Below are 138,101 nucleotides of genomic sequence, written 5' to 3'. Positions count from 1 at the left end.
CTAACCCTGGACAAGAACCGGGGATGGGTTCCCCCCCCCCCCCCCCCCCCCCCCCCAACATGGCCAGCTCCTTCCCCCAGCCCTCCACGCCTGCTCATCTAAGTCCTTAAGGAGGCACTTTCTGGCTTATCAGATCCCTTAAAAAAGGGAATCACCCAGAGCCAATTCAAGTCCCTGGGAGGGGTTGGCCCTGGGCCCAGATAAGGACTCTCTCCACTTTATTCTTGGAAACTTGGCCTCTCAAGGCAATCCAAGCTCCAACTCCTGGCATCTTAATTTGAATCTGGAAGGCTCCTTAGAAGTCCAATCTCCCCATTTTACAGAGCAAGAAACTGAGGCCAGAGCAAGGAAGGGACTTGCTTGAAGTAATGCAGGAGGGGTGAGATGAGGGAAGGGAACTCACTTCAAATGGGTCCCCTGAGTTCCATCACTCTTCAGCCTAAAGGGTAGCTCTGCCCTCTAAACATGCCCTCTCTTCCCTTCAGGCAATCCAACTGGCCTTCTCAGACTGTCTGAGCACTAGTCAGGGGCAGCAGGGCCATGTCTAGGGCTTCCATGGATGGCATAAGGGAAAGAGTCTACGTTTCAGAGGCAGAGAGCTGGGTTCAGATCCCATCTCTGGGCTGCGCAGGGCTCTTGTCTCGTCCCAGCTTCAAGTTCTCCAGAGCAGCCAGAGGGGTGGGCACACAGGGCATGGAACACAGTGAGGCCGGTGGACAGCAGTCAGCCCACCAGAGCCAAGAGGCCGGCAGGCAGCTGAGGGCTAGGGAAGAGCCCAGAGCCGAGTGGAGGAGCTGTCCAGCTCTCAGGGTGTCCCTGGGGCCCAAAGTGAAGCTAAGGCCTTCCATGATGGCAGGGTGTGGTCTGGCCTCTCATTCTCCCTGGCATTTCTGCCCTGGCAGTGGCCAGGGAGTCTCCTCCTCAGCTCTGCTTCCCAGAGAAGCTAGGCTTGCCAAAGCACTTGACCCCAGCACTGCTAGGGAAAGCGTTACGCTTCCCATCGTACAGGCCAGAGAAAAGTCTCCATAGAAAATAGCAGACACGAGTCCCGCTTGGGTCTTCAGACTCCAGTTAGCAAGAAGGACCCTTGGATATCTCCCCAAATGGGTACTTCATGTACAGATGGGAAAACTAAGGCCCACAAATGGCATGGGTGGCCATGGTGTCACAAACAGTTAAGCAGCAGAGCTGGGGCCCAGGGCTCTCTCCAGTCTTCTATCAAACTTTTTTTTTTTTTTTTTGGGAGAATTTTTTTGGAGAAAATACTGACTGAAGAAGTAGTGACTCCCTTACTGGAGGTATTCTGGAAGAACTTGCTGGGGATCCTGTTCAGTCATAGCTTGGTCTAAATCACCTCCAAGGTCTTCTCTAGCTCTCTGGTTCCACTATTTTGATTCTACAAGACTTGGGGCACTAGTCAGGGTCAGACGCAATGGGAATCTCTCCACCTTTGACAGAGGCACCTGGGTATGAGTCCAGGCAGTGCTGAGTGACAAATAATTGGGACAGTCTTTGGGAGGAAGGAGGGGAAGAGGAAGAGCTCTCAAGAGCTGGGGAGGAAGGGCATGGAAAGCTTGTCAGCGGGTGGGGGCCTCCAACTGAGCCTTAGAGAAAGGGGCAGCTATAGAAGGAAAGGCAGATCCAGGCTAGGGGGAGAGGACCTCGGACACGCTCGGGCCAAGGGGAGCTTAGTGGAGAGGGTCTTGAATGCCACGCTAAGGAGGTTGGCGAGGAAGATGTGATGTCATGCAGTTAGTGCTGAAGTAAGACCAGAGTGGCGGCAGATGAGGAAGGATCAGATACAGGACTGGAGATTGGAGGCAAGTGACTCAGATTTCAGTCTCGGTGACTCAGAGGATGGAGGAGGTTTGTGGGAGGAAGAGAATGAGCCCGGGGCTGGATGGAGATGAGGGCGTCCTGCTGAACTAGGGGCCCACTGCTGAGACCGCGCAGGAGCCAGGAGCAGGAGCGCGCTGCCTCTCCCTGGCCTAGCTCCGGCCTGGCCGGCCACTGGGCAGAAGGCAGAGATTTGGGGGGCGGAACTAGCCACCCCAAACCCTGGTCATTTCAGCTATCTGAAAGGGGGAACGTGCCCCCTTTGCTGTCTTATTGCTGTTCATTAATACTCCTTCCCTAAGCCTGGGGCAGCTTCCAAAGCTTACAGACTCCATGATCTTCCCGGTTCCCTGTGGGATGGAGGGTGATCCTGGGTATTTTCAGAAGGCCCCTCTTGACCCTTGTCCTTGAGTCTGGCCTGCAGAAGCTCAGCTTTTCCTCCTCCAACCAGCTCGGCAACCTAACCAGGGCACCCGATGGCACACCCATTTTGGAGGCAGACTGATCCTGCCCCTGTGTGTGGCTGTCCAGCTGGAGTTTGGGATGGGAAGGGGATCTCGCCTGCTCCGGCCAACGGGGATCCTGCCCACGCTTCTCTCAGAAGTGGTGCAAGACAGGGGACGTCTAGGGGTGTCCTGCACCTAGAAAGCTTCCTGATCAGCTAATGGGGTTGGAGGATTGAGCTATCGACCAAGGTGGGAGCCTGGGAAAAGGCAGCCTGGTGATGTAGCCGAGGAACAGGAGGGGATGAGAGGACAAGGCTGGCTGATGTCTGGGTCCTTCCACCTGTGCTGGGAGGAAACATGAGGAGAGGAAGAGCGCCATGGCCTGCCCTCAAGGAGCACGGAGTCTAACTGAGCTTCATGGCCAATAGAACGGTGCAGCGTGGAGGAGGGAAGCCTGCTTGATCCTGGACAGAATCACCTCCGTACCTCTGGTTCCTTGCTTGTACCATGAGGGGCTCCAGCTATAGACACCCTCTTCCAGCTGTGACATTCTGGACTCATTGTCCTACTCTGCCTTCTCTCATGTGCCCAGCGCTGCACCCAGCACAACGGGCTCATTCTTAGTCTGAGAAATAATCATAAACACAGGCTTGGGGAGGCTAAGGATCTGGAGACTCAGGGGACCCAGGCTCTGGCCCGGCGGGTGAGCAGGATAATGAAGCAGGGAAGCCATGGTTCCCCTGAGCTCTGGCTGGGCCAGATGATCTCTACAGTGCTGTGGTCAGTCCTGGGCATCCCCGGAAGGATGTTGATGAGGGGCAGTTTGTCCAGGTTCTCGTTAGGAGAATCCATTGGAGGAATAATGTTTTTAGGCTGGAGAAGAGACTCAAGGGAAAGACGTGGAGAAGTAGAAAGGCCAGACCTGTTCTGTTGGGTCCCTAAGATCAGAATCGAGCAGCATGGCAGGGAGGGGAACATTAGGGCCCATTTCTAGGAGAACCTCCTCCCCATGAGAGCTGTCCCAGATAAAAGGGCTGCTGGAGCACTGGAGATCTCCGAACAGAGATGGGAGGCCGCAGCTATAGGGACTGTTGGTCAGCTAAGAATTGGATCACATGGCCGCTGAGCCTTCCTCGAGCTGGGACCCCATGGGTGCCTCAGATACTGAAGGCAGGAGCCCAGGGAGGGTGGTAATCAGTGTGGGTGGGGCTGTGAAAGGACCAGCATCAGGAGGAGGGCAGGGCAGGGCAGGGCAGGACCAGCAGGTTGCTTCCCTCACTCTCCCCCTGGTGCTTGTCCCCAGCTGCCTCCCAGGTCTTGGTTGGTTTTCCTGGCTGGAGCCCAACTGGGTAGTCCCCCGAGCAAAGTTACTGGCCCAGTGTCCTTGCCCTGCACAGCCCAGTCCAAACAAGTGCCAGGATGGGGGGGGGGGGTCAGCTTGGCTCTCTCGAGTGTCTGCTCTTCCACCCCAGGATGGGCGCTGCCCGAAGTCAGCCTCCATGCCCCGACCCATGCTCTGACTGCCACAAAAGAGGCTGGAGGAGTTCCCGGCATCCTTGCCGAGAGGGAAAGCTCCACAGGGCCAGGCAGCCTCTGGTCTATCTGGGGCAGTCTGGGCCTTTCCTCTCCCCCCAGTGGTAGCAAGAATGGCACAGGATTGGGGATCAAGGGCCTTGGGTGCCCCCTTAGCTGCACCGCTCATTAAGAACCTGTGTGATTTTAGGCCTTTGCTCAGACCCGGCTTCTCCTTAGCAAAGTCTGCCTCCTTTCCAGCCCTTCCTGCTCGCCTCTGCCTGCGGTCCAGATGGGCTGCCTGTGTGTGTGTGTGTGTGTATTGGGGGGTCAGAGACCCTGCTGACCTTGTGGGGAGTAAGGTCAGATTTAGTGACTTTCCCCTTTTCTCCTTCTGCCCCACACAGATGGGGCCTTCGATGCCTTCCCCTCCTTTGGAGGGTTGGCAACTAGGCTCCTTATGGGTCTCCTGCCACCCTCACTAGCTGGGCTCCCAGCCCCAGAGATCTGTGGGACAGGGGAGCTGGGGAGCCACCTCTCAAAGGCTGCTTTGTCCTGGGAGTCACCAGGCTCATCCGTTCCTAGTCAGGAAGATGTCTTGGGAAAAGCAGTGAAGGGTCAGCTGCCTCCCTCGCAGAGGGCATTGCTTGGGCAGGCCAGCAGTCCTGCTGCCCTTCTCCTTGGACCCCGAAACCTCGGCCCGGGGAATGACAGACTAGTCTTTCCTTTCTTGATTTGTGGATAATTTGCTGAGGGGGTGCAGGGTCAGAAGGTGAGAAGAGGGAGTTCCTCATGTACCCCAAGGAGACAGGCCAGCCATTAATGAGCTTGGCAGCTGGTCTCTAGTGGAGGCCCCGGGGGCCTGTGCTGAGCCCTGAACTTTTTAAACATTTCTTTTGGTAGCCAGAATTAAATGATTTACCCCGGTCTGATAAGTATCTGAGGTGAGATCTGAATTCAGTTCCTCCCGATTCCAGGGCTGGCTGCCCTTAGCTGTCTCTGGTTAACATTTCTTTTTTTTTTAATTGTAATTTTGTTTTTAATACACTTTGCTTTATGAATCATGTTGGGGGGGGGGGGAATCAGAGCAAAAGGGAAAAACCATGGGAGAGGGGAAAAAACAGAAAAAGGAAGTGAACGTAGCGTGTATGGATTTACATTCAGTCTTCTTAGTTCTTTCTCTGGCTGCTGATGCACTTTCCATCCAAAGTCTGTTGGTTTTGCCTTGGATCACTGAGCCAGTGAGAAGCGGCAAGTCTCTCATAGCTGATCATCGCACACTCTTGCTCTTATTGGGCACAATGTTATTGTGTACAGTCGTGTACAAACAGAACATCCTGCTTCTGCTGGTTTCCCTCAGCATCAGTTCATTTAAATGTTTCCAGGCCTTTCTATAATCAGTTTATCATCATTTTTATAGAACAATAATATTCCATTACCTTCTTGTACCACGAGATTGTTCCCCCACTCCCCAATTGATGGCCATCCCCTCGTTTTCCAATTCTTGGCGGCCACAAATATTTTTGCGCATGGGGGGTCCTTTTCCCTCCCTTACAATTTCCTTGGGATACAGAGGAAGTAATGACCCTGCTGGGTCAAAGGGTATGCACAGTTTTATAGACTTTTAAGCTTCCAAATTGCTCTGCAGAATGGCTGGATCCGTTCACAACTCCACCAACAATGCATCAGTGTCCCAGTTTTCCCACATCCTCTCCAATGTTCATCATTACCTTTTCCTGTCATCTTAGCCAAGGTGACAGGTATGTAGTGGTAGCTCAGAGTTGTCTTAATTTGCATTTCTCTGATCAGTAGTGAGTTGGAGCATGTTTTCATATAACTAGAAATGGCTTTAACTTAGTCATCTAAAAATTGTTCTGTTTAACATTTTAATCAGTGGCTCAGATCCCGGGACATTTATCACATCTTTAGATCCCACACAGAGTTGAGGTCTGGGTTCTTGGAGGTGGGTCGGGGCCCAGGGCACCAGCCGCATGGGAGGAGCGGCCCACTGAGGCAGCTGAGGCCTAAAGAAGCCGCCTCCACACTTGGGCCTCCCAGGCATTACAGGAGAGGGAACTCCCTGCCTGGTAGGGGGTGGAGGATGGAGGGGGCCCTCACCCCCCGCAGGGGCTGCAGCTCCGTCAGCACCCGCTTCCAAATGACTCTGCCTGGAACCTTTTGTACTAGAAATTCTTCCCGTCTTGCAGAGTACGTCAGGAGAGTGGGCGTAGCCTAGCTAGGTCTCTGGTGGAAACCTGTGGCTGGCAAACTTTTCCCCAGCTCATCAGCACTTCCTTCCCACCTTCGACCCAGGCCCCTGGCTCCGGCAGCAGCGACCTGTGAAAGGGGCAGCCGTCTCAGTGGGACCCTGGCACCCAAGGACGCTGTCCTGGGCTCCAGTCCCAGCTAGTCCCTCCTTCCCAGCTGCCCGAGAGGGCGAGGGGTTTGCCCAAAGTCACAGCCTGGATCCCCGAGATCTGGGTTCCAGCCCTAGCACCGAGGGCCGGCCCGGTCTGGGGGAGGGCCTGGCAGATGCCTGGAGGGCCCTGGGCCTAATACCCCCCCTTTCTCCACCTAAACAAGAGCTTCAGCCAAGCTTCCTCACTGGCTAAGAGGGGGTGGAAGGGCCTCCCTGAGGCAGAGGAAGCAGCGAGGAAACGCTGAGTTAGCAGCCCAGGGAAGCCGTGGGCCGCTCTTGCCTTCACCGTTCCAGGATCCCCTGCCCCCACGGGCACCTCCCTCCATCCTGCCTTGCAAAGGTGCCTGGGGAGGGGCCTGAGTCACCTCCAGGAGGCAGCTCCAGGCCGGGGGAGGCTGGCCTCTACCCCCTACAGGCCCCGATGCCCCTGCCCACACTGCCCGGCACTCCTGAGCCTCCGAGAACTCCTGGTTGAAACAGGCTCGCTGCCCAGGGCTGCTCGGCCAAGCCTGGGGGGCTGAGCCCTGGATGATGGGGATGGGGGGTCCCCTGTGCCTCCAATCTGACTCCCATTTCTCCCTGTCCCCGCCAGTGATGTCCGGTTCTTGGTGGGCCAAGACCGGAGGGAAGTGCTCGCCCACCGCTGCCTCCTGACCTCCCGTTGCGACTACTTCCGCCAGCTCCTGAATGCCGAGGGCCCCGGAGGGGGCGCCCCGCAGGAGCCCGTGGTCCTGGCCGACGTGCCCCCCGAGGCCTTCCTGACCGTGCTGGAATTCCTCTACACCAACAGCATCACCCTGGACAGGCGCACAGTAGGTGGAGGGGAACGGCAGGCGTGGGAGGAGACCCGGGCCCTCCCTGAGCCGTCCCTTCTGGCTCCTGCCTCCTCTGACCTCAGCCCCCCTCACCTCCCTGACAGGTCCTGGAAGTGCTGATTTCATCTCTGGAATATGGGCTGTCTGAGCTTCGGGAGGTAGGGGGGATGGGGAGGGAAGAAGGGCCCCCTGGGGCAACCTCGAGCCCTGGCCAGGCTGGAGAGGGGAGAGAGAGGGGCCTGGTGGGGGAGGCCTACAGGTAGACCTTTGTGGGACCCTGGGTGGGTTATCCCTCCTTCTGGCCTCAGTTTCCCCCTCTGTAGAATGAGAGGCTTGGAATCAATGCTTTCGGAACCCCTCCCAAGTTGTGTTTGTCTGTCTTGGAATCTCCAGGATGGGACAGGTTGGACCTTGGGTGAGGGGTTAAGGAGACGGAGCAGGGTCCGGGCACCCTCTCTGCCCTCTGTCCCTGGCACACCTACCCTGGGACTCCTAGGGAAGCCCACATGTCTTAGTTGTGCCTCTGCCCCAGACCCAGGGTCACGCCCCAGGGAGAGGCAAAGTGGACTGGGCCTGTCCTCCTGACTGCCCCTGATTTAGGGTGGACATGGAGCAAGCCCTTCCCTCCAAGCCTTTGTCTGCCCTGTCTGACCCCTCGCATCTGAAACTGACCCAGAACTCCTCCCTCTACCACTTTCCCAGGGCCCAGACCCTCCCTCATCCCCCCTGCCAACACTACTGCTCTCCCCATCCTTTTCCAGTCCATTCTCCACACAGTCGCTCAAGTGATCTCCACCCTGGGCTGGCCTGGATAACTCCCCTTCTTAATAAGTGCCAGTGGCTCCCTACTGCCCTCAGGTTGGCAGCCCCAGCCCTTAGAACCAGAACACCCCCCACAGTCCAAGGCCGGATGGCTGGCACTGATGGGCGCCATACCCAATGATCAGAGATTGCCATGAGGTCAGGAAACCTACTAAATGCAGCAGCCGCAACTTAAGCCTCTGGGGAGCCTCGAGGAGCCACTGACATTGGTCCTCAGGGGCCCCCAGATCCAGAAGCCCTGGTCAGTTTACTGTCTCTGAATAAATTCTACCCCCATGTCTTTGCCCAGGCCATCCTTTTCCCTAAAAGGCCGAGCCACCCAAATGATTTTCCTTCAGCCTGAAGGCAAATTTGTGAAAGCCTCGGGACCCAAGAGCCTCAATTTTCAGGAACCTTTCTTGGGGCAGTCCCACTGGATCCTCCCGGGCCATTCGGGCCCTAGATCCCCAGCAGGGACTAACAGTCTCCTATTGGCCCAAGGGAGAGCTGACTGCACCAGGCGTGGCCAGTCCCCAGCTCTTCAGCCCCTGCCTCAGAGCCCCACTTACCCCATTCACCCCACAGAGGGGCTTTTAGGGACCCCAGGATGGGTAGAGAATGTCCCCTCTACAACTGGGCCCAAGTAACATGGTCTGGAAGAGTGGGGCACAGGACTCGGGTGGGAAAGGACCCTTAGATAGGGCAGGGATTGACCAGGGTCACCTAAGGACCAGAATTTGGATCCAAGTGGTGGTATCTTCAGGTCCTTTTTGGGGGGCCAGCAGAGGTTAGGAGAGATCTGCAGTCATCTTCCCCCCCCAGAGGGGGGCTAAAGCCCCTTTCCTGGGGCTTACCATGTTGAGGGGGGCTAAAGAGTTTGTCTTTTTTCCCCTCTTTCCAAACCCCTGCCCGTCTCCACCCCTGCCCGTCTCCACCCCAGCTGTGTGTGGAATTTGTGGTACATAACCTGGACGTGGAGCTAGTCTGCGAGGCCCTACAGGTGAGTCTGGATCCTCCGATCCCCCCCCAACCCATCCTCACCCAGCCCCAGCCACGTGGGGAGCAGCAGAATGAATGGGATCGCGGGGAGTGGTCTGAAGTGATGGGCACAGCCGCAGCAGGGAGTGGGAGGGCCCCCAGTGGCCGTGTGGGGCTGTTGCCAGTGTCAGGATGGTGGATTTCTGGGAGCTCATTTGAGTGCCCTTAGCTTTTTGGACCTGCGGCAATTTCCCATCCTTCAAAGCGTGGCTCCAGAGCTCTGACCCTCCTTGACCCCAGTGCATATGGTGGTTTTTTCATCTGTCTCTCAGACTGGAAGCCCCCTGAGAAAAGAGCCCGAGGTGACTCCTGTTCCCCCTTTTCTGGGATCCCTCATGGGGGAGGGCTTTCCCTTTTGTGAATTCTACTGGGAACTTTGTGGAAGGTCTGGCACAGGCTGAGCCTTTGCTCAGTGAAAAACTGAATGGTCCCTCAGAGGGTGCAGTTGTGTGACACAGTGTGTGTGTGTGTGGGGGGGGGGGGGCACATGGTAGTGAATCAAGGTGCCTATGAGGCTGGTCTTGTCCCACCTGGCTGTTGGGAGGATGGGCATTTCCTGTGAGGGTTCTAGGGCCTGGCCCTTGCCACTGTTGACCCAGGCTGGCAGCCCCAGGCAGAGAACCCCAGAAGCCCCAGATGAGGGTGGGCCACTCGGGCCCCAGGGCTAAGAATAGCTGTAACCTTCCTGATCACTTCTCCCAGCTTCCTGTTGTGATAAACAAGTGGTTGTGGGCTGTGGCTGAAGCCTGCTGCCCCCTCCCCCATTTTCTCTCTTTGTAAAATGTATCAAACACAGGCCTTGCCTCTCCATCCCTCCCCCGGTTTGGAGAGGGGCCTCAGTTTGTCCTTGATCCATCTGTGTCATGGGCAGGATCTAGATAAGGATCGTTCCCCTTTCCCCTCTCCCCTTTTCAAAGAAAACACATTGTAAACCAGAAAGCCACAGAGCCACAGCCACAGCTCCGGAGATTGTGAATAAATCCGGCCTCCCTGCTGCTCTGATGCTCCTCCCCTCTGGGTCCCCACCCCTGACCGGGCTAGGCCTGGTTCTCAGCTCTCCCGGAAGCCTTTAGAATGGCTTTGAAATGAAAGCATCTATGGATGGACCAGAGTCTCCTCCTCGGGAAGACGAGGGACTTGGATCTGCTGGCTCCTAGAAGGCCTCTCTTGCTCTAAATCTCTTTTCCCCCCATTCATCCTGCTGGGACAGACTTCCATTCTCTCCCATTTCACAGGAGGGAAACGAACATTTCTTGAGCACAGGACAAGGGGGTGCTACCGGGAGCCTCATTTTAAAGGGGGAGAGGAGGGAGAAGTAAAGTGACTTGCTCAGGATTCGAGAGCAAATCTGAACTCCGGCCTTCCCCAGAGTCCTAGGAGAGGCTCCTCTGGCCGCCTGGGCTCCCAGGGGCCGGGCAGACCTGGCCTGAGCCTCCCCTGTCTGTGTGTGCCCCGGACAGGTGGCGGTGACCTTTGGCTTGCGGCGGTTGCGGGAGAGGTGCCTTCATTTCATCGACGGCCATGCCCAGGTACTGCCCGGGCTGCCCACCCCTGGGGGAGGGGGGAGCGCGGGGAGGGCCCGGGGGCGGCGCGGGCCTGACCCTGGGCTGCCTCGGCAGGACGTCCTGAGGACCCCGGCCTTCCACGAGCTTTCCTCGGCCGCCCTGCTCCCCGTGCTCCACAGTGACCGCCTGACAGTGGACGAGGTCGAGCTCATTGCCGCCACCCGCCACTGGGCGCGGGTCAGCTCGGTGAGCCCCGGGCCTGGGCCGCTGGCGTGCCCCGGCTGCCTTAGGTTCCCCGAGGGGAGGGAACCGGCTGATCCCGGAGAAGGGCCGGCCTCGGGGGAGGAAGGGGGGCCAGGGCCGAACCTCGGGGCGGAAGAGCCGGGGAGGGCCGGGCCGAGGCTAGAGGAGGTGCGAGGCCTGGGCGGGGGCGGGGCTCTGTTTCAGGCGGTGCTGGAGCAGCCCATGGAGCAGGTGGCCCAGGCCGTGGTGCGGGAGCTGCGGCTGCCTCTGCTGTCCCCCTCGGAGCTGAGCTCGCTGGAGGAGCAAAACCGGGTCGAGCCTTTCATCCCGGTAGGGAGCCACCCGCAGGCTGCCAGACCCCGCCTCTCCACCCCGACAAACCCAACCGTGCGCCCCCCCCCGTCCTTACGGTGCATCTCCCCCGCATGCCCTACTGTGCGTCCCCACGCGGAATCTCCGTTTTTTATAGGGAGCCCCGAGCGTGCGGCGTCCCGACCCCTCCCCCCCCCAGCTCCCACAACAAGAAGTCCCCACAGTCCTCAGTGTGCTGTCCCCAAGGAGCCCCGCCCCCAACCTCCTGGCACCTCTGAAGCCCCTTCCCTCAGAAACGTTTTTTACGGTGACAAGTCCGCGCCCCTCCCCCCCAGGTAGAGCAAATTGCCGAGGCCTGGAAGTGCCACGCCCTGCGCCGGGGAGAAGGGACGCGGGGCATCCAGGGGCGCCGCCGAAAGGGGACCACGCCCCGCGAGCACCACCGCTACCTGGAGCAGCAGTCCAAGTGACCCAGTTAGACCGGGTGGGCCCCCCCAGGCCTCTAGAGACCCCCCCTCCTTGCTCTGAACTACAGCCGCCGGTCTCCTCCGCGCCAGCGGGCGTTACAGCCCCGGCATCCTCCGCGCTGTGTCCCACGGCCAACCTTTGAACACCTCGACCGGGACTATCTTCCAGCACCTTCTGCGGGCTCTCTGACCAGGACTGGAGGTGGGCGGGATTAAAGACCTCAGCCTGCGGCTACGGCCACTGTTGGAGCCGAACCTTCTCCCCATCTCTAAGTGCCAGATCCTTAATTCACTGCCTGCTTCCTTTCCGATTCTGATCCCTACTCCCGCCTGCCCCCGCCGTGGCCCCCCCAGATGCAGATGAGTTGTCCAAAGTCACACAGCTAGCGGGTGGCCAAGGCAGGATTCGGAACCCCGGCGTTCTGTCCCCTAGCCCGAGCTCTAGATACAGTCTAGCTCCGTTTATTTCTACGCGGATGACTCCCACGTCTAGAAGCGCAGCGCTTGCCTCTCCTGAATTCGGGTCCTGAATTATCTTGTAGACACGTCTCCATCTGGATTTCCCGTAGACATCTCAAGTTCAACACGGCCCAAGCTGAACTCGTTCATCCTTCCCCAACCGCTCCCTCTTACTTTGCAGGGACCATCTTCCCAGTCACCACCCTCGACTCCTCTCTCCCTCACTCACCCTCTCCCCAGCAAGTGTTACGGTGCCTATATCTGTAACATTTCCGGAACGTGCCCTCTCTCTCTTTCAAAGCAAATTTTCTTATCATGTCAGTGACCGTCTAAGAAACCAAAAATAAATTAAAGGCACCAACCATATCATCGCTCAAACCATAAAATCCAGTTTGTGTCGCTGAGGACATTCTGAGGAGAATAGGCCTCTTCCCCAGCTCCCTCCTGTCTATGTCGTCAAGATGCGGCTATTTTTCGGCTACCGGGTTCTCAGCTTTACCTAATTAATTGCACGAGTCTTTCCCCGTGACCTTTGTATAGGTCTTCCGTGTCTGTCATTTCGTCTGGCACAACAATGTTCTCTTACGCTCACAGCTCTCTCGATTCTGACATTCCTCAATCGGGCACGTGGGTGGTTTCCGGTTTTTCATGATTACGAATAAAGCTGCTAGGAATACTTGTGTGTGCCGTGCGGTCCGTGGGTTCGCGGGCATCGGAGGAGCGGACGAGGTCAGCAGAAGGTTCTTCCGTGAGCCGGCGTTAGTTTCGGCTTTACCAACAAAATTGGTGCAAAGCCATCGGACCCGTCCCAATCAGCGCCTCCCCCTTATCCCAGGGCAGCTACATACGAACGTCCAGAGCACACACTGACAGCCAGAGGGCCAGGCCGGTAGTCCGAGGGTTTGCGCCCGAGTCCAAATCTGGCTTCTGACACCTAATGCCCGTTTTGGAGCCTAAGCGAGACACGTAACCCCAGTGTGCCTCAGCTGGGGAGGGGGGGGGGGGAGAACGGGGGACGGGACGGGGACGTTCACAGCAAGCGAAGACATCACACAAGACGTCTCGCTACAAAACGATTGAACAAGCCGGTAACTACAAAAATAGTAAGTATACTTCCGATCACTGCAAAGAGATGACAGAAGACGGTAACTCCTCGGAAAGATTACAATGTAGAGTATCACCACAAAAAGATGACGGCATCACTACACTAGAGTATCACTGCAGAGATTACACAAGACGGTAACACTACAAAAGGTTACAATGTAGAGAGCATCACTACAGAAGATTACACAATCACTGCAGAGCTTACACAAGACAGTAACGCTACAGGAAGATTACAGAGTATCACTGCAAAGATTGTTAACTACAAAAAGATGACAGTATCACTACAAGACTATACTAGAGCATCACTTCAAAGAGACTAAGTACTACAGAAAAGTTACACAAAACAGTAACACCACTGTAGAGAGATTACACGAAAACAGTTTCAGTACAGGAAAAGGACCCTACAAAGCACATCACCATAATGCATTGGGGTCCTCCTTCCACTAAGCACACGCCACACTGTTCAGACACAAGAGCCGACGCTCTCAGAACCGTGGGAGGCTTTGATAGTTTTGGTGCGATTAAATCATAACACTACCTTCCACGCCACCTAATGGCGAAGCGGGAAGTGCTAAGAAAAGCTCGCAGTGCCAGCTACCGTTTCGACTTTAAAGTGGGAGCCTCGCAAATACGAGGCCTCAAAAAATTAGTTAAAAACTCTTAACTGTTCCTCTCCACGGAAATCTTTAGTAAAAGGCGAAAGATTTATACGATCTGAAGAGAAACCAGAGTATGCTGATGGCTTCCGTCCCTGCCCGGCCCTGGAACCCTCACCTCGGGTACACTCACGGCGACCATTTCCTCCCAGGGCGAGAAGGGCCCCTCCGTCCTGCCTCGGGACCTCGCACGCGACGGTCCAGCCCAGGACGGACCCTGGCCCTGGGACGCCGGAGAAGTCGCTTGCGGGCGGACGGATGAGAAGAGCCTGGACGCAGTGCATTGTGGGTATGCAGATGAGCTCGGTCGCCGCTGCAGTTGCCCTCACTGATATCGGGCTTCCTCGGTGGGGCCTCCCTGACGTTCTCCGCACCCTCGCCCTGTCTCACCACGGGCGGCGTGTCTCCTCCCAGACGGACGCTCGGGCCCCGGCCCCGGGCTGCGCCCGCTCCCCTCCGGTCCCCCAGACCTGCCCTCTCGCTGGAACCTCCCTCCGCACCTCTTGCTCCGGCTCCGGCCGCTTCGGTTCTCGTCCCCCAAACGCGCTCAGTCCCGAGCCGCCTCCATTCGCGCCTTCTCCCAGCGTCTCCGGGCACAGTCCGCAAGAAGCCGGCGGCCCGCTGGGTAGTGGGAAGACCTGGGTTCGAATGCGACCTCGATGAGGTTCTGGGTCACGAGGTGAGGTTGGCGGAGGAGGCCGGAAGCGCTGCTGAGATCACTCCCTGAGGCAAGGAGCTGATGGGGATCAGCTCAGCCCCTCAGTCTCCCCCCCCCCCCCCCCCCCCCCCCCCCCCCCCCCCCCCCCCCCCCCCCCCCCCCCCCCCCCCCCCCCCCCCCCCCCTCTAGAAATCTGCCCGTGGCCCACGCCGTGTTTGCCGAATCCCTTTGGGGTCGGTGCGCCTGGCGTTCTGCCTCCCCCTTCCCATCCCGCCCCCGCGCCTCGGGGTCCACTTCATCCTCACCGTTCCTAGTGCCCGTTGTAACCTCATTTTGTCTGTAAACTTCTCATAAATAAACCTCCCTTTTGCCGAAGCCAATGGCCAGTCTTCCCGTGGCCGAACCCCAATCTCATCATTTGGTCCCTCCAAGCTTTGTTTATTTATTTCTGACTAGGAGAGAGAGTCCATTCTTTGCCTTGATTGCTACTAAGCTACCAAGTGTGGCCAAGGGCTCCCACTGCACCCGGGGGCACCTGCAGCCCACAGATCTGTCTGGCCACCAATCCCGATGGCTCTGGAGGAGAAAGGGAGGCAGGTGACCTCGCGCAGTCCTCCCTCTCTTAACTCCGATTCAATTGCACGTCGTGGCATCTCCTCCCTGACCTCCTGATCCTCTTCAAGAATGAGGGACAAGACAAGAAGCTCACAGTGCCTGGCATATGGCAAGCAATTAATAAATGTTGGTTATTGCCTTCCCTGCCTTTGCCTCCAGGCTTGCCTGGTTCGCTCAGTAATGCTCACTGAGGGGTGGGAGTGAGATAAAAAGGGAGAGTGGGGAGGGGTCCTCCTAGCTAAACCTCCAGGCAGTTGGAGAACTCCAGGGACAGCAAGGAAGCCAGTTAGGCCAGACTAAAGTGAAAAATAACGCTCAGGGGTCAAAGCCAGAAGCCTCTGTTTAAACCTAGAAACCAGGAATTACCGGCACCTCTTGAGAGGAGAATATGGTCAGAGCAGCCTTTTAGGAGAAAGAGGCTTTGGCAGCTGTGTGGAGAAGGGAGGAAGGAGAGGAAGGGCACAGTGTAGACTCTGAATAAAAGGGGGGGGGGTTCCTTTTTTGCCTTAAAGCTGGAAGGGACCATGGATACCTTCTGCCCAGCTGTCCTCCTTCAGTTATGTCTGATGTGATGAAATAGCCTTGCTCCTTACCGAGGCTGACCCCCTTTGCCTTGTGATCCTGGTCCCTCCTTTCTCCCCTTGCACAATTTCCTCTGTCAACCCCACTCTCAATTCCTTTCTTTTTTTTTTTTTTTCTTTTTTTTTCTATTTATTTTAAACACACATTGCTTTATGAATCACGTTGGGAGAGAAAAATCAGAACAAAAGGGAAAAACCAAGGGAGAGTGTGACCTCCTACCTCTCCAAGGCTACCAATGGCCAGGGCCATACATACCCATCTTCCCTATAGAAATGGAGACCGAGACCAATGTTAGGGTGCCCAACAGCCTTTCTTTATTGGTAATCCCAGCAGGGGTCAGCAGTGTATGCCTCCCCCTGCCTCCCTCCTTCAGCGAAATTGGCCATTTATATTCACTTTCCTGTGGGATCACCTGTTCGAGCCCACTCAGCACCGCATGGGTGGATCCGCAGAAGGGAGACACCTGGAGTTAGTGCTGCGTCCCAAGAAGAGATGGAGCAAGAGGACAGGCCCCTCGCCATCCCAAGAAACCTTTAACACCCGTAAGCCACAAGCTGCTGCCTCAGAGGCTGAGCCCCTCGCTACCTCCTGGACCCGCCCCACCAGCTGGCAATTCTTAGAAGGAAAGTCACTAACAGGAGAGGAAAAAAAAAAAAAACAGAAAAAAGCGAACACAGCATGTGCTGATTTACATTCAGTCTGCTCAGTTCTTTCTCTGGCTGCAGATGCATTTTCTGTCCAAAGTTCAGTGGGATTGCTTTGGATCACTGACCGGCTGAGAAGAAGCCAGCCTTTCAGAGTTGATTATCTCACACTTGCCGTTATTGTGCACAATGTGTTCCTGGTTCTGCTTGTCTCCCTCAGCATCAGTTCACGTAAATCTTTCCAGGCCATTCTAAAATTAGCTTATTCATCATTTTTTTAAATAGAATAATATATTCCATTATCTTCATATACCAACTCTCACTTATTTTCAATCTCTCCTTCTCTACTGACACCTTCCCTCCTGCCCCACAAACATGTCCATGTTTCTTTCATCTTGAAAAAATCCCCACAACAACCTGACCTTGACTTGCTCATCCCTGCTAATTATTGTACTAGTGATGAGGTTGAGGTCTGGCAACAAATGTGGAGTTTTATACCAAATGATGGGTTCGGTCATGTGATAAATTCCCAAGGGCTTTCTTCTTGCCAGGAGGTCCCATTATTTATGAGATGAGGTTACAGTCAAAAATGAGATAAATTAGACACAAGGAGTGGGTTTTAACAACTAACAAGGGGAAATTCAAGTTTCCCGGCGAATACTCCATAAGGTGGAGAATGCCATTAACTGGTGAGCTCAATCCACAAAGGAGGGTAGCACCCTAAAAGAGTGAGCCATAGCTATATGAGGTGTGGGTGGAGGGAGAAAGACACCAGAGGTAGAACGCGGAGGCTGGCCTAACCCCAACAGGGATTCAGTTACGATAGCATAGGCCATGGGCAGATTTATAGGGAAAATTTGACTTCAGGGGGTTCGACATCATAATTTGGCTTTTTGATTGGATACAATAAGGTGGGATTACCCACAAGAATGGGACTGGAAGGCTGAGCTGATCCCCCAAAATGCCCTTTCCTGCTTGTCTCAGGGAGTGCTGTTCTTACCAGTACTTCAGACATTCTCTGCCAACCCCACTGTGCCAACCCCAGGTGACTACCTGGGACAGAGGTCCAGGTCTCTTCTGCACTTTGTAGTTGACCTCCTTGAAAAGGCGTCCATAAGGGGTGGCTCTTCCTTGCTCCTCTCCCAGCCCCTCCCAATCCCACCCCTGACCTGATCATTTGACTGAAGCCGGTCTCTCCAATGGTACCAATGACCTGACATGTGTCTTTTCTCTATCCTCATTCTCTTTGATTTCTCTGCCGCCTCTGACATGTTGGTCCTTCTCTCCTCCGTGACACTCTCTTCTCTCCAGGTTTTCAGAACACTCTTCCTCTCTTTCCTTGCCTCCCCCCCCCCTTTTCTTTTTCCTCCATAATATTTCATGTGGTGATCTCATATGGATTTACTTGAATTCAAATCTACCTTTCCTTGCCCCAGTCTCTCCAATCACTCCCAATCTCCAATTGTGTGGGGAGCCGGTACTAATCTACAGGTGATAAGGCCATATAGGTGATAAGGCCACATTCCAAAGACTGCCTTAACCTTGAATAGGCAGATATCTAGGCATCTCCTAATCACATCCTGGAGCTTCCTACATGACCAAAGACACATGATCAGCTCATCCTCAGATGATCCCAAGACCAATCCTTTGTCTAGGACCCCCACCCTATACTGAGTTTGCCCAATCCTGCTTCCTTTCCTATTGCTATATATATCTGTACTATTGCACTCATTAAAACGAGGCTTGATCAGATTATTTTGTCTCCCCTCCCTTCTGTGCATCCCCTGTCTCTTGCTCTTGTCCCTCTTCTTCCAGGGTCCGCACAACTGCCTTTCAGTCATCCCAAAATGGATGTGTAGTAGAAATCTTAAACTCAATATGCTCCGAACTGAACTCATTATCTTTCCCCCTGACCCATGCTTTCCTCCTCCCTTCTTTGTTGTGATAGAGGGCAGCACCCCCCTCCCCATCCCTCAGGCCTACAACCTAGGAGTCATCCTGACCTCCTCACTCGCTCATCCCCATGTCCAAGCTGCTGCAAGGCCTGTAGACTTCACCTTTGCAGCATCTCTCAAATATTCCTCCTTCTTGCCACTGACACGGGCACCCTCCAGTGCAAGCCCTCATCACCCCAGGCCTGGATTTTTATAATCACCTGGGAGGTGTCAGGGGGAGTCTGTCCAGCTCTCTCCCTGTGGTCTCTCACCACTCCAATCCAGCTTCCATTCAGTCATAAAGTGGTTTCCCCCAAATCCCCACAGTTTTAATCATGTCATTACCCTTATTCAATAAATTCCAGTGGCTGCCTGTTGCCTTCAAGAGCAAATACACATGTGAACGAATCCAACCATTTTGGAGAGTAGTTTGGAACTATGCTCAAAAAGTTATCAAACTGTGCATACCCTTTGATCCAGCAGTGTTACTACTGGGCTTATCCCAAAGAGAAGAGAAAGGGACCTGTATGTGCACAAATGTTTGTGGCAGCCCTTTTTGTAGTGGCTAGAAACTGGAAACTGAATGGATGTCCATCAGTTGGAGAATGGCTGAATAAATTGTGGTATATGAATATTATGGAATATTACTGTTCTGTAAGAAATGACCAACAGGATGATTTCAGAAAGGCCTGGAGAGACTTACACGAACTGATGCTGAGTGAAATGAGCAGGACCAGGAGATCATTATATACTTCAACAACAATACTATATGATGACCAGTTCTGATGGACCAGGCCATCCTCAGCAACGAGATCAACCAAATCATTTCCAATGGAGCAGTAATGAACTGAACCAGCTATACCCAGAAAAAGAACTCTGGGAGATGACTAAAAACCATTACATTGAATTCCCAATCCCTATATTTATGCACACCTGCATTTTTGATTTCCTTCACAAGCTAATTGTACAATAATTCAGAGTCTGATTCTTTTTGTACAGCAAAATAATGTTTTGGTCATGTATACTTATTATGTATCTAAGTTATATTTTAATATATTTAACATCTACTGGTCATCCTGCCATTTAGGGGAGGGGGTGGGGGGGTAAGAGGTGAAATATTGGAACAAGAGGTTTGGCAATTGTTAATGCTGTAAAGTTACCCATGTATATATCCTGTAAATAAAAGGCTATTAAATTAAAAAAAAAAAAAAAAAAAGAGCAAATACACAATGTCCTGTCATTCAAAGCCATTCACAACCTGGTCCCCCTCCTCCCTTTCTTACGTTGTACTCCCCACATGTACCTTACTGACACAGGCCTCCTGGCTTTTTCTGGAACAAGACCCTCCATCTCTCTGATCTGGACATTTTCTCATGTTTGGAAAGCTCTCCCTCCTCTGATCTGACTTCTTTTAAGTCCCAAATAAAAGCCCATCTTCTAGCCTTTCCTAAACCTTTTTAATTCTGTCTCTCCCCCCCTTCCCACCTTTATTGTCTATTTATCCTGCATATAGTTTTGCCTCGTATATATTTGTTTATTGTCTCCTCTATTTCAGTATAACCTCCCTGAGGATAGAGACTATATCTTTTGCCTCTTTTTGGATCAGCACATTTGGCACGTAGTGAGCCTTTAATAAATGTTTATTGATTATTGAGCTTAAATCCAGCCTCAGATCGGCCTCATTATTAATAAGTTTTAGGGTAGTGGACAAATCACTTGATCTCAGTCTGCCTCAGTTTCCCCATCTATAAAACCGAGACAATAACAGCATCTATTATTATAGATTGCTTCTACAGCTTCGAGGTTTGTCTTTGGGTATCGAATGAGATAATAATTGTAAAGTGTTTAGCCCAGCACCTGTTGCGTAGTAAGTTAGCCATTATTGTTGTTTGTATTGTTATTATTATTATTGAGGCGTTCTAATAACATAAGTTACTGTATGGCATTTTAAGGCTCGCCAAAAGCTAAATACAGTCCGGCATTTGATCTTCCCTGTGAAGGTCAATGGCAGGGGTTCCATTTTACACACGAAGAAACAGGATGAGTTTACCTAAGCGACTAGTCAAGAGTCACGCACAGTCGCTAAGCCAGAATGAGTCGGAATTGAAATTCAGATCCTGCTGATTATGAACTCTGATCTCCATTTAATCACCCGACCTCCTTTTAGAGAACATTAAATGGAGGCCCATGGAGACGGTGACCGAGGCACACAGGCAGTGAAGGGGGCTTGAGAGAGGTTACCGCTGTAGACAAGATTCGGGATTGAGGGGTCTTCGACTAAACCGCGTGGTAGGAACTCGCCCGCGATCCAGTTGAAGTCCAATAGAAGAAAGAACCCTGCGATTTTGAAAAGATGCCGGTGATCCTCCTTAGCAAAGACCTTTATTTTTTTCCTCTTTCTCCATTGAGAGAAGCTAGTAAAAACTTAAGTCCCACCCCCGAAACTTTCCCAATACTTTTAAAGCGTTATAAATGAGAACTAAGGAAAAAAACCCGAAATCCCCAAAGCGATCATTAAACATCTGTTTTTATACAATATGATTGTAGCCTTGTAGAAACAAGGCTTCGAAAAATTAGGTAGAAACTCTTGGTTGTTCCTCTCCACGGAAATCTTTAGTAAAAGGCGAAAGATTTATTCGATCTGAAGAGAAACCAGAGTATGCTAGCCGCTCGTCGCCCTCTCCGACCCAGTAGCACTCACTCCGGGTAAGCTCACGGCGACTTCGCGATCTTGCAGTACCGACTGCACAAAAACCGCGAGCCACGCCTTCTACAGGGGGGACTAGATACTCATTGGCTGTGCAGCTGAGGGAACAGATACTCATTGGCTGCGCAACAAAGAAAACAGATACTCATTGGCTGTGCAACTGAGAAAATACTCTCTCCAAACACCAGGAACTTTCTCTTGGGGAAAATCGCAGAGAACACTGGGTAAAGCAACATGTAAATTAACCTTGGACAACTCAAAGGTTAGAGAATTGAATGCGAATTTGAAGCGGGTTAGGAAGCGAGTTTAAAGCCGGTTGGGGAAGCCGTGCAGAAAGCTTTTTAAGAGCGAACACCTCCTAACCAGCGTAACGGAGACTTATTGTAAGTTCTGCATTTTTCAACAGCAAAAGACAGCCTTGCCGGAGCAAGACCTCAAAAAATTGGTTCCAAACTCATAACTGTTCCTCTCCACGGAAATCTTTAGTAAAAGGCGAAAGATTTATGCGATCTGAAGAGAAACCAGAGTATGCCCACTGGCCTTGGGCTCGCCTCCCAGAGGAGCCCCGGACCCGGGTACAGTCAGGGCGATCCCCGCCCCGCCGGCCCGCCGGCTCCGCCGGCCGCCCACATCCGAAGAGATACAGTTCGTGCTCTGAGCTCAGGGGCGCCGCAGGAGCCCCGGAAAATACTCTGGAGGACCGAGCTCAGCGAGTCCGGCAGAAAGCGCCGGCTCCCGCTAGCAAGGCATCATGGGTATGCAAATGAGGCACCGCGGTCCCGCCCCGCGGAGGCCAAGAAGCAGGTGTTTCCCGGGAGCTGGCGACTGAGACTGAATGCGCATGCCTCGGGAGCCGGCGGGTCAAGCCGGGGGCGCAAAGGAGGAATAGATGGGGGGAGGGGTGTGCAGGGCTCCGGAAGGACGGGGTCCGTGTGAATGTGGTTCGGGATCGAGGAGAGCGCGGAAGGACTGGGGGGGGGGGGGGGGGGGGGGGGGGCGGGGGGTCGGTGGGGAAGTCAGCCTGGCCCGCTGGTTCTCCTGGGCCCCGTGGCCACTCCTCCCACCCCCCAGACCCCCCACCCGCTCCTTTTGCCTCTAGGCTCTCCGCGGCCCCTTTCCACCACTCGGTTACAAGGATTCCAGGCCTTTGACCATTTCAAAAAAAGAAAAGTATAAATGCCGCCCTGGCGGGCACGGGCCTTCAGTGGGAATGAGCGGGCCCTTTCCTACGCCCACCTCAGCCCCAGGGCGCGGAGGGGTGTGCGCGAGCCAGTCAGAACTGAAGCCCGTTGTTCAATGTTCCGGGGGATCGTTTACACCTGGGAAATCCCCAAATGCTGCGAATCGGGACTTTTGTCAGTTGTCCAGACTAAAAGGAAGTGATGGAGAAATGTTTCATGCGGATTAAATTTTAAAAGGTTGTTCTGTTTTTAAAAATTATCATTTTTCTTTTTTGATGAGCCAGTTGTTAAACTTTTACTAGCACTCTCTGGACAGCCACTTGCCACCTCCCAAAGCGGCGCCCTCCCTGGGGTTCCTTGGATCTCGGTGGGAGTTCAGCCTCGCCGCTGATCCTCCCCCGGGGCTCTGGCTCAGAGCCTCCCTTTGATCTCAGTGGGTGGGCAGCCCTCCACCTGGGGCTCCTCCCCCCTCCCTTCTCCCCCCGCAGGCTCCCCAAACCTTCCCTCCAGTGGCCCCAGAAACTCCCCGCCCCGGGCCAGCTCTCCTCTACCCCTGTCCCTGAGAAGCTGTTTACCCCGCCCCCCCCCCCCATCTTTTTTCCCAAGGAGCCCCGCTCCCTTTCTGTAAAGGCTCTCGCTGATTGCCCTGCCCCGAGACACTGCCCTTCATGTTATTTCCCGGCAGACGTTCCCCCCATCCCGCCCTGACTCCTCTTCAGGGTCAATGCCCCAAGTTGCTTCACCCAGCCCTTGTCTGGGCGGGGGTGGGGGGAATTGGCAGCCCCCCGCCCTCCTCTGGATGTGACACAAATTGTTTCTCTCTCCTAAACTATGGTACCCGAAGCCCATCCTCCAGATAAGTCTGACCAGCATGGAGGACAGAGGAGGGAGAAGGGAAACGAGCATTTATTAAGCACCTACTACATCCCAAGCACTGCGATAAGTGCTTTACAAATATCTCCTTTGATAGAGGCAGTGGCGAGAATTAATCTCATCTTGCAGATTTTGGCCTATGAACAAAGAACCCAAAGTTAAATGACTTTTCTAAGGTTACACAGTCCATAGTTAAATTCCAATCCGGGTCTTCTTGGCTCCAGACCCAGTGTTCTATCCTTTCTGACACTGCCCGCATAAAGGGGGACTCTCCTCTCCCGGTTCCTAGAAGCAGAGCCCCTCTTCATGTACCCCAAGATCCCATGATGTTTGTTGGTTGCCACATCACCCCATTTACTCATAGCAAGCTTGTGGTCCACTGAAACCTTCAGAACTTTTCCAGATAAACTGTCATTGAACCTCCTTTCTGTCCAACCTTTCAGAGATTTCTTTGTTACCCAAGAAAGTTGGCACCTCTCAGCCGGACGTGAAGAACTTCGACCCCACCGTGTGCCCCTATTGTGAAGCTCTGGCTATTCCTGCTCCTGTACGCTCTGCTCCGACTCAAACTACTCTGTGTCCTTGGAACAGAACCCAGGCTTGCCCCTTTTCCCATGTCAGCTTCTCCCTTTGTCAGCCTCTGCCTTCCAACCCAGTCAAACCTTGTCCCTGTCTCTGAGGAGTTCACAAAGGCCGTGCCCTATTGGTGGGTGCTTGTCCCCCATCCCTCACTGCACAGGATCCTCCCTGAGGGCAAGGATCCTCGCTTACTAGACTGTCTGTCCCCAGCCCATCAGGTAGGGTCTGTTTGTGGCTCCGGAATTCTGCATGGAGAGGGAATCGTGGCTGGCCACAATGAGGCAGCCAGGTCCTCCAAGGGGGGGAGGCGGGGAGGCCCCTGAGCCAGCCCTGATGGCACGAGTTTGGGCGGCCAGACCCAGGAGCCTTGGATAGCCAAGCTCCCCGCCCCACGCCCTCAGCCATGGCCTCGCCAGCAGCTTGGCAATCACGGCCGCAGGAAGGCCCAGAAAAGGAAGGCCTTGGCTCGGCCAGATGGATTCATACCAGAAAGAGCCGGATTTTACCACGTGAAAGATGACATAATAGTCGTTCAGCACATAGTGTGATGCCTGGCACATAGTGGGTGCTTAATAAATGCTTGTTCCTCTCCTTTCTCCCTCTAAGGTCACCTTCCAGCTCTCCATGCAGGATTTAGGGATATTTTTGCCCATGAAAAAATCTTAGAGCTGGAAAGCTCTTTGAGGCCCTCGAGTAGAACCCATTTATTTGGCAGGTGAGAAAACTGAGGCTGGGGGGACTGGGGACTTGCTCAATAAAAGTAAATACATCGTATACATTTATACTTGTAAACTGAATAAAGACCAACAGTGGAACGTTAAAGTATACAAAACATCATGAATAAAATGTCATAAATACAGCAACAAAGCTGGAACTTCAAGCCAGGTGGTCTTGCTCGACACTTGGGTTTTCCTCCCAGTTGACAGACCATGTGAGATCACCCTGGGGCCACCCCTTTATCATGACCCTGAGAGTGTTTGTGGGCACAGATGCTATTAGAAACATGGCCTCCATTATTCCCATCTGGTCCCAGACACACTTATGTATTCCTAACCTCAATTAAGCCCCTATGCCAGGTAGTGTGGGCAGCTAGCTAGTGCCAGGCTGCAGAGTTTGGGCCTGGAGGCAAGGAGCCCCATCTCCCTGAATTCAATTTCAGCCTCAGAGTTTACTGTGTGATGCTGCGCAAATCCTTTAATCCCATTTGCCTCAGTTTTCTCATCTGTAAAATGGGCCAGAGAAGGAAATGGCAAACTCCTGAGGAAAACCCCAAATGGGGTCCCAAAGAATGGGATCCCATTGAAATCACTGAATGTGCCAGCTGGAAAGCCAGAACAAGAAACAGCCCTGGGCCTCCTGGAGACCTGTGGCCTGCTTGGGAGCAGCTGTTCCGAGAAAAGGGCATTCTCTGGGTTCCACAAGCATCAGGGAGCACGACCCAGGCAGCACTGCCAGGTGCCCCCAAGAGAGAGGTTCAGGCCAAACCTCAGAAGCAGGAAAATGCCCGTTTCTGGAGTGCGATGGAGAATGGGGAAGTCTGCCAGGCTGGCCCTGGGAGCCATTCCAGAGGATCTCCCACCACAGACCCAGGATGGAGCCCAGGAAGTGTGCAAGCATCTGTCCCCTTTGTGGCCCAGCACAAGGCCTCCGAGGCTGCTGCTTCGTCTGTGAACCGGGGGCATCGCCAAGGAAATCAGGCTCCTGCGCTGGCAGATTTTCCCAGCCGCCTCCTTGTGGCCCCCAGTGAGGGGTGCCCCGGCCCCAGAAGTGGCAGAGGAGGATGATGGGACTCAGAGTCAGGCAGAGAGGGTGAGGGCACGGAGGGCAGAAGGTGTCTGAGCCAGGCAGTGTGAGGCAAATGCAGCAATCCCCACAAGGGATGGAGCTGAAGGCCTTCCCCCCCACCCTGTGGGACCCTTGGGGTCTATCAGCTTAGCTCCTTGCTTAGGCATGTAAATCTTAAAGCCATTTAGTGTCTCAACTTACAGCAGAGATTTTCTGTTAATAAGAGCTCCTTAAGCTGCTAACACAGGGCGGTATCCTAGAAATGCCTGAGAACAGGGGTGGGAAACATGGGGGGGATCCGGAAACAGGCTTAGTGTGCCCCAGTGGCTTCTGGGTGTGGAGCTAGTTACTGACTCCTTTTCACAGCTTCCTCACTATGGGAAGTGAGTAGGAGTGAATCCACTAGCAGTTGGCTTGGCTTCTTTGGGAGGAGAGGCCTTCCCGGAAGAAAGAGGGAGGGAGGAAGGGGGGGAGGAGAAAGGGAGGGAGGAGGAAGAAGGAGGGATGGAGGGAAGGAGGGGGGAAGAAAAAGGAGGGAGGGAGGGGGAAAGAGAAAGGAGGGAGGGAGACAGAGAGAGAGAGGGACAGAGGGAGAAAGACAGGGGCAGAGAGATGGAGAGGGAAGGAGGGAGAGGAGAGGGAGAGACAGAGAAACAGACATTGAGAAGAGACAAAGTCACAGACCCACATGCGCAGAGGACAGACTGAGAACGGTGTCACAAAGACCCAGAGGAGGCCTATGTCCGGGAGGAGGTGCCCAGTGCTGCCCAAAGCTCAAGAACAGGGGCACAGGCCCCTAGAATTTGGCGATGGGGAGATCCGTGGTGCCTTTGGCCAATGGTCACAGAGAGAAGCGAGCCTGGAGGGCCTGGTGGGAGGCCGAGTTTGGCTGTGGCTGACCATGAGCTGGGGGTGGGAGTGATGCAAATCGTGTCCCCTTTCACCTTTGGGGGGCCCTGAAACTTTGTCCCCCTTTTGGGGGAGAATGCCTGAGTCTCAAAGTCTCCCCCTGTCTTGGGAGGAGCCACACCCTTCAGTCCATAAGGGAAACTCCCAAGATAAGTAATCTCTTCAACTGGAAATCCAGGCCTGAGCCTTGTCAATATTGAGGAGCTCAACCTCCCAGTTAAATGATCTCATTCAATTTTGAATTGGAGCCCTCAGAGACTAAGAGGAGACAACTCTGAACCCCCGAACCTTCACAGACTTCCTAACAGGACCTTGCCCCTGCTGAAGTTATAACCTCTCAGTGTAACCACCTTGCTCAGTTCCTAGCAGGACCTTGCCCACTCAGAAGTCTGGCTTCCTGCAAGCTGGCTCCTGGGTCTCCTGGGTGTAATTAAATCCACTCCCTGCCACAAGCCCATCTTCATTGGGGTTTGTGCAAAGCCTGCCAGCCAAGGGGGTCCCGCTACTGTTAGGGGATCTATTTTGCACCTCATCATTTGCCCCTCATCAGGAGGGCGCCCCGAGGTGTGAAGGGGATGGCGGGGAGGGAGGAGTAGGCAGATGGGGACAAGTCCCCCATTAGAGGGGCTGGGGAGACGATTCTCAGGGGGTGGGGCAGCTGGCTGGGAGGGGCGGGCCACGGCTATGGCTCAGAGCCAGGACTGGAAGGGCAGGGGGGGCCCTCCCGAGGGGCCCAGCTGGGTGCCTCCCTGAGGGCACTAGGAGCAGGAGGGGGCTACAGTTGGCTTGGGCTGGCAGTTTTTATCTGTTAAAGGAGCCCCAGAGAGCAGCTTCAGGCCAGGAAACTGTCCTGGGCACTTGTGCCAGAGACCTGACTCAGTGGCCGGGGAAATGGGCGAGCAAATTAAGAACTTTTCTAGTCCGACAATCACAAGGCTCCAAGGAGCCTGGTTCTAAGCTAGGAGACGGACTTGGAGGCCTCCAAACCCAATATCCTCATGTTACATTCAAGGAAACTGACCCTAGAGGTTGACTGGTTCAAGACTTCTGGGATCAGTTAGGGACTCGCTCCTCAGTGAGTGATTTATGAGGGAGCCTGGCCTGACCAGCCTCCCCAGCTCTGCCAGGCCTCAGCCTCGCTGGATGACTCCAGGACTTTGTGGGCCTCAGTTCCCTCCTCCAGCAGGACTGGGGGGCAGGGTGAGAAGTTCAAAGGCCGAATTTCCCTGGAAGGGAAGGGGCAGGGGGGAGGTAGACCCTCCCCATAACCAGACCCAGTCTCCCCATCCATCCCGAGTCCCCCACTGCCAGAAAGGACTGAGCCGAGCCCCACCCTCAGCCGTGGTTCTGGGGCTGCAGGTCCAACTCTTGGCCAAACTCCGGGGATGATGCCCCCGACCCTGGTTTGCCACCCCTCTCCCTCGGGGCTCCCAGCATGAGAAGGCCACCCAGAAGGTTTAGAGAATAGATATGTATATATTTACTCTTTAAAAATAAGATTTACAGCTGAGCCATCAGCTTTACAAAAATAAACCTCTTCATATAAATAACTTCTGGGGCAGGAGGGGCAGGGCCATTCACAGACAGACAGATGGACAGACTGAGTGCCCAGCTGGGCCCCCAGCCTTCAGAGGGAGGGAGGGGGCTCCCCACAGGTTCCCCTGAAGCCCTGAGGGCAGCGCTGGAGGGGCCTGGCCAAGGTGCTCAGGGACACTTGTGGGAAGGACGCTTGTCCGGGGGGACGCTTGTCCGGAGGACGCTTGTCTGGTGGGACACTTGTCCAGGGGACGCTTGTCCGGGGGACGCTTGTCCGGGGGGACGCTTGTCCGGGGGGACACTTGCCGAGGGGACGGTCACACACATACTCACACACACTCACATGCGCACTTTCCTCCCTTGGAGGCAGGGGCACCGACAGCAGCAGGGCTGCTTTGCATAGGGCTGCCAGGCCCATCCTAGCAGCGGGGGCCAGGTCCCTTGGACTCGCCGGCCATCGGGGGCCTGGCTTCCTCAGGGACCTCCTGGACGTAGCTACCCGGCAGTGGCGGCGGGTGCAGGGCCACGGTGACGGAGGCCGTCACGGTGGTGAAGGCGCCGGGGCTGGCATGGGGCCCCCAGCGGGCCTCACTGCCGGCCGTGGCCGTAAGGGGAGGTAGCCCGGAGCCAGGAGAACCATCCTTGTACGTCTGCACCACCTGGGGGGACAGAAAGCAGGTGAGCCCTGAAGGACCCTCAGCTGGGGCCCCTCCCACGCCCCGCCACCCCGGCAAAGGCTTCTTACCGTGATGGTCGGGAAGCTGGGGTCCTTGCTGGCCTCCACCAAGATGTGGGAGTGGGCCGGGGGCAGGATGAAGGTGCTTGGGGCGTCCCCTGCTCCTGTCTCAGGAGCCCTGAAGGCTGGGCTCGGGCCCAGGAAGAAGTGAGGAGGACTGAGGGGCAGCGATACCGGGTCAGGGCAGGGCGGGCGGCCGCCTCCATCTGGCAGCGGTACCTGGGGAAGGAGAAGGTTCAGAGTGGGACTGGGCCCGGCTCACTTCCTGCTCTTGACTCATTTCTGAGAAGGGAGGGGGCAAGAGGGGCCGTGGCCAAGGGGAAAGGGGGCCCTCAGCCAGGACGTCCACAGCGAATGGGACAATAATGTGTGTATGTGTAAAAGGGGGTCTCAGGACAAGGGCCCCGTGGTGGGTGTGGGCAAGGGGGGGGATCCCATGAGGGGGGCTGGGGGAATCACCTGGGGTGGGGGTCCTATGATGGACAGCAGCACAGGAAGCAGAACAAGCCCGTGAAGCAGGCCCAGGCCGGTCAGCACTGTCAGCACCACAAAGAAGTACCTGCAGGAAGGGGCAGAGGGACCTTGGTACAGAGGGCACACCCAGGGAGCCCCACGCGGTGCCCATGTTGCCTGGGGCCTGGGGGGGAGTTGGCGACGGTGGTACCTGACAATAAAGTCGAAGTCCGAGCCGGCCAGCATGAGCAGGCCCAGCAGCGTGGACACGGCCCCATCCATCACGGGCGCAAACATGTGCTCCAAGGCCTGGGCTGACCGCGCGTCCCGGCTGCCGGTGGCTGTCAGGAAGCCCTAGGGAGGAAGGCACAGAACGTCTGGCCTGAGTCCGGGCTGGGCCCTTCTGGCCCTAATCGAAGGGCAGGCCTTCCAAGTCTGAGCCAGCCTGGGAGAACCCCGAAAGGAAAGAGTTGTGGTCTCCCGGGAGGCAGGGAGTTGGGGAGCAGTGAGGCCCTGGGGAGGGGACAGGGAGACTGAGTCCCAGCATCTCGGAGCCAGAGAAGCCTTTGGGAGCACCTGGTCCAAGCAGGACCCGATCCAGAATCCCGGTACAAGGTCCTAGATGGAAGAGAGGAAAGTCCCTCCTCCCAGGAGAGCCTCGTCCGGACCAGAAGCGGTTCTGCTTGGGGTCTGGGGGCCAAGCGGAGCTGGGATGACCCAGAAAGTCTACCCAACCTAGGCTGGACACGGGACCCCTCCCCCCAGTCAGGTGTTGGTTCTAGGCCAATGACCAGAGAGATGGGGAGAGGGCATCGGCTCAATTAGGGGACCCCCAGTGGGCAATAGGCTGAGGGGCTGGTCACCCCAGGGGTGCCTCAGGATGGCTGTCAAAGCAGCAGGGAGGGAGCAGGTTTTCTCTAACATAACATGAAGTGAGTTTTATGGAGATAAATATAAAGCGCAGCCAATTCCATTTGGATATAAACACAAAATAGGACAAAAACATCCTGGGCCCGGGAGAAGACGGGAAGAGTGGCTGAATGCCATTCCCTCTCAAATAGATCTGGGGGTTTCAGGGGAGCCCAAGTTGAACACCAAGGTTTGTCCTTAGAGACAGGTCCAGGGTCCTTGTTTTGGGAGGGCCAAGGACAGACTGGGAGCCACAAAGAGGGGGATGGAGGTGGGAAGGGGAGGGGAAAGGCTGCCAGAGGATGGGGGCCACAGTACCGCCCACTGCCTCCACTTCAGGATCTCCCCAGAAGGGGCCTTGGCAGGGAGGGAGGTCGCAGATTTAGGGGAACCCCAAAGCTGGAGGGCATCAGGCCAAGACGGGCGACCTTGATCAAGGATAGGAAGCTGAGGGTTGGAGCCCCCCTTCCCTTCCATCCCTGGGGCACTGGGACTCTGCTGGCCCCCTCCCCCAGCCCCCAGGTAACCCAGGGGGCTGGTAGGGCTGGGAAAGGGCACAGCTCCACTGGGAACGACTGGGCTCAAATGCCAGCTCTGGTCCTAACGCCCGGGGCAAGGGGGCCTGGGATGGGGCGCGTGTCTCCTCTCTGGGACATAGAGAAGCCCAAGGTCCTGCCCTCCCCACCCTGGCAGCCAAGGATCCCGCGGCCCTCCCAGGCAGAAAGACCAAACACTCACCAGAGCCACGTGAGCTGTGAACTCGACGCCAATGCCCACGGAGGCCACGAGAATCACCACGGGGATGGCGCTGAGTTTGATGCCCAGGAAGCCCATGATGCCGAATAATTCCACAGTCATCATGGCCAGCACCAGCACCTGGGGAGGTGGAGGAGGGCAGGAGAAGTAAGGAGGAGGTGGAGGAGGGAGAAGAGGGAGGAGGGATGAAAAGAGGAAGGAAGTGAGAGGGGAGGAAGAGGAGAGGAAGAAGAAGAGGGAGGAGGGGACAGAGGAGGGAGAAAGGCAGAGCGAACGCTGCTGCCCTGGGCCCAAGAGGGAGGGAAGGAGCACTCACAATGAGGCCGGCGGTCCAGGGGCTGAGCAGCAGCAAGGCACAGACCACGAAGGTGCAGGCCAGCAGCACGCAGACGGCCAGCAGAAAGCAGCGGCGGAGGCCCAAGTACTGCTCCCAGAAGAGGAACGGGGAGCCGCTGGGGTAGGCCCGGATCCCAGCGCGGGCCGCCTCTGCGCAGGCCGCCCGGGCCCCCTCGATGGCCTCCACGAAGTCTGCCGTCTGGCGGAGCCCGCTCAGCAGGAAGGGGAACTGGGCAAACTCCAAAGGCTGGGCCGCAGGGACTGTGGAGGGAGACGGGTGAGCGCAGGAGCCCTGTGGGCCCTGGGCCAGCCGCCCCTTGGCCCCCCTCACTCACTGTGCAAGCTCTCCCCAGTGCTGTCATATTTGTCGTGGAGCCACTCGGGGGGCGGGGGGTAGAAGTTGGCCTGGGAGGCTGCCAGGCCCAAAGGGTCTCTGCTCACCCACACGGTCAGCCCAACGTAGAAGAGCTCGGGCAGGATGAGGCCATCAGCATCCACCAGTTTCCGCTTGTCCAGCTTGGGTGGGGGGGGAGAAGAGGGCTGATGGCAGGCCCCGACCTCGCTCTGTGGACCCAGGCCCCAGCTTCCCAATAAAGACCCAGGCCCCAACCTCCCCGTAAGGACCCACGCTCCGGCCTCCCCCACCGACTCCCCAAACCTCCCCAAAGGCCAGATGGTCTCTGTCCTCCACCCCGAACCCCTTTCCCTCCAGACCAGCCCTCCTCCTTAGGAAGGCGGCGAGCACTGGGTGAGCGGCTCCACCCAGAGCCCAGCACACAGTAGGCACTTCACAAATGGGGTCTGGCTTGGCCCTCCTGCCCACCCCTCCCTCACCTGGCTGTAGTCCAGCGGCTCCTTGGCGTCCCCCGTCTGGATGAGCAGCCTGTAGGCCAGGGCTCCATCCTCGGAGCCGTTGCGGCACGAGTGGCGCGTGATGCGGCCGGCGGCCCAGTCTTGGTCAAAGGCGGCCTGGAGCCCTGCAGGGCAGGCGGAGGGAGGTGAGGCCCCCGGGCCCGCCCCTTCCCGGTCACCCCGGCCCACCTGCCCCGGCCCGCGGCCTCACCCTGGAGCCAGGCGCTGTAGCGGTGTAGCCAGCTTCTCGGTGGCTGCGGCGCCAGCACGGATTTGAGGGCGCTGAAGCGTTTGTGCAGGTCCAGCAGGGCCTGCTGGGAGCGGGCGTAGTCGAAGCCACCCTGGGTCACAAGGGCCACCTCGTACAGGGAGAAGTACTTGATCTGGGCGGCCAGGAAGTCGTACTCCTTGGTGCCCCGGGGCACCACATCCGTCAGGGTCAGCCCATCCTGCACCCACGTGGCTCCGTACAGGCTCAGCCCCAGGAGGGCCCCGAAAAGCACCAGTACCAGGCCCTGGGGGAGAGCCAGGAAGTGTAAGGGACCCCCGGCGTTGGGGCTGAACCCCACCCCAAACCCCAGCACACTCGGCTAAGGCCGCAGCTGCCCGTGTCGCTACCTTGGTTCGGGGCTGCAACAGCAGGGGGGCGTACTGGCACCGGGCAAAGCGAGAGAGGTTCCAGCGGGCACAGGGCAGCGGGCGGCACACCTGGCCCCGGCCCGGCCCGGGCACCTGGCCCAGCAAGTCTCTGGTTGAACCCATGGGGCCAAAGAGCTGGGAGCCCAGAGACTCGGTGGGGAGGGACGTCAGGTGAGTGGTGGGGGGCAGGATGGTGACGACGTGCTGGCCGGCTGTGTCGCAGCGGGCGAAGGCCTGGACCGTGGCTGTCAGGTGGGCCCCGCTCCTGGGCACCTGCCCCTCCCCCAGCTCCTGAGGCTGGATCTGAATCACCCGGGAAGAACATGGGCTAGAAGAGAGATGGGAAGGTGTCCATGACACTCCATGTATTCTGCTGGAGAGGGACACAGGAGGACCCACAGGGTGGGTGGGTGTGGAGGAAGGGACTGATGGGGAGGGGAGGACTAACAAGGTGGGGGAGGACTGACAGGGCTAGGGAGGACTGACACAGGGCGGGGTGGGGAAGCTCTTGCCCTGGGATGGCGCAGCCCCAAATGCCCATCTACACAGCTGAGGCTGAGTGAGAAGAGTAGGAGCTGGGTGGGGAGGCAGGGGGGAACTTGGAGCCCGGCCCCCCAGGGTTCCCCCCACCCTGTACCTGGAGAAGCAGCAGAGCACATCCAGCCGCTGCCGGTGCCGCCGGTGCAGGTCCAAGCTGAGGATGGCCGGGAAGATGAGCAGCACAGCAGCAAAGTTGCAGCCGACCACCACCGCAGCCTGGGGGGACACGGGGAAGGTGAGGGGGGCTCAGCGCCACATGGCCCGCTCCCCCTTCCTCCTCCCCAGCCCCTGCAGACAGCCTCGGGGCCCTCACCTGGAGGGAGAAGGCGCGAAGGGCGGGGATGGGCACCAGGGCGGCCATGAAGAAGGCGACCAGGTTGTTGACGGAGGTGAGCACCACGCTGGTGCCCATGCGCTGCAGGCACTCGCCGGTCCGCTCCTGCCAGGGACAGGCCTGTTACCGGGGCGGCTATGAGGGGTGGGTGCTGGGTGGGGGGAGAAGCAGGGACCGGCACTCACCTGCAGGGGGGTGCCCGAGGGGGCCTCGGTGAAGGCGTGGGCCAGCAGGAACATGTCGTCCACCCCGATGCCCAGGGCCAGGAATGGGAGCACCTGGAGGGAGAGCCACATGAGGGCAGGGGTCGGTGGCTGGGGGCCCCGGCCTGGTCTGCAAGGTCAGCCCGCGCCCTCCAGCCCTTTGGGGGAGAAGCCGTACCTGAGTCGTAGCAGCATTGAAGGTCATACCCAGCAGCGAGCAGAGCCCGAGGCCAGAGGCCACAGACAGGGCTACCAGAAGGACCCCGGCCAGGCCCACGGCCCCCTGAGACTTGGAGCAGTCCCAGCGGAGCATGGTCACGCAGGCGTAAGCCAGCTGAGGGGGGAGAGAGGAGTCAGGATGGAGGCAGGGGGCCCCGGGCACCCCCCGCTCTGAGAGTCCCTGCCAGGGGGCCGGGCCCACCTACCATGAGGAGGTAGCCCCCCGCCACACGGACTGCACTGATGTCAGAGAAGGAGCGCAAGAGGTCATCCAGGGTGGTGGCAGAGAAGGCGTGGATCTGCTGGGACGCATTCTGGGGGATGGCCTGCTGGGCCAGCTGCAAAGCGCAAGGACACGGTGGTCAGGGGACTCAAGGGGAAGCAGCTGTCCCACAGAGGAGAGAGGGCCTGGTCCCGCGGGGGAGGAGGGGCCTGGTCCCCCAGGGGAGGAAGGGCCTGGTCCCAGGAGGGAGGAGGGGCCCGGCCCCCCAGGCCACATCTGAGCCATGCACCCCGGGCTGACCTCCACGAAGCGCCTCTGCCAGGCCTGCAGCACAGCGCCTGCCTGGGACTCGCTCCAGCTGATGTCATGGGTTTCATAGTCTCCTCGGTAATGGTCATACAGCTGCCGGGGGCTCATGAGCAGGAAGGTGCTCTGCAGGGCTTCCGCACTGGGCGAGAGGAAAAGGGCCAGAAGTTGTCACTGACCTGGCCACCCGGGGATGCCGCCCGCCCCCTCCTCATGACACCGTCCCCCGGCTGAGCGGCCCCTGGGCCACAGGGCCCCCGCACCCTGCCTCCCTCTGGGGCTCCCCACCTGAGCAGCCGGCCCTGAGGGCTCCTCACCGGGCTCCCCAGCAGCAGCTCCTCCTGCCAATGCATAAACTTGCGTGAGAAGCCATGGCAGCCGCCGCTCAGCTCCCGGGCAACATCTGGGACCTGCCGGAAGACCAGGAGGGTGGGCTGAACCCCAAGGGTGGCAGAGCAGATGCCTGGGGGACCTGGCATCTCACAACCCTCCTTTCTTTGGGAAGATGTTGTTGGGGAGGTCCAGCCCAGAAGCTCTCAAACTCTGTGGTCTCTCCGTGGTTGGATCCACTTAGAAAGCACTTGGTAAAGTAGAGTCTGCAAGTGCCCCGGACCCAGAGCTCAGCCCCAGTGGACCAGCCAGGCCAGGCACCAGTGTGGCTTGGGGCAGGGGCATCCAGATCGGGGTTCCACAATCTCATCTATTTTTAGCTTTGTTTTCCTATTTCTGTCTCTTAATTTCCCAGTGATGTCTTAAATGAAGCAAGGGGGGAAAGGACTGGTTCTCCCCTGAACTCTGCAGCTGCCAGCTTCCCACGCCCCCTTTCCTGATCCTTCCCCCAACACTCACACACCTGCCTGCTCTGGCGATTAGGGGCACTGGCTGGGCAATGGGGATCACTGGGATGCAGGCAGGGCCGTCCCACGTAGGCCTGGCCCACCTGGGCCTTGTCCAGCAGCTCCCTAAAGCCCTCCAGGGAGGCAAAGGGGCCGAGTTCTTCCAGAAGTTGCTCAGGATCCAGGTTGGTCCACTGAATATCAGGTCGGCCCCTGGACCAAAAAAGAGGGAAGGTTTGTGAATCTCCAGTCCAGCTCTGGGCCCTCCCCCCCCCCCCCCCACTCCTGGTTTCTCCCCCTAAGTTTATTTGTTTAATTTGTTTAATTATTTTCACAACTGTCTCTCTCTGGAGGACGGGGTAGAGCAGGGGGTTCCCAGCTCTGTCCTCCAAAGCCCCCATCCCACAGTGGAGGAATAAGGCAGAGGGTGGAGGACTGATTGGCTAAGACTGAGCAGGGATTCATTTCAAGGGAAGGGCTGGTTCGCGGCCTATGGACGGGCACTAGACACACTCCCAGGCCAAGGCCCATGGGATGGCCAGAGATGGTCTCTGCCATGCATTGCATAGGTAGGATCGGTGATGGCCCCATGCCCTTCCCAGGGGCAGAGAACAGAGGGACCCCGCTTCTTGGCCAACAGGTACACTGCCCATCGCCTAGTTTACTTCCCAACTGTACCAAGACAAGAGGACAAACTGCCAGGTGAGGATGCCCGGAGGCCTGGCTGGGTCCCAGGCCACTGCCCCCACCCCAGGGTGACCAGGAAGAAAGCCAGCCTCACTCACGGTAGGTACGCGGAGCCCCCCTGAAGTTTGGCTCCCTCCCAAAAGCAGTCCAGCGGGGTGAGGATCACACAGGGAAACAGCTTCTCGATCATCTGCCAGGAAAAGCTCACCTGGTCAGGCGCCTTTGCCTCCCTCCTCGGCCACCCGACCAACCAACTGCCCAGAGCATCATGGAGGGCGACTGCCTGGCTCCCCCCGCCACTTACCCGCTCAATCATCCCATTCTCAATAACAGGGACTCCTGCCTTGTAGCAGATTTTGTTCAGATCCCAGGACCTAGAAGTAGGTGAGAAGGAAGGGTCAAGGGGGAGGGACCTCTAATTGAGACCCCTCCCCCATCCCAGGTCCTGCCACCCCCAGGTGTGACCCCTCCTGACCCAGACCCCTTGCCCTCACTCTGGCCCGGGTCAGACTTACTTTCCATAGAGGGAAACTTGAACTTTGCTAGCTGCCAAGGCAGCCTGAAGGTGGAGGCCCAGAGCCTCGGGTGTGAGAACGCTCTCGCCCGGATGACGGGCGGTCTGGATGAGGGTCTGAGAGGTGTACACGGCCTCTTCCCCGAGCTTCTCCTTTGTGTAACGGAGCTCCTGGCTCACCCGGCTGCCCACTGTCTCCAGCCAGAGGAGAAGAAAGAGGAGGGCACTGGGTCAGCCAAGTGCCGGCCTGGCCCTGACGCCATTATACCCACGACCAATTGCGTTGCCTTCTTGTGCAAGGCCCAAAACGCAGGGGCAGGAGCCCTACATGGAGCCCGTGGCTCTTCTCCTAAGGGGGTCACAGCTGAGCAGGGACAGGAGGCACAGACAGGAACTTCTCAAACACCAAAGGAATCATTCCCAGCCCCAGATCACCAAGGGTATCGGTGCAAGCCCTAGAGGCAGGGCTGCTAAGGGTGGGAGTCCCAGGGCCAAGGGAGGGTGGGGAAGGAAGAAGGGGAGGCACTTTCCAGGGAGATCCCAGAGGCCAGGGGACCACAACAGGATGGAATGAAGCTGGGCTCGGACCGTGGAAGGCTCTGAAATTCAGACCAAGCCACCCCAGAGCCTTTTATTCACTAAGCGGTGGGGGCTGGGGAGGTGGAGAAGCATAGTCTCTGACCTGGGGGCTACAGAAGAAAGTGGAGGAAGGGGAAAGGTAGGGAGTTCTCATGAGGAACACAGGAAGGGCCCTAGCAGAGCAACAGACAGGACCTGAGAGGGTGGGAGAGCTGGAGGAGGGGAAGGGCAGCTCCAAGGGTGGGCCATAGGGCTCAAGGTTCCGGAGTGTTTTCCACTCACATTTGTAATGAAATTACATTGTTCTATAGGAAACACCAAGCAGGCGGGATCTCAGAAAAACCTGGAAAGACTTTCACAAACAGACACAAAGTAAAGCAAGCAGAACCAAGAGAACACCATACACAGCAACAGCAACACTGTGTCATACACATCGATAACAACATTGTGTCATATACCAAGATAGCAACACTGTGTTGTACACAGCGACAGCAACATTGTGTTGTACACCACGACAGCAACATTGTGTTGTACACAGCGCAGAAACATTGTGTTGTACACTAGGACAGCAACACTGTGTCATGGTCCGCCCCAGTGGCTCAGCTGCTCTCCACAACACTGAACAAGACTCCCCTCCGTCTGTCGGAGCTAAGTTCCCAGCACACCCCAAAAAGCGGAGCTCACACCCGAGGCTCAGAGAGAGTCACTTGCCCATTGTCACCCAGCTGGAGTTGCTGTGAGCAACACACACGAACATGATTTTGCAAATCTTAAAAGTGCTTCTTGCTATTAATAGAAAAACCCAGGTTCAAATCCTGCTCTCAGAACTAACTAGCTGGGTGGCCCTCGGCAAATCACATTACTTTCCTCTGGTTCTCAATCTCTGCATTTATAAACTGAGAAGAGAGAGAGTCCTTTGCGATATGCTATGATCCCCAGTATCACAAATCCCTCCACGTTTGATCTTCACTGAGGTCCTTCAGCATGCCAATAAACCTCCCTCCTTGGGATGCTCCCCTGCTTATGCTTTGGGATCTAGAATTAAAGGACCTTCGGTCACTTTACTGTGTGATCCCGGGTAAAGGATCTTGGATCTTTGCCTGTAAAATGAGGGGAGCGGTGGCTGGTGCTTTCAGCTTCTTCAATTATGAACCTGTGGTCCCTCTAAACTGTGGCAGAACCAGGCACTGAGCGCCAGCTGTGATCAGAGGATGGCAGAGGTCTTTGGGCCCACCATCTTCCTACTCAGTCCCACTACACTGGCTCAAGACATCTTCCACTTCCTTGCCCCCTATTCACAATGATGACTCTCACAAAACTTGTGTACCTGAGGGATACCCGAGAAATCAGGAATGGGGATGGGCAGGGGAAGCTGAATTTGTGGCTGAGGGGGCCAGCTGCCTTAAGCTCGTGGGTACAAAGGGGTGTGGATACATCACTTCTCTCTCTACCACCCCAGCATCCAGACCTGGGACCCCACCAGAGCCTTGAACACAGATGGGGCACAGAGGCCATAAAGGCCCATGACGGGGCACATAGCTGGAGAAAAAGTCTTCTCCATAGGCAGGACGTCCCAAACCAGCCTCTCCTCCCCCCCCCCCAAGTGCTTTTGGGTGTTCTCTGGCCCCTCCCTTTTTTCCCTCCCATGCCTCCAGCCTTTAGGAATGCCATCGTTCCTCCCAGAGAGACCACCCAGCTCTTCCCTCCCCACTGCTGCCACCCTAGTTTGGGCCTTTAATACCTACCACTGGGACCCCTGTAACACATTCCTGATCCATGTGGCTTTTCCCTACTTAAAGCTCAGCTCTGATCCTACTCTTCCACTCAAAAGTCTTCAGTGGCTTTCTACTGGCCATAGTCAAGAATCTAGACCAGCCAGCCTGGCAATGTGGGCCTTCCAAAGCCCGCTTCCCTCCCCCACCCCACCCCGATCCCTCAGCCTAATCTAGCCTTATCTCCCAAGGCTTCCCTCACTTAAAGTTCCCCAGCGCAAGCTGGATCTAAGCTATCAGCACTCACCCAAGTCACTTCTTCCACTTGGACCATCCTGAACCTCTTTTTTGCAAGCGTCTCATGCCCGCGTTTGTCTCCAACACTACGTGCTATATAAATTACCATAGTTTTTCTTGCAAATTTGTTTTTTATCCAGGCTGAAGGCAGCAGGCCTAGCCCTCCTGTGGTCGGAAGAAGCCATCGTGTGGGGACAGGCAGATCTTGTGTGAGCAAGTCAGCAGGATGGGGGATAAAGAAAAGGGATTGAGGATCTGGGGAGAGTGAGAAGTCAATATTCCATCTAGAGACTAGGAGAAGACTCAGAGTCAGAAGAGATGGGCCTGTCCCAGAGAAAGAAATACAAGAGAAATACGAGACTGGAGGAGATGGCCGAGAGCGAAGCGTGAGAAGTGTGGAGTGGCGGGAGAAGCTGCACAACCTAGCTAGCTTTAAGGATAAAGGGAAGCCAGAAGGGCACATGTATACTCAGAGATGGAGGAAAGGGGGACAGCAGCCCATGTACTGGGCGCCTCTGAGCAAGAATACAGGAGACCCAAGTAGAAAGAAAGGAGCTGGAGAAATTACTTGAAAGAGTCCCTCCTCCTAGGAAGTCCAGGGCCCATTTGTGGCTTCTTTCTTTCTCCCTGACTTAGAGGCTTGGGGTGGAAAAGACCTCTGGGGCTCCTCCTTAGGGCAAAGAGAAAACCTTAGAGCACAGCCACAGACTGGAGCTGGAACAGCTTTGAAAGCGGGGGATACAAGAGATAAGGGAGATTTGAGAAAACTGTCACTCTCTTGCTTCCTAAATCTGAGTGGAGAGTTGGGCAAGAGTTGTGCTCTTCTTGGCAGAAGCCAGATGGAAGGGCTATGGAGGTTCAGGGGGGTCCTGTCTGTGGGACATAAAGAAAAGCCCCTGGATCTGGGCGCCACCCAGAAGGAAGAAAGTTTCCTCTGAAATAAGGCCCCTTGCTGAGCTTGTGAAGCAGTTGGGGGGGCCACTTGAGCTGCATGGAGGGAGGGGAGTAACCCCATGGAGCTGGGCAGGGGAGGGGGAGGAAGGCGGCTTCTATTGTGGCAGGAAATTCAAGAGCCATTTGGGACCACCCAGGCAGCGGTGGGGCTCAAGTGCACGCTAGGGCTGAGGCTTGGCTGGGAGGAGGCTGGGGAACACTGGGAAGGAACCATCTGGTCTGAACCCCAGCACTGATAAGAAGGGAGCGAGACTCTGAGCAAGGAGGGGCGGCAGAAACACCACTTCCCGCAGGAGTATGGGGGCAAGCACCGCGGCCGAGGAGGGAAAGTAGGAGCCAGCTGAGCTCCTTAAAAACAAAGACACCATTTTGATCGGAGGTTGCCACCGGGAAGGGAAGCTTTGCTCCTGCCTGACCCTGCCCGAAACCGCCGAGGTCCACGCTGGCGGCCCCACACCCTACGTTTGACAGGTCAGCTGGGACGCACCATCAAGCCCCCGACTGCCCCTCGAGCCCCGCTCCCCCACCGAGGCCAGGCCGTCTCACCTTCCACCCAGAGGCGCTCCAGGTCTGTCTCCACGGCAGCCCCACGCAGGCCCAGCGCAAGGGCCCCGAAAGCCAGCAGCCCCACGAAGAGCACCTTGCCACAATGCCGCTGGATCGCGCAGCCCAAGCTGAAGAGCAAGCCGCCCACGTGGGCTCGCAACCAGAGGGGGGCCCGGCCCTGCGGGGGAGAGGCAGAGAGCCCGGTGGGGCAGCGCGGGGGTCAGTCGGCGGGCCACACGCACGCGTGACGCCCCCGACCACACACGCGTGCTCCCGGATGCCCACCCGACAGCCGCGGCGGCGGCCCAACTGCCTCCTCCTCCACGCCCACACCCACGCGCGCCCACCTGTCACGCTCCCCGGCTGGCTCACCTGCGCGGGGGGCGCGGGGCCGGAGGTCAGCAGCTCCCCCGGGGCCATCCCGGGCCGGGCAGCCCCGCGCTACCGGCACGGCGGCTCGGGCTCGGGCTCCATCCTCCGCGTGCAGCCGGCCCCGGCCCCGGCCCGACGCCGCCCGGCTCCGCTCGCTCTGCTCGGCCCGCAGCAGCGCAGCCCCAGAAAAGGGAGGGGAGGGGGCGGACCCGGGGGAGGAACGCGCTCCCATTGGCTGCGGAGCCTCACCCGCTGCTAGGCGACGGCGCCGCGGGGGGTGGGGCGGGACCGGGACCACCCAGGCAGCGGAGGAGGCAGAGTCCCTTCCCCCTAACCCTCCTTTCCTTCGGGACCCCCTCCCTCTCTCCGGCCCCCGCCCCATCCAGGTGTTCCCGGATCCAGCTTGTGCGAAGAGGAGGGGGTCCGAGGGACCCGGGGGCGGTACCGAGGACAGCTCCCCCCAGCAGTCCGGCCTCTGATTGGCTCAAGGTTTTCATTCATTGCCCAAGTGCCTCTAAGTGCAACTCAATTCAATCAAACAGAACGTTTTTTTTAAAAATTCTTTACAAAGCAGTGTTTGCATTGCCTTCTTTTATTTCTTTTCATTCCTCAATTATCTCTCCTTTCCAGCCGCCCTTTAGAACAGTTAATCCAATGAGCAACGGAACCAACGCATCAAGCCGAATGGCATGAACGCAACGCTCCCATCCGTCGCCCCCCACTCCTGCGAAGAACGGCGTCAAATGCAGTTTCTCATTCCTTCTTTCTGGCCAATCTGGGCCACAAAACATTTACTTTCGCGTTTTTTCCTTCTTCTTTCCACTTACATTATTGCCTTCTGGAAGGGGAGAGCTACCTAATATAGAGACTTCCCGGTAAATCTGGAGGACGGGGACCTTCTATTTCACCCACCTATGATCCCCACAGAGTCCTGGGCAAACCAGAAACTAGGGATGTTATTGGATCAATGGGGACCAGATTGTTGGGGAGACCCTCACCTCGTCTTCCAAGCTCAAAAGCCTTTAACAGCTCCCTAGTGCCCCTGAATAAAAAGCAAAATCGGCCCCCAACTGCTACTGTTTTCTCCCTCCTCAAATTATCCTGCATATATCCACGTGTTTACATAATCATCACAATTAGCACCTATTTAGAACTTAAAAGTTTGCAATATGGTCTTACACATACCGTATTTGGCCCTTACAACAATCTCGGGGAGTCAGTGACAAGCTCCCACAGCCAGTAAGTGTCTAAGGTCAGGTCTATCTCCTGGGCATCTAACATGTAACATGCAGACTGCAAGTCCTCTGCACCACTGGCCTACTTTGTCTTTTGTCTCCATCTCCAGCACCAGGCACAAAGTCAGCTGATCCACGAGTGTCTTCAGCGTTCTGGGCAACGTGTGCAGGGAAGCTGCAAAGTCCGTGTTCTGTGGGATGCATGCGCTCCTCACCTCCCTGCGGCCTGACTTCTGACCCACTACTCTGCTGGAGGGATTTTCACTGAGGTTACTGAAAATGACCTAATGGCTAAAGCTAATTGTTTTCCTCCAGTTTCATCCTCCTTGGACCCTCATGGTAGATTCAACTGGTCCTGCATGCCGGCGAGTGCAGAATTCTGGGATGTTCGGCAAACCCCGTCCCCCTCGGAGCAGACCGCCCCTCATCTGTCTGTGTACTTCACAAATCTACCCCGTCGGATGTTCCCCTGGCAGCACAATCCATCCTTAGGGCCTTTTCAGACTTCATGGCTCTAACTGTTGTGAAGTCCTACCCAGAAGCTTCATTGTGATACGGAGGGGAGGGCTGATTGGGTCTGTAACAGACCGCCATGTGAGAAACCAGAGATGAATGAGGCAACGTCCCTGCCCAATTTCAGCAACATGTGTAGGAGCAGGCAGAGTGGGGGGGGGAAGGGGGGCTTCAAGTTGTCCACTACCCTTCTGGCCATCAAGACTCAGAATCTCCAAACCAGCTCCTTCCCACTCCTATAACATTTGTCTTAGATGTTCCCTGCTCTCCACTCGCTGGACCCACACTAGCTGAGGTCCTTGACATCAAATGTCGGGACTGTTGCAATAGCCTCCTAACTGTTCTCCTGGCCTCTAAATCGCTACTCTCTCACAATGTACGGGTCTGATCACGTCTCCCTCCTCTTCAAAATACTTCCCATTATCTTCGGGATCAAATCTAAGCTCCTGATCCTAGCCTTCAAGGCTTCTCCCCACCCCCCTCCCATCTTTCTTTTTCAAATTTCCCATGGCAGAGAGGGGTAGGGATGGGGAGATGTGTAGCCAGCTAAAAGAGGAGAGGGACCCACCGGGGGGCGGGGGGGAGCAGCAGAAGCAAAGGCAGAAGAACAAGATATTGTTTGAGGAAGCCCTTCCATGTGCCTGGGGCCCGGAGTGGGGGAGGCCGACTCCTGGTTTCCTCAGCTGGGCCCAGACACTGGTCAGAGTGGGACTGACACCTGCTCCGAGCTAACCTCGGGGCTTATTAGTAACCACAGACTTTACCACTACATTCTCACTTGCCCACTCATTGAGGAAACCCAACTTATACCTGTCAGCCTCAGTCAGGTCTTGGTCTAGTTCTGGGGAACTCCCCAATATCCTGGGGCATGAGGAGCCAAGGGAGCTGAGGGGAAGAGTTCAGTGCTCCTCACTTTGGGGGAAGAGGTCTAATCTAACCAGCCCATACCAATACCCCTCCCCTGCCTCTAATCCCCTCCCTCCCCTCCTGGGCCCTCCCAGACCCTGAGGTTGTAAAAATGTGCCCCGTTTTGGGGGCCAGCTTCTGGGTAATAGTGGGGGGGAGGAGGAGAGCTGCCTGTGGGGAGGGAGTACAGGTTGACTCTAGGAAAGGGTCCACTACCCTGGGCTGCTCCCATCACCACGGCCAATTTAGGCCTGGCACCCAAGGCCTGTCCGGGGCACTCGGTACTATTGCCTGCTGGGGCCAGGGGCTAGAGGACTTCCTAACAGTCTTGGTTTCTCTGGTCGGGCCTGGCCCTATGCACTCCCTTCAGAGCCCAAGGAAGCCAGAAAGCAGAGAAGTCTCCTACAAATAGCAGGCCCAAGACTTGGCTTTCTTTTTTGGCACTTCCTGCTTGGTTCTTGTGTGGGCAGGCATCCTGGCTGGCCGACGGGGTGGGGGCCCCGAGCAGGAACGCTGGCCTCCCAGCCTCCTTCCCCTCCCTCCCTCCCTCTCTCCCTCTGTGGCCCCAGCCACTCCCACATCCCGGGGATGCTGCCGGCATGCTCTCCAGCCCGCTGCCTGGGTGGTCCGGCTGCCTGGCGGAGCTGGGACATCTTCCTCAGACACAATTAACCATTTAGCCCGAGCACAAAGGCCCAGCTTAAGGCAGACACCACCAGCTACTTTGGGGAGGGGGGCTGCGGGCAAATTACTCACTCTCCATTTGGAAAGAGGTCTCCCCCTCCCTCCCCTTCTCCGGAGCCTGCGGAGCCCAGCTGGTGGGCTCCCCTGCAGCCTGGCCTCCCCTCACCCCAGGAAGGGCTGTGAAAACCTCAGCCTTTGGCTCGGGCTGCTCATGAGCCCTGGGGGCCGGGGGTTGGGAGAGGGAGGGAGGGAGAAAATGGGGAAGTACACCAGTACCCCCCAACCCCCTCCCTCAGGCTCTGGAAGACTACAGGGTTCAGTTCCCAGGGAGCCTGCTCCGCAGAGGCTAGCCCCGAGTGCCAGCCAAAGGCAGCCGATAAGCGCTGGTCAGTCCGGGAGGAGGCAGGACCAGCAGGGCTCCGCATCTCTCCTGTTATCAATAACCGAGCCAGGGCTCTGAGGGAAGCAGCTGCAGCCCCAGCTGAGCCACTGCCCCATCTGGAGCCCGGTGGGGAGAACGGAGGCACATTTTGGGGGGTGGGCTCCAATCCCTCCCCCATGGTTCCCCATCCCATCTGAGGAGCCTCGAGACCAAGTGGCCCGCAGAGCCACAGTCCGGTGCAGCCAGGCCTGGGGGTTCTAGAGCTAGGGACAGAGGCAGGCAACCCAAGAACAGGGGTCTGGAGATTGCTCCCTGGACTCTGGAGCCCAATACTCCTAAAACACCCCGTCCCTCCATCCATTTTTTACTGACATCCAGATTTTGCCCACTGGAGCACCTCCTCCTTCTTCTTGACCACCTGGGCCTTCTGAAAGAGTCAAATGAGATCATGTTTGGATAAAGCCGCACAGAAGGCCAAGGATTGTTTTTCTGTCTGGCCGGAACTGCCAAGTCATTTCTGCATTTTCCCTCACACTCAATCAATCGAAAAGCGCCATCTTGCCCACCAGAGCGCGGCCATCTCTTGCATCTCTCTATCCCTTCCTCCCTGTTCTCAGTCTCTTAGCGGCCGATTCTCAGAGGTTCCTAGAGGGTACGAGTTTGTCCCTGTGCTGCTCAGAAGCCTTCAATGGCTCCCTAATTCCACAGAATCAAAGCCAGACTCTTTACCCTGGGGCCTTTTACTATCCAGCTTCCATCTTTTCCCGGCTTTACTCTTGCTACTTTTCCAGGACCTCTGTCTGCCAGGACTCTTAGCTCTCCAGGTCCTGCCTTTCCTCTGTCCCTCACGCACTAAAATAAGATCCTTCGTGTTCCCCAGGGTACTCCTTGGGCAGAAGCGACTTCTCCCTCCTATTTACTGCCGACGCCGACCTGTCCTTCTCCCTCTCACCTGTGCAGGCCCGGTGCACGCCGTAGGTGACCCATGAATGCTTACCTATGCAGTGGGACAGATCTGGCCCCGCTGAGCCTGGGGTGATAGTGGGACGGCACTGCCAGATCCCCTTCCCATGGCCCCTCAGGGGAGAAGTTTAGGGATTGGCTGGGACAGAGAGCCCGTTGTCGTTCAAGACCACACCAACAAATTCTCGGGAGCTCAAGGCAAACTTGTCCTTGGGCCCAGGAAGCCCTTGTCCTCTTCAAGTTCCACAAAGGGGTCCAACCACTGCCCTCGAGGTCCCGGGTTAGGCAAGTACTTGAGGTCAGTGACAGCAGCCCAAGGGACACAAGGGAGAGACCTTTCAGGAGGCCCTACTGGGAGAGTCAAATCTCCACATGTGGCCATTCAAGGACCCACAACAGAGCACAGAATGCAACGTGTTATTCCCCACAAGGGGTGGACAATAGTCTAGCTGTAAGGAGGGGCTCATAGCCTTTCCAAGAAGCCCCTTCTCTTTTGGGATAGATCTCCTGAGTGGGAGCTTCCTGACAGCCAGCCTCCACCTGCCGCCTCCTCCCATTGCTCCAGGGTCTGCTCTCTGGGCCAAGCAGGACCCAGTGGATCCTTCTGTGTGACAGCCACCATTTCTTAACTGGATGCTGAGAACCTTCCCCACCTGGTCACCCTCTTGTGGATGGTCTAAAGTTTATCAATGTTTTTCTCTTCCTAAAAATGGCTCCCAGAATTGAATTCAGAAACGCAAAAATGTGGTCTGACTAGTGTGGCAAGCTGTCCTTGGCTACCTCCCATTCTCTCTCTGGGCCTCAGTTTCAACATCTGTAAAAGGGGCCGATGTTGGGCCAGATGCCCTCTCAAGTCTTTTCAGCCCTTGGATCTCTCCCTAGGGGCAGGGGCAGGGCTCCCTCTTCCCAGATCCTAGATGTTCCAATTTAGCCGAGGAAATGTTTTCCTCTCTCCTGAATTGGGTAGGGTCACCCTTGGGAACTGAGAGAAGAGAGGGAAACAAAGGAGGGGGGGCTTTCCTGGGTCAAGTGGGGAGGTATGTCCTCCTCCCCCTGCTCCCCTAGGGCAGGAACAACCAGCATCAAGATCAATCCAGACTAGCAAGAGTTAACTCCCCAGGCCTTGGGATTTTTTCAGTAATGTATAAACTATTATTTCAAATTATTTTTCTTAATTACTGCCACCCACTGGGAGGACCTTCACTTTGATAATTCTGGGCCATGAAATCTCACCCCAGGACCTACTTTTATCTCCCACCAAACACCTGCAGGTCATAAAAGCAGAGGAAAGGAGACCTCCCCACACTCTCTTCTTGTGCAGGGAGGAGGGAGGAGGAGGAGGAGGAGGAGGAAGGGTAGGATCCCCTGCCCATCTGCCTTCTTCAAGATGCAGGGATGGGGCCAGTGAATAAGAGGTTATTTCAGGGCACTAGCCAAGGCCCAAGGCCTATGGGCCTTTCTGACTGGGCTACATCCTCAGCACACCCTGGAAGAGCCTGACCTTGGATCCCAACCAGCATAAGTTCTGGGAGTGACTGGGCGCTGGAAGGTGCCGGTGGGAGCAGCACAACTGGTCTGGGACAGTCACAAGGTCACTACGAAGCTCCCTGGTCTTGGGGCAGAAGTTGCTAAGAGATTTTTCTTGATTGGGGAAGGAGAGATAAGAGCTAGTCCCTGGGAGGGCTCCATCCTTGGCAGCAAGGCAGGAAGTGCCTTCTCGTCACCTTCCTCAGAATGATCCTGAAGCTGCCGGTTTCTGGGTCGGGGTCGGGGAGGGGGGAAATAGTAAGGCTGAGCAGGGCCCCGAAGGGAGAACCTCTGTTTACATCAGCACAGATGGCCTGTGTCACTGTTCAACAGCAGACTGTGTGGTCCTCATGGCGACGTCCTCCTGGCCAAGGCTCATGTGCCGGAGGACAGGATAGCCTCAGGAGTCTATGGAGCCCACTGGAGACATGTCTTTATTGGGAGAGCAATACAAACAGAGCCAGACAGGAAAGTAGTTGTGGTCGGTAAAGACCGGGCCTCTGCCCAGTCCTGGGAGACTTCGGAGCAGATGCAGACGCCGACAATCTCAGATCTCCATGAGTTGGTCGTTCCCCACAATCACCTCGTTCACTCTCTTCGCTAGAAAAGGAAGGAAAAAGGCTTGTTGAGAGCTAAGCCCTTTTGCAGCCTGCTTGGGGGTCCCCTACCATCTCTGCTCCTCCCAGGAGGAGCTCTAACCTCGATCCCCTCTCCAGAGCTCACCATCAACCTCTGAGTCTGGCTGAGGAGGAAGTGCTGACATTCTTTCCTTCCCCCAAGTATCACCGAGTCTCTGAAAATGAACATCTAGAATAGGGATGAGAGGAGAGAGCTCAGATTCCTTAAAATACTGCCCAGTCAACAGCAGAGGGTGCACCCTAATACTGGTGTCCTGGGGGACAGTCCTGAGGGATGCAGACTAGTCCCGCTCAAGCTTGTCCCCTGAGAGCTCAGGTCAAGTCTGCTCCATGAAACCATGGACCACTTTCATGGGGAACAAAACAGAGAGAAGAGATGGGAAAGGATGGGGAGATGAAAGGGTGGCACACCCTCCTTGTCCTGGGGATAGTCTGCTCCCAATTGTCTCCAAGACTGAAAAGACCGCTCTTAGGACTTGGGGAGAATGTCCCAAGAGAGGCCTGACTCTGGGGCCTGAGATGGTACTGGCAAGGGTGGCTAGGGAGGCTGAACAGAGAAGGAGCCCAGAAAGGGGTTGGAGGGTGGAAGCATCCAGAGAGAGAAACAGGGCAGCTAGGAGATAAAGAGAATCCAGCTGAAGGCCATGGGCCTCTGGGGCCAGAGCTCATGCACAGAGAGGGCCTCCAACTGCCTCATTGAGCACTAGAGACAGCTGCCAGTGGGACTTGGCCCTGACTTGCAGCAGCTCCAGCTGTTCCAGGTGCAGTCTGCCAGTGGGGGGTGACTTGTTCCAGGTGGGTGAGCTGCTGGCTCCTCCCCCCCTCTCCAGACATCTCCGAAAGATCCCAAAAGGACTGCCTTATTGGTGGGGCATGGGAGGGGGAAAGCTGCCTCTGCCTCCTTGTCTGGCCAGGTCAGCAGAGCTGGCAAGTGTCCCGACTCCTGCTGGAGTTACGTAGATGATAAAGTGACCTTTTCACTTCCTCCCACCTGGACCCCAGTATGGCCATTCTCTGGGGAGTGCTCCCTGTCACTGTGTCTCAAGGTCTCACCTCCATGCAGATGATGAGAATCTGTCCCCTCCCCTTCTTCCACCCTGCCCTCTGGTCTGAATTCTCCCCCTGGGTGTCACCAGTCCCTCCCACTCCACCTGTCCGGCATGGGGTTCATCCTTACTGACCCCCTGTGTGTCCTGGTACCCTTGGGGGACTTCCAACTGATCTCCAAATGCTATCCATATCCATTCCACTCCTGCCCAAGCCCTCCCCTGCAACCCCTTCCCACAGGGGCAAATTCCCTGCCTCTAAGGAAAGAAAGTTCTCCCCCCAAAGACCCTGGCCCCGGTCAGCAGCTCAGCACTAGGAACTTAGGATGTTTTACTTGTCAGTGGAAATAATATGAAAAAGGGTGTAGGCAGCTGTCTGCTTTGGGTCTTTCCATCTGGCTTAAGCAAAAACTTTCCATGAACGTCACCTCCCCCACAGTGGAAGATCCTTGAGAGCAGGGGCTGACTAGCTTTTCTCTTTGTATGTCTAACACTTACAGTGCTATGTTTACATAATGAGTACTGGATCAACACCTTTCAATCCACCCATCAAGCAATCCATCCACCTATCCACACACCCATCCGTCTGTCCGTCCATCCATCCACCTGTCCATTCACCTATACATCCATCCAACCCCTAATGCCTTCCATTCTAGTCACCTTTGGACTCTGAACAGAGCCGTTCCATGCTCCTTCCAGTCTAGCCTTCACATGCTGCCAGAATCATGTGGCCCTGGCTGCAGCCTTCTCTCTCATCATCCCTCTCCCTCTTGCCCCCCAATAAGGTGGAGGCAGCACTCCCACAACCCTGCCTGGCAGTCCCGCAATGCTCTTTCTGCCCCTTCCTAGTTGTCACCAGAATTCCTACCCAGTTTACAGTCACAAAGTGACGGTGAAAGAGGGACTTCTACCTGACCCAGAATGCAGCAAGGTCCTGATGACCGTGAACAACGAATCCCTCGAAGGAGCTGCAGCCCACCATTTTTTCGAGTGCATGCTTTCATTAGGCTGGAGACAATGATCGTATCTCACATTTAATTATCATTTCAAGTAGCAAGAATTCAAATGCCACAGCCCAGCCACAGGATTCCTCACTGACATTCATCAGGCCCTGGCTATCAGCCCCTGCTCATGACGATCATTGATAACTGAAAGAGGAAGCCTGCCCTCCAGACTGCCCGTCCCCCTCTGGCTGTTTCTGATGAGGAAGACTTCTGTCTCTCAATCCCAAGTTTCTCTGCCTGGACCTTCTTCCCAATACTCCTACTTGTACGCCCAGATTCCAACAGAGCAAATCTAGGCCCTCTTTCATGTAACAGCCCTTCAATCACGAAGACAGACACTCCTGGGTCTTCCCCTCCCCAGGCTGGACATGCCCCATTTGCTCCCCAATCTTCCCCTGGTGTGGTCCCCAAGCAAGGGTGGCCATCAGCTTGGCCACCTTCCAGCAATACGGTGTCCGAGCCGGCCCCATTCCCTCTGCAACACATCTCCCTGCACATCCAAGGGCCCACCATCTTCACCTCCTGCCTCCCCACTGTAGCTCCTTGCTCATTTTCTCCCCTGGAATTCCTGGGCTCTCAGAGTCACCTCAAACAGCACCGCTTTCACACAGAGCCATCTCTGACCTCATCCCTGCATTTTCATGCTGTGCTGCTTAGTGTGTACTCTTCTGTATCTCTGAGGACAGGGCCCGTTACACTTTTATGGGCACCTCCTGCTTACATGTATACCCTAGGAGCTTAAGAAATGCGTGGGGAACTGGCTGGTTTCCTAATGGAACTCCGAAGTCAGGGACCACATCTTCTTTAAAATGAGACCTCTTCCACTGCCAAGCACCACTTTCTGTACTCCACAGGTGCCTAATAAATTAAGGTAGTGAGGAGGGAGAGCAAAGCCTGTCAGTCTGTTTCTGAAGGTGCCAGAGAGAGTCAAGATCCTAGAAGGGAATTTCAAGGCTCAAATCCAGGCAAGTGAAATGTGAGAGGCAGAGACGGGAAGCAGAGGCACTGGCAGAGACTGGCTTCCCAAGTCACTTCCCTGCAGGCAAGGCTCCAAGGTGGGCTCGGCATTCGGCACATACTACTGCTCAGCCAAAGATGCCGGAAAGCTCCCCCTTCTCACCTCTGCTCCTCTGGCTTCCTTTAAAAGTCTGTTTCAAGTTCCCCCTCTCTGAGGAGCCCTTCCTGAGCCCAGATGCCAGGATTCCCCCTCGCCTCATGACCTTGCCTCTACTTATCCATGCCCGTGCTCTCTCCTCGGATGGAATGGAAGCTTCTTGAGGGCAGAACAGTCTTTTATGACTCTGCCCCTTGGTGCTTGTTGATGGACTGAATCTGGAGCCACTGGCTCTGTGGGAATTTCTGCTCAGCCACTACACTGGTGATAATGTGGGTGGCTGATTCCTGTAAAGGGGGGCTGCTGCTCTCAACAGACTGATGCTTACATTAGGAAGGGAAAGGGAGGGAGTTAATGCACTGGGTCTCCTGGGCCCCTGGAAGGCTGGGGTCGGGGGCTTCTGCCTGCCCTGCCTCCTGGCAGCTTCCAAGTCTCTCAGAAGCTGCTGTGGGCCAAGCTTTGTGCTAAGTGCTGGGAACACAAGGAGAAGGAACAAAGTTCCTGCCCTGGAGGGGCTCTCAGACTAACAGGGAAGACAATATGCAAACAACTGAGTACAAACAAGATAGACCCACGAGACACTGGAGCTCATCAAGACAGGGAAGTTGCTGCCATGAGGGGGACTGGGAAAAGCTTCCTGTGGGAACATGGGCTTTGCTGGGAACCTAAAGGACACCAAGAGGCAGAGATGGGGAGGGAGAGCACTCAGCCAGCAAAACTGCCCGGAGTTGGGGAGCACCTTGTACAAGGAATAGGAAGCAAGCCAGAGTGTCACTGTCAGAGGCTGCACAAAGAACAAGTGTACGTGTGTACACTGAGGGGAAGGGGAGCGTGTGGTATAAGGCTGGAGAGACAGGTCATAAAGAGCCCCCAACAACAGAGGATTTCTGTATTTGATCCTGGAGGTCACCAGGAGCCACGGAGCTTCTCGAGCTGTGGCGGGGGGGATGCAGGTCCAAGCTGGGATATAGGAAAGTCTCAGTGCTGAATGGAGAAGGCCCCAGAAGGCATTGCAATCGTTCAGGTGAGGTGCCAAAGGCCTGCACCAGGGAGGGGGCGGCGTCAGGAGAGAGGAGGCGAATCTGAGAAATGTCACAAAGGTAAAATCGCTAGGTCTTGACAAGAGATTGGCTGTGGGGATGTGAGAGAGGGTCTGAGAATGATTTGTGGGGTCTGAGCCTAAGGGATGGGGAGCGGGGCCATAGGGAAGGGAGGAAGTAGGGGATAGGAATTAGGGGAGAGCTAATGAGTTCTGCTTTGGACAAGTTCAGCTAAAAATTCTACAGTATGTCTGGTTCTAAATGTCTGAGGGTGGCTGCAGAAGAAAGACCAGAGGTCAGCAGTGGGGTCAGCTGCAGGCTGGATAGAGGAAGCCTTGGCCCACGTGGCCCCCAATGCCCCCACAGCTCCGGCATGCTGAAAGTAAAGGCAGGCAGGCAGGTGGGCCCTGGGGACCACAGGAGGCTGAGGAAGGGAGGGTGGCCCAAGCCCCAGGCACTGGCCCACCAGGGAGCTGGGACCCTGAGAGGCGGCCCTGCCCCGTGTTTACTCACTCCATTACATCTCCTAATTTAGAAATCCTTTCTACCAAATGGGAAACAGTCCTTGGCTGCCCCGGAGCTGCCGCTCTGCTAGACTGGGCAGGAAGCTGCTGCCTTGGGGAGGGCGGGGTTGGGGCTCTGCACAGCATGGAGCATTTCAATACAAATACAAGGGGTGAAGGAAGAGATCCTGAACTTGGAGCTGGGAGAGGAAGCACAGGCAGACCAAGCGGGCAAGGGAGAGGGGGAGGGCCAGGGGAGCTTTGGCCCTCAGACAGGCTGTGCTGCTCTTTATTTCTAGAAGCCGCAGAGACCCCCATCCCTAGATTACCTAAAGGCTGAAGATGAGAAGTACAAGGACCGTGGCTGAAATGTGGAGACCCCCCTGTTATATTTTTAACAACTACTGATGCTGGTTTCTAAAGAGCTCTTCCTCCGCCTTGCCGGCTGGCTACATGCTGAGGGCACCTCTGCCTCGGAGAGGGCCTCCCTCCTCCTATACCAGCTTAGCCCAGGCTGAGGAAAGGATAAGGGGGAACGGGAGGGATTCCTGGGTAGGTCGGGGGGGGGGCGGCTCTGAGGTCCCAGTTTTGAGATTCTAGAAGGGCTTGGGGAGCTCCAGAAGGAGTACAGTGCCACACTGGGATTCTTTCCCGGGTACAACTTGGGCTTCCCTGGGGAGGGCAGGAGGTATGTCTAGTTAGGGATTAGGAAGCTCACAACTTCCCTGGAAGCCATCAGTCCCTGAGCCACAGATCTGATACCGACCAGCAGAATCTCCCCACCTCCCTCTCTGGCCCCCATTTTCCCTTGTGGCCAACACTGCGCTGGACTGTGTGGCCCGGCAATTCCACCATGTTCTACACACTAGGTCCACTTGTGGAGGCTATTGCAGCCCCACCTCCCACTTCACCCCAACCATGGCCCAGTTCTCCGGGCCGCTCCCAGGCCTTACCTTTGGCTTCTATCCGCTGCCCGCTGCCGACCAGGCAGTCCTTGATGTCTGCACCTTTCTCGATGACGGCGTTGTTACAGATCACACTGCCCTGGATGCTGCACCTGTAAGACAGAGGCCCGATCATCTGGAGAAGTTCGAGGCGGGCAGCAGGGCTGGGCCAGGCTCGGGAAGAACTGCCCCCCTTTCCCTGCAGAGAGCTCCAAACCGGCCCTGCGTGCATGAGCGTGTGTGTGTGTGTGTGTGTGTGTGTGTGTGAGTCCATGTGCATATGCTCACACACACAGCTGGGAGCCGGGCACAATTAGCAACAGGCCAAATCCCCTGCCTGGAACAAGAAGCTAGGAGGGGCGCGTGCCCCACTTTGGCAGGCGCAGGTAGGCCCCTGACTTATTCCTCAGAACCAGCAGGCTGAGGGCATGGGACAGAGTCCAACTTCTGCCCACCAGAAGCTTAAGATCTAATTAGACCCACAAGTCAGCCCAATTCTATAGCCTAGTCCCCTCTATTTGTAGCAATAGGGAAACAACAGGGCCCAGATACAAATCCCAAGGTCTCCTCCTGCCTCAGACACCCACTGCTCTGGTGCTAGACAAGCCATTGAATTTCTTTCAGCCTTAGTTTCTCCATCTGTGAAATGAAGAACTATTAGGACCTGCTTTACAGGATGTGAGAAACAAATGAAATCATGTATGTAAAGCCCTTTGTAAAATTATATAAATGTGAGCTCTTATTAGTAATCAGACAACTTGGGTTCAATTCCAGCTCAGAGACTTCTCTGGGCCCATTTCTTCCTCTATAAAATGAAGGGGTCAGACTAGCCGGACTCTGAGGGCCCTCGGCTCCAAACCTAGGGCCCCGCTCACGGCGCGATTTGCACCAGGAGTGCAGACCAAAGACAGAGTGGGGAAAAGGGGAAGAGGCGTCAGTAAGAGAAGGAGTGAAAAATAGGAAGGCGGGGGGGAACTGGCCAAGGAGACTGGGGTGGGGGGGTTTACAAGGACTTAAGGTGCAGACCACCGAAGGAGACCCCCCGGAAACAGCCCCGCACTCAGGAAGGCCGCTGGCCAGCCTGGCTGGGCTGTCACTCCCCCTCCCCCCACCATTGTAAACAACAAACCTCAAAAGAAACCCAGAGACAAATGTACACAGTCTGTAACATTCCAGGCCCTTCTTTATCGCCGTTTTGTTTTTCTAAAAGGTCAGAGATTGCATGAAAGGGGAAAGGAGGCCCAGCACAGTCTTGTTCTTGTGTGGGCTGGGTGGGCCTGGCCTGTTCTGGGGGGAGGCCCAGCTAAAAAGGCTCCCAGGACATAACAAGCTGGGGCTTGGAGGACAGCGCGAGTCTTGGCCTCCTAAACCCTCTCTTGCCTCCTCCCTGTGGCAAAGCAGCAAAGCAAAGGCCGTGGAAACCAGGGGGGAAGGATGCAGTCCAGGGCCTGGGAAAACTCCCAAATGAGCCAGGAAGAATCTGGGAAGCAGAACGAGGAGATCCCAGAGGAGGAACGGCCTGCACCTTTCTCCCAAGGCCTGCTTCACTAACTCAAGGGTGCATAAGTAGCCCAGCTCTTGGCAGGGCAAGACCGCCCTGGAAAGCAGAGGCTGGAACTCTGGGCAAGCTGCGTACGCAGAATGGAGGTGGGGAGAGGGACGGTGGCGCCCACATGTGCAGCACTAGCAGGAATCCCAAACTCAACCCTCAATTACACCCTCCCCGTGATGGTCTGAGGCTCTGCAATGAAAATGATGAGCGTGTCGGGAAGCCGGACTCAATCACTGAGGTCCGGGCCTCGAGGTCACTCGGAGCCAGGAAGGACCAGCCTGGGGAGGCCTGGGGTCCCAGCTGGCTACCAGGCAGGCAGACTGAATGAAAGTCCTGAGGGCGGGGCTTCTGGCTTGTTTCATCCCCTTAGGGGATTCCCTCCCCATCAGCCTGCTTTGGGGGCACAGGAATAAGTGAGGCACCTAATGGGAGACCAGGTGGATCCAGAGACCCAAGTGGGAAGCATGCAGGCCGGCCGAGGCTGGAAGCTGGGCTGGTTATACACAGCCCCCCCCGCCCCCCCCCACACTGACCCTGGGCAGAGGCCCGAAGCCCAAAAGACCAACACAAACTCATGCAAAATGCCGAAGCACCCTCCCCACATCCACTCCATTCCTAATCTTGCCTCTCAGTATTTTAGGAAGCTCTACTATGTGCTAGCAACTGCACTAAATGCTCCCCCCATGACACCTTTTGTATCTGTCCTCTTTCCTCCCCTCACACAGCTACCCCCTAGGCCAGCCCCTCATCATCGCCCCTCAACTACTGCAATAGCCCCTTTAGTCTCCTTGCCATTTCAAATCTCTCCCATCTCTCAGCTGCCAAAGTGAAAGTCCATATTTTCAGTGTCAACATTATTATTACAGTTTGTCTTTTTTTGGGTCTCTTAAAAATATCACCTCCATTTTTGAATCTGTCCTTCCCCTTCCTCAAGTTCACTTTCCCTTGAAACAAAAGGTAAGAAAGAGGGAAAGGCTATGTCTTATAGACTATGGTATGTTCCCTCACCAGAGAGAAGGCCATCTTCCTCTCTCAGCCCTTCTCCAAATAGAAGAAAGCAGGTCAGTGTCTGTTCCATCCATGGACTATGTTAGTGGTCACTGCCCAAGTCTGCACACTTCCCTCCCCATTGGTTCTTAGGACTTCCCATACATCTAAGGATTTTTCATATTTATAATTTCTAATGACTTAGAAGAAGATTCCATTCCACTCATGAACCACAACAATCACTTTGTTTCCAGTTATTTGCTGCTACAAAAAGTATTGCTATAAATATTTAGTTCTATTTCTAGCCTTTGGATGGGATTTAAACTGTGTGGTGAGAGTCAGAGGGTTTGGATATCTTAAAGATTTCCAAAATCCAATTTCAATCACTTTCCAAAATGGTCAGGCCACTTCACCCACGCTACCAAAACAGAGTTTTAGTGTATACTTTTTCACTACTCCTCCAATGCTGACCATTTTTGGGCAATTTGCTGGGAGTGAGGTGAAACTTCAAAATTTCTCTGATTTACATTTCTCTTACTGGTGCCATCTTTTCTCGGATTACTTGCCCACTGGAGAATTGTACTTGATATCAGAATATTTGGGTTAGCTCCTTAGGCATGCTGGATATTAGGCCCTTATTTGAGACATCTGTTCAAAAATAGCTGCACTGATTTTGTTGGTACCAAAAACTTTTCCCACATTGATATATGGCACAAGCACAAATCTAAGTCTCCTGTTCCAGAATCTTCAGTGGTTCCCTCTGGATTTCTAGGCCCAAACGCACACTTTTTGGCACTTACACATCTTCAGTCTGTCTCCAACTGATTCCGTATTCCCCTCCCTAGATATTCCCATCACTGTGTCCCCATAGAGGACATTTCATCTTTTACCTCCATGTCTTTGTACAGGCTGCTTCCCAAGCCTGGGATGCATCCTTCTTTCACCTTTTCTTCTTGGAATCTGTGGCTTCCTTCAAGATTCCTATCAAGCCCAACCTTCAAAACATTAGTTTCCTTTTCCTATCCCAATTACCTAGCACATTTTTCATACTGACTTACCTATGTCCCTGGTAAAATAAACTTTCTTTGGAGACCCAGCAGCAGCCAAGTGCCTTGCCCACAGCAGGCATTTAATCAATTCATAGTGAATAAATGGATTTACTCCTCTGCTTAAAAACCTTGAATAGCCAATGTCAACCTCATCCTCAGACTAGCAACAAGCTCCTGCTAAAAAAAAGTAGCAGGCTCAAGCCAATCCAGCAAAAACTTTAAAAATCTCCTATTATGTCTAAGACAGGTCTGGAGGGGAGCCATAGGGCACAGGAGAAAGGCTTTGGCACTTGCACTTACAATTTATGGGGCTTTGGGCAGGTCCTCCTAAAATGATAAAGTCAGATCAGTTCAAGTCCCTTCCATTCTGTGGATCCTTCTGTCTCCTCTGCTTCATTCACATCATGCTATTACCTTGGACATGCCCCAAAGCTCTGTCCCAAGGCCTCTTCCCTTTTCCTTTTGTACTCTCACTTAGTGACCTCATCAATTCCTATGAATTTCATTATAATCCCAATGTAGATGATTCCCAGATCTGTTTCCAGACCAATATCTCTCTCTCTTTTTTTTTTTTTTTTTTTTTTAATTTAATAGCCTTTTATTTACAGGATATATACATGGGTAACTTTACAGCATTAACAATTGCCAAACCTCTTGTTCCAATTTTTCACCTCTTACCCCCCCACCCCCTCCCCTAGATGGCAGGATGACCAGTAGATGTTAAATATATTAAAATATAAATTAGATACACAATAAGTATACATGACCAAAACGTTATTTTGCTGTACAAAAAGAATCAGACTCTGAAATATTGTACAATTAGCTTGTGAAGGAAATCAAAAATGCAGGTGTGCATAAATATAGGGATTGGGAATGCAATGTAATGGTTTTTAGTCATCTCCCAGAGTTCTTTTTCTGGGTATAGCTAGTTCAGTTCATTACTGCTCCATTAGAAATGATTTGGTTGATCTCGTTGCTGAGGATGGCCTGATCCATCAGAACTGGTCATCATCTAGTATTGTTGTTGAAGTATATAATGATCTCCTGGTCCTGCTCATTTCACTCAGCATCAGTTCGTGTAAGTCTCTCCAGGCCTTTCTGAAATCATCCTGTTGGTCATTTCTTACAGAACAGTAATATTCCATAATTTTCATATACCACAATTTATTCAGCCATTCTCCAACTGATGGACATCCATTCAGTTTCCAGTTTCTAGCCACTACAAAAAGGGCTGCCACAAACATTCGTGCACATACAGGTCCCTTTCCCTTCTTTATAATCTCTTTGGGATATAATCCCAGTAGTAACACTGCTGGATCAAAGGGTATGCACAGTTTGATAACTTTTTGAGCATAGTTCCAAACTACTCTCCAAAATGGTTGGATTCGTTCACAACTCCACCAACAATGAATCAATGTCCCAGTTTTCCCACATCCCCTCCAACAATCATCATTATTTTTTCCTGTCATCTTAGCCAATCTGACAGGTGTGTAGTGGTATCTTAGAGTTGTCTTAATTTGCATTTCTCTGATTAATAATGACTTGGAGCATCTTTTCATATGACTAGAAATAGTTTCAATTTCTTCATCTGAGAATTGTCTGTTCATATCCTTTGACCATTTTTCAATTGGAGAATGGCTTGATTTTTTATAAATTAGAGTTAATTCTCTATATATTTTGGAAATGAGGCCTTTATCAGAACCTTTGACTGTAAAAATATTTTCCCAGTTTATTGTTTCCCTTCTAATCTTCAGACCAATATCTCTCATCTCCTTTTCCACATGACTAACTATCTTTTGAATATAAAATGGACATCCTAAGCTGAATTCTTTTTTTTCTAAACATATTTCCACATTTATTATGTTGCACAAGAAAAATCAAATCAAAAAGGAAAAAAAAAAAAGCAACAAGCAAAAACAACGACCAAAAAAAGGTGACCACATTCAGTTTCTATAGTCCTCACTCTGGGTGCAGATGGCTCTCTCCATCACAAGTCTATTGGAATTGCCTTGAATCACCTCACTGCTGAAAAAAGCCATGATTATCTCATAATGTTGCTCTTGGTTCTACTCACTTCACTTAGCACCAGTGCATGTCTCCAGGCCTTTCTGAAAACATCATCCCACTCATTGCTTCTTACAGAACAATAATATTCCATAACTTATCCAGCCATTCTCCCAGTGATGAGCATCCACTCAGTTTCCAGTTTCTTGCCACTACAAAAAGGGCTGCCACATTTTTGCACAGGGGGTCCTTTTCCCTTTTTTATAATCTCTAATCTTAATCCCCGCCCCCCATCTTCCTAATATGCTAAAAAATTTTATTATTTCTACCTTCACAACATCTCTCCTTTCACTCACAAAGGGACCATACTTCTTGTATGGACTATACAACAAACTTAATTTATAATAGTACTCTAGTTAGTCTCCCCCTTAAAGTGCACAAGGGGGTTTGCCTCTATTCTACTTTATCTTAGCTTCTGCCCATAGTGTGGTTGTTTCCTAGGCAGACACCCTGGGCTCAGCAGAGAAAGGGGTTGGTGAACACAAACAGAGCCATTCTAGCTGGCCTAGAAGGATCATGAGACAAATAGGGAGAAAGTGCTCTACAAGGAGAGAGGCCCCTCCTTAGAGCTCCCTCCCTTCCAGCTGAGGCTACAGACTGGTATTCTCTGAGCTGAGTAATACTGATAGTCAAGGAGAGAAGGAGAAGAAAGCACTTCAGGCCGAGGAAAAATTCTGGACAAAGATATGGAAAAGGCTAAAAATCAAGTCCAAGGGAACAGTGAGCGGTCCAGTTTGGATACAACTGCTTCATGAAGCAAGAGTCAAAGTAAAAAAAAGTCTGTTTGGATCTAGACTCTAAATAAAATGTAAACATTTGGGGTTTAAATACTGGAATCAAGTGTTTACATTTTATTCAAGAGGCAATGGGAGCCACTAAAGATACCTGAGCAAAGCAGCAGGACATTAGGAAGCTCTTTTTTGGCAAGATACACTGGAGTGGAGAGAGAATGGCAAGAGAGAGACACTGGGAGGCTGCTGCCATTACCTAGGTAAGAAATGATGAGACAAAGTCTGAACTTGCCCCGCCAGCTAGCTCACTGATGCCCTGGAATCACAAACAGCGTCATCCTGTCTGGCTCAGCCACACTCGGAGCCAGCAGTTACACAGCCCTCCCGTCCATGTTGGCCTGTGTGGGAATGGCTGTGATGGCCTCTGCGGTCCCCTCAGAGCCTAAGCAGAGGCAGTGCCTGCTGACTGTCAGCGCAGGCTTGGCGTCCTGGGCACTGGCCTCCGCTAGAAAGAGAGACCGTATGTGGACGGGTGAGAAGCTGACATGGCGTACTTGGCTCACTCCCAGCTCCAAGAGGGGACAGGACAATTCTCTTCATATCACTCAGGCCCTTCACAGTGGACTCACTCTGCTTCCATTCCACAGGCTTCCCCAATGCTATAAAGAAGCGCAATGGGGCCCAGTAGGGAGGCTTGAGGACCTTCTGGGGCAATTCGTTATTCACACCTTTCTTCAGTTTCTGGTCTCAAAAACTCAGTAAGTTTTCTCATTTGAGAGCCAGATACCTTAGAAATGAGACAAGGACATTTCTCTGCAAATGCAGACCCTCTCTCCCTTGAATGTTTAGCCCAGATTTAATAGCTGAGGTGGGATTAGTCCTCAGGTGACTACATCTTAATTATTTTCCAAAATTACTTGAGCCATATAAGAATTACTATGAGTAATTAAAATTCAAATGACACCCAATAATTGAGTGAAGCCCACTGGGTGCTGCAAAATGCCTGATCTTATCATCCTGCACGAATGGGTAATGGGCATACGTGGGCTGTGGGCAACCTTTTAGGCCCAAAGCCAGCAGACAGCTGACATTCTCCCTGCTTCTCTAGTTGCGACCTGTTCTAGCCTGGCAAGGAAGGCTACTCTGAATTACATCCAACAAGGCAACGAATGGCCCGTGGGGTGCATCGGGCACTCTCCCGCAAGGCCCTGGGATGGAGCGGTGCCTGAAGTGAGAGCAGGCGGAGCCCCGGTAAAGCCCTTCCAAAGCCTGCTTGCCAATGGTAGCTTTTCATTGCCATTTGAGAAAGGTCCGGGCTGAGCTCAGCCACAGCGCGGCCAGAGAGAAGAAAGAAGGGCAGCTCAGTCTGGAATGCGCCACAGCCCAACCTGGTGAAAGCTTTTCAAGGATCACCCAAGGCCATCAAGGGCCAGGGCAGTGACTCAGTCAATCAATGGCATTAGTGAGCCCTGCTCAGATTCCATCCACAGTACCCAAGCACATTTCTGAGCTAGCTGGATGCTTAGCCCCAGACTGGTCATACTCACTCAGTGCCAACTTGCATGTCTCAAGCATGAGTCTGGCCCGTGCTGTGTGTCATTTTTACCAATGACTGGGCACCGAGTCACTCACTACTTCCCAAGGTAACTAATTATACTTTATGATAGTTCCAGCAGTTCATAAATGGTCTTTATCTAAATCTGAAATCTGCTTCTCTGCAAAGCCAACCTGATCTAATCCTTGTCCTCCTTAGCAGTCCTTCAAATAGCCGGGGCAGTGCCCCCAAGTCTTTCCTTCTTCAGGCAAAAGATCCCAGTTACTTCAAAGGAGCCTCTCATGGCACTAACTGCTCACCTTGGGATGCCCTCCAGCTTAAACTGGGTAGCCAGAACTGAACATGCTCTCCTGGGGAAGGCCAGGCCAACTAGCTGAGCATCTTCCTCACTCTGTACTCCAGCAGCTCTCTGGCAGCATGGATGGAGGAGTCTGTCTCCATGGGGACAGCCTGCAGCCCATGCACACAACCCCTGTCCTTCCCCGTGCTCTGCCATCTAGGCTGACAAAGCTTTTCTAAGGCCTAGCCCAGGCAGGTGAGGCAGGTGAGGGACTGAAACCCTCCTGGAAACTTGGCAGCCCTGCTCGCCCAAGTATGGCAGGCTGGGAAGTGCTCCCGACTGTGGAAGAACAGCCTGACCGATGGCAGGAGGCTCAGCTGCATCATGGAGAGGTGCTGACTGTCCTCGTGACTCCACTGCGGGGCTAAAGAAGCCCATTCTTTCCCAGGTCCAGGCCTGCATCCTAATCAGTCCTGTGGGCTGTCTGCCTATGTGCTTCCCCCAAACCAAACCTGGAGGGGATCCTGTGGGCCAGTGAACAACACCCAGGTTCTCCACATGTGATCCATGCCCTTATCTATGCCCGACCACCCCTCGCGCACAATTTTCATCCTTTCAGAAGGATGCTTCATCCCTGGGAGAAAACAGAGGAGGAGGACAACCACCAGCGCTCACAGAACACCGTGAGACTTGCAAAGCTCTTCACAAATATTACCAGAAGTCTGACCCTCCCAGCAATCCTGAGAGGCTGGTACATTACTGACCCCAATCTACAGAGAAGGGGTCTGAGGTGACTTGCCTAGACTCACACAACTAAGAAATCATCTCAGGCAGGACTCCAGACTGGAGCCCCAGTGCTCTCCCCCTAGTGCTCTTCAGCTGCCTCTAGACAGGTAACAGGCTCCCTCAGGGCTCACTGTGGGGAGATGGCGAGGCCTTCAGCCTGGGCCTTGGACACTTTTCTGGCAGGGGAGCTCTGAGCCTCAATCTGCCGCCAGCTGCAGGGGTCAGGAAATGTGCACTGACCCTCGGCCCCAAACTCCCCAGTCCCTTCTGGCGCCACTCCTGGGGCCTTCCCTCTGAGCCCCTTCCCATCTTGGTTGCTGCCCTGGCTGTGTTCAGTCTGTCAGTTCTGCAACAAATAGGAGCAGGCCTCCGAAGCCCAGCCCCAACCCCTTACACGGAACTTTGCTTCCCCCTGTAACTCTGCTAGGTGGCCTTCTTCAGTCCTCCAAAGGATCGACCCCTGCTTCTTCCTTGAGCCACTTCTGTTCTCCTTTGAAAGGCCCTAAGTTTCCTAGGGTTCAGCAACATGGCCTGACCTGGCCCCCACTCCAGGAAGGTCTAGATCAAGAAAATGGAAGGGGAAATAAAGAGGATGGGGGGCAGCCCAGAACCAGCCCTGAGTGGGGCCATGTTGTGGGGGGGGGGGGACAGGACCTACCCTTCCTCAATGATGACTGAGTTCATAAGCAGAGAGTTGATGATTTTCACTCTGTCTCTCAGGAGGCAGCTGGACCCAATAACGGAGTGTTTGATGGAAGTCTTCTCGCCCACCTGCACAGATGGTCCTATGATGCTGTCCGCCCCGACCTGCAGAAGTGCAGAGGAGCCAGTGAAGCTTCTAACCCAGGGTTTCCGGACCATACCCCCCATGCCCTCTTTTCCCCTTCCCCAAGCCCTTTTACCTGCCCACATCTCCAAGCTACAACTTGGTGCACCCTCTCTCGAGGAGGGGACGGGGCATGGTGAGGATCTGCCAGAGCTTCCCTCTCCCTAGGAAGTCCCCGGGACTTCCCTGTGTTTCACCAGGGTCCAGGTTTGAGATTTTTCCTGCCAGGAACAGCCCTTTGCTCTGCAGTGGGGCGAGGGTCCCATCACACTCACCAGGGCTTGGTCAGAGATCTGTGCAGATGGATGAAGTAAGGCTTCCTCGGGGCAGAGAATAGGCAACAATTTGGGAATCTGAAGAAGGAAAGGAAGACCTTGTGACTCCTACAGGAAAGCTGCTAGACTGGGGCCCCCTAGACCTCTCCTTCCACTGCTCTTACCTGCTTCTGGGTTAGCTCATCAGACTATAGGATTTAAAGGGCCCCTGAAAGTCAGGCACCCAGCCCAACTCTCTTATCACTGGGCTCGGACCCTGGACCAACAGCTGCCTTTCTAGTTACTCAATAGAGAACAGGAAGCTTCTCAGTTACTCCCAGTTCTCACCCTCCTGCCTCCTCGGGACTTCACAGCTCGGCCCATCCCTCGCACACAGACCTCAGGCCTCCTGTGCCAACGGAGCCACAGAAAACGGTTCTCAAAAGTGCTGCGACAGGCAGCTCAGGGCAGCCACACCTTTCCAAGAGGGCTCTGTGGAAAGGGGGTTTCCTGCCCCAGGGGAAGGGAAAGTCTCCTCCTTAGTCTGGGTTCTAAAGGATGCCAGGAGAGAGAGTGCCGAGGCCACAAGGAGCGAGACGGACCCTGGGTTTGGGAATGGGGAGCACAGCTTCCCAACACCTTCTCTTTTAGAAATGGTCTTTCTAAAGCACAGGTCCAGTTATATTATCCCTACCATCATCCTCTATCACCTCTAGGATCAAATATAAAACCTCTCTTTTGGCTCTTAAAGCTCTTCTTAACCTGGGCCCTTCTTCCCTTGCCTGTGTCCTTCCATCTTACCCTTCTCCAGATACCTACAACCCACTAACATTGGCTGCTCTCTGCACAGGACACTGCATTTCCAGACTCCGGACTTTTCCTCTGGCTGTGCCCTCTCTCCTCATCTTTGCCTCCTGGCTTCCCAAGCCTCCTTCAAGTTCCAGCTAAAATCTGATCTTCTAATTGCACATGTTTAACATATATTAGATTACAGTCTAGGGGAGGGAGTGGGGGAAAGGGAAGGAGATAAATTTGGAACACAAGGTTTTGTAAGGGTGAATGTTGAAAACTTATCTTTATTTTGAAAATAAAAACCTATTTTTACTTCTGAATCCAATTCTTCCTGTGCAACAAGAGAACTGTTCGGTTCTGCACACATATACTGTATCGAGGATATACTGTGACATATTTAACACGTATAGGACCGCTTGGCATCTAGCGGAGGGGGTGGAGGGAGGGAGGGGAAAAAGTCGGAACAGAAGTGAGTGCAAGGGATAATGTTGTAAAAAAATTGCCCTGGCATGGGTTCTGTCAATAAAAAGTTATAATTATTTAAAAATAAAAGAAAAGAAAAACCTAAACTTTGTAGTGGCCAGAAACTGGAAACTGAGTGGATGCCCATCAACTGGAGAATGGCTGAATAAATTGTGGTATATGAATATTATGGAATATTATTGTTCTGTGAGAAATGACCAGCAGGATGATTTCAGAAAAATCTGGAGAGACTGACAGGAACTGATGCTGAGTGAAATGAGCAGGACCAGGAGATCATCATATACTCAACAACAATACTATATGATGATCAATTCTGATGGACGTGGCCATCTTCAGCAATGAGATGAACCAAATCACTTCTAATGGAGCAATAATGAACTGAATCAGGTACACCCAGCAAAAGAACTCTGGGAGATGAGTGTGAACCATTACATAGAATTCCTAATCCCTCTAATTTTGCCCGCCTGCATTTTTGATTTCCTTCTCAGATTAATTGTACACTATTTCAGAGTCCGACTCTTTTTGTACAGCAAAATAACTGTATGGACATGTATACTTATATTGTATTTAACTTATACTTTAACATATTTAACATTTATTGGTCAACCTGCCATCTGGGGAAGGGGGTGGGGGAAAGGAGGGGAAAAATTGGAACAAAAGGATTTGCAATTGTCAGTGATGAAAAATTACCCATGCATATATTTGTAAATAAAAAGCTATAATAATAATAATAAAAAGAAAATAAAAACCTATAAAAATAAAATAAAATCTGATCTACAAGAAGCATTTCTAGTGCCACCTTCCCTTCCCCCCCCCCCCGCCTTGAAGGAGCTTACCTTTCCTCTGAGATTACCTTCCTTCTGCCTTGTGTCTATCTTGTACACAGCTGTTTGCTCAGTTTCCCCTATTAGAATATAAGCTCCTTGAGGGTAAGAGTTGCCTTTTTTTTTTTGGGGGGGGAACCTTGCTTTCTTTCTTTCTAAGTACAGGGGACCTGGCAGGTTAAGTAAGCTTGGTTGTCTTCTGACACTGGGGCATCCATCTGCCAAGCCAACCAGCCCCCTTCTCCCATCAATAAGTTCCTTTTGGGGACTCCACGCTGGGGAAAGGGTGGACATTGGCCAGGAGTGCTGATGGGTGCCACGAGTTAGCAGAGGTTCTTCCTGAGACCCCGCCTCCACTCCCTTTTTGCTCCACTCTCTTTCCCCATTAGACTGTAAGCTCCTTCAAGGCGGGGATGACCTTTCTTTTTGCTTGTTTTTGTATCCCCAGCACTTGCTACCGGCCTGGGACAAAGTGCTTTATAAATGATAAATGGTGGCTGGCTGACTAGCTGTGCAGAGTACAAGGAAGAGTGATGGCTGAGATGAGGCAGCTGCCAGATGCGGGAAGATCCCGAATGCCAGGCAAAGGGGGGTGAACGCCCTCTGGCAGACAACAGAGAGCCCTGAAAGTTTCCAATCAGAAAGAGATGTGCCAAGGCCTGAGTAAGGGCACGGAGGGTCAGCTGGCACGTGTACTTGCCCGCCAAAGGTGGCTGACGTAGGTGTATGGACGGGTACCTGAGGTGTGTGTTCACAGCCCTGGCCAGCCTAGTAACTGACTGCAGAGGAAGGCAGAGGCGAAGGACGGTTTACTGATGGCCAGAGAGCCTTGGGGGTCACAGACCCTTCCTCTCCACTCCCCCTGACTCCACATGGGCCACTGCTCTCTGCTAGGATCTGCCCCAATAGCCCGTGGCCTCTGCAAGGCCCTGGCAGAACAAGCCTAAGCCCTCTTCCATGAGGCAGTCCTGGTCACTGTCCGTCTCTGAGCCTCATCTGTAAAACCAAGGGACCAGACCTAGGTCCTTCTAGCTCTAAATATGAACTGTCAGCCCCAACTCTTGGACCCCTGGGAGCCTCAGAGGACCCCAGGCCCAGGGAGTGAAGACCAAGCCTCCCTAAGGCAGCTCACCCTGCCCCGCTGAAGCCCTTGCACAGAAGCCATAGGGGTGCTGGAGCCTGGCACTCAGGAAGGTCTGATGGCCACAGCCGACAGGCAGCCCCACCTCGGCCGGCCCCTGGTTCTTCCCGGTGGTCTCCCCTCCTGCCCTGACACGCCTGCCTGAGATTTCTGAGCTGGCAAACCCGTCTCCCTCCTCAGCAGGGCCGAGTGACTCACCCCCTTACCTGCTTGTTGGCTTCGATGTAGAGCCCCAGGGTGTTCACTCTAGAGCAGACCCCCCCTTTCATGACATGGACATAGCAGCTGACTCGGCTCCGAGCAAAGCTTTCCTGCCCCTCCCCTTGGTAGTCCTTCCAATAGGTGTTGTGGGGGTCCACAGTCAGCAGGTCATGGTCCTTGACGAAGCTGTAAATGTCTTCGGGAGGGAGGGCAGAGGGAGGAAGAGGCAGGGAGAAAGGCGTCAGCCGAGAGAATGGGAAGGTGCTTACCGAGAGCTCCCCCCCGCCCTTCCCAGCAGTCAGGCTGCCTCCCACCCCCAGCCCAGAGGGGTGACAAACGACTACACTTCTGGGAAGCAGTTGGCACAAGTGAGCTGCTCGTGGCCGCCCAGACAGAAGGTGGCTCACGCAGGCTTTGAACCCACTGACCAATACCAAGCTTCACCTTCCACCTCAATGACCAAGGGAGCTCACAAAATCAACTCCCAAGGGATGAAGATTCATTGAAAGAAATAAGGGAGAGTTCAGCAGCTCGGTCACACACAGCAAACCATCCACTGTCTGTGCGGTTGCCTCCCGGCAGACTCCGGCTCCTCTAGGCCTCCCTTCTTAGACTTGGGAAGGCCCCAGAGCTCCAAGAGCAAAGGCTGGGCCACAAGAACTGGCAGCCAGAAGGATGGGCCCGGCAGCCCACAGGCAGGCACACCTGAGCCCCAGCCCAGGCCCTCCATCACTGACCCAGCCCACAAGAATGTGGGCAAAGGCCCAAGCCCTACAGGAGAGGCCCAGGGAACCAGGAGAGTCTGGGCAGCCAGTTTGGGTCCCTCTCGGCCAGGAGGCTGGCAGCAGAGCTGGCCCAGGGCCTGCTGCTCACACGGGGGCCGCCGCTCCTGGGCTCCTGCACTGACCTATGGACTTCTGGTCCTTCTTCTCTGGGGACTGCTCCTTCTCGGTTTGCCCCGGCAGTGATGAAGGTGAGGAGAACTGTTTCCTGACTAAGTATGGGATCAGCTCGCTCCGGATGGATGTGATTGACCTAGGAGGAAACAAGAGCCAGCCATGAAGCACCCTGGGTGTTTGCCTTATCCCACAGTGGGGGCCCCTGGGCCTCGGTTCTCCCCCACCGTGCCCGACTTTAACTTGCTCTGGTTGGCCCAGAGGCTCAGGCCCCTGATTACACAATGCACCTAGTTTGCTTCCCTGTTCTGAAATGCTGGTGCTTCAAAACAAAGTCTCGTTGAGCACCTGCACGCTGGTCCCCACAACAATGTGCGCCCTGTGCCAGGGCTCTGTGCCACGACGTTGCCATAGTGGAGATGGGGGTCAGCAGCTCTGAGTCCTTTGCAGGACCACGTTGCTAGGGTGCCCGGTGGGCAGCTCTCCCAGCTGCTTCTTCCAGACCAAGGGGGAATGCTGGCGATCAGCAAACCTGCCATCTGTTGCTCAGACACCGGCGCCAATGGCACCAGCTGCTCTCTCCCAGGCCAGCTTTGCCAGGGCTAGGACCACCCTGACAGTGTGCCAGCTCTGGGTGCTGAGCTGGGTGGAGGCAGCCTAGTTATGGACTGCCAGCAGGGACTTTCTGCAAGGCTGGCTACTCCCCGTCAGACTAACAAGCACATGTTCCCCATGGGACTGCCCCAAGCTTTCAAGCTTCAGCAGGCTGAGGTTTCTGGGGAGAATAGCCCAGCAGAGCAGGAAATGGCATCATGGGGAAAGCTCCCCTCTGTCATGTGACCCCAGACAGCACTAATCACCTCAAACTGTCCCCAGGATGCCCCGGCTCCACAGGGAAAGATGGACCCTAAACCTGCCATGTCCCCAGCTAGCTATCGGGGAAGGCCAGGCAGGGGCAGACATGCTATCAGCGAGACGAACCACCAGGAAACACACTTTTAAATGATTGGAGAAGATCCTTAAACACCCTCCTCCCCCCCCTCCCCCCCCAAAGAAGCCTTATTCTGCTGAGGGGAAGGGAAGCCAGAGCACGATGAGGTGGAGGGAGTGAGCCAAGGGGCCCCCGGGGATGGAAACAGATGCTATGACTGAGAACACCACTGGTCTACGGGATCTATGCTCACTCTTATTTGTATTTGCCCCAATTACCTTTGAATCTGGTTCAATGCTGCCTGTGCATAAGACGGTCTTTTGGGTCCTTCCCTACCCTCGCAACCACATGAATTCTCAAGGAAGGGAGAGCTGTGCCTTCTAATAACCCGGGAGTTCCTGGGCAGAAGGCTCCAGGCCTAAGGCCTCTGGGAACCCCTGCCTGGGTTTCCTCTCCAGCTTGGGCCCCCATCACACCTTGTGGACACCTTAGTGTACAATATCCTTCAGTGGAAAGATTGGGGTGGGGGAAGTAAGAGAGGTCAGGTTCTCAATTCTAGTCTCCTTGTGTCTTTTTTAATCAGCCACTGATAAAATATGAAATTGGGGAAGGGGGGGGGGCTCTGTCCGGGGTTCCTCCCTCTTCTGTTGGGGACCGCAGCAGAGATGGGACAAAGACTGGAATTGACTGAGCTGGGGACACATGGGGCTGGGGCCAGAGGCTCTCCCACATGAAGGACATCTCACACTGCTCTTTCTTTAGGCTCCCAGCCTGAGCGGAAGCCCTGGTAGGTGGGAGCTGTGTGTGCTGACAGAGGCAGCAGCTCCCCCGCACACCCCTGCCAAGGTCCCTCGGTGCCCCTGCCTCCTGGGGGGCATAGTAACCACAAGAGCAGAAGCCAGTGCTGTAGTTCCAGGCCAGGAAGGCCATTCCACCATTCGGGCCATAGCTGGGCTCTCTGGTGTCAGCACCCAGGAACCGAGCCCTGGAGCTCTTGAGCTGCATGTGAAGGGCAGTCTCTCCTCCCAGAGAGGTCAAAATTCCACGGGGATTCATGCTCAGAAAGGCGACCTCGTTCTCTCTGCTTACTCTACGTCTGTCTGTCTCCTCCTCTCCCTCCTTTTAAAATATGAAGGAAATGTCCATTCCATTTCCCCTCCCTGAGGCAGTAGGGATTAAGTGACTTGCCCAGGGTCACACAGCCAGGAAGTGTAAAGTGTCCGAGACCAGATTTGAACTCGGGTCCTCCTGACTTCAAGGCTAGTGTTCCGTCTACTGCGCCACCTAGTGCCCCCCATTCCCTTTTAAAGAACAAATGGCCCAGTCCTGAGGAAGATGGCATTTATAGCCACAATTAAATTATTAATTAATTTAAAGGGCCAGGACCAAAGATAGGCACTCAGAGCTGGCTGCTCCTTCACCTTGTTTCTTCTAGATCCCCCATCAGCCTCCAACGAGGGGGCCCAGTGGAGCATAGTGGGAGATGCACTCACAACATAAATGTTTCTCCTCGCTAAACCAGGAATCTTAAAGTCTGGCTGAGGAGGTGGAGGCCCAGAGAACCCCAGACTCGACCCAAAGGCAACGAGCTGACCTGGGGGAGGCAAGGTCCCGGGTTTAGCCAGCCTGGGTCTCACCCTCTTGGAAGAAGCTTTCTAGAAGGCCTGGCAGACTGAGCCCGGCAGAATGTTTCCAAGGAGGCTCCGCAAACACTGAGCTAAAGGGACACGGGAGGGGACGTGGGACCCGCAGCTCCCGGCCTCCTCACGCAGAAGGGACACCTGGATCTGGGGCCGTCTGTTCCTCTGGTACTGAGTGACATGGAATCATCTCAGGAATCCTTACTCTCACTAAGACTCCAAGGGAGTCATAAAACATTTTTCTCCACGTATAGCTGTCACGAGTTAACTGCCCACAAACAGTTCTCAGAAACATCTGGAAAAACCTCTGGTCATTCCAATGCTTGAGCCTCAGTCTGAGAACTGGCCCCTGCTTCCTGACTCCCTCCCGACCCTCCACTGGAAGCATCAGTACCTTGTTAATGTGGTCTCTTCTGAGAATTACATGGTGCAAATGAAACCCCAAACTTTCCAGCCTGGTTCAGACCCTTGATTTGGTCTGTTCAAGATCTGCCCCACGGCAAAGGCCAGCTGGGAGTCCTCTTCCTCCAGCCCCCGTGGGGGTACCACAGCCTGGCCCACCCAGAGAGTTTCCTTTAGAGACAGACCCTTCCCAACGGGACAATAAAGAAAAAGGGAATGGGAACATGGAGCCACACCCTCATCTTTCTTCTCGATATTTTTTTTTTTTTTTTTGCCTTCAAAGAAAACAGATTTAATCTCGTGTGGTAAACAGGAAATTTAGATTACAAGGCACCGACTTAAAAGCTAAGTGTTTGGGCTACAGTATTCTATAATAGCCTCTTCTCCCCCTCTGGGTTTTTCTTCCTGGCAAACTCTTCAAGGACTCTCTAAGGATGCAGTGTTAGTGCTGAGGCTCATGCTGGAAGGAAGACAGGGAAGAGTGATGCCCTCGGACCCCCTGGCTGGGGTCAGAGCTGCGGGGGAGCCTGGGAGGGTGCCGATGTGTGGGCTCGAAACTGCTCCTGCCCCCCATCACGTGAGCTTAGGAAAAGCTCCTTTCTTTCACTGTCTCCAAATTCTGAGATCACACGATGGGAGGAGGGAGAAAACTAGAAGGGAAGATGAGGCACATCAAAGCCTCCTCACCCCCAGCGGGGTCCAATCCCACTTCAAAGGTTGGGATGGAATTGCAGCATCACAGCCCTGGGCTGGAAAGGATCTCAGGGGCCATTGAGTGACCCCTCCTCATTTTCCAGATGATGGAAAGGATGGCCCAAATGTCACTCGCGATGTAATAGGCTCAGAGCTGGGATCTGAACTCGGGCTCTGCCTCTGGGCCCAGCCCTTTCCCCATTCAACCAAGATGCAGGATCTCAGGGACTGCCAGGGAGCTGAAGCTTTACATTTTATAGGGGGGGGAAGCTGAGGCTCCAAGTCAAACCGGCCACCCCCAACAGCTGGGGACAGTCCTCAGGTCGGCTCTGCCAGCAGCACTCAGGGGGCAGGAGAGACTTTGGGCAGGGGACCTAGAGAAGAGTTCTCCAGACAAAACCCAGGGAGGCCTGGCTCCAGCCAGCTCCCAGTCCCACTCCTATGTGCCCAGTATTCTCTGGGCCCACAAAGTCTACAGGGCAGGAGCCCAGCTCCCCTGTCAGCCTCTCAGAGGTTTTCCTGGAGTCCTCCAAACCCAGTGGGCTTCACTCCTGCATAGCTGGGTCTCTGCCTTAGGGAGGGCCTCAGGCACTGCTTATGCTCCTCTTGCCATCCCCTGTATCCCCCAGCACTTTCCAACTGATCCCTGTGCTTGCAATGGCTCCAACTCTGGGCCCCCCCTTCATGACAGCTCCCCAGAGCCCTGTGCACCCCTTAGCACACCAACTCATCTGGTTTGAATTCTGCCTCAGACACTTATGCCATGTGTATAAGCTCTAGAAGTCTCAGTTTTTTTCTGGGAAAATGGGGATACTACTAGCAATTACCTCACAGAATCATTCAGTCAACAAGCACTTATTAAATACCTACTGTGTGCTGGCTATTGAGCTAAGTGCCGTGGGTATAAAGAAAGGGGAAGACAGCCTCTGCCCCTAGGGAGTTTCCACCTGTTTGGCTTATGTGAGGAGGGATAGGGAGTAATCTACAACCAGCGTGAGATCCCCTTGCTATTAGTCACGCCCATTCTGTGCTGCTCGGGGGAGACCCAGGCTCTGGACCACCTCCCAGTCGCAGGCAGGGAGAACTCACAGAACCCAATAGGCTTGCTTCTGCAAAACAGCAGCAGATCCCACTTCCCAGTGTTTTGACTGAGACAGGCGTTCCTAGCTCAAAAGGGCAGCCGTGTTAAACCAAACTGCCCCAGACTAGTTCTCAGAACACTGTCCCTCACTTGCTGGCATTCAGGGTGCTGCTGCTGCCCAGCCCTGGGCAAAGCCCGTGGGCCTCTGTCCTCAGCCTGGCCTTGGCTGCTTCCTCAGTGGCTCCTTTTGTTCTGAAGGGAAGTTTATGCAGGAGCACCCATTTGAACAGAGACCTTCAGAAATCCCCCACATTTCCCTCAGAGATCCCTTGCCAAGTATGGCTCTCCCCTCTTTTCAATTGCTGCGAGGGGGGAGCAGGACACACTCCTCATGGGGGAGCGGATCCTTGGGCTGTCAGCTGCCAGTCTCAGATTAATCATCCTCCCTCCCAGGATGGCACTGGCCCCAAAGGCACACTCGTGCAGCTGCCACCTGGTGAGAAGCATGTCCCAGGATGGCTTACCAAAGCAGGCCGAGGGCCTCAGGGAAGCCGCTCTCTAGGCCACGTGGCCTTCTGGCCAGCACAGCTCAAGAAAATGGTTTCCTAAGGAGTCTCAGTCTGTTAGTGAAGGGAGCAGTGTGAGCTACTCACACGGATGAGATCAGGGAGCCAAGTATTCGAGGCCAGAGGGAATTCTTCGGCCCATAAAACAGCGGACTAGATCCTGGGCACTTGGCAGCGGGGGACATCAGAAATGCTCCCCCTTTCCTCCCCACCTGGCCTCTGGCTCGGTGGGCAGTACCAGGTGGCTGGATGCAGGGCAGGCCTGTCCCCTAGCCTCCCTTCCCTTCTTTAAGAATCCTATTTTTACTGAAATGGTTTGTTTTCACATCACCAGATCACCACAAAGTGGGGCCCATCCTTGCCTCTTTCACCAGTGGAGCTCCTGGGTCTCATCTAAATTATGGAAAAACTCCCTCTCTCCTCACCTCGGCTTTCCCAATGTCACCGACACTGAATCCTGACCGATTAATGACACATTTCCTTTGCACTTCATACCTTCTCTTCCTTGTCCAACTCAACCCTAACGCTGCCAGTCCCCCCTTGCTCTCCTTGCCCCTTCCATCACGACCTCTGGAATTCTTGCTCTGCTTGTAACAGACTGCCCTTCAATTCAGACCTGGTCCTCCTGTGCTCCTTCTTCTTCTTGGCCCCCCGGGGGACTGGGGAGGGGCCTGGCTCCCCCAGAACACTCCAAAACCCTGTCCGGCCTTTCCTTTACCAGTTGCCCCTTCTCTCAACACTGCCCCTGCTCCTGAAGAACGCAGCCCCTGCCCTCAGAGGGGATGGAGGGGAGTGTCTGCCTGCTTCTTGCTCCCCACTGTTACTTCTACAATTCCCACTTTTCTTCTCTGAAAGTGACTCTCTCCAAATTTATCACCCAGTCTAGATCCTGGTGGCCCATCACTGATCCCAGGATATCCCCTCTCCCCACCCCAACTCCTGCCCTCATAGAAGACTAGGACATACATGTTGGTGTGCCCTTAAATGCCTCAATGCCAGCTCCCAAGACGGCCTCCATCATGTGACCTCAGTATCATCAACCAACCATAAGGGTCCCACTCACATGAGTATTCTGAAAACCCTTTAGCCAACCACGATGACCCCTCTTTTCCTCCACACCTCCTCTTTGTTCTCTCAGGGGCCCTCTTTCCCTGCCTCTTCTCCCAGTTCGTCCTAATTTGACTTAACTTTCCACCCCTTCTCCCTCTTAATGCTATCATTCATCTGAGCAGTGAGCCAATGTCCTAAACTCTAGAAGTTCTTTCTCTCTTGTCCGGTGGCTCACGCTTCAAAAAAAGCCCCGTGCTGGATTATTCTCACTGTCTCCCCACTCTGTTCCTAGTCCCACAATGCTGACTGGTTCTGCTACAAACTGTTATCTATTATCAGCCGGGTCCTCCCTATACATCCCCTATTTTGTCCTCCTCAGTGGCTCAAGATTTGAAAACAACTTGTAGAATTTATTATATAAGTTTTCTTGAAATGGAAATTTATTGTTTTAGACCTAATCCTTTCTTATGTTCTGCTATATACATGACAATGTTCTTTTTCTTTTTTGTATTTAAATTTTAAATAAATTTTTAAAAAACAACAACAGAGAACATTCACTATGAAGTCTCTCCTAACTTTCTCTACGCGTCAAACCCCCTGACTTCATCCCCCATTCTCTCTTCCTTTACTCATCTGATGAACAGATAGCCCTCTCTTTGCCAAGGCCACCTTCTCTGTGAACCTCATCCCATCCCCTCCTATTTCTACCCTGTGAATTATCTTCCTCCCTTCTAATCTTCAGTTTGTAGCCACTGCCCACAAGTATTCCTGGATCTCCACCATCCTTAAAATATTCTCAGTGACCACCAAGGTATCATCTGAAATCTTCCTTTCCCCTCACTCTCTATTTCTGACGGCTCTCCTTTTTGCAGAGACAATGACCAGACCCCGAGGTTGAGTGACTTAAAGAAGGATCCAAACAGCAGTCCCATCTCCCCCAGGGATCCATGGACTCCTTGGGAGAAGAGAAGAACACACAGCTATGCTGCAGGGGGACACGAGAATGACCGGGCTCTGTCCTTCCCTGCTCACCTCCACCGTGAAAAAACCCTCCTTTGGCTATGCTGGCCTTTGCTGGAGAGGCCCCTGGCAGCCAGGCACTGCCCTTGCTCCTAACAACTCAAGGAGATCTTTAAAGCTTTGGCTCCAGCTTGGAAAGGAGCTGATTGGGCCAAAGGGGCCTAATCAATCCACAAGTATTTATCAGGCCCCTGTGCCAAGTCCTGGGGGTACAAAAGGAAGGCAGAACCCTCTCCCTCCCCTGCCTCCAGGCTGTTCCCACTCACTTTTTAGGGAACTCCCAGCCCCCTCAGGAGCTCGGCCTGGAGGCCTCCTTGCCTTCCCTCCTTACTGGGGCCCTTCCAAAGTACTTTGATTTGCTGTGGAGACTCTGAAGGTCCCCAGGGTTTCCCCTGATCTAATTAAATCCAATGATCTAATGTCCTGGAGGACAGAAATGGCCTTGTTGTCTCTGTCTCCCCAGGGTGGGCCACACAGCAGCCAAAAATCAATACCTACTTACTGGTTAACTGCTAGTGGGGCAGCAGCACCCCGCGGCACCTCATGACTGACTCTTCAGAGGCTGAACCTGAGGAAGACTCCACGAGTGTCTGAACGACGGCTCACAAGATTCTGAGACAAGAGACTGAGTATGAAGCTTTTACCGTTGGAGCGTCATTTAAATAGCATTCCGAAGTCTAAAGAGCAGTGCAGGGGAAAGAGAGCACTGGGCCCGAGGTCAGGAAAGTCAGGGTTTAGATCTGGCCTCCAACACTGCCAGCCGTGTAATCCTGAGCAATTCAACTGACTATTGTCTGCCTCAGTTTCCTCACCTATAAAATGGGGATGGTAACAACACCTCCTTCCCAGGGCTGTCGTGAGGATCAAATGTGATCATGTTTTAAGGTGCTTTACAAATTTTAAAGTTTTAACAAGCCAATAACAAATACTAAAAACTCAAACTCTGACCCCTCTCCTCCTCCCTCCAAACCTTACCTGTTTTCAACCAGGAAATCTACAACGTATTTCTTCAGGCAGTAGAGATGGGCGTCCACAAGACCTGTCTGGAAGTGTATTCTAGGATGCCTGGGAAAACGACAAAGAGAGGCCTTAGAAATGGTCAGTGCCCCTGCCAGGTCCCCTCTGGGCGGCTCCTGGGGGGGGGCAAGCCCAGGAGGATGCTGCACATGCCCACTTTGTCACCAGGCCACCCGGGTCCCTGAGCACTGCCCGGTGGCCAGACAGAAGAGGCAGATGCGTGGAAAGGGCTTGTGCAGCTGGGTCTCAGACTTTCGGGGGCCTGTTCCCTCCTTTGTAAATGATGAGGTTAAAGGAGAAGGTTTCTCCTTCTGCCTGCAGCATCAAGGCCAGGATACAGTGTAACACTCCAAAGTAAAAAGTCCATTTATTTACAAAAGAAGAAGCCAAAATACCCATAGTTTTCACTGCTTGTGTCAAGGACACAGATCAAAGCAAAGTCCAGGTCTTTCCCCAAGGGATTCCTCTTAAGGGCAGATCTGACTCGTTCCTCTCTCCATCGGATAAACTGAGTGACTTCCCAGGACCAAATAACCCCCCTCAGTGCAGCTGGTTTACCCCTTTCAGAAAGAACCCAGTCCCAGGCCAGGCTGGGAGCAGCGCTGTGCCCGGCTTCCCTGCACACACCACAGGGCCCTCACACTGCCCACTGCCCCCTGCGGCTTCTGGCCCTGATCCTGTCCCAGCTGCATGGAGCCCCCTCCTTCCTCCTCTCCCTCTTGTCTTCTTTCTCATTATCTCCAGGATAAAACTCTCAGCCTGGCCTTCATCAGGAACACACAGTGGGGCTCTGATTCCACAGGATGCCCCACTGAGGGCTCTCCAGGCCGGCTTCTTATACAGTCAGTTCTCCATCTCCCACCTTGATGCATTTGCCCAAACTGGGTCCCATGCTTACAATGCCCTTCCTCCACAGACTGATCTATCAGAATCCTGTTTCTTCCGAGGCTCATCTCATGGGCCCCTCCTCTCTGAAGCTTCCTTGAGTTTCCTTGCACAGCAGGAAGTGCCCTTGCCTTCCTCCACATCCTCCACCCTACACCTGTTAGGACCTGGGTTCGTCCTCTCCAAGGAGAAGGAAAACCTCTTGGGATCGACTCATCTCCATATCTCCAGCCCGAGCACGGTGCAGGAAGAGACTTACACTAAACGCTCTGCAAACTTTCAAGCACCACACAAATGTGCACACACGTCACCACTGGGGAGCCTTTCACTCTAACAGTTCAAGGCTGCCTTGCCCTGCCCCATTCGTGCAGCTTGTCTCAAGGATTAGGAACACCTGAGGTGCAAAGGCCTGTGGGGAGGCTTCTGTTTGCTCTCAGGGACAGCAGGAAGTGGGTTTGGTCTGCACCTTCTGCGAGCTCCAGAGAGAACTCTTTCTCCCTCACACAGTTCCCAGAGGTGTGTGACTGAACAAAGCCGTTGTTAAACACGTGAGGAAGTCCTGTACACAGGGAAGGCATCCTGTGACCTTTACCCCCACATTCCTCCCTTTCCTGTTCTTCCAAACCAAGAGAAGACTGGCACATTGACAGATTCCTGGTCATCGGGGCTCCCAGGTCTCTCTTCAGTCTGACACTGATGAAGAAAAGGCTTGGAGAGGGACATCCCTGACTCCGACAAAGGTGGCTTTTGTCAGACACGACAACACGGATAAGGGAGGTCGGTCTCAGGACAGATCGGTGCTGGTTCCCAGGCATAAGGCCTGGGCAGCCCTGAAACAAAGTAGGATCACCTACAGAAACATGCCCCCACAGGCAAGAGCTGAGAATGGGACAAGGTGGAGGCTAATGTTCTCCAGGCCCGGAAGGCTGCCGACTCTGGCCCTCACGATCTGGTGGGGCTGCGATGCATTAGGCCGCTCGAAGATTAGCTTGAGTTCAAAGAGAATGCAGTGTATAAATATTTGCATCACCAATATTGGACAAAACAAAACATCCTGAAGAAGCGTGGAGCCAGGGATAAAAGCGGCTCTGGAAAACCCCACCCACAGAGCACCGCAGACCTCAGTGGAGGCCAAAGGAAGATTTTCTCCAAATAAGTAATTACTGTGGTTAGGACTACTCCTCCTCCCCCAACCCTCCCATCTCCTCTGCTCCGGATAAATCAATGTATCCGTAATGTAACGCTCCCAAAGTCTTCTCCCGACCTCTATTCCTTCCTAACTAGGCCCCAAGTAACCAGCCACTTAACCAGTCCTGGCCCCAGTGTCCACCCCAGCCTGCCCAAGTCCCTAAGGGGGCTGCACAGAAGTGAGCAGGGGCCAGGATGCAGTTCCTGGGGCGCAAGCTGAAGTTGGATCAGCTCAAAACTCAGTCCAGAGGATCCTGGTTTTTACTCAACAGGGAAAAGCATTAAAATTCATCCTAAAAAGATGTCCTTGCCCCTGCTCTGCAGTTTCCAATACTGCTAAAACGACCTGCATGAGAAAGGCCAGCCTCAGCTACAGTGATTTAAGAGGGTGATGAGTGTGCTAGCCAGGGCAGCCCTGAAGGTGAGAGGGAGGGTTTTACTCATCCAGCCTGATGACGTTCCCTCAGTGGCACAAAATGGCCTTTCCCAAACAGAACAACCGCCAAAGCCTGTGTGTGGAACGGGGGAATGGGAGAGGGTCATGATGGGGAAAGCAGAGGACAAAGCCTGTCTGCTCCCCTGTCCGTGCTCACAGGCCAAAGGCCTTTCGGTCAATGATATCACCTGGGAAGGCTGCTCAGCTCAAAGACCATTCCTCTACCCAGGGACAAGTCTCAAGGACAGCCTGCACCCTGGCCTTCCCACTGCCTCTGACCCTCTGAGAGCGGCTCCCTGGGCCCTCTCAGATGCTTGGGAGTGCAGTGAATAGAGCACTGGGCCTGGTTCAAATCCAACTTCAGGCACTTATTAGTTGTGTGACCCTGGACAAAGCATTAAACCTCTGTCTGCCTCAGTTTCCTCATCTGTAAAATGGGAATAATAAAAACCCGCCCCTCCCAAAATTGTTAAGAGGATCAAATGAGAATGTCATTGTAAAGTGCTTTAGCATGATGCCTTGCACATAGTAGGCACTATAAAAACATTAGTTATTATTATTATCATGGAAAAAACTAAGCTCCTGATTCTCTGAGGCTGCTGTGACCCCAGTCAGCAGGGTTGGAGCTCTTCACTGCCCAAAGGAGCCTGGGCTGAGAAGGAAGGATGGGATAATTTCCAGAAATATTCTGCTCGGTAACTACAGTGAATGTAATGAACCCAATTTCTGAACAAGCGCTCTCACCAGCCCGAGGTTCCCAGGGAACACTGGCTTGTAAAAGGGCAGTCAGTCAGACCAGGCAGGCAGGCAGGCAGGAAAGGGTTCTACTTCTTGCCCATCTCTGCCCACAACCAAACTGGTCGGTCTCTGAGGGTCAGAAATAAGACCTCCTAATTGCTACTGGGTCCGGGCTGTCGCCCCTCCTAGACCAAGAGTAAGCTCTCTGAAGGTAGGGACTGTTTCAAATTGACCTTGGGATCCTCAGCCCCTGACATGGAGGAGGTGCTTTATAAGTATTTGCCAGCTGGCAACAGCCTGACCCAACAAGCTTCCCAAGTTTCAGGAGCAAACAACTAGAAAAGCAGCCTCCCCAAGCCCTTCAGCAAACACTGAGCACCAAGGCCAAGTTCTGACGGATGGACCAAGCCATTCATGGTCAGTGGCTTCTCAGAAGAGAGATGGGGATAAGAGGTATCACAGCACAAGACACAAACCCCTTCGGCCACGGCCAGGGCACTGATTGCTTTGCTTAATTGTGCTTGTTTGTTACAAAGAGGATGACGCTAAGGGGAGAATGAGTCAGTGGGAAGTGATGGTGATTGGGGGGGGGGGGAGGAGACGGGAAAATCTCACGTGGACTTGAACAACATCCCAAGCTCTGAAGGCCTCCATCCAGATTCAGGGTGCCCTGGAGCCTGGGGATGAGGGGAGAAGTGGAGGATTCAAGAGACCAGGAGCGACAGACGAGACGAGGACCACCAGGGTTTGGGGGCTGGCTGGTGGGAAAGATGGCGGCGCCTTTGGGAAAAATAGCCCAAAGAAGCAGCAGCGAGCCTGCCATCCAGGCCTCTCGCCTGAGCACCACAAGCCTTCCCAGGAGGCCCGGGTAGACCTGCATCTGGAAAATGTGGAAATGGAGGCTTCATGGGGCCGAGATCATCTGTCCCACGCGACACTGCTCGGAAGGTGCAGGGCGGGGAGACGAAGCCACGCTTCTGAGGGGGCGTTCTTGAGCCAAGCTGACCCCTAACACAGCATATCACTCCAAGACTGAAACCCAATACCTCTGCCACTGCCCGCCAGCTCGGGGCATGGCTCTGCCCTCAGCGCTGGATCCTATGCCACCTCCCTCAGACACAACACCTGGCCAGGGGGCTGGTGACCCCATGGGGTTGGCTGGGCCTCTGTGACTGGGAAAAGGAGCTGTTGCCCCAGGAGCAGCTGTTTCAGCGTGCCCCACAGAAGACCCATCACTGTCGTTCTACAAGATGCTTTTAAGGAATTCCTTCCCAACGCAGCTGAAATATCAAAAGTCAAAAGGAATTTCATCCAGTGGATTTCAAAGCTCAGCAGGACACAGAGAAATCCTGCACCACAACCTCCTTGGAAATGTTGTCTCTGCACCCCTTCACCTGCTCCCCTCATTAAGCAAGCTCCTCCTGAAGCCCTAATGGAAATCATCACTCACTAATACAATAGTCCTCTCAAAAGACTTACAAATATATCCTAGAAGGTTCCTAAGACGCCCATTTCTAAACTGGCATGGGGGAGGGAACTAAGCCAGCGTGGGGCTCCACATCTTCTTCATGCCCTGAAGCCGGCACGCTCAGTTTGGAGCAACGTCAACAGCCAAGCATGGAGCTTCCCCACTTGTGAGTAAAACTGTCCCAAGAGCGATGGTGAGCACACATTCAGAGATGGGAAGCAACCCAAGAGCCTCTAGGGAAAGGCTGGGCCAGGGAGAAGAGCTCACTTTCCTCTCCAAGTGTCTAAGTGAGGTCTGGCTGAAAGCAGAGGGCCCTTTGCACAGACACGCCATTTGGAGGCAACTCAAAGAGCTGGATTCCAGGCTCCCATTTCCAAGAAAGGGCCTTTTGGACAGCTTCACCTGGACATTCATCTCATACTCAGTGGGTCCAAAGCTAAACTCATTCTCCTGCCCCCATACCTCCTGTCATCTCAATCTGCCGAATGCTGCTGAAGATGCCGCCATGCTCCCAGTCTGCAGGTTTAAAATCTGAGCATCTTCCTCATCTTATCATCGGGCACCTTCCCAACTCATTCCTAAGCATTCCTTAACAATCTCTTAGGGGCCCTGCTCTCATCTGAATGGAGAGAGACAGAGAGGAGCGATGAGGGCCTGCAGCAGGAGGGGGCTGGGGGGAACCATGTTCTGGTGTGATCAGAGGTACAGGTAAGTCAATATGTGAGTGGGCCGGCCTTCCTCCTGGGCCTTTGCTTTGCCTGCTCCTGAGCCTGAAAGGTGCTTCTTCCTCCCGTCCTTTAGAATCCTCCCTTGCCATCTTTTCCATGAGGTCATTGCCAGTCCTCCAGCCATGTGCACTGGCCTTCAGAAATTAGCTTGAGTCTATCTTTATGTGCCCCCATGGTCTCCTCTGTTGGAATGAGAGCAAGGTGAAAAGCTGGGATGTCTACATTCACCATTATTCGATATAGTTCTAGAAAAGCTAGCTATACCCATAAAGCAAGAAAAAGAAACCAGGGAATAAACACAGGCAAAGAAGAAATCAAATAATCAAAGGTCCTCAATGATACGATGGTTTATTTAGAAGAACTCTAGAGACTCAAGTCAGTCAGTCAATAAAAATTTATTAAATGCCTATTAGGTACCAGGGACTGAGCTAAGGAAAAGAAAAACTAATTGAAACAATGAATAACTCAGTGGGATGTAATAAGTCTTTGGCCTTTTTGTATATTAACAAAATCTACCAAAGGAAGACAGAAAAAGAAATTACATCCCAAATAATTATAAAACATTAAAAAACAAAACAAAACATATGGGCTCCAACTTATCAAGTCCTACTTTGGGGAGGGGGGGGGGCAGGAACTTAGATGAATATAATGACAAACTACTCCTTAAGGAAGTAAAGAAAGACTTGGCTAAGTGGAGGGGCATGAATTGTTCATAGCTGGGCTCTGGCTTAATCAAGACCCGAGGACTTCAGGAGACCTGCCTTGATGATATAAGAAGATGATACTCCTTCAAACTAAGGTAGGATTGAGAGTCTTATCAAACTGTCCAAGGGTTACTTGATAGAACTAGAAGAAATACAAGTAAAATCTGCCCAGCAGGAGCTATCCTTCCAGTGACAGCCTAAGGATGTTCCTGCCAACATCCTCTTGATATCTCACTGTGCCAAGGAGGTAATCCTGGAGCAAGAAGGCCCTGCCAGCAGAGAACAGGCTCAGGCAGGGTCTAAACCCAGGGGAAAAGTTGGGGCCGTGGTCTAAAGACAAACCCTGGGAAGGCTTGAAAGTGGAAGGAGCTGTACGAGTTCATCCAGTCCAACCCCCTCCTTTTTTTTGTGAGGAAACAAAAGGTCAGAGAGATCGACTAGCTGACAGCTCTTGAAGGCTCAGGGATGTCTCAGTCTACATGGGTACAACAGAACCACAAACTCCAGGACTCCATCATCTCAGGGCTGGGAGAGGCACCCAAGGACCAGACCTCCGCCAGAGGTGTCTTACTCTGCAGGACATCATCCAGCCACCATCCAGCCTTGGGATCCTCCATTCCATGAGTTGGATTGTTCCAATTATTTGGAAGTTCCCCCAACTCTGACCCTAAATTAATCTTAAATCTGCCTTTAAAAAAAATTCCTGACCCAGTATGGCACATTAGATAAAGAGCTGGTCTCAGAACTGGAGAAACCTGGGTTTGACTCCTGTCTCACATGATCCTCTCAGAGCTCCAGGCAACTCTCCATGACCACCAGAGAAGGGCCACTGACAACTAGCATTGGTGGTCAGTGGGAGCATGACTAAGGTCAGGTCCAGACCTCTCTTCCTGCAGTCACAGATGCCATTCACTTTCAGGGCTGATTCCCACTGAGTCCTATGGGTCACTAAGACTCCCAGAGCTTTTTCAGACAGATTATCTAGTCATCCCTCCTGGATGTGTGAAGGTGATTTTTTGAATCTAAGTGGAAGTCTCTACATCCATCTAATAATTTCATCTTCTTAGATTTAGTTTGGTCTGTGCGGAGACATTTTGAAATCCAAATTCTCTCATTAAATGTGCTGCTGATTGCTGATCACCATCTCCTCAGCCTCAAGTCAGCTGGCTTCCCTGACTTAGTTATTAATTGGGCTTATTTAGATCTGTGAAGTTTTGAAATAAAGATGACGCAAGCCTTCCTGGGTGGCTGTGCTATACTGCTGGCTCACAGGGGGTCAACCAGAGACCCCAGAACCTCTGGGCTTTTATTTTCTTAAAGGCCTGGGTCCTCAGAACCACTCCATATTTTGAGGTATATGGTGGGATAATCAGAAACATCACAAAAACAAGGAAATAAAAACCAAGTCCCCACCAGAAAAACTAAAGCAGCTAAGAGTGTTTTCCTCCAGAAAAATCTTTAGCTGAAGAAAGGGTATATTCAGCAAGTGAGGGTCACTTCTGTCTATAAATAGAACGAAGAGAAATGGTGTAGAAGGCCGGAGGAGTCCCTGGGAACAAAGGGCAGCAGAGAGGGCAATTTATGACTGGAACCAGCTGCTGAGGGCAGCTGTGGAAATTCCTTCCCCGAATTGCTTGAAAAAGTGGACGTGGGCAACAGCCCGAGATAAGTCAGCGGGGCTTCACTGGTGGGCTTTGGCTGGAGGAGCCACGCTCAGGTTGAGAACCCAAATGAATGTGTTAAACAAGCTAGAAAAAAAGGGCTCTCAGAGCCAAATGCGGTCTCAGCCACATTTTCCCTGCATCCCATTAAGGCAATAGGAGGAGATGTAGGAGGAGAAACAGGAGGTCTGGGAGCTCACAAAAAAAATTTGGAATTTCCCTTCGGTGGGGAATATTCTCATCCTTCCCAAATGTGTGTGAGAGAAAATGAGGGTTCTGCCTGGGCCAAGAAGGGGCAGGGCCTGAGGGCCTGAGCCGCAGCCTTTCCAAGAAGGTCAATGTGAGGGTCGGGGGAAGAAGGGGAGTCAGGCAGAGCCAGGAGCGGGGGCCATGGGGCTTCTGCGGGGAGCATCACATGAGGGCTGCATGTCCATTCTTTGTTCTGAAGACCCAGGGGCACTTGATCAGGTTACGTTTCCTAGTTTTGTGTCCTAGTCCAGCCAAGACAACAAGCATTTTATTAAGCCCCTACTCTGTGCCAGGCACATAATTCCTGGGAACATAAAGGAAGGCAAAAAGCAGCCTCCGCTCTGAAGGGCTCCCAGCCCGATGAGATTGGGAAGAAGTTCAGTAAGCTGTGACTATAAAGAATGAAGAAGAAGCACCTAGCTTTTGGTTAAGAGAAAATCATCCTATTAACCTCAACCCCACATGGCCGGGGAGTGAAGGCCACGGTACCAGTGCTCCGGGTACTGCTTTAATGCCCAGCCAGGCCCCACCACCCTGGGGTGCAGGAAATGGAAATAAGAAAGGCCACACATTAAGCATCCTCGGGCCGGGGGCAGCGGTCCTCGTACTTCTGAAATCACAGCTCTGATGTGTTACTTCTCCATGAGTATATTATTTTTTCCCAGGAAAATAAGTGTTAGAATAGCACTGGGGTGGGGAGCTAGAGTGGAGAATGAAAAGTGATAGGCGGAACAGGTCTCCAGGTAGGAGGCCACTGGCAGGGGCAGCTCACTAAGGGCTGGATGCAGCAGATTCTGGAGCAATGGGGGCCCAGAGCTTTTTCATTAGGGTCCAGTGACAAAGGAAGCTTGGAAATGACTGGCCGAAGAAATCTTAACTCCCCCAGAGCTACCATCCCTTTCTCTCCTCCTTTTTGGCTAACCTTCTCAACAAGGCCGGCTCCAGTTGGGGCTTCTACTTTCTCTCCTCCCACTCTCTTCTGATTTCTAACTTTATTATTCAACTAAAACTTCTCTCTCCAAAATCAGCAGCTATTAGACATCTTTTATTTAATCAAATGCTTAGAATAAAAAAACCAGTCCTGAATGGTGGGAAGAGCCCTTGATCTGGACTCCCTAGAGCACACTGGAATCCCTGTGGGAGCCCCAGCCATCAGTGCTGGCCCAACCCTCTCCTCCTAAATCCAGGTTTCTGTGGATTCAACCTCCCGGTCACCCAGGCTTGCCACTTAGGTATCCCCTCAGCTCCTGACTCGTCTCCCATGCCCTGTCTGCTGCCAAGGCCCACTGAGTTGACCTCTCTACCATTTCTTGCACCTGCCCCTTCTCACCACCAGCACCATCACTGCCCTGGCACAGGCCCTCCTACAATCCCCTGCTAGTCGGTCTCCCTGACACAGATCTCTGCCGAGCCCAGTTCATCTTCCATTCAGCTATCAAAGTAATCTTCCTAATGTAAAGGTCTGACCATGTCACCCTCCCCCTGGTCCCCACACAAATTCCAGAGGCTTCCCCTCACTTCTAAGATGGAACACAAAACATGGCATTCAAAGCCCTTCCTAACCTGCCCTCCCTCCCCTTTCCAGCGCCCTCACACTTTACACCTCTTCACATACTCTGACCCTGATACCGTCTGTGGTTCTGTGACCAAGACACTCCACCTCCCAGCTGGTCGTCTCCTTGGGCTGCATGTGCCTCATGCCCCCTTTTCTACCTCTCAGGCTTCCTCAAGTCCCCATGCGCCACCAGATGCCCCTCCGGGTTCCCTGAGCTCTGTGACTTCTGTACTCGTCCTGCCCAAAGCTCGCCTGTGCCTGGCTGGAAGCCCATTTTCTCCCCCATTAGAATGCACGCTCCCCAAGGGCAAGGACCCCCTCTGGTCTTTGTCTGCATCTCCAGTGCTCTGCCTGGGCCGGAGAGCCCAGGAGGAGCTGGTGACCCAAGCTAGACGCCATGACCTGTGGGCCAGGCCGGGCACTCAGCAAGATTCCCCCATGGTCCAAGGGAGCGACGGGGGGAGGGAGGCCCACCACAGCCACCAGGAGCAGCCCGCCCCTTGGACAGCGATCAGGATTTCATTTAGTGTAAATAGCACTGGCAAGTTTTTTCTTGTCCTTGCGGCTTCCACCTATTGCTCTGGAAGGACATTTTCCTCCCCAGACGAAACCACGCAGCCCTGAATTCCTTTACTGAAGGGAAAGCCTTTTTCCAAAGCGCGTTCCCTGAAAGTGAGGTTCCTCTCGTCCAGGAGGAGAGGAGGGATTCTATTGTGGCCCAGCCAGATGAGGTAATGAGGAGGGGGCGGCTGCCGGAGCCGGAGCAGCACCTGCATCTGGACGCAAGGAACACCCACGGAGATGGCTGGCTGCCTGCTGTCATGGGTGGCCTTTCCCCAGCAGGTGTCTCGGACCATCTTCCTCTGAGGGATGGAGGTGGAGCTGTCTAACTGCCCCCACTGTTGCTGGCCCTCCAGGAAAACAAGCCCTTGAGCTCTCTTTCTAAGAAGGACGGCAAACAGAGCTAGTAGGCCCAGGCTCCCTCCGGGCTGTAAGCTGCCAAAGGCTGAACACGAGACTCCAAAATCCCAGCTCCTACGGTGAGTGAGCATCTTGAGGCTCTGGGAAGTGTCCTCCCAAGTAGCCCAGGACTCTGCCCCTTCACAAGGGCCCATTTCTCCAGAGCCATAGAAGGGGAGAGAGATCACAGAAGTGGAGGCTCCTAGCCCACTATGACATCTCCCAAGGCCCGAGGACTAAAGTCCCAAGAGGGGAGCAAGTTCAGCCTGGCCGCACACATGGTAACCCCAATGAGGTGCCATCTGGCACCTGGTCACCCCCCAGGAGGGGGAGTCACTGCCTCTCTAGCAGCTGTTCCACACTGGAAAGCTCTCTTTATCAGACAGTTCTTCCTGACTTCAAGCCTAAACTGGCCACTTTACCCATCTGCCCCCAGGGTCCCTGGATCTAAGCTGGGGGCTTCATGAGCACAGGGCCTTCCCATCTCCACATTCCTCTCCTCTCAATGCAGTCCAAGAGCCCCTCAGTGTGGGGCTGCCACTTGCTGGATTGCTCTGAGCTGTCCTGCCACCCAAACTCCCAGACCTTGCTCAGAACTGTCTAAACAGGACTCTTCCATTTTATACGTTATTTTCCCAAGACTCTCTTAGCTTTTCTTCAGTATACACCAAGATCTCTGGACCTGAAATGAAGAAATAAAAGCCTGCAAAGATTGCTATTGCCCCACAAAAGAACACCAGAAATCTGGGGCAGGCTTTCCCAGCCATCACATGGCTGAGGCAGAAAGTGCCAAGTGGTTAGCTCTAGAGGAGCTCTCTGCTCTATTCTCCAGACAACCACCTCATCCAATCAATCCACAGAGCACCAAGGATCGAGAGCCAAGAAATGGGAGAAAATAATACTTAAAATAAAAAAGCCAGTCCTGAATGGAGGGAAGTGCCCTTGATCTGGACTCCCTGGAGCGCACTGGAATCCCTGTGGGAGCCCCAGCCATCAGCGCTGGCCCATCGAGATGGTCTCAGAGATACTGGTGGTGTGCCTGTATTTGCCTCCGAATCTGCCCGCTGTGCCCTCTGCCCCATTACAGCCTGAGCTCCTCAGGGCGGAGGCCCTTTCTCTAGTGCTAAGGCTGAGCATAGCGTCTGGCTCGCCCTGCAGCACCTGTGCCAGGGGCCTCCTTTCTGCTAGCTGCCTTCTATTTTCCCAGCAGTTAGGGCTTGAACAGGAATCTGGGTAAGCAGCAGTTGGGGTCCTTGGGTTCGCTGACCACTGGGCAGGCCCCAACATTGTACTGCTTCAGGTGTGCCCACCCCGGCTGTCAAAGCTTGCATCCTTCCTGCTTGGTGGAATACCGGCCCTTTGAGGCCCCCTTTCCCCAACTCTTCTCCATTATTTGTATGAGATTCTGACCTAGTTTTTGTTTAATTCGGCTGTGCTCTAACAGCCACAGGCCAGACTGATAGCGCCTAGGCAGAATACCAGTGAAGAGAGGGACAAACAGATAAATTAGGAAAAGCAAACCCGGGAGGGCTAAGCCCACATGGAGGCCGGCCCTACATCCAGCTTTCTTCGGGTCCCTCCCAGACTTCGGCCCTTCCAGCATGAAAAAGCCAAAGCCACCTGCAAGGGCCCTGTCCCTGGGACTCCTGGAAAAAGTCAAGCTGCCCCCTGCAGCTGGGTGGGCAATGGCCTCCTCTGCCTTCCCCAGCAAGGAGACCTCAGGGCTCAAAGTTAGCCTGGATCTGCTTGTCTTGTAGGTCACTCAAGTGTCCACCTGCTTCTAGCCTCAGGTCTTTCCCAAGAAATCGAATTGAATTCAAGGGCCCCCAAAGTACTTTCTACCTCAAAGAGCTGGGCATGTGAATCCTGGCTCTGCTGCAGTAAGGTGGCAAAGTGGACAGGAATCCAAGGCTGGGCCTGGAATCGGGAAAATCTGGATACAAAAATGGCCTGAGACACTTACTAGCTTTTAATTCTGGGCACTTCACCTCTCCCTGCCTCAGTTTTCTCAATTGTAAAATGAAGCTAATAACTGCCCCTGCCTCTCAGAGCTGCCGTGAGGATCCAATGAGATCTTTGTAAAGTGCTTACTGCAGTGCCCGGCCTACCGTGGCACAGAGGGAAGCACCTGGCAGAGAGTCCAGTGGCTGCCCCTTCTCTATGTCTGCACTGTGGATGGAAAGGGGCTTTGTTCTTTGTACAGCCTTTGGGGGGAAGGGGCCACGATCATTTTTGTTAACTACAATATCACATAAAATATCCTGGCCGCTTTAGGACTCCATACAAAGTAAAGACAAACAACAAGATTTTGTGCCTAAGGAAGTCTCTGGGTACCCCTTCTCCAAATGCAAAGGTGAGTGCACATGTGTACACCTGTGTACACAAACACACACACACACGCACCTCTCCCAGGAGAATCAAGCCCCAAAAGGACTATGGACCTACTCCCAAACAAGTCCAGGGCTTTCTAGTCCTCCCTCTTTGAGGGTTTCCCCTGGCTGAAAAGGGTGGCAAGAAGAAGGCCGTTTTCTTAATGAATGCCATCTTGGGGAGAGACCGGGGGCAGAGCTCACACCACTGGCCTCCATATCCACTCTAAGCGACTTTTAGTTACTATTGTCAGGAGGACTGACAGGTGAGCCCCAGGCTTACCTCTGCAGGACGGATGCCTTAATGACGAGCTCTTCATCCAAGTCGGCCTCATTAGCCATGAAGAGCAGCCTCTTTCCCGTGGTATCGACGCCGATGAAGTCCCGCTGCTCCACTGAGTCACAATAAGCAGACAATCAGACATGTGCACCCGATACCAGGCCTTAGCTCGTTAAGGAACAAGGTAAGCTGCTCCCCTTTCTCAGAGTCCAAATTCAAACCCCAGCAACACAGACACATTACCAGGGACACACTCCCAGACCCCAAGAGAGATGGGGGCCAAGTGTCCATCCTGCTCTACTAGGGGCCTCTGGAGCAGCTGCCCAACAAGGGTGGCACTTAGAGGACACTTGCTGGCAAAGATGGCACTCCAGGGTGCCTGTGCTGTCCTCTGGTTAGTCCTCAAAGGATGGCTACGCCCCCATTAGGGGCATAACCTGGGGATCACAAGAATGAGAAGTCAAGAAAGCGCCTGCCCTGTACGCACTAGGAGACGAGCAGGGAACAGGGCTACTGAACCTCTATGGGCATCCTTGAATGAGCCCACTCTCCCCCATCCAAAAAGGAGATGGGATTGATTGGTCAGGACTCATTCTGAGTGACCCGTGATCTTCCACAGAACTACTGGCTAAGTACTGGCAGAAACAGTCATCCAAGCACTTCACAAACACTCCTAAGGTACCTCCTATGTGCTAGTTGTTATTGTTGTTGTTGTTCAGTCATTTCAGTCATGTCTGACTCTCTGTGACTCACTTTGGGGTTTTCTTGGCAAAGACACTGGAGCGATTGGCCATTTCCTTCTCCAGCATATTTTATGGATGAGGAAACTGAGGGAAGCAAGATAAAGAGACTTGCCCAAGGTCACATAGCTACTGTCTGAGGTCAGATTTGAACTGAGGAAGAGGACTCTTCCTGACTCTAGACCCAGTAGCCCCTGAGTGCCAATCACAGGGCTAAGTGATGAGGATATTTCTATCCTTAAGAAGCTCCCTTTGATATGTGGAACAGGCAGGTACCAGGCAGAGCACAAGAGGGCATATACATGGCCACAAAGGAGCTTCTCACAGCTAAAAAAGATCAGGGAAAAAAAAAAATTTAAGAGTGGTAGCTCAATAGTACAGTAGATAGAGTACTGGCCCTGCAGTGAAGAGGACCTGAGTTCAAATCTGGCTTCAAACACTTGGGCAAGTCACTTAACCCTGCTTTCAAAAAATAAAGAACGATTAGAAAAGACCTCAAGCATAAAAAGGGCCCGGGAGCTGAATTCTGAAGGAAAAAGGGAATTCTTTTTTTGGTTATTTTTTGTTTGTTTGTTCTTTGTTTTGCTGAGGCAATTTGGGTTAAGTGACTTGTCCAGGGTCACAAAGCTAGGAAGTAAGTGTTTGAGATGAGATTTGAACTCAGGTCCTTCTGACTTCAGGGCTAGTGCCATCTAGATGCCCCAGAAAAAGGGAATTCTAAGAATTAGGGGAGAAGTGAGTGCCCTCCTACCATGGTGAACAGCCTGAAGATAAGGATGGAGGTTGGACCCCAACCTATGGCATGTGAGAGATGGGCCAGGATCTTCACTAGGTGGAGAGCTTTAGAGGCCACAGCAAGAAATGAGGGCTTGAAATAAAAGATTGGGGAATCTATCTACCAAAGGAAAGTCAGGAATTATATGAGCAAAATTACAAAAAACTCTCCACACAAATAAAATCAGATTTAAATAATTGGAAAAATATCAAGTGCTCCTGGATAGGGCGAGCGAATATAATAAAGATGACAATATTCCCTAAACTAATCTATTTATTTAGTGCTATACCAATCAGACTTCCAAGAAAATATTTTAATGATCTAGAAAAAATAACAACAAAATTCATATGGAAGAACAAAAGGTCGAGAATCTCAAGGGAATTAATGAAAAAAAAAAATCAAATAAAGGTGGCCTAGCTGTACCTGATCTAAAACTATATTATAAAGCAGCAGTCACCAAAACCATTTGGTATTGGCTAAGAAACAGATTAGTTGATCAGTGGAACAGGTTAGGTTCACAGGACAAAATAGTCAACTATAGCAATCTAGTGTTTGACAAACCCAAAGATCCTAACTTTTGGGATAAGAATTCATTATCTGACAAAAACTGCTGGGATAACTGGAAATTAGTATGGCAGAAATTAGGCACGGACCCACACTTAACACCGTATACCAAGGTAAGATCAAAATGGGTCCATGATTTAGGCATAAAGAACGAGATTATAAATAAATTAGAGGAACATAGGATAGTTTACCTCTTAGATTTGTGGAGGAAGGAATTTGTGACCAAAGAAGAATTAGAAATCATTTTTGATCACAAAATAGAAAATTTTGATTACAAATTAAAAAGCCTTCGTACAAACAAAATTAATGAAAACAGGATTAGAAGGGGGAAAACATCTTCAGAGTTAAAGGTTCTGATAAAGGCCTCATTTCCAAAATATATAGAGAATTGACTGTAATTTATAAGAAATCAAGCCATTCTCCAGTTGATAAATGATCAAAGGATATGAACAGACAATTCTCAGATGATGAAATTGAAACTATTTCTAGCCATATGAAAAGATGTTCCAACTCATTATTAATCAGAGAAACGCAAATTAAGACAACTCTGAGATACCACTACACACCTGTCAGATTGGCTAAGATGACAGGAAAAGATAATGACAAATGTTGAAGGGAATGCGGGAAAACTGGGACACTGATGCATTGTTGGTGGAGTTGTGAACACATCCAGCCATTCTGGAGAGCAATCTGGAATTATACCCCAAAAGTTATCAAACTGTGCATACCCTTTGATCCAGCAGTGTTACTACTGGGCTTATATCCCAAAGAGATTATAAAGAAGGGAAAGGGACCTGTATGTGCCAAAATGTTTGTGGCAGCCCTGTTTGTAGTGGCCAGAAACTGGAAAATGAATGGATGCCCATCAATTGGAGAATGGTTGGGTAAATTGTACTATATGAATGTGATGGAATATTATTGTTCTGTAAGAAATGACCAGCAGGATGAATACAGAGAGGCTTGGAGAGACTTACATGCACTGATGCTGAGTGAAATGAGCAGAACCAAGAGATCATTATATACTTCAACAACGATACTGTATGAGGATGTATTCTGATGGAAGTGGATTTCTTTGACAAAGAGAAGACCTAACTTAGTTTCAATTGATCAGTGATGAACAGAAGCAGCTACAACCAGAGAAAGAACACTGGGAATTGAATGTAAACTGTTTGCATTTTTGTTTTTCTTTCCAGGTTATTTTTACCTTCTGAATCCAATTCTTCCTATGCAACAAGAGAACTGTTCGGTTCTGCACACATATATTGTACCTAGGATATACTGTGGCATATTTAACATGTATAGGACTGCTTGCCATCTAGGGGAGGGGGTGGAGGGGAAAAGTCGGAACAGAAGTGAGTGCAAGGGATAATGTTGTAAAAAATTACCCAGGCATGGGCTCTGTCAATAAAAAGTTATAATTATTTTTAAAAAAAGAAAGAAAGAAAAAAGAAATGTGGGCTTGATACTAGAAGAAACAGACATGGCATCAAGACGCCCAGGACGATCCGTCCCATGGCAGCCAATGTTGTCCCCATGTGAGGGGCCCCCAATGGAAGATAGCCATCTCAAGGAGAACTGGAGGGGAGAAAGAAGCCCCAAGCTTGAGGATGAGAATTGGCATTGATGGGCTTCGCTGAGTGTGGCTGAGAAAGGGAGATCTAGGCTTAAAGCTTGAGATACTCCATTCATCAGGAGAGAAACTGAAGAGGAGCTCAGGGGCCGGGGACAGTGCACAGAAGAGACTAGAAAGGAGGAGGGCTTCCGTACACAAGCCAGGGCTGGCCAGGAGGCAAACAGCAGCAATCAGAACCTGCTGGGCTCCTTCCCACCCAGGTTGCCAGTGAGACCTGTGGGCTGAGCGTCCTGGGGATCCTAGGGAGCTGCGCTTCTCAGCCAGCCAGCACCCTGGCTTCCCATATGGCGCCATCTCCCCTAGTTCTCACGAAGTCACCTGAGACCGGTGTGCACCTGGTCTGGGACAGGGGCACAGGGTAGAATGGAGGCTTCAGGAAGATCACTGGCAGCAGGGTGCAGGGAGAACAAGAATGGGCAGAGACCTGAGGCCGGGGGAGCAATTACCCAATTGTAATAAATGTCTCAGGCAAGCGGTGATGAGGCCTGAAGCACGGTGCTGATGGCTGCTCATCCCTGCTGAGAGTGAGGAAGAGAGCATCCTTCTCATCCCCTGAGCCTGGAGTCTGGCTCCCCCCCAGGAGAGGACAGGAGGCAAGTCTGGGTGGCCCGGCTCGCCATGACGACTTTGGTGATTCTTTTACACTTTTCTAAATACTCTCCAACCAGTCTTTTAATCACGTGCCCTAGACTTTTTGCCAGGACCCCAAAACAAGCTCATGACCAAAAGTTTGCAGACACCTTTTTCTTTAGGACAACACATTTGCATCTCCAGCCTTCTGTGCATCTTCCAGTCTCCGTGGCCTTTCAGTTCCCATTGACTGGAGCTCAGAGATCAAATTCTCCCATTCCTCGGGTCCTGGAGCTCACCTGGGTCTGGTAGCTTGTGGTGCAGGTGGTGCTCTTTCACCGCTTCCCTATTTCGCTTGGGTAGTATCTTTGCTACCCATCTTGGCCAGTTGAGTTCTGTCCTTTCCAAGCCAAAGATTCCTTTGCTTGGCAAAGAAAGGTATAGCAAAATGAGAGATGAGAAGTTTCTCTCCATCATTAGGGAGCCTGAGCAGCAGTACTTATCTCTTCTTGATTGTTTCCTGTTGCCCCTAAATTGCTAATAATAACTATTATTATTATAATAACCAACATCCAAACAATGCCAAGTCCTGTAAAAGTATGTTTGCATTTGGGTCTCACAACAACCCTTCTAGAGAAATACTAACACACTTATTATTACTCTTACCCTACCTAGGAAAAAAACAGATTCAGTTCAGTGACTGGCCCAGGATCACACAGTCTCCTAGTGGATGATCAACTATGACTGACTTAGCCCTTCTCAGCAATACAATGATCCAAGACATTTCCAAAAGACTCATGATGGAAAATGCTATCCCATGCAGAAAAAACTACAGAATCTGAAAGCAGAGAGAAGCAGACTATTTTCACTTTTTTTCTGACTTTTTATTGTTTTCCCCTTTTGTTCTGTTTCTTCTTTCACAATATGACTGATGTGGAAATATGTTTCCATGACTATGCATGTATAACCTATATCAGACTGTTTGCTGTCTTGGGAAGGGGGAGAAGAGGGAAGGAGAAAAAAATTGAAATGCAAAATCTTATAAAAACAAATGCTGAAAACTATTTTTACATGCAATTGGAAAAAATAAAATACTATTTAAAAAAAAGAAAGAGAATTTATGGGGCACTTTAAGGTTAACAAAACACTTAAAAAAATACTGAATCATCTGATCCTCACAACAAGGAGGCAGATGCTCTTATTATCCCCCTTGTATAGACGAACGCTCTCTCCACTGGGTCACCTGCCAGTGACCAAACATTTCAAGGGAAGAACTGTAGTGAGTGGGAGCACACGGGGTTTGAAGTCAGCAGCCCTGAATTCATACTGTCTGAAATTTTCTAGCTTGATGACCCCAGACACTTAGGTGACTTAACCTCTCTGTGTTTCATTGAGGGAGGCTCCAGAGAATTAATGATAGTCCAGAAGGGATGGGGTGGGATGACAGGCCCTGGAGAAGATCCACATTCAGGGGCACCAATGCCCCCAGCTATGGAGTTAAGTTAAACTGAGATTCTGTCTACGTGCTCCTTATAGCTCCCAAGTGAGAAAATGTATAGAAGGAAGCACTTAAAGCAGCCCTATCCAAATGCCAGCTGTATCTTTAACACACAAAACTAGGCCTGCATGTCTCTGCCTATGCTATGTGGGGGATGGAGTAGGTCATGGCTGAAGCCATGGTCCTATGAAGGGGATGTGCCAAATGGCCGCTAGGGTTTGAGAGGGCACACGCCCCTCATGGAGCAGCAGACAGACTATATACACTTCATCATCTGGGGTCCACGGGCCCGTTGGGCAGTCTGGCAAAGCCTGAGACTACTATGGTTTAATGGTCTGCATTCATAATTAAAGAACATGCTAGATTTCCGTTAGAGATTAAGGAAAATAAAGTTCCATCCAGGATGACAAGATACCTAAAATGTCTGGACTCATGGACTCCAGTTAGGAACCCCTGCTCGAGCTTAGAACCTGGAAATCATAATGTCCGGCTACCTCAGTTTACGATGAGGAAACTGAAGCCAGTGGGATCAAGGAACTTGGATGTGGCCATTCGGCTGATCAATGGCAGAACTGAAACCGAAGTTCAGCTCTCCCAGCTCACAGGCCGGTGCTCTCCAGACCCCAAGCCCACCTACGAAGGGCTCCATCATGTTGACACTGGACTGCATAACCAAGTCCCCAGTGGTATGATTCTGATTCAAACACGCAAAGAAAAACTTAGGATGTTATTTTTGGATAAATCTTGGAATATTCTGGCCCTGCCCAACTCCTTGGGGCTCACAAAACCACATAACGAAGGGAAGGGCTTGGAACCAACAGTTTCTGTAAAGATAATTTTTCAGTTAAATTGTGTTCTTAACCCTTTCCCTGCTCCCCCTTGGCCTTCAATTATATTTGCTCCCTTGCAGCTAACAGAATAACCATGATCTCAATGAGATTGCAATCCCAGCCTCCTGCACAGCTTGGTTCTGGCAAACCCCAACTTTGCTTTCGAAGTAAATGAGCTTCCTTCAAAGCCTGCCACTGGAGAAGTGCCCAGGGCTGTGTGAGCCCCACTGTGATGTGGAAGTGTGGGGCCACGCCTCTCCTGCAGGCCTCATCCAATATGGCAGCTCCCCGTGTGCCATCGGTGTTGGCTCCCAAAGCTCCAGCTCACTGAACTCTCTCCCTCAGGAGCAGCATCCATCCCAGCAGTACATGGGCTGGTTCCAGCAGTCTGCATTTCAAAGACTGAACCCATCTTCTCCCCAAGCAATGGCACCCCCACTCTATTGCCAGCTCTAAAAGTTGTCCTTTGTCTCTTCCACTCCATGACACGCTTCTTCCTTTGGTGAAATTCCATCCCCTCCTTCCTCTTCCCATCCTTACAGACCCTCATCCATAGGTGGTTAACAGAATTATAAAATCTCAAAGGGTTGGAAGAGACCTCTGAGGTCCTGTCCAACACAAAATGGAATCCTCCCTAAAACATCCCTAAAACATAATCGAGCTTCCACTAGAAGACCATTGGTAATGGGGAACTCGAAAGGGATACATGGTATGTTCAGGAGGATTAACACCTCTGGTCAGGCCTGCTCATCCACCTGGGGTGTCTTTTTTTCCCCAAATCTCATGGCCTAGAGTTAGACCAGGCTGAGGATAACCAAAGGGCCTCAGACCTGTTGGTGAGACAGGCGGCTGTCTACCCCAAGCATGGGAAGAATGGCGGGAGACGAGAGTCAAGAAACTGGCTGGAATTTGAAGCTCAGTCAGGACTCAAGGCCGCCAAGGGCATCCGCTGCACCTTGGCCATCCTCATCCTCCCGCCATTTGTCTGGCCACAGGACTTGATGACTCAGGAGGAGAGAGTAAGGCCGACACCTCTGTGCAATTGTGCCTCACTTAAATCCAATTCACAGGCAAGTCAAGACATCATCAGTGACATCACTAGTCCTCTTAGAAAGGAGAACAAACAGCCCATCTCACCGGTGAGAGACAGTGAAGAGCCTCCCAGGTGCTCCCCAAGTCTTGCCTTCTCCATTTTTGTCACCTGGTTCCCCAGGGTCAGGGCTCCCTCCTCTCCCTCAGGGCTAAAGGCGGCCCCCGGCAGGGCCAGGCTGCCCCCTCCCTCTACCCACCGAGCGGCCACAGTCCAGGAAGCTTTTCTGGCCCCAGGACAGGTGGCCAACTCTCATGACAGTAACAGCCTGCTCAGACTTCCCCGTCCTTCCCTCTCAGCCAAACTCTGCCTGTCCTGGGCAGCCCTGGGGCACAATGAGAACCAGTGCTCAGCAGAGTCCAGGGCCAGACACTGGCCCACTAATTACTTCTTGGTAATTTCTAGCAAATCATTTCTCCCCTTTCGGTCTCAGTTTCTCAAACTTTAAAAAGAGAAGATTGGACTCGGAATGCTCAGAAGTCCTTCCAGATTACACCCAGGGAAGTGGCCTGGACTGGGGCAGGCGGATCCCTCGGCCTCCTCCAGCAAAACCCTGTCAATCTCTCCAGGCCAAATAGTGTGGGAGAAACTACACAAAGTGAGTGACTTCTTCCACTCCAGGACTTCATAAACAGCCAGCTGGGAGCCCCTGGGCAAGAGCATAGGATGCCGCCCACACTCAGCAGCCTCTCATTTTGAGCAGAGACTGGCCAAAAAGTGGGCAGCCCGATGGGCTGTGCTCAGAGGCAGCCAGAAACCACTAGGAACCACCAAGGGACATCAAGGCTGTGGGAGACTCTGGGAGGAGGCACATGATTCACCTCCTGACGGACCCAAGAAGCAGAACGAGGCCTTGTTTGTGGCCACAGTCAGTGTGGAAATCCATTCTACTTGACTATTCTACTTTTCCTTTTTTCTTTATGATGCGTGGATAGGGGCAGGGAATGGAGGCTTATTAAGTAAAAAAATTAAACTATATGTTGAAAATCATCCATGCATAGGTTTTGAAAATAAAAAGCTTTAATAAATTTTAAAAAAGAAAAATTAAATTTTAATAAGAAGATGGTCAAGGAAAGGCGGTGAGAGGGGAAGAAGGGATGGGGAAAGGGAGAGGAAAGGCCTCCATAAAGAGCCTAACAATACCTAACATCTAGAGAGAGCCCATTACTCATGGTGTCTCACTCGCTCCTCAGATCAATCTCTGTCTAGCCAGAGGGAAAGAAGAAAGAGGGTGATGCTCTTGCAAAGCTTGGAGGAATGGAGGAGGCCCCCTCTCTTCAATGGCCCTCCCATTGCTCTCCTGCAATCTAAAAGGCTGCTTCAGCTGGGATCTGTTCCTAGCATGCCCCATGGGGCTCAGGAAGGGAGGGCTCAAGGATGCTGGGCTGCTGTGGGCAGATGGTTCCCAAAGGGAACAACAGGCTCATGGCCACCCCCTGAGGGGTCCAGGTGTCCTTTTCCTGGAAACAAAGGCCATGACAACCATGGAGAAGAGGCAAGACTTATTCTTTTGAAGCCCAGAGGACAAAACAGGAAGCACCATTCATTGCCAGTAATGCATAGATCCCCATGTGCCGGAGACTTTCAAGTCAAATAGACAGTAGATACAAGGGTTCTTGTCTGAATGACCAGAATCCAATCTCAATATCTTCTCCAAAAGCCTGGGCCTTAGGGAAGGACACAGACTGACTGCTCAAGGTACGGATGGAAGAAAGTCAAGAGGAGGGGAAGCAGTTCAGGGTTTTATGTAAAATATCGTGGTTGGACTCTGAGAATGAGGGGAGGAAACATCACCTTGAACCCACCCATTCTCCTCCCGCGAGAAAGGTCTTTCTTACCTGGCTTGTTTTTCCCTTTCTGTCCTGGGACTGGCTCTACGGACTCTTGGCCTTTCTTCATCAACATAGAAAGGGAAGCATCATGTGCCCGGAATAGATCCACAACCTCGTGGAGCGCTACATCCGTTATGAGATCACAACTCAGCACCAACACATCTGTCTGACAGGCAGGAAAAAGGGGACATCAGAATCACCGAGGTACAAACCTGTTGTCTGTCTGTCCCCCCCCACCTCACACACACACACACACACACACACACACACTCTCATGGGGGCTCAAGAACAGTGGCAAAATCATTGACTAGTAATGACTATAGTCAAACATGGACTAACTGAGGAAAGGTGAGCTTAAATCAGCCATTTGAAAGAGGGAACAGGAGAGAAAAGGAGACAGAGACGGAAAAAAAAAGAGAAATACAGAGGCTGCAACAGAGAGATATGTAACTAGCCTCTTCTAATAATTCACTTCGGTACAGCTGACACTTCAAGGAAGAGCCAAAAAGTGACAAAGTCTTAGGCGAAGAACCAAAAGTACCAGGAACCTAGGTGCTGCCCATTGCTACTGCCCATTACATTGACCTGGGCTGAAGCAAGAGAAGGTTAGCCTTCAGAAAGGAGAGGCCCTCAGCTGGGGGGAGGGGGGGGGAGGCTTCTGAAGCCATTAGCCCAAGCCCTCATTTGAGGGGGATCTGAACTCATCTTTCCCTTCCTAATGTGCTAGAAATCACAAGTGCTTGGCTGAGCCCCGGAGGGCAGAATCAAGGACAAGGAGGGGGACAGGCTAGCTGTCAGGAAACACTCCCTTATTGAGAGCTGTACCAAAGGGGAGGGGTCTTTTTTTGCTCCCTCCTTGGAGGTCTGCGAGCAGAAGCTGACTGCCCACTTTCAAGCAGGCGCTGGAGTAAGTTGGCTGGCTTTTGCAATCCTTCCAATCCCAACATTCTGGGATTCCAGGCCCCCCGGCACCCCCAGCAGCCAGCAGCTGCCACACACAGAGCATCAGGCCAACAGATGCTGGAGGTGCTCCCCAAATGCTTTCCCGCACCCCCCGCAGCCCTGGGCTAGGCCACATGCCCATTCTTTTCTTGTGTCTGTAAGCAAATTTTTAGGAGAGTGAATGCAAGCACCCGGAGGGCCACAAGGGCAGGGAAGCCCTGCTTGTCTGCCTGCCATCTGTTTTCTTTCACTCTCCCAATATGTAAATAATCAGCCCTGGCAAAGGCAGGCGTAGCCCCCTCCCCCAAGGCCTTCACACAGGGCTCTCCGTGGGCCCTGGCTCTGCACAGAACTGCCTCCCCCCGCCAGCCTGGGAGCAAGCGGAGCACCTCTGACCCAGACTAAGCTCGTTCCTCCTCCTCCTCTCCTCCCTGCAGGCAGAAGTTCTCCCAAAGTCTGATGGGCAAGGAGACACCAGGAGGAGCCTTTGCTGCTGCCACTAGCCCCGGTCCCTCCAGCTTAGCTGCTCCTACAAATGGCCTCGGCCTGGTCACGCAGATCCAGGACGTAGGTGCTGAGCAAGCAGGTACATAAGGGAAGTGGCCCCGAGTGTGAGGAAGAACCTAGAGTCCACAGGATAAAGACTAATAACCCACAAAGCCTGAGCTGGGAAATGAGATGCTTGCAGCCCCACTGACAGGGAACATTGTGCAAATCCTGAGGCAGCTTTTTGTTTGGGGGATAAAAGAGAAATGCGGGAGAGGAGCCCTGTGAGCCGGGGATGGTCCTGGGGCCTCTCCAACAAAGCAGCTGCTGGGGATGGCAGGGCGCCTGGAGGGTGGGGTGCTTGCCCCGCGCACAGCAGGGAAGGGGGGGGCCAGAACGGGGTGGGCATGTGCACGAGAAACCACTTGGGTGGCAAAGAGCCCTGCAAAGGAGGGGAGGGAAACCAGGCCAAGCCCACCCGCCAGGCTGACAGCCCCTCCCCCCTTCAGGCCAGAATAGCCTTTCTACAAGACCAGCAAATGTCGATCTGGTCAAAGGTCAAAGGAGGAACAGAGGGGGCCAAAGCAGGAGAAGGCTCTGCTGAGGCTACATCCCCACCACCTACCTACCTCTGTGGGCTTTCTTTGGGGGGAGGGCACTTTGTGATTTGACCGAATGAGATACAAAATTTATCAATAAACACAGAAAACATCTTCCAGGTAAAAAAAAATAGCCGGTCTGAGGAAGAGCACGTCCCTCCAAACAGTCCACATGGGCAGGGGACAGACATCCATTCCAAGAGGACAAGAGGCCCCCAGAAAGGAAGAGAGACGCAGAAAATACAACCTTCAGGCCAGAGCTCGGTTACCTTTAACAAACTGTGGGGAGTAATTCTCATTAATACCTATTAAATTACGCACTTTGAAAAGAGGAGCAAAAAACCCACTAGGGAAGAAGAGTTGGGAAACTGCCGAAGAGGGGATTCCCATCAGCAGCCAGCTTCCGGCAGCTCCAGGCAGGGGCACCATGGTGCCCCATGGGCACCCTGGCAGTGGGGAGCCAAGCTCTAGACAGCGTGCCTTCTGCTCCCCTCAGTGGGATGACAGAGACTCTGCCCACGGGGAGCACCTTCCCTGCTGCTGAGAAATGCTTGCTGAGGCTCTCAAGGGTGGGGCAGCTGGTCTGGGGGACTCAGCCAGACCCCTGGCTCTGCTCCTGGGTAGTAGGAGGTAGCCCGTGGGACCATGGGCAGCTCCCTTCTGGCCTCTGCACGGAGGCTTCCTCACTACAACCCCTCTAGGGCCCTGAGGGGTGGGGTGCAATATGCATCGGACCCCCCACACTCTTGCCACCCTGTCCACTGTCCTGCCCCACCCCTCCTGTAATGAGGAGTCCCTGCACCCCCACACACACTTCCCCAGACCAGGCTGCAGCATGTCTGCAGCTTTTTAGAACATAAGTATTCTCTGAACTTCAAAACGCTCAAATAAGTGGGCCTCTAATAACTCAGACGTTAGGGTGATTATCCCCATTTTCCTAATTGTAAGACTGAGGCCTGGGGAAGGACCAAGTCTTATTTCCCTAAGGCCAAAGAAGGAATCCTGTCTAGTGCTCTGAATCCTGGCTCCAGCCTACCTGGCCGGCCTGGTTCCCCAGCACCCCCTCCCACAGCTCATGGGCCAGAGAGTTGCTCCCCACACAGACTATTCCATCTCCTGTCTCCAGGCTGCTTCCCAGGTCTAAGATGCCCTCCCTCCTCCTCAGCTCTGCCCTGGAGAATGCCTCTGCTTCAAAGCTCTCCCGAAGGCTCTCCCTGACTCACCCGCCCTCCGCCCACAAGCCCTTGGCAATTGGGTGGCGGGTCTGGGGCTTCGTTTCTACGGAGGGTGTCAGCTCTGCAGACACAATGCAGGCTCCTTAGGTATGAGAGCTACTCCAATTCTGTTCTTGCACCACCACCACCCATCCCCAAGTGCCTAGCACAGTGCCTGGCACTTAATAAATATTTATTAATTTTTTTCTATTTTTTCTTATATTTCAAGAAGTTTAAAAGTACAGATTCTGAGAGTTAAGAGAAGTCTGCAAGCCTGTAGTCCAGCCTGGAGCCAAGAGGAAGGCTCCAGCTTTAATCCTGCCCATTTAATGCAGATCCCTCAGATCCCACTGCACGGCTGACTTATGCGGAGCTTGGGGCCTATACAAACGGATCTTTTTCGAACAAACTGCTGTCAAACAAGGTCTCTCCCAGCTGGTGCTTGTAAAGTTTGGGGTCTTTTTAAAACTTTGTATTTGTGGCCTCCTGGCTTCCTTCAAGCCTCCTGAAAAGAATTCAGTCAATCCAGGAACAAAACTTATAAAACATTAATAACCAGCTGAGAACAAGTCCCAAATCTAATGCAGGTTCCAGAGCAGGGGCTTCTAAAAACCACGGCTCCTCTGGAGGCTCATGTGAGTCTCAGCCTCCTCTACAACAGAGCGTCCGGACTCCTGGCATGGAAATGCTGCATCCTCCTTGGGCCGCCCTCCAGGTGGCTTTGGGCTCCACTGCTTGCTTTGCAGTTGCCCAACCTATAAAATACTGGCACTGATCGCCAGGCACGAACCTAAGAGATCCACAGCAGAAAGAAGGGCCCCTCCTGAATATCGACATATTCACAACCGCATTTCTCCTGTGGGACAAAGAACTAGAGACAGAGTGACTTCCATCAAGTGGGGAAGGGCGCTTTACTGCGCGGTAAAAAAACCAAGCAATGAGGCCAGGAGGGGGCAACGTGTGAACAGTACTCCTTCCGGAGTCCCCAGATCCGTGAGCTGCGTGATCCTGGGCAAGTCATCTAACCTCTGTTTGCCTCAATTTACTCGTGAGTAAAAGGGAGCTAATAACGGCACCTACCACAGTTGTTGTGAAGGCTGGAGAACATTTGCAAAGCACTTTGTAACCTTAATAAAAAAAATTTTTTTTGGATTAAAGCTTTTTTATTTTCAAAACATATGCATAGATGATTTTCAACATCCACCCTTACAAAACATTGTGTTCCAATTTTTTTTTCCTTCTCTTCCCCCCATGCCCTCCCCTAGACAGCAAGTAATCCAACGTGTCAAACATGTGCAGTTCTGCTACACATCCACAATTATCAAGCTGCAAAATCAGAGCAAAAGAAGAAAAAAAAAAGCAAGCAAACAAGTTCAAAACAGTGCAAATACCATATTATGGTCTACACTCGGTCCCTACAGTCCCTTCTCTGGGTGCAGGTGGCTCTCTCCATCGGAAGACCATTGGAACTGGTCGCTGTTCCAATCACTACGCTGTTGAAAGGAGCCACGTCCATCAAAATTGATCATGGTATAGTCTTGCTGTTGCTATGACCAATGTTCTCCTAAACTTTAAAATTCTATATAAATACTAGATCTTACTATTGTTATTACTACTATTATATAATGTAATACTATTGCACAATAAGAAACAATGGCTAAGAAAAATTCAGAAAAAAAATAAGTAAATCTGTATGAACTGATTTTGTGTTGTATGTTATGGGGGAAGGTAGGTATAAAACTAAATTAAGCTATACTAGAGGGTTGATCTCGGTTCCAGAGATCTCACTGTCAAAGACATAAAATCAGAACATTCATAGCTGCACTTTTTGGCTGTGGCAAAAAAACTAGAAACAGAGTAGATGTCCATTTATTGGGGGGTGGCAGAAACAAGTGGGAAACAGAAATGCAATGTGGCATTATTGCATTATGAGAAATGATGCATATAAGGGCTGCAGAGAAGCATGGGAATCCTTAACATGAACTGATGGCACCTGAAGTAAGCAGAACCTGGAAATAACTTAACCAAAGAAAACAATGTAAACAACAAAGAGCACCTCAAACAAGGGAAACAGAATGATTCAAGATCACAATGATCAAATTCGGCCCCAAAGACGGACACCTCCCCCTACTTTTTTTGCAAAGGGAAGGGGGGCAATGAGTATGAATATGGCTGATGTCTGACTTTTCTGCTGAACTAATTTTTGGCTTGTTTGGGGTTTTTTGCTCTTTTAGTTTTTCAAATAAGGATTATGTCAGGAGAGGCGGGAGATGGAACATACATTGGTAATTATAAATGATATGAAAATAAAAAACAATCACAAAGATGTATCAAATGTAAATAAAATGCAGTCCTCAGAACTAGGGAAAAGAAGTAGTTGGCTATATAATTCCCGAAGTCCCTCCTAATCCTAAATCCCATCTATAACTTCTCTTAGGTAAAAACCCTTTGCCTATTTGATTTTCAGAATTCTGTTTGTTTTAAAAACTTGGATTGCTACTATAGGAAATAAGGTCTGTCACAGGAATCAAGTTCCACTTCACATTCTCTGTTTTTCCCACAATCACTTTCTGAAGAATTGACCAATTTTGATGAAATTTGAAACATTCCTAAAGGGTATCAAGTAACATCTTAATTTTGTTTTGTGGTTCTGTCTGCCAGGTTGAAACAAAACAACAGCCAACGCATATTTAAATGAGCGGATCTTCTGTAATTTTTAACAGATTTCACTGAAATCTGGTACCTGGGCAGGGTATAAAATTATGTAATTGATTAGGCTGTGTTAGCATGGTCCCCAGAAACACTGGTGCCATGGAGTCTGAAACAAGCAGCCTCATCTTCTAGGCTTTACATACACGTATTTAATCTATGGTCTCTCCCAAAACTGTGGCCCAAACTTTAGAAGGTTGGGTGGCTTAATTTCATTCAAGTAGCATTTCTGAAAACACTTTTAACATCTGAGGTTCTATATTAATCAGTGAGAATACAAAGGAAAAAATAAAACAGATCTAAGGCTTGAGGAAAGAAGATGACATTCTCCTAGGAATAAATGTGCACAGACATAAAGAAAAATCTTTTCTACAAAGTAATTTGGGATAGGGAAGTGGGGAAGAGCACCAAAACCTAGCAAGATCAGGAAAGGTCCTGTGAAGATTACAATTGTGTGGAGTCTGGAAAAGAATGAGAAACTCCAAGGGAAGGGAAGGGAGCCCAGAAATGCCTGTGCAAACATACGTAGGTGGGGGATGGAATGCTGTGCACAGAGAACAAAAAGTAGACTAATTTGGCTGGAGGGGGGAGAGGGAGAGAGGAAAGGAGGAAAGGGAGAGAAAGAGGGAGAGAGAAAGAGAGGGGAGGGAGTGAACTTGAAAGATGGCCATGAGAACAATCTGGAAAGGTAGGAAGAACACTTTTAATGAAATCTTTTTCTGTTTTCACTCTTCCTGGTTTAGGTATCAGTTCCATATTTGTGTCATAAAAGGAATTTGGTAGGGCTCGTTCTTTGCCCCATTTCCCCAAACAGTTTACACAGCATTGGGATTAGTTGCTCATTAAATGTTTGGAAGAATTTACTTTTGAATTCATGCGAGTCTGGGGATTTTTTTCTGAAGGAGCTCAGTGATGGCTTATTTAGTCCAAGCTCTAATAATAAAGGCTTTGGTGAATTCTCTTCTTGCAGGGTAAAATGTAAACCATGGTGCCTTACCCCAAAGGCCCTCCTTCAGTTTGCCCTTCATGGGTCTTTTCATGCCCTTCCCCTTCACACATGTAACATTTTGATTACAAGAGCCAAACCACAGGCAGCCTGACAAGAGTCAAGAGCTGGACATGGTATCAGGAAGACATGAGTTCAAATCCTAACTGTGAGATTTACTTAAGTCAATCAGCATTATGATGTACCTACTACTATGTGCCAAGTCCTAGAGAGACAAAGAAAAGAGAAGAGCAGTCCCTGTCCCCAAAGAGCTCATGGTCCAAGGGGGAAACAATGCACAAACAATGATGTACAAATGAGGTAGAGACCAGATAAATGGGACAAGGAGGGCTGAGAGCAGCTTCCTACTTTAGGAGGGACTTTAGCTAAGACCTAGATGAATCAAGGGAAACCAGGAGGCAGAGAAGAGGGGAGAGAGCACTCCAGGCCTTGGACATCAGTCAGGGAAAATACTGGAGTCAGGATGGAGTGAACAGGATGGAACAGCCCAATGCTAGGGCTCCTGACTCACCAAGTACAGAGAGGGTTGTAAGATGTAAAGGTGAGGGAAGGCAGGTTGAGGGCTTTAAAAACAAATAGAGGGTTTTCTATTTGATTCTGTAGTTTATAAGGAGCCAATGGAGTTTACAGAGTGGGTGTGAATATAGGGGAGGGATGTGAAGTGCTTGGATGTGTTTTCCTATATGGAGAATGGACTGGACTAGGGAACAGACTTGGCTAGCAGATCCAGCAGCAGCTTCTGTCACAATCCAGGCAGGAGGTAATAAGGGCCTACACCAAAATAGAAATGTCAAAGGAGAACGGGGCAGACATAAGGGATTTTACAAAGGTAAAAACTGACAGTTACTGGTAAGAGATTAGATATGGGGGTGGGACAGAAAAAGAGGTCTAGAATAAAACCTAGATTGAGCTCCTGGGTGACTAGGAAGAATGGTGGCAATCTCCACAGGATAAAGAAGTGAGGAAAAAGGGAAGATTTTAGGGGGAGAGGGGGAATGAGTTCCATGTTACACACTGAGTTTAAGATGTCTATATATCATCCAGTTTGAAATGTACAACAGATAGTTGGGAAATGCAAAACTGAAGATCAACAAAGAGGGTAAGGCTGTTAAACAAATCGGAGGTATCTGCATAGAGATAATTGAATTAATTGTGCTAAGAAGATCATCAAATGAAACGGTATATAGAAAGAAAAGAGCCCAGAGCTTTGGGGATTACAGTTACAAGGTTCAGCCTGCATGAAAGTCCAGCAAAGGAGAAAGGAATAGTCTAGTAGGTAGGAGAGCCAGGAGAGATTAGCATCACAGAAACCCCTGGAGAGAAAGGAATATCCAGAAGTGGAGAAACTGACAGTGTTTCCAAAGAGAAGGGAATATCCAGAACTGGGGTTCTATCGCGTCTTCCCTGAACCATTCAGAATCCTGTCTTTGACTCTGTTAGGATCAAAGACTACAGAGAACTAAAGAAGATTGAGAATAGAAAAAAGGTCAGTAGATTTGACAATTAAGAAATTGTCAGAAACTTGGGAGAGTACTTTCTATGGAATGATGAATTTGGAAGTCAGACTTACAAAGAGTGAAGAAGAGAGTGAGAAGGAAAGAAGCAGAAGCACCGAATGGAGATGAGCTTCTCAAAATCAGCCACAAAAGGGAGGAGAGATTGAGGATGATGCTACAGGGGATGGACAAATAATGTAGTTATAACAAAACGGGAAGGGAGACGGGGCAGAGGCACTTCTCCGTACTGGACAGCATCATAAGACTTAGAACTGGAAGGGAAGTTTAAAGCGCATCCTTCTACTTTACACAAGGACATGAAATCCCAGCCAGAGCTGGGAAGTGACCCACCCAAGATCACACCATGAGGAAGCAGCATGGCCAGGACATGACCCCAGTTCTACTCACTTTAAATACAGAGCTCTTTCCCCTGTACTCTTAGTTTTACTTTTCTCACCTTCTCCCTTCCTGCCAGCAAAGGAATGGATGGGGGAAATCCTGGTCTGAACTAGATGTACCTGTTCTAAGCTGAATTGAGGGTGTCTGGGATGACAGTCACCCTGGTTGGACCTGCCACCTTAGCAAGGCAAGGGAACCCCAGCACCCAGCGGCCAAGCACGACACACGAGGCCCTCTGCTACTGATGGTGGAATGGAGAAAGCCTGTGCTTGTCATTCCTGGTAGCTTCTCATGCTGCCCCCTGGTGGACCCAAGGCCATTACCAGGGCTATGTGTAGTGTTCCAAAGACAGTAGAGGTGAGATGAGTGGCGGACCTCTCCCCACAGGCAAGGATTCTACAATCAAGAGAAAGCTGGGGAGAAAACCTGTGAAACGATTTTAATTGGGATCTCTCTGAAAAAGGGCCTTGTCAGGAGGATTCTGAAGGTCTCTGGAAAATCTTGATAGAGAAGGCAGTTCAGCTCATTAATCAATCTTGTCCGTTTTACATATGAGCTTGGGAGAAGGGAAAAGTCTCAGAGCAAACTGGTAGCAGAGTTCAGGCTAAAACCCTTTGCATATCACTACAGCTGACAGTCCCTGTCCCACAACATGTGATCTTAGCCAGGCTTAGGGGCAAGCCCTGAAACACAAGGTTATTTATTTATTTATTTAAAAGCGAGTACAAATACTCGCTTTTAATCAGAAGGAAGGTAACTCACCAATTCCCAAGGACAGCTTGATGCTCATTTCTACCCTCGCTTGTATTCTTTTCAAAATTTTTCGATGGTATTATATTTTCCAAATACATGTAAAGATAGCTTTCAACATTCATTTTTGTAAGACTTTTGTGTCCCAAGTTTTTCTCCCTTCCTCCCTTACCTCTCCCCTCTCCAAGGCACAAGTAATCTGATATAGATTAAATATGTCTTATTTGCATCCCCAGTTCCTTCAATAAGGAAGAAGCCACACCAAGGAGAAGTAAAAGAATCTAGGTTCCTTTCTCCTATTTGGCTTGAATCTGTGCAGGTGTTTTAGAAAATATTCCTAAAATATGAAAGCATTTTCCTCATTCCCAGTTCCTTATGCACATTAACAATTTCAAGCACTTCATAGAAAAGATAAAGGGCCAAAGACCATCAGACCTCCAAGAAGACAAAGAAACACAGAACAAAAGGCACCCACTTCCCCTCACAAAATACAATCAGAAACCTCAGGAGGTGTAGACTAAGTTCCAGCCTCTGGCACCTGGACATGTAAGAGCAAGGAAAATTCTCCCAAATAATGGGCCCAGTACAATGGCTAGCTGAGGCTAGGCCTGCTCTCAGGCTCAGGGTTATAAGGGGCCTCCAAGCAGAGAATGCCAGAGCTGAGGCTGACTGATCAGAAGTAAGTACTCAGCCATACCAGGAGGCATTAGTCTGGGTGCCTGAGGCATTCAACCCTCACTTGCAGCCAGCACCCTCTGGGCAGTCCAGAAGGTCCTTGGCATCATGATTCCAAGTATTTATGACCTGACTTTGTGCATCTCTAAAGCACGATCTAGGAAAACCCAGTGAAACAGAAACTTGAATTAGAACGTAAGATTAACAATCTGACATTAGACACTAGGGACAGGTACCCAAGACTACCAGTGGATGGCAGCAAATCCATAGTTACCACCTGGTGTCCTAGGGCCCAAAGGGTCCAGGGCTTCAGCTGGAGTGAAAAAGGAGGGAGCAGGGGGGCTTCTCAGTCAGAGGCAGGGCCTTCATTCACATTGGCCAAGCCAAGGACCAGGGATCCATCCATCCATCCATCTATCCCCAAGCACTTAGGAAAGCCTGGTTCTGGACAGGCATTGCAAGGTGGGGATACAGAGACAGAAATGGAAGTCACTGCTTGTCTGCCTGCCTTGAAAGTGCTGACATTTTACCACTGGAACTATAGAAATAGAATATATAAAAGAAAGCCAAAATTAATTAGAATTTTTTTTTAAAGCTTGTGTTTTTAAAAAAAAATGCTAATTATATTGCAGAATGGTGGAGGGGATGTGGGAAAACAGGGACACTAATACATTGTTGGTGCTATTGTCAATACATCCAGCCATTCTGGAGAGCAATTTGGAACTATGCTCAAAGTTATCAAACTGTGCATACCCTTTGATCCAGCAGTGTTACTACTGGGCTTATATCCCAAAGAGATTTTAAAGAAGGGAAAGGGACCTGTATGTGCACGAATGTTTGTGGCAGCCCTCTTTGTAGTGGCCAGGAACTGGAGACTGAGTGGATGCCTATCAATTGGAGAATGGCTGAATAAATTGTGGTATATGAATGCTATGCAATATTATTGCTCTGTAAGAAATGACCAGCAGGAGGATTTCAGAAAGGCCTGGAGAGACTTACAGGAACTGATGCTGAGGGAAATGAGCAGGACCAGGAGATCATTATATACTTCAACAACGATACTATATGATGATCCATTCTGATGGACCTGGCCATCCTCAGCAATGAAATGAACCAAATCAGTTCTAATGGAGTAGTAATGAACTGAACCAGCTACACCCAGCAAAAGAACTCTGGGAGATGACTCAGAACCATTACATAGAATCTCCAATCCCTATATTTTTGTTCACCTGCATTTTTGATTTCCTTCACAGGCTAATAATACACTATTTCAAAGGCCAATTCTTTTTGTACAGCAAAATAACTATTAGGACATGTATGCTTATATTGTATTTAATTTATACTTTAACATACTTAACATGTATTGGTTAACCTGCCATCGGGGGGAGGGGATGGGGAAAGGAGGGGGAAAATTGGAACAAAAGGTTTGGCAATTGTCAATGCTGTAAAATTACCCATGTATATAGAAAGAATAAAAAAAATAATTTTTTTTTTTTTTTAAAAACGCTAATTATTTCCAAAAGTAGAACAAGTTGTCTATTAGTTAGGAGAACCTGAAGGAAGGAAGAGCACCTGTCTGCTCCCCTCCCCCCCAATTTCTTCTTTTTTAAATATTTCACAAAATTAGCAAAGGAAGGGAATACATTAAACTCCCCGGTGCTTGGCTCTGAAAAAGCTATTTCTAGAGAACATTTCCTAATCCCTTTTTAAAAAGGAGTCGCATGGTATCACATCTACCTAGGATGGAACAGCTCTAAGTGTATGTGGGGGGGAGGGGAGGGTCTAAAGCAGGACCGAGCTAAGCAAGAAAAGAGACAGGTGACATTGTTGTCCAAAGATGATGACTTTCAGGTGAGAATCAGAAAGACAAGGGAACAAAGACTTGTATGGTCAGTGAAGCAGTCAAATGAAAAACAACCCTAGTGGTCAAGGATAGTTCAGGAGGGCCAAGACACAGAGGAAGAGGTCAAGGAGCAAAGGTCACAGTAAGAGGAAAAAGGTTCCTGTAAAGGAGAGAGAGGAAAAGGGAAAGGGCAGGGAACCCCAGACAGAAGGAAGCACTTCTCATGTGGCTGGAGATTTAATTCCAGGAAGGGAGGAGATCTGAGGTGAGACTCTGGGCTGGCCAGAGGGGCGGAAGTAAAGGCAGAGGAGGGGAGTCAACCCAAATGCTGAAGTCCTGAAAGCTGATGAGAGAATAGGGAGCAAGATGGAGACCCTAAGTGGTCCTGAAGTTATTGACAAAGGGGTCTCTTCCAGAGCTCCCTGACCCCCACCTTACAGACTAGCATAGGGGCAGAGACCCCTTTAGCATCCTGTCTGGGGAAACCTCATGTTGGTGATGAGGAGAGAAGTTACAGCTATCTAGCTATGGGCATCATCTGCATAGAGACGGTAACTGAGCTGATGAGATCACTAAGATAGGAATGGACTCCAGAAAAAGACCAGGTCCCTGATAACAACCTTCATTCCCAAAGAGACTGGAGTCCATGGTCTTGGGAGCTGATGTCTACAGGTTAATCTCCAAGTTGTACAAGGTGACTGGGCGACAGTACAGGACAGCTCTGTCAGAACAAGATAATTCTACAGGGTCAGTTTGTTCCTCACTGAAGCCCACTCAGAAACTGGGTTGCTACCAGGGACACAAATTTTTTCTGAAGTCAGTTCACCCCATCAATAGTAAACTCAAATAGTAACTGATCCCAGGGAGCAAACTGACTTAGAAAGCCACAAATTAACATTATCTGGGATATACTGTGGTTGGTTAGACTGGGAGGACCTTGCAAGCTTCAAAAGCTCCCAAGCACATTGGAATTCCCATCATTTCACCATTGTCGAGTCACCTGTCCTGGGTGGCAGCAGCTGAGTGGAGTTTCTACATTGGAAGCCAACAGACTAGACCTTGACTACCCATGTTTGAAAGAAACCTAAGCATCCCCACAAATGAGAGAAAACGCAACCAAGCAAATGTGTTGCCCCTTCGCCATACAGCATCTCTAAGCCCGGGTCCACTTTCCTCAGTACTAGGTATGTGCTTGCGGAGGAGTAGAACACAGACTTCTGGGGGGATGTTTTCATTCCAACTTTTCTTACTGTACCACCTTAGTAAATATATCCTTTTCTAAAAGCGACTTACAAGGATTTTCAACTAATCATCTTGAAGAGAAGCACGCTGGTGGAGGTCAAGAAGACATCATCAAAGAGTCACTCTCAATTCCTGGAGAATACTCCTAAACTTGAGGTTTGTCTGTGAGACTGGGAGATGGTATAAGGACCATCAACATTTCCTCAGACTAGACCGAGCAAGTTATGGCCATTGTTGGTCTTCAAGCAAACAATGCCCAAGGATACCCCTAATTTTCAATTAGAAGTCATGGAAACACACCAGAAAGATGAGTGAGGATGCTTCTTTACAACTCGGACTAATCCCTCTAGCTAACCAAAAAGTCTCAGCACCTGTGTCTAAGGACTGAACTTGAAACAAAAAATGGGAACATACAGAGGCAAACTTCAGCTCAATCAGAGGCTGCCTCAAAAGGGGAAGACTCAGAAAGAAAGAACAGAAAAGATGTTGGCTAGAAGCTGCACATTTTCTCAGAATTCTACTCTACTGGCTGACCTAAAAATCCAGTGATCAATTTGTGAAAAACCATGTGTGATGCAAACCATGGTCAGCTTTCCCATTGACTCTTTCTTCCCCTACACATAAAACACTGACTAACTACTCTCTAACAGAGTTCACTTCTGGTGCTTGTGGTGCAAGCTAAAAACTCCTTGACCTTCCAGGCTTTCTTGTCCATGAGACAGAAGGCCCTCTTGGTCACCAGCAAAATCATTCACAAGGTCAGCAGCAGCAGGATTTCAGACTTACCAGGCAGAAACTATTCTTAAAAGACTGTATACGGCAGAGTGAGAATGAATGTTAAAGAAAAAAGGTCTCCTACCTTAATTTTCTGAGAAATATGGCGCAGGGAGTCGGCTGTCCCCATGTCGGCCTCATCCGTGATACACACCACGTCGAGTTTCATCTTGAAATCTGTATACGGCAAACACTTCTGCACATCTTTGGATGTCACCACAATGACCTCTGTCACAAAAAAGAGGAAAAAAAACTAGTCACTTTCTTAACAACAGATAGCTATTTCCCCCAGATTTTAACCCCCTGTAAGGGTCAGTCAGTGGAGTGTGAGAGTATCACTTGGATAAATACCCTAACTTCTCAGCCTACAAACAAGCAGGATAGTTTAAGAGCTATTCAGTTCTCTTTGTCATTCTGCACTGGACAAACACCGACGAACATGAAATTTCCATAAGCAAAGAAGCAGAAAGGCCTGGCTGCAAAGCCACCATCTGCATTAGGCCCAGAGGACATCTGTCAGAACCCTATTCATAGGTCCAGAGCAGCAATCCCACTCGTCGGTATCTTGAAAAGCCACTTTCTCATCCCTAGAGATGGCTATCAGAGGAAGCACCTTCTGACAGAGAGGGGAGGACCTCAGGGCAGAAGACAACATATAAGTTTGCCCCTGGTCAGTGCCAGGATCTGTTTTGTTTGTTTATGCTCATATGTTGGGATTCCCTGTGCAGCCCCTCCTCTCCTCCCCACTTCCCCCAGTGTTGAAGGAATGAGAAGAAGAGAAAAAAGCAATCTGGGTTAGTAAATTTAATGTTTTTTTTAAAGTTGCAAATGACTGCTCTAAGATTCATCCTATGAAGAAAGCAGCGCTCTGGAAGATTCTGCCCTGGCTCTTCCCACACCCCTCAGTAACTGCCCTGGTCCTTTACATGCAGCACCCTGGCCGCTGGTCTCCAGGCTTCCCAGGTCCCTGAGGAAGAAGCCACAGCAGCTCCCACTCTCCCTTTGACCTCTGGTCACTTCTCCCTCCTTGAGCCTTCAACCTCATTCCCTCTGGCTTCGGGCAGGGCCCTCTCCTAATGACAGAACTGACTGAAAGTGCTTCCCTTAGAGTTCCATCTCACAGACTCTCCCTGGAGGAGCCAGCATTCCACTTGGGACAGCTGGGAGGAAGGGAAGTCTTCTCTGAAGCTTCACTTTGACTCTGTATAGTTCCCCAAGTACTAGGGGCCTTTGGGGGCCACAAATAGGTGACACCCCATGTATATGACAACCCCTCAAATCCCTGAAGAACTGCCACATCTTTCCTATGTCTCTTCTTTTCTCCACAACTCCCATCATCATCTGGCCAGAACCCATGCTGGTCAGTGAACCCTGGCACTCTCCAGCCCGCCCATGAGAGCTCAGTCTGACCAGGGCGAGCACAAAGGGATTATTATCCCCTATTACTAGTATAAGGAGGGTGAATGCCAGCATGCAATTACGCATGGAGAGCTCATCTCAGAGCCAGGAAGACCTGGGTTCAAATCCTGTCTCTGATAGTCTGGGCCAGAGTCCTGAGCTGCTCACTAAGGTGGAGACACAACAATCCTTCAAGGTGGGTGCTGTTATTCCCACTGTATAGCTGAATAAACTGAGGCAGGCAGAGATGACGTGCCTAGAGTTACACACAGGTGGTAATCATCATCATAATACTAGTAAAAGCAGCTGATATTTAAAGAATGCTTATGCTGCACTAAGTGCTTTACAATCATGATTTCATTTGATACTCAGGATAACTCTGTGAGGTTATTACTTTCATTTTACAGATGAAGGAACCAAGTCAGAGAGATAAAGTGACTTGGATAGTCCCCAAGCAAACAAGAGCCTCAGGCCAGACTTGAACCAGGACCGCCCGTCCTGACTCCAGGCTCTCATCACTGCACGGCCCAGCTGCTTCTGAACAATGGCCTCACTTGAGGGGCCGCTCATCCTCGTCAGCAAGAAGTTGGAAACTCCACTCCTCAAACTTTGATTTGTGCCCGGACTCCTAAGCTTGTGGCTGTCTGAGCATCCGACCAGAAGACAGCAGGGCACTTCATGGCTTCCCTCAGAGGCCTCCAACAGGCCCTTCCTGAAGCTCTGAGCTGGCCTCCCTGCCTGTGACTCAGCTGCCTCTGAAGCTGCCTCCATGCTTGCCAGCCCTTCGTAAATCTGACAAATTACAGGGCCCAAAGCATCCCGCCAGCTCACCTTCAAATCCGACACGCTCCAGCAAGTTCAGCGGGTACCAGATCAAAGGCTTATTGCCCACAGGGAGAAGGGGTTTGGGAACACTGGAGGTCAAGTCTGTCATCCGGGATCCCCCTCCCGCAGCCATCACCACCGCCTGGAACTCCATGTTTCCAACCTGAAAATACAAAGAGGGAGCCCATCAGCAGGGTCCGTTTGTGATGAAAATACAGTTTTCCTTTCAGCCATCTGTGAGCTCTACCATCAGTAAGTGCCACCAGAAACTCAGTGTGAGAAATAGCGAAAAGTTTCATAGGATTCTTTGGGCTTTAAAGTTTCATTCAACTTATTGTGTATCTAATTTATATTTTAATATATTTAACATCTACTGGTCATCCTGCTATCTGGGGGAGGGGGTCAGGGGTAAGAGGTGAAAAATTGGAACAAGAGGTTTGGCAATTGTTAATGCTGTAAAGTTACCCATACATATAACCTGTAAATAAAAGGCTATTAAATAAATAATAAAAAAAAAGAAAAGAAAAAGAAAAAAAGAAAGAACTTCCTAATAATTCTAGTAGTAAATAAACTAAAATGGTTACCACATGAAAAAAAATAAAATAAAATAAAGTTTCATTCAGAAGTCTAAGAAGGTCAGGGCTGCAATCCTGTCTCTGCTGGACAACTAGGACCAGTCCCTTAACCTCCAAAATCCTCACCTTCCACTCCCTCGATTCACTTATTTCAAATGACCTCAAATGGCCAGACTCAAAGATGGCCAGAGTCTTGATTTGCCATCACCCACATGGTACCACTTCCACAGTCACGAATTCTGAAATTCCACCTCCTATGCCTTACATCTCCAAACCTTCAACCTCACAATTCCTTTTTTTTTTTTTGTAAATAGTATTTTATTTTTTATTTTATTTTTTCCAATCACACATAAACATAGTTTTCAACATTCATTTTTTATAAGATTTTTCTCCCTTCCTCTTTTTCTTCTCCCCCACTCCCAAGAGGGCAAACAATCTGATATAGGTTGCACATCAGCAGCTATGGAAACATATTTCCATATTAGCCATGCTGCAAAATAAACAGAACAAAAGGGAAAAGTCACTCACACACACAAAGTGAAAATGGCATGCTTCATTCTGTATTCAGACCTCATCATTCTTTCTCTGGAAGCGGACAGCATTTTCCATCATGAGTCTCAACCACATAGTCCCTTCCCCATCTTGACCCTTTGTAGAACTAGTTCCACAATACCCTGGGCTTTTATCTTAATTCTTTGCCCCATTATTCTGCCAAAGATCTTCCTTGCCAAACCCCAATCCTGGATCACTCACTTTCTGTTGACTTTCATCCTTAACATTTGTTATTGAACACAAATCATAAAGCTGTGTTTATTGGGTCCAATACATATATTTGTTATATAACCTCAAATGGGCCCTCCTTGCTGCTCGGTAATTCTATCATCTCTCTCAACTCAACTCATTCTCCCACTCTCCACGGCAGCTCTTCCAAGTCTTCTAATCCCTCCTCAAACATTCCATGGCTCCCCTTTCCCCCCACTCTCTCAGCTGAGAAATCTGCCTGTTTCACAAGAAAAACCAAGCCATCTGCCATGAGTTCCCTCTTCTCCTCTCTTCGTTTCATTCAAATTCCTCCTAGCACATAAAGAGGTGGTTTCACTCCTGGACAAGGTAAATACGTATGGGTGATCCCCTTCCCTTTCTATCCCTTCCTTCTCCAGCAGACTGCCCGCCTGTCATCCTCATTCTCTTACTGATCACTGATTTCTCCCAGTCTCCGAGATGCTCCCTTATTGCCCACAAATACACCCATCTCCCCCAACCTCAAAACCCTCCATATCTGATCCATCCATCCTTGCTAACTATTGTCCCCTCTTTGCTACATTTCTTGAGAAGGCTGTCTACAACAGGTGCCTCCACTTCCTCTCATTCCCTTCTTTACTCTGTAGTCTGTTTCCCAACTTTATCATTCAACAGAAACTGCTTTGCCTAATAGGCATCAAAGAGGTCTAATAGCCTTTTCATTTTCACATGTGTATAAAACTTGTTTTTAGCATTTTCTTTTTAAATTTTGAGTTTCAGATTCTCTCCCTCTTTCCCATCTTTTCCCCAATCACTGAGAACAATATATCAATTATACAAATGAAATCATGCAAAATGTATTCCCATATTACCCATGGCACAAAACAAAGAAAAAAAAGTAAAATTATACTTCATTGTGCACTTGGAGATCATATTCTCTCTCTGAAGACAGACAGCATTTTTTATCATGATTCTTTTGAAATTGTCTTGGATCGCTGTATTAAGCAGAGTAGCCAAGATTTTCACATTTGGTCATCATTACAGCACTACTGTTACTGTGTATAGTTTCTTCACATTACATTAGTTCATATGGATCTTGACATGTTTTTATGAAATCACTCCCCTCCTTGCCATTTCTTAGAATATTCCATCACCATCACACCATATATTCAGCCATTCCCTCATTAGAGAATCAATTCTTGATATTCAATCCTTTTCTACCACAAAAAGAGATGCTATAAATATTTTTATACATTATAGGTCCTCCTTTTTTCTTTTCTTTCCTTTGAGATACAGTAGTAGTGGGTATAGCCGCTATGCATTTGTCATTTCTGGTGATAAGAGTGAGATAGGCAAATTAAAACAGTTCTGAGATGCTTTCTTTTTAATTTAGAGCATTTTTTTCCCATATGACTACAATTTTGATTTCTTCTGAAAACTGCTTGTTCATATCCTTTAATAATTTATCAATTGGGGAATGGCTTACTTTTTAAAAATTTGACTCAGTTCCTTATATGTTTGAGAAATGAGGCCTTAATGAAATTTACTGTGAAAATTTTTTACATTATTTCACTGTCTATAGTACTTTCTAGAAAAATGTAGTTTCCCTGATTAGGTCTTTTAATTAGGTCTGTTTCTGTTTTGATTTGTCTGAGATCATGATTGCTATCCCTGCCTTTTTACTTCAGCTGAAGCATATTAAATTCTATTACAGCCCTTTACTGTGTGACTTTCTGTTTCAAGTGTGTCTCTTGTACACAACATGTTCTTGTATTTGCTTCCAATTTATGGGTTGGCTCATCCCATTCACATTCATGGTGATTACATTTCCCTGCATTCTATTTTCTTCTATTTATCCTTTCCCTCTTCAAAAATTTTGCTTCTTTGACAAAGAGACCTAATTCAGTTTCAATTGATCAATGATGGACAGAAGCAGCTACACCCAAAGAAAGAACACTGGGAAATGAATGTAAACTGTTTGCATTTTTGTTTTTCTTCCCAGGTTATTTTTACCTTCTGAATCCAATTCTCCCTGTGCAACAAGAGAACTGTTTGGTTCTGCACACATATATTGTATCTAGGATATACTGCGACATATTCAACATATACAGGACTGCTTGACATCTAGGGGAGGGGGTGGAGGGAGAGGGGGAAAAATCGGAACAGAAGTGAGTGCAAGGGATAATGTAAAAAATTATCCTGGCATGGGTTCTGTCAATAAAAAGTTATTATAATAAAAAAAAAAAGAAAGAAAGAAAAATAAAAAAATAAAAACAAAGCAAAACAGAATTTCAAGGGAAAAAAAAAAGTTTCGCTTCTGACTGCCTCCTTTAATCCATTCTTCCTTTTATCATCTCCTCATCCCTTATTTCCCTTTCCCTCTTATTTCTCTATTAGCTAATAAAGATGTCTGTCTTTGAAATAATTCTGATGAGTAAGGTTCAAGCATTGCATCCCACACCAGTCCACAGCTATAAAAGCTCTTCCTTGCAAGCCCCTTTTATGTGAGAAAAATTTCTCCATTCCAGCTTTCCCTTGCTCTTTTTCCCAAGGTAACCCTTTGTCTTATTCCTGAATTTTTTTTGGAGATCATCCCAACATAATTAATTAACAACCATGTCCTTGGTCTTTAGAATTAGGAGGTGATTATTGGATTTTTTGAATTTCTATTTTATTCTCTGGATTTAAGAAATCAAGGCAGTTTTCCTTGATAATTTTTTGAAATATGTTATCTAGCTTTTTTTTTTTTTTTTTTTTACCTTTTGAGTTGTTCAATAATCTTATCTCTTTGATCTCTTTTCCCCACCATTTTTCCAATGAAGCATTTTACTTTTTTTTTTTTTTTACATTCTTTTAATTTTGTTTTGTTTCCTGAAGTCTTGGGGAGCCATTAGCTTCCACTTGCCCAATTCTAATTTTTAAGAAATTACTTCTTTCAATGAATCTTTGTCTCTCTTTTTCAATTTGGCCAATTCTGCTTTTAAAGTTCTTTTCTTCAGCGACTTTTTATGCCTCTTTTACTATTAGGCCAATTCTGTTTTTTAAAAGTATTTTTCCCTAGAGTATTTGTGCTCTTTTATCTTCATACTTTTCTCGCATCATTCTCATTTCTTTTCCCAGTTTTTCCTCTACCACACTTATCTAGTTCTTCTAATTCTTCCAGTGATTCTTGTTGGCCTTAAGTTAGATTAGCTGTTTGTTTTTTGTTTTTTTTGAAACTTTGTAGCTAGTTTCAGAGTCTTCTTTGGAGAATATATCTTGGTTTATGTTGCTCTTCCCTACCATCGTAGTCGTTTTTGAGGGTTAAGTTCTTTTCTTCTTGTTTGCTCATTTCCCCAGCCAATTTCTTCACTTTGAAACATACATTAAAGATGAGTTGTGTTCACCTGGGGGTGAGGAGCCACTCATCACCTTAAGCCTGGGCTACTGTTGCAATAGTCTGATGGGTTTCCCTGCCACATCCCCCATTCCAGTCCATCCTCTACTCGGGCACCAAACCGATCTTCCCAAAGACAAGTCTAAGTGTGTCACACAAACATGCGCCTCTTCAATAAACTCCCGTGGCTCCCTGTCACCTCCCAGATCAAAGGATAAAATGCTGTCTGGCTTTTAAAGCCCTTCATGATCTGCCCCATCCTCCCGAGTTTGCTCACAGCTTCCATCGCCCCCTCCCTCTCCTATAGCAACACTGGCCTCTCGGCCGCTTCTCTCACAAGATTTCTCTCCCAAAGCTCTGCATTCCCCCTGGCACCCCCACACCTGGAGTGCTCTGCCTTCTGGCTCCCGGCTTCCTTCAAATCTCTGCTAAAATGCCACTTTTCCTGTAATTTCAGGCTTTGCCCCAAGATTAACTCCCGTTAACAGAAGCCCCACAAAGGTCCCTCCACGCCGATTTAAGCCGTAAGCAGCCAAGAAATCCTGGGCGCCAAGGGGAGGTTCCCTTGGGAGGCGGGCAGGATGCGGTGTCCCTCCGAGGGCAGCCCAGCTCTCAGTCCCTGCTTCTCCGCAAGACCCGCAAGGCTGGGGCGGGCAGACACCCCCCGGCCGGGACTGAAACCAGGGAGAGGCCGGGACAACCAAACCCACTCGTGCTACGTCCGCGTGATCGCCAGCTCTGAGACCCTGGGGCTTTCACACTGACCCTGCCTCCCCAGAGACCCTCCTTACAACGGATCCGCCTTCCGGGTCAGAGACCCCGGGAGTCCCACGGACGGACCCTCCCTCAGGTCAGAGACCCCGGGAGCCCCACGGACGGACCCTCTTCCAGGTCGAAGCCCCCGGGAGCCCCACGGACGGACCCTCCTCCAGGTCGAAGCCCCCGGGAGCCCCACGGACGGACCTCCCCCCAGGTCAGAGACCCCGGGACCCCCACGGACGGACCGTCCCCCCAGGTCAGAGATGCTAGGGCTCACTACATACGGACCCTCCCTCCAGGTCAGAGCCCCCGGGAGCCCCACGGACGGACCTTCCCCCAGGTCGGAGACCCCGGGTCCCACGGACGGACCCTCCCCCAGGTCAGGACCCGGGACCCCACCGGACGGACCGTCCCCCAGGTCAGAGACCCCGGGAGTCCCACGGACGGACCCTCCCTCCAGGTCAGAGCCCCCGGGAGTCCCACGGACGGACCCTTTTCCAGGTCGAAGCCCCCGGGAGCCCCACGGACGGACTCTCCTCCAGGTCGAAGCCCCCGGGAGCCCCACGGACGGACCCTCCCTCAGGTCAGAGCCCCCGGGACCCCCACGGACGGACCCTCCCCCCAGGTCAGAGATGCTAGGGCTCACTACATACGGACCCTCCCTCCAGGTCAGAGCCCCCGGGAGCCCCACGGACGGACCTTCCCCCAGGTCGGAGACCCCGAGGCTTCCTGCGTGCGGACCCTGCCCCCCCGCTCAGAGACCCCGGGCTCTCACACACAGACGCCCCCCGCGCTCGCCCAAGCCTTACCTCGGCTCCACTGCTCAGTCGCATGCCAGACTGACAGCCCAATGGCGACCACGCGGTACTGCGCTTGCGCAGAGATGTCCGCACACATCAATCGGCTGGGGGCGGAGCCAAGACCCAGGACCAAGCAGAACTAAACGAGCGCCGAGCAAGCATCCTCCGAGCTCGGAGACGCGAGGAGAGACGGAGGCGGCGGAGGGCGGCCTGCAGGGCGGCGAGCTCCCCGCCTCCGGAGCAGCGGGGCAGGTAAGCGGGGCAGAGCCGGCTCCCCGGGGGGAGCAGCCGCTGGCCCGGGGAGCTCACGAGTTCCGCAGGGCGCAGCGGCCCCCTCCCTCCCGCTGCCTGCCCCCTCCGCCCCCTCCCTCCCGCTGCCTGCCCCCCCCTCCCCCTCCCGGGGGCCGGTCCTGGGAAGCCCAGTCCCCCCCCCCCACCCTCGGGGCAGCCGCCCTGCTCGCCGCCCTGCTGGTGCTGCAGAGGAGACCCTGGGAAGGGGGAGGGCTTCGGGCCGGCCCGGAGGAGGAGGAGGAGAGGGAGGAGGCGGGGGAGGGGCAGCCAGAGGGGGGTTTCTTCCCCCTTCTCCTGCGGCCTTCACCCGCTCCGCGCCGCGCACAGGAGGCCAGGACCTCCCATCCCCCATCCCGCCCCTGGCTTCCGGAGCAGCCCCCTAAGCCACGCAGCAAGCACGGTGTGACACACCGGGCCGGCACTCGGCCGCTGCCCTGGTGTAAGCAAGGCTACGGAAGCGCCAAACATCACCAGGAGTTGACCGATTTCTCCGCCAGGGGGCAACACGTCCAATCCCCCAGCCCTCCTGTCTATCCAGCCCGGGTCTCCCACATGCTGCAGTCCTCCCCCTGCCCACCAGAGGGCCCTAAATGCCGGTCCTGCGGCTCCCCAGGCGGAGGTTTCCTAGCAACTAGAAGCCATCTCCATCCTGCTCATTCCTTCTCCATCTGGCCAGTGGGGGGCCCTTGTCCGCCCTCTCCTGGGGGCCGCGCGCCCTCTCGCCCTCTCGGCGGGGCAGAGCTCCCCAGGATCCGCCCCGATTCTGCCTGGGATCCATGACCTCGGTCAGGACTTCACCGTCAGCCTTCTGGAGCTGTGACTGCCAAGTCTTAGTCTCTCAAAGTTGTTTTTCTCCACAAAGTCGTCAGCAAATCACTTCTCTGCTTCTGCTCACTTCCCTCTGGCTCCATCTATACACGTCCTTCTAGGCTTCTCTGAAAGCCTCACTATCTCATGGCAAAACCATACTCGTTCATATACCACAACTTTTTCCTCTGTTCCCTAAGTGATAGGCGGCCCCTCAGTGTCCAGGTTTTGGCCGCCACAAAAAGAGCCAATATAAATGGCTTTATATTTATCGGTCTTGATCTTCTTTAACTGCTCTAGAGAATAAGTCTGATGGTGCTTCTGCTTTTTTTTTTTATTAGCTTTTTATTTACAAGACATATGCATGGGTAATTTTACACCATTGACAATTGCCAAACCTTTTGTTCCACTTTTTCCCCTCGTTCCCCTCATTCCCTCCCCCAATGGCAGATTGACCAATACATGTTAAATATGTTAAAATATAAATTAAATACAATATACATGTCCAAACAGTTATTTTGCTGTACAGAAAGAATCAGACTTTGAAATAATGTACAACTGGCCTGTGAAGGAAATCAAAAATGCAGGCGGACAAAAATAGAGGGATTGGGAATTCTATGTAATGGTTCATGGTCATCTCCCAGGGTTCTTTGCTGGGTGTAGCTCGTTCAGTTCATTACTGCGCTCCTGCTTCTTTATGTCGGTATCACACCAAGGACTAAGTTAGATTCCAAACGTAGTAGCTCCCCAATCTCTGATGAAGAGAAGTTTCTTGTAGTAATATAGACAGTCTTTTCTAGTTTTCAAAAGTTCTTAAGAAGTCTAGCTGAACTGGATCACTTCCTAAACTTTCTAAAAACTCATTTTCCCTCCATCTCTTCTCACTATTTTGTTCGGTGATGAGATTCATAATCTATTTGCCTGTAAGATTTTCGAAATGTGTTTTTATTCTAATCTGCTTTATCCTTGTATGCCAGATTTTCTTGAAAAGTGTGTTCTGCCATTTTCTTCAGTTGTGTTTAACTTATTCAGACCTCATTTGGGGTATTCTTGGTAAAGAAGCTGGAGAGGCTTGCCATTTCCTTTTCCGGCTCATTTTACCATTTTACAAATGAGGAAATTGAGCCAAACAGGGTGAAATGATTTGCCCAAGATAATAGCTAGTAAGTGTCTGAGATCAAATTTGAACCCAGCTTTTCCTAATTCAGTGTCATTGCTCTATCTACTGTGCAGCCCCCTGTTGATGGACAAGATCAAAATATTTCCTGAGGCAAATCATTGAGTCTCTTAATTGTGAAAACTGATTTAAATAAATAAATTAAACTTCCTTAGGAAACACTGATTGTCTGTCTGTGTCAATTTCTGTTCCTTTATTTCTTTCTTATTTTTTAGTATCAATGTTTATTCAAGCAGGTCAGGTTGGGGCTGTTTTGGAGCACATTATATCTTCTTTTTTATTTTTCTAGGTTGGGGTTACAAGGGGCTAGTCTGATTGCACATAAATAGCAGATATGGAATATTTCCATACTGGTAAATAGCCGTTTCCTTTTTTATAAAGAAATAGTAATTTCATCTTTTGTTATGTTATCTGGAGATTCTCCTTGTCTAGCATCCCTGGATTTTCTTCTTAACTAAATTGTTCCTGGTAGAAAATGTTGAGGCGTCATTTTTTTTCTACAAGTCCTCAGGCTCTTTTATTATTTCTTAATCTTGAGTCATATTAGATGTGATTCTTATTTCATAATCTTGAGTCATATATGTGCAAAAAAAATGACATTTGGTGGTTAGTAAACTTCCCACCCAACAAATCTTGGTGCTCTGCTTTTTTGTTGGCTCTTTATGGTGTATGTGAGGGATTTCAGGCAAGGGAAAAGGGTTGACAGAAAAAAAAATCAAAGAAAGAAAAAAATGCACAGCAGAGAACAGAGAGGAAAACAGGAGGCTCAGTTCAATCAAACTTTCAGTGTTGGGGAGAGAAGTCTCAAGTCCAATTCTTTAGCACTCCTGCCTATAAAATAATATATAGCTTAAAGAAATAATAGGAGTCCAGTTTGGAGAATTTTGTCCATGATTCTGTGCTTTGTTTGATTTTCAACATTACAGACCCAAAATTGTGGTGTCAAGGTCCCCCAAAGGGCCCCTAGCTGCTTTTACACTTGGGTGGTCCTACAGATCAGACCAAGGCTGAGCCTGGAGTCTGTCCCAGCCCTTGCCAACATGAATATGAAAACCATTAGCTATCGCAGGCAATTAATGAAATGACTCCCTAGGTTTCTGCTTACATGATTATTTCACATTCCTTATTCCCACAGGATGCTGGGAAGGAGACCCCGTGGGAGGCCAGAAAGTTCTCACAGACCCTTTAAGGGTTCTCAGCAGTCTGCCTGAGCCTACCCCATCATCTCGCTGCAGGACCCTTGTCCCCTAACCACTTGCTAGCTGAGGACTAGCCACTGGGAAAGGAATCATTGTTTTCAGATTGTTGGATCAAAGATAAAAGGGGGAGATGAGAGCCAGCCCAATTTATCAACCAAATGTCAGCCCTCAAACACTGGTGTTTGGCTAATTTTGTTCCCCACCCCAGGAACGGCCTAATGGGGTTATCACAGGCTTTGACATAGTTTCCTGGTATTTGTTTAATGTTTCCAAGAGAATTAAAGGAAAATTTCCTTCTTTAATAGGGTGTGGAATGATCTGTAAACACGTGAATCTGGTGTTGGTGGTTTCCCCTGCTGTCATCAGAATGGCAAAACTGTCCTGAATGGAGCAAGCTCGTGCACTCTGGGACTTTTCCCAGCTGTGTATCGGGAGCACGTGTCAGCCAGGCTGGAACTCGTAGCGTGAGCCAACCTGTAAGTCAAACCAGACGCTGGAGGACGGGCAGACAACAAGCATCTGCTAAGCTCTTACTGACTTGATACAAAAAAGGGCAAAGCCACGGATCCAACTCACACTCTACTGTGGGGGTGGCGGAGAGGGACATGGAGCTAAGAACTGGTCAGCACTCGGCTCAAGGGCATAAACTTTACAGAGCTGAGCCCTTCCCACCCCGTACTTGTGTCTTTACTCTGGGGCTTCCTAGACACCGGTGGCTCCGAAGGCACCTGGAACTGTTAAGTGGAGATCATCTCATTGAGCAGTGGTAGGCAGTCCTCCACAAAGAAAAATGTTCCTGGTTTTGATGACTTGCTGTTTACAAAGTGCTTTTCTCATGATACCTGAGACACTACAGTGACGCTCCCCAACAGCCTTCCTTACACGATGGAAGCGTGTCACTGCATTAATCATCCAGCAAACGTCTGTCCAGCAGGTCCCTGAGCTCTCCCGGAGCCACCAGGAAAGTTAATGACCACATACCTTTGTTGTTGCATGAGTGGAATAATATCCCCAAGTGCCACAGTATCCTCTCTGGCTGGGCTGTGGGATGCCACCAGCACATAATCAGGAAGACCTCATTTAACAGCCAACTCAGGCCGGGTGAGCCCTAGACAAGTCCCTCACCCATTTGCCTCAGTTTCCTCAGCTGTAAAAGGAACTGGAGAAAGAAATGGCAAACCACTCCAGTAACTGCCAGGAAAACCCTAGAAGGCATCCCAAAGAGCAGGACACATAAGAGATCTCCTTTGGCCATGAGAGGATGCTCAGCCTCCAATTAGCTAGTTTATTCCAATCTCTGGTCCTCAGCTTCAAGCATTGTAATGGGGGTGGCGGAGTAAAATCAAGAAGCTGCTCAAGCTCTCCCAGTTTCCCTCGAAAACCACATTTAACCAAGCCCCTGAACAGAGTCTGAGGGGATGAAATCGCCACTGAAAAAACTTCAAGAGGTAACAAGGTTAAGAAATCATCCAGGGGCTATGGAAAATTGCTCAGAACATCAAGAATATTAACTACACAGCTCTGATATCCCTATCCCACACCTAGAACCTAGTCTTTATAAGCCACAATCCCTCTTAGTCATGGAACTCAGATAGTCAACATACAATGGTCACCATTTATTGACCATAGTAAAAATGGATGAGAAAAGGTTGACTCCCACAAGGAGATATCTCCCTTTAGCATCTCCCCAAAGGCAGGAAGGAGGTCTGGGAGATCACAGATTTAGAGCTGAAAGTCATATAGTTGCAACCCTTTCATTATACAGATGAGGAAACTGAGGTCTAGAAAGGCGATCTGGTAGTAAAATGGTCAAGCCCAGACCTGAACCCAAGTGCTCTAATCCGAAGCATTTTCTGGCTTTTGTTGTAAACTCCCCTTTCCTCCAAGGACTGAGGTTGTAAATGGGAGCACCAGTCCCCGGGCTGGGGGGAAGTTTTTGTACTTCTGATCTAGCTAATTCTGGGAAAACGGTTTTGCAGGCTACTTAATGTTAATTGATCAAATTGATACAGAGGCTGCCAATTAGTAGCATCAGTGATCCTGAAGATGTATCAAGTGACACTAGCTAGAAGGGGAAACTGTTGATTGCTATTGAAGGAAACACACCAGAATGAGGGCTCAAGCTAACAGCATTGACAACATATCCCACCGCCACTGATACCTTCAGGGGTACCCCTGGAACTCTAAAAGGCAGATGGAAGGGGCAGCTGAGGGTGCAGTGGTTAGAGCACCAGCCCTGAAGTCAGGAGGACCCGAGTCCAAATCTGGCCTCAGACACTTAATACTTCCTAGCCTCAGCAAAAAATAAATGGATAGATAAATAAATGTTTAAAAAAAAAGGGGGTGGGGGGAAAGGGGATGGAGCCAGGTCCCTGGGGATATGGTCTATCAGCCTCATATAAGGTAAAGATCCCTATCATAGTAAACATTAAGTTCCTGCTCTTTAGGAATATGTAATCAAATGGGAGAATGCACAAATAAAAGTGATATCAATGTCTTAGGAGACTAGACACAGCAGGAATAAATGTAAAGTTTTACACTTGGGCCCAAACAATCAGCATTACAAGTCCAGGATCAGGGAGGTGCAGTGAGACGGCAGTTTATGGGGGAAAAATCGGGAGGGTGTTTAGCGGCTCGACTACAAGTTCCTGATGAGCAGCACGATGGGATGGCCAAAGAAACCCGTGATAAAAAGCCGAGCTCCAAGAAATAAGGGAAGAAGCGATCATCCCTGTCTTCCCCGGCCCTAGTCGGACCACACCTAGCTGGAGTCTGCTCAGATCTGGGGGCTGCATTTAGGAAGGACGTGATTATCCAGAGGAAGGTTAGCCCACCTACCTCACATCCTCCGAGGGTATGGCCAAGGCCCTTTCTTTTCTAGCCTGCTACAGACAAAAGGGAGGATGACCTGATTGTGAGAACAGAGTCTCCCAGACTCTCAGAAAAGAATTCAAAAGCCCCAAGTGGACAGTCCCTTAAGGGAGGGTTCTTAACTCGGGTCCATAAGTCTATTTTTGTTTCATTTCTTTTTTTAACACAACAGCTGCATTTTACTATAGTGAGTTTCCTGTGATTATCTGGAAGATACATAGAGAATTTTAAAGCGTTCTGAGAAGGAGTCTGCCCACCAAGGGGGTCCATGACACAAGAAAGGTTGGGACCCTGCGCCTTAAAGGCAGAGCTGCAGGATAAGGCTTCCCCGGGAGACGCCCGGGATCCCGCGCTAACTAGGTCATACTTTGGGTTACGATTCTGTCTGCTCACATCCCCAAGGCAGGATTTCAGGCCTTGCTCCAGCCCCCACCTCCACCCCCAAGAAAAGTCCAAGAAGTGATGGCTGCTCCTCTGGGGGAGGAGGAAGCTTGGGAGGCTGGGCGAGGATCTAGTTTCTAGCTGAATGTCGGGACAAAGCAGTCTCCCGGGCTCCAGGGACGCCGACGCGGGTGGAACCCGAAGCCGGGTAGCACCAGAACCCTGCAGAACCCCAGCAGGCCTGAGGCCCCATGGCCAGGGGGTTCCAGCTCTCCCAGGCACCCGAGCCCAGCCGGAGCTTGACCCCTGCCTCCTCCGCGACTCCAAGGAACCACAGCTGACCCAAGAGAGGGGGTTAGTGGTTTATTGGGTGGGAGCCGCCTCCCGGCCCCCTGGAGCAGCCCAGCCTCAGAAAGACGGGGAGGGCATCGGCCCCCGGCGGAGGCACGGGAGAGAAGGCACTCGCTGCTGTCCTGAGGCACTCTGAGGGCCAGAGCCCGAGCCACGCTGCCCGGGGGCACTGCCAGGCCCGGCGCTCACTCCTCCCAGGGACTCATGTCTGTGTCGATCGCCACACAGTTGTAGGCGGCGTACCTCAGCTTCTCCTCACACACCTTGGCGCTGTGCGGGGGAAGGGGGCGGTGTCAGTGTCTGGGCGTGGGGGAAACTGAGGCTGGGGCAGTGGGGGGAGGGACCCAACTCCTGTCTTCCCAGCACAGAGACAGAACACGACCCTGGTCTCCTTCCACCTCCCTTCTAGCTTCCCGTCCACAAGGTCTCCGATGCTGAGAATGACGGGAAGCTCGCTGCCCCCCCCCCCCCCCAGACCGTTTCCCTGCGGACCAGCTGAGAACAGTTATTTGTCCTGACGTCTGGTCTGAAGGCCCCTCCCTGCCCCTCCCCCCACCTCAGAAAGAGGCCGACCCCTCCTCCCCAAGCCGGCCCCTCAAGCACCGAGGCCTGGGCCAGAGACCACTCACCTGACATAATGGGGCAGAAAGAGAGTGCTAGAACACGTGGAAGACTCGGGCAGGGCGTCAGTAGTTTCTGAGCTGGGGGCGGGAGCCAAGAAGTCAGAGCCAGGGCCCCCTTGAACCCACAGCCCACAGGATCCTCAACCCGTCCTATAAAAGGGGGCCCCCTTCCCTGTCTACCCTCCCTCTGTGGGTGCTGCTCCCAGGGAGCACTTAGTGTGTCCCCCAGGAAACAAGCCCTGGAATCACAAGGGCTCAGGGTGAACGTCGGGGTTGGGAGCTGCAGGGAACCCTGGAAGCCATCGAGCCCCTCCCCTCCCCCCTTCCCCCCTTCTACAGAAGCGAGGGCCCGAGGAGGGGCCCCCGGGCTGTCCCCTACGTCACCTGACTTCCTGTGGCTGCCTAGAGGGCAGGGCCCGTTCCCAGTGAGCTTCCCCCTCCTCCCCCCTACCCCCCAGCCCGACCCCGGGCCCCACTGACCCCAGCTTGTCTGGGTAGATGTAGATCCGGGCGGGCAGGCGACTGCGGCCGGTGACAAAGCGCAGGAAGCGGCTCCGGTCCTCTGAGGAGGGATGACATCACTTGAGGCCCCCGGCAGGCGGCCCCCTCCATGGGAAACAAAGGTCGCCAGGAGGGCGGGCGGCGAAGGCCAGGCTGGCCCTGCACCTTACTCACCGTTGGTGAAGTTGTTGAGGGCCTCCCAGAAGTACTGCACGCGGGTGTCCGACGGCTCGAAGTCCTCGAAGCGGGCTGTGGCCGAGCCGGGGGGGGGGGGAAGGGAGAGGGTCTGAGCCAGGGGAGGCTGTGGCGGAGGATTCTCAGCAGGGAGCATCCCTGCGCTCAGCCCCCTGCCCACCCACCAAGGAGCGGAGACCCCCGCCCATACCCCCCCAGCCTGGAGGTCGGGCACTCACTCAGCTTTCGAAGGGCATCCACTGTGACCTCGGGGTCCCCACACACCTTCTTCTCCAACTCCTGCCACGTGAGCAGGTCTAACACCGCCTGGGGCACCACCTTCAGCAGCCCCGCCTGCATGGCGGCCACCTGGGCAGGAGGGGAAGCACGGGGACCCAGCTCAGCCCGGGAGGTCCGCCCCTGTCCCCCAGCCCAGGAGCCCAGCTCTGCCCCCGGGCCTGGGTGGGCCCCTGCCCTGTCCCCCAGCCCAGGAGCCCAGCTCTGCCCCCCGGGCCTGGGTGAGCCCCTGCCTTCTCCTCACTCAGTCCCTTAGCCTGGGAGGCCCGGCCCTGCCCTCTGAGCCCGGTGAGTCCCTGCCCAGCCCCAGGACCTGCCCCAGCCCCGGGCCCCCACCTGCTCCCTGCTCTCCTCCAGCCTGGCTTTCTGCACCAGCTGGATGAAGCGCCCGCGGTCCTCGTAGCTCACGGCCATCGAGGCCCCCCCGGGCAGAAGCTCCACCAGACGCTGGTCGCTGAGCACCGTGGTGTACGTCAGCTCCTGCCCGAACTTGAACTCGAAGGTCTCCTTGTCCATCACCTCCATCACCTCCAGGAGCTTCACCTGGGCCCGGAGTGGGAGGGGCGCCATCAGGAAGGGCGGGGCCGGGGCCGAGGGGGGAGAGCACCCCGAGGGCCGGCCGGACCCGCGCCTCCCCCCCCCGGGGTCACTCACCAGCACGGAGTCCACAGCAGAGAAGTCTTTGCTCCAGCTCACCTCCTCCCCCGAGAGCTGCTTCCACACGAAGCCGGGCAGGGCCAGCACCTGCCGGGGGGATGGGGCAGCTCAGCCCAGGCCACAGCCAGTTAGAAGGATTCGAACCCGGGGCTCTGAGGACAAGCCGGAGCACTCCCCACGGTGCCGTGCCGCCCCCGCCCGGTGCCACCCCCTGCGGCTCGGTCTCCCCCCTGCCCTGGCCGGGCACCCGCCCACTCACCAAGAACTCCTTGCCCCGCAGGGCAGCGCCCATCAGTTGCCCGATCCACTCAAACTTGGCAAACTCTCGGCAGGAAGGGTTGGGGACGTACATGTCCCGGGCCTCGCCCGTCCCGTTGCCCTGCCGGGGAGGGGGGGTGTCAGGGGGCGCGAGGGGACGGGGACGGAGGCCAGGGCAGAGGGCCAGCCTGGGCTGCCCCTCCGGGCCTTAATGCCAGGCTGCCCGGGCCCGATTCCAGGGAGCTGCTGCCCCAGAATCTCGGTCAGGAGGTCTCAGGACGTCTCCCGGCCGCAGTCCCGGCCTTCTGGGCCTTGGCGCCTCGTCTCTGCCGAGGGCCGGCACCGGGCCAGAGGGCGACGATCCCTGGGGCCTGAGGGTGCCCTGTGGCTCCTACACAGGTCTCCTCTTCCCGTCCTTCCGCCCCCAGTCCCAAGTGCTCCTCTGGCTCCCCCGCTCACCCAGCCCCAGGCCTCCTGCTCAGGCCGCAGGGTCTCCTCCCTCCCTGCCTCCTCCCCCTGGAGGTCTCACCCACCTGGTTGGCCGTGCGCACGAAGAAAGGCAGGGGGACGGGAGTGTCGGCTGAACTGGGGCACAGCTCCTCGGACATGTCGGCCAGGCTGTCCCGGAAACCGCCCCCTGGAGCCCCCCCCCCCCAAAGCAACGGCTTTATGCGGCCCCAGACTCCGCCCCCTCCGGCCACAGTCTGTCTGGGGAGGGGGCTCCAGTGTGGCGGAGGGACAGGGCTCAAAGCAGGTCTGCGGGGCCAGACACAATGGGTGCCCCTTTGGGCAAGGAGGGTTGGGAAGGGGCAGACTCAGACCCAGCGGGAGGACGCTTCTGCCCTCCCAAAGGCAGGCAGTGAACTCCCCATCCCTCCTCAGAGGGTCAAGAGCAGGCTCCAGATTATCAGTGGGGCCTGAGGGGGTGGGACGGCCCCTCGGGGTACAGGGGCCCTCCCTGGCTCTGCCAGGGCCTCCTCACTCAACCCATGCGCACCTTGGTCGATGATGCCTTCAGCAATGAACTTGCACTCCCACCACTGGTCATAGCGGAGGGGCCACCTGCCGGGAGAGCGGGGGTCCTGATCACCCGGCCGCCCTGTGTGGCCCACCCAGAGCCAGATGCCCACCCCCGGCCCCAGCACAAGCTGTCCCGGGGCGGGAAGGAAATGCAGGGCCCCCATTCTGTCCCAAGCGCACAAATTAAGCACCAGCTGTATGCCGAGACAGAGATCCCATCCCTGGGGGCTCAGGGGCCAGTGCAGGAACGAGACGCACCCCGAGAACTGGGACAGAGACTCTCATGGATGGCCTGGCCCGGCGGCCATCGGGGAGGGGGGGATTCTAGGCACCGAACGGGGAGGGGGCTCCTGCTGGCTACCAGGAAGGGTGGGGGCAGAAGAGCAGAGCGGGCCTGGGAAATCCCCACGGGCCCCGGCCCCACGCAGTGCCAAGGAAACCCCCACAGTGCCCCCCTCCAGGAGCTGGGCCAGGGAACTGAGGCTCCGCTGCTGGGGAGAGTCCGGTTAAACGTCAGCTGCCCAAGGGGCGGCCCCCCTTCCTAAGGGAAAGCTCGGGACGGGCGGCCAGCGGCCTGGGGATGACGCAAAGTCCACGTGAGAGAAGCCCCGAGAGGCCCGGGGAGGGCCTTGGAGCAGGAGCCGGCCTGGTTCGGCCCAGAGACGAGAGAAAAGCCAGCACGGACGTGGCCCAGGAACCAAGGGCTGCGGCTGCAGGGGGTGAGCTCCCCACTCGCGAAGGCATCCAAGCTGAGCTCCCTGCGGGGGCACTGCAACCTAGGCCATGTGGGCCCCTCAGGACTGAGAACCCCCGGAGCTGGAGGCCTCCTCGGACACCCCCACGCCGGGACAGGGAAGAGGGCCGCCCTCCACGCTCTGCTCAAAGGGGAGCCCCCGGGGCCAGCAGGGCCTAACTCTTTGTCGTTTTTTTGGAAGGCAACTGGGGTCAAGTGACTGGCCAGGATTGCAGCTAATAAGCCTTAAGTTAACTGAGCACCTGGGGCTGACTCCAGGCCCCTAGAGCAGGGCCTTCTATTCCCTGCACCCCCAGCTGGCCCCGGGTTCATCCCCAAACCGTCTCCTCCGGACTCAGCATACAGTAGGAGCTTAATAAATGCTTCTTTGTCTATGGAATGGGGAGATGGGGAGGAGAGCGGGTGAGCAAGGGGCCTTGAATGCCAGGCCACAGGGTGGGCGGCAGGGGCCTGCAGCAGGACTCACCTGTAGTCCAGAGGCTTCTCGTACTTGTCCGACGGCTTGAGGCCCTCGTACACCTGGGAGGGAGGGAGGGAGGGGAGTGTGAGCCCACCCCCCGCTGCCCCTTGGGGGCACCCCTGCCTCCTGCGGCCCCCACCTGGGTGAAGACGGCGTTCTTGCAGCCGGGGTCGCGGGCCGGGCAGTCGCGGTGCTCCATGGCCAGCCGCCGGTTGATGTACAGCCGGGGCATGATGCTGGGCTTGCTGCTCTCCGAGTCCCGCAGACACTGGGACACCAGGGCCGGGCGCCGGCGGGACAGCAGCAGGAACTGCTTGACTTGCTAGGGGGGAAGGAGGGGCAGCATGAGACCCCAGCCCTGCCCCAGGGGGGCTCCTGGGCAAGCAGGGGGGCGGGGACTGGATCAGAGCCCGGGTCCCCCGGTGCACAGGTGCTCTCCCAGCCCCCCCTCCGGCCTGGGCGCTCACCTTGATGTAACTGAAGGTTCCCAGGCTGTAGTCCCAGGCGGGTACGAGGTGATGGAGGACGCTGTCGAGGACCTTGATAAACCTGGGCAGGGGGTGGCAGAGATGTGGCAGGGGCTCAGTCCGGGCAGGGGGCAGAAGGGGCATCCTAGCTCTGGCTGCAGCTGGCACCCAGCAGGGGGGATGGGCACCACTGGCTCAGGGGCACCCAGCGGGGCGGGGGATGGGCACCCCCGGCTCGGGCGTTCCCCGGGGCCCAGGCCTCCGCACCTCTGCAGCAGCACAGCCCGGCGGTACAGGACTTCGGGCGCCGTGCCCTCCAGGCGTGGGTAGCGCACCAGGCTGGCGGGCTGGAACATGTCGGCGCTCAGCCCTAGGTCTCGCTGTCTAGACGACTTGATCTTGACTCCTCGGAGGCGAACGTCAATGCCGTCGTCTGCCAGGGAGATCGTGTGAGTGAGCCCCAGCTTCCCGGGCCCCCGCCTCCGGGGCTGACACGCGGGCAGGAGCCGCGGCTGACGAGCCCTCCTGCTCCCCAGCTCCCGCCTCGCTCCCCACCCCCCAGAGCCCCCGGGGAGCTCCTGCCCTGCTCCTGGTCCCGTCCTGTGCCCTCTGCCGGGGAAGAGCCAAGGTCCTGCCCCAGCTAAGCCGGGGAGGTTCGGCAGCTTGCAGGGACTGACCTCGGAAGTCCAACCCCCACGTTTTATGGGCAAGAAAATAGTGAAGGGGCGAGCGGCAGCCGCCGGGGTACCCCCCCATCCAGGCCCCCGCCCCGGCACCTCGGCACTCCACGATGCGGATCTCGATGATGGGAAGGTGGATGGTCATGTCCTCCAGCACACAGACGTCCCCAATCAGGGTCCTGGAACACGGAGGGAAGGGGAGAAGGCTCCGTCCCAGGCCCAGGAAGGGCAACCGCCCCCCGCCCCCAGCACCGGGGCCGCCCTCGCGCCCGGGGCCGCCACGTACTCGTCAATGCTCACGTCGCTCAGCTTCTTCAGGTTGTCGCCCTCGCCCCCGTACACGACCACGCGCTTGGGCATGAAGTTATCGTCTGTCGTGTCCACAGTGAGCAGCAGCTTCCTGGCAGGAGACCGAGGCTCAGGGGGCAGCTCAGGGGCCCTCCCAGCACTGGCAGGGTGCCCAAGGCAGGCCCGGGCCGCAGGGGCCCTGGGGGGGATGCCCTGGAGGGGAGGGGAGCACTGGGGGGAGGGGGGACCCCTGGGGGAGGGGGGTACTGGGGGGGCCTGGGGGGGATGGCCTCTCTCACTTGATGATGGTGCCCTTCTTCATGGTGAGGCGCACCCAGTGCTGGCACTGGGACCCGTCGCTCTCCCAGTAGGTGTCTGCATTGCTGTCCGTCAGGCAGGAGACGTTGAATTCCTCCTGGGGAGAAGAGATGGGTGAGGGGAGATGGGTGAGGGGAGACGGACACCAGCCTCCCTCCCAGCCCGGTGCAAAGGCACACTGTGCGCGCCTGGGCCTGGAGCAGGACCCTGGGCTCTAAGCCTGGTTCTTCCCTGGTGAGCGCGCCCGGACCCTTCCCCAGCGCCTGCAAAGGGAGGGGTGGGCGACCCCGAAGGCCCCTCGGAGCTCAGAGCTCATTACCTTTCAAGCCGCTGGGAAGAGCCCTCGGGCTGGGGGACCCCGGACAGGCCTCCCCCCCCCCCCAGTCCTGGACTGAGTCAGACGGGGCTCTGTGTTCTGGAAGGTAACTGGGACCGGCGCCAGGAAGGCAGGCCCCGGGCCCGGAATAGGCAAAGCCGCCCCCTCGGTGAGACACGGGGGGTGCCGGGGGGGGCCTGGAGAATTCAGGCCTCTGAGGGCGGAGCCCGGCCGTTCCCTGCCCTTGGGCCCGGCAGCATCAGCGCCTGCTCGAGAGCGGGGCAGCGAGGGCCCGGGGGACGCCCCGAGAGGCTCCGGGTTCGGGCCGGGCCCCTCACCGTGTAGGAAGACACATCGATGCTCTCCACAAACTGCTTCACGCTGCCCAGATTCTCGTCCTCCTTGCCCACGTGGTCATACAAGAAGTGGACCAGATCCTCGTCGCACTCGTAGGTCCACGTCGGCGGCACGTACCTGCCCGCCCCCCCCCCCCCCCCCCCCCCGCTCAGGTCAGGCCGGGAACACGGGGGGGATTCCCACAGTCCTCCGGGCCTTGCAGCCTCCCCCGGCCTCCCCCTCACAGGAAAACAGAGTTAGGCAGAGTAACAGTGGGGTCCTCAACTCGCCCTTTCCAGAGCTAGAAAAGCCCAATCCAAGGCTGTTTGGGGGAAGGGCCTCCCCCCTCCCCAGGGCCCCCGACCACTCACAGCAGCCTCTCCACGGCCTCCGTGTCCTCCTCGGTGGGCCGGGGCTGGGCCCCCAGGCGCAGGGAGTATTTCAAGTCCACCACCTGCTCCCACCTGCTGGCCCCAAGGAGGGGCAGGAGAAAGCTGGCTTAGGCCGCGGGCTGTGCCCTCCGGGGCCCCCCCTCCCCTTGTGAGGGACCAGTGAGGCGCTAAGTGGAGGGGCAGGGAGCACTGGGCGGGGACTCGGGAAGTGGCAGGTCAGGCACCCACGGGCGGCCTCCCTGAGCGGGAGGGGCTTTGCAGGGGGGCCAAGGCCGGGCCCACACAGACCAAGAGCTGCAGGGGAGGGCCCTCTCCTCCCCTCTCCCCCCTCTCCCTCCCCTCCTCCCCCCTCTCCCTCTCTCTCCTTCCCTCCCTCCTCTTCCTCCCTCTCCCTTCCGGGCCCTTCTTCCTTCCCTCCCTCCCTCCCCCTCCCTCCCCTCCCCCTCCCGCTGCTCTAGGAGGGCCAAAGGTCAGCCGGGGATCCCGGAGGCCTGCCTGGAGGAGGCGGGCAGGGCGGGCCGACCTGACCACGGGCCTGTAGTCCACTCCAAAGAGCTGCTGCTGCCTCTGCAGGCGGTCGGTGGAGGCCACGGGCACCAGGCGGTCTCCGCCCTCGGCGTTTTTGCAGGCCAGGAGCCAGCCTTCGGGGAGGTCGCAGCTGCTCGCGTGCTCTGCCAACTGCTCCTGGGGGCAGGAGGCGGGGAGGGGGTCAGAGCCCGGAGGCGGGGAGGGGGTGGCTGGACAGGTCTGGGGCAAGGGGGGCCCGGAGGAGCTGCTCAGGGAGGAGCGGGCCCTCCGTTCCTCCCTCCATCCCCTCCTGTCTCAGGGCTGGGCGGGCGACCCCTGCTGGGAGACCTCGGGGATGGGGGTGGCCCCTTCCACCCTGCCTCGTCAGGGGGCCACTAGGACCTGAGGCCGGGCCTCTTGGGAAGGGCTCCCCCCGCTGCCCATCCCCCCCATCTCAATGGGCCCCTGGGGCAGAGCCGGAAGCGGCCCTGGGCAGGGCGGGGTGCCCGCTCGGCCGGGGCAAAGGCCCGTGCGCCCGGCCCTCCTCCCGGGGGGGGCTCCTCACCCTGGTGAGCTTGACCCAGAGCCCGTGGCTGTTGCACAGCTCCTCGCCCGTGGCGCGCACGCAGCCCCCGCGCTGCACCTCGATGCTGCCCAGGCTGCCGCGGCCGCTGAGCCGGGCGGCGGGGCCGGCGGCCGCGGGGTCGGGCGCCGCCCAGACGGGCAGCACGCAGCGCGGGGGCCCGGGGCCCGCGGGGTCCTTGCACAGCTTGTAGCGGACCTCTCGGGGCACGAAGGCCAGCGGCCGCGGCAGCGGGCGGGCGGCGCGGAGGCAGCGGGCGGCCTCCTGCAGGAAGCGCACGCGCCCCAACAGCCCGTGCGGGGACTCGGCCGCAGCGCCCCCCGCCATGGCCCGGCGCGGGAGGGGGAGCCGGCCGGGGCGAGCGCCGGGGCGGGACTCGAACCTCCGACCGCCGCGAGCCCCGAAACCGCCCAGCCGGCGACCTCGGAGGCCGGCCCGTAATGGCCCGCCTAGCGCCGCAGCCCGGCCGTATAGCCCCGCGTAGTCCCGCAGCCTTCAAAGCGGGCCCCGCCCCGCGGCCGCGAGCCGCGCCTCCGAGCCCAGCTCCTCGCTCCCGCCCCCCCTGGCGGCCGGGACTCGGCAGCGCCGCGCAGCGGGAGAAGCGGCCCCACAAGTCCGGGGCTCGGCGGGTAGCCCCTCCTCCGACACGCGCCGTCATCGCCCCCTCCCCGAGGCCCACCTCGCTCCCTCCCTCCTTCCCTCCCTCCCCTCGGGCCGGACCCCTCCCCCAGCCAGACCCCTCCCCTCGGGCCGGACCCCTCCCCCAGCCAGACCCCTCCCCGGGCCCGGACCCCTCCCCAGCCAGACCCCTCCCCGGGCCGGACCCCTCCCCAGCCAGCCCCTCCTCGGGCCAGCCCCCTCCCCCCGGGCCGGACCCCTTCCCCCCTATTCCCTCAGTCACTGGCTTCCCTGGAGAACTGCACAGTTGCGCCCCGCCCCCTCAGCCTGCCCCCCCCATCACTCAGCAGCCCCTCTTCCTTTGAGGTTTCTTCCATTCCGCTCTTCCCCTTCGCTGTCCCCTGGGACCCCCCCCCGCGCTCCCTCTCCCTCCCCTGGTCTGGGCCCCCACCTCGCAGCCTCCTTAAATCCCAT

At 52.9% G+C, this 138,101-nt stretch overlaps 5 protein-coding genes and 3 non-coding genes across 10 annotated transcripts in view; 2 read left to right on the top strand and 6 right to left on the bottom strand.

The window, feature by feature from the left end:
• Nucleotides 1–12,529, top strand: part of BTBD19 (BTB domain containing 19) — a 13,740-nt gene extending 1,211 nt beyond the window's left edge. Inside the window, exons 2-8 of one of the 2 annotated variants that reach the window (XM_031969233.1) lie at nucleotides 6,806–7,025; nucleotides 7,133–7,186; nucleotides 8,770–8,829; nucleotides 10,328–10,396; nucleotides 10,487–10,618; nucleotides 10,820–10,945; nucleotides 11,263–12,529. In XM_031969233.1, the coding sequence (XP_031825093.1) occupies nucleotides 6,806–7,025; nucleotides 7,133–7,186; nucleotides 8,770–8,829; nucleotides 10,328–10,396; nucleotides 10,487–10,618; nucleotides 10,820–10,945; nucleotides 11,263–11,397 (796 nt within the window). In that variant the 3' untranslated portion in view covers nucleotides 11,398–12,529. The remainder of the gene's footprint in view (nucleotides 1–6,805; nucleotides 7,026–7,132; nucleotides 7,187–8,769; nucleotides 8,830–10,327; nucleotides 10,397–10,486; nucleotides 10,619–10,819; nucleotides 10,946–11,262) is intronic. The other variant, XM_031969234.1, reaches the window with a different exon arrangement.
• A 1,046-nt stretch (nucleotides 12,530–13,575) lies between these two features.
• On the bottom strand, nucleotides 13,576–13,691 carry LOC111720325. Its single transcript, XR_002770044.1, has one exon. It is a non-coding gene; the product is annotated as a U5 spliceosomal RNA (small nuclear RNA).
• A 6,900-nt stretch (nucleotides 13,692–20,591) lies between these two features.
• On the bottom strand, nucleotides 20,592–20,707 carry LOC111720328. Its single transcript, XR_002770047.1, has one exon. It is a non-coding gene; the product is annotated as a U5 spliceosomal RNA (small nuclear RNA).
• Nucleotides 20,708–21,167: 460 nt separating this feature from the next.
• Nucleotides 21,168–21,283, bottom strand: LOC111720326. Its single transcript, XR_002770045.1, has one exon. It is a non-coding gene; the product is annotated as a U5 spliceosomal RNA (small nuclear RNA).
• Nucleotides 21,284–27,535: 6,252 nt separating this feature from the next.
• Nucleotides 27,536–40,803, bottom strand: PTCH2 (patched 2). Of its 2 annotated transcripts, XM_031969231.1 has the most exons (23): nucleotides 40,620–40,802; nucleotides 40,248–40,425; nucleotides 36,161–36,350; nucleotides 35,950–36,019; nucleotides 35,744–35,835; nucleotides 34,976–35,171; nucleotides 34,411–34,532; nucleotides 34,117–34,264; nucleotides 33,800–33,931; nucleotides 33,553–33,708; nucleotides 33,357–33,449; nucleotides 33,151–33,276; nucleotides 32,935–33,053; nucleotides 32,277–32,625; nucleotides 31,870–32,173; nucleotides 31,641–31,783; nucleotides 31,142–31,322; nucleotides 30,787–31,067; nucleotides 30,453–30,590; nucleotides 29,017–29,159; nucleotides 28,812–28,911; nucleotides 28,362–28,571; nucleotides 27,536–28,275 (listed from the first exon to the last, which is right to left on the bottom strand). In XM_031969231.1, the coding sequence occupies exons 1-23, from the start codon at nucleotides 40,665–40,667 to the stop codon at nucleotides 28,036–28,038; spliced, it is 3,759 nt and encodes a 1,252-aa protein (XP_031825091.1). In that variant the 5' UTR covers nucleotides 40,668–40,802; the 3' UTR covers nucleotides 27,536–28,035. The 2 variants fall into 2 exon arrangements, with proteins under 2 accessions (XP_031825091.1, XP_031825092.1); XM_031969232.1 differs by lacking the exons at nucleotides 27,536–28,275; nucleotides 28,362–28,571; nucleotides 28,812–28,911; ... (10 more) ...; nucleotides 33,553–33,708; nucleotides 33,800–33,931 and having other exon boundaries at nucleotides 34,139–34,264; nucleotides 34,440–34,532; nucleotides 40,620–40,803.
• Nucleotides 40,804–47,245: 6,442 nt separating this feature from the next.
• On the bottom strand, nucleotides 47,246–121,463 carry EIF2B3 (eukaryotic translation initiation factor 2B subunit gamma). The gene is made up of 12 exons (XM_003767183.4): nucleotides 121,311–121,463; nucleotides 115,057–115,213; nucleotides 112,913–113,055; nucleotides 98,699–98,858; nucleotides 89,164–89,275; nucleotides 75,898–75,987; nucleotides 67,551–67,678; nucleotides 66,649–66,839; nucleotides 63,224–63,301; nucleotides 62,781–62,929; nucleotides 53,128–53,231; nucleotides 47,246–47,429 (listed from the first exon to the last, which is right to left on the bottom strand). Exons 1-12 carry the CDS (start codon nucleotides 121,332–121,334, stop codon nucleotides 47,377–47,379), a joined length of 1,389 nt encoding a protein of 462 aa, XP_003767231.1. The 5' UTR covers nucleotides 121,335–121,463; the 3' UTR covers nucleotides 47,246–47,376.
• Nucleotides 121,352–122,372, top strand: LOC116423571 (serine/arginine repetitive matrix protein 1-like). Its single transcript, XM_031968557.1, has 2 exons — nucleotides 121,352–121,365; nucleotides 121,418–122,372. The coding sequence occupies exons 1-2, from the start codon at nucleotides 121,352–121,354 to the stop codon at nucleotides 122,370–122,372; spliced, it is 969 nt and encodes a 322-aa protein (XP_031824417.1).
• A 6,005-nt stretch (nucleotides 122,373–128,377) lies between these two features.
• Nucleotides 128,378–137,515, bottom strand: HECTD3 (HECT domain E3 ubiquitin protein ligase 3). The gene is made up of 21 exons (XM_031969230.1): nucleotides 136,992–137,515; nucleotides 136,443–136,603; nucleotides 135,899–135,991; nucleotides 135,530–135,665; nucleotides 134,857–134,972; nucleotides 134,556–134,669; nucleotides 134,366–134,448; nucleotides 133,857–134,022; nucleotides 133,590–133,671; nucleotides 133,262–133,444; nucleotides 133,129–133,181; nucleotides 131,886–131,950; nucleotides 131,422–131,525; nucleotides 130,890–131,009; nucleotides 130,628–130,717; nucleotides 130,310–130,516; nucleotides 129,916–130,045; nucleotides 129,677–129,751; nucleotides 129,482–129,563; nucleotides 129,008–129,079; nucleotides 128,378–128,648 (listed from the first exon to the last, which is right to left on the bottom strand). The coding sequence occupies exons 1-21, from the start codon at nucleotides 137,334–137,336 to the stop codon at nucleotides 128,564–128,566; spliced, it is 2,562 nt and encodes an 853-aa protein (XP_031825090.1). The 5' UTR covers nucleotides 137,337–137,515; the 3' UTR covers nucleotides 128,378–128,563.
• Nucleotides 137,516–138,101: the final 586 nt, after the last annotated feature.

The sequence above is a fragment of the Sarcophilus harrisii genome, chromosome 4 (genome assembly GCF_902635505.1).
Source record: "Sarcophilus harrisii chromosome 4, mSarHar1.11, whole genome shotgun sequence".
In the NCBI taxonomy this organism is placed as follows: domain Eukaryota; kingdom Metazoa; phylum Chordata; class Mammalia; order Dasyuromorphia; family Dasyuridae; genus Sarcophilus; species Sarcophilus harrisii.
Note: the sequence above shows the minus strand (reverse complement) of the source record. Positions and strands in the feature narration are given on the sequence as shown.

What these genes read in the sequence shown, in the direction of transcription:
- EIF2B3 (XM_003767183.4), bottom strand. Translation starts at nt 121,334, where the DNA reads ATGCGACTGAGCAGTGGAGCCGAG. An exon ending in GATTTCCTGGTTGAAAACAG is followed by an intron (nt 67,679 to 75,897) that starts GTAAGGTTTGGA and finishes GTTTCCTCCTAG; the next exon opens with GTCAATCACATCCATCCGGA. An exon ending in ACATCGAAGCCAACAAGCAG is followed by an intron (nt 63,302 to 66,648) that starts GTAAGGGGGTGA and finishes TTCCTTCTTCAG; the next exon opens with ATTCCCAAATTGTTGCCTAT.
- PTCH2 (XM_031969231.1), bottom strand. Translation starts at nt 40,667, where the DNA reads ATGGCCCCGGGGGAGCTGCTGACCTCCGGCCCCGCGCCCCCCGCGCAG. An exon ending in GGAGCGCCTCTGGGTGGAAG is followed by an intron (nt 36,351 to 40,247) that starts GTGAGACGGCCT and finishes GGCTGGAGACAG; the next exon opens with TGGGCAGCCGGGTGAGCCAG. An exon ending in CTACAGCGCCTGGCTCCAGG is followed by an intron (nt 31,784 to 31,869) that starts GTGAGGCCGCGG and finishes CCTGCCCTGCAG; the next exon opens with GGCTCCAGGCCGCCTTTGAC.
- HECTD3 (XM_031969230.1), bottom strand. Translation starts at nt 137,336, where the DNA reads ATGGCGGGGGGCGCTGCGGCCGAGTCCCCGCACGGGCTGTTGGGGCGC. An exon ending in GAGGCCGTGGAGAGGCTGCT is followed by an intron (nt 135,666 to 135,898) that starts GTGAGTGGTCGG and finishes GGGGGCGGGCAG; the next exon opens with GTACGTGCCGCCGACGTGGA. An exon ending in CCGCATCGTGGAGTGCCGAG is followed by an intron (nt 134,023 to 134,365) that starts GTGCCGGGGCGG and finishes TCTCCCTGGCAG; the next exon opens with ACGACGGCATTGACGTTCGC.